This window comes from Erpetoichthys calabaricus, chromosome 6, assembly GCF_900747795.2.
Source record: "Erpetoichthys calabaricus chromosome 6, fErpCal1.3, whole genome shotgun sequence".
NCBI lineage: Eukaryota > Metazoa > Chordata > Cladistia > Polypteriformes > Polypteridae > Erpetoichthys > Erpetoichthys calabaricus.
The window spans coordinates 77,565,524-77,709,702 of record NC_041399.2 but is presented as its reverse complement, the minus strand read 5'-3'; the positions used below and the strand labels follow the sequence as shown (position 1 = coordinate 77,709,702).

Below are 144,179 nucleotides of genomic sequence, written 5' to 3'. Positions count from 1 at the left end.
TTACATACATTTATTTGTAATTTGTTTGTGTGTGTATGAGTGGGCCCAGTGATGGACTGATGCCCTACCCAGGGTGGATTCCTGCCTTGTATCAAATGCTGCTGGGATATATTCCAGCATTCCACAAAATATAACTGGATTAAGCAGGTTTGAATTTTATGTGCTGCCTTTCTGTAGTGAACACCATGCCATGTTTCCTTAAACAGTACCATAGTATGAAAAATAAAAAGGGGCTGTCTAACAAACTTTAATTTTATATAAACGCTTTTTGTATTGACCCTCCACTGGTCAGCATCTTAATGTGGCAGAGTGATTTACGCGATCAATGATCCCCTGAGCGATGCCTTTAGAAGTCATGTACTCCTGGTAGATCCACCCATGGCGGCAAAGTCATAGGTGAGGTCCTGACTAAGAATGACTCAGCCATCCATCTACATGCGGTCGAGAAACTTCAAAATCTCTCATCCTTGCTACTTGGAATGTCCATACACTCATGGATTTGACCACCTCAGAGAACAGCCATTGTAACCTCAGAGCTCCAGTAGTACAGAGTGCACATCTGCACCCTCATCTCTCGCTGATGACGGATCCATCACTAAAACTAGAGCCAGATATACATTCTTTTGGAATGGCCACCCCGAATCAGAGATCCAAATCCATAAAATTGGCCTTACTGTCAAGAACGAAAACCCTGAAGTCCCCTGTCGTAATCAGCTCATGCTTAATGACCCTGCGTGTTCCACTGGCTAAAGGCTCCCATGTGACAATCATCAGAGTATATGCTCCCACATTGGACTTTACAGAGGAAGCAAAAGATAACTTCTATGTTTAGGTTGACAAAGCAGTCCAGAACATTCCTACCTCAGACAAGATTGCCTTACTTGGAGACTTAAGCGCACAAGTTGGAAGGACGGAATAATGTGACTGGAAAACACAGAACCGAAAACATGAATGCTAACAGGCTTCATCTCTTGTCCTTTTGCACAGAGCACCAACTGCCCATTACCAAAACAAAGTTTCAGCTCCCTGACAAACTCAAGACAACATGGACACATCCTTGATCAAAGAACTGGCACATTCTGGACTAATATCATTGTCCACTGGCATGATCTGATCTCCAGAATGCCCTGATTACATGAGTGATACAAGGAGCAGACTGTTGGACAAACTATAGACTTGTCTGGTACATCCTCTGCGCTGTAGCATGCCTCAGTGTTGTAACCATTGACCCCAGAGACTCACCCAGCTTTAACATATCCCTACGCAAACCACAGATGGTGATACCAAGGCAACCTATACTAATGTTGATAATTTATGAACCTCACTGCTCACAGACCTCTAATCCTCTTCCAACAAAGACCTTGGATTCTCCAACAGGAAGAATCAGACTGGACTGACGAGGCCACAGATGAGATTCTCCTTTTGGGGATCAAAAATGCAGCATTTCAAGCTCACCTTGTGAATCTATCCTCAGTTTCCCTTTTGCAGAAGTGGAAAAAAATTACACAATGCAGACTCCATGAACAATTGGTGTATCAACAAGACTGCTGGGATCCAATGCTGCACCCATGAGAACACCTATGAATTCTATAATGCCATTAAAGGAATTTATGGTTCTTCTCGATGCAACATGGCTCCGGTCCAGTGTGCAGATGCCACCACATGACTCAAAGACAAGCAGCAAATCTTGGATCATTGGGCATCACTTTTGGGAACTCTTGAACCAAATAAATCCAGCGGATCTTTCAGTATTTAGGGAGATCCCCAGGCTCCTCCAGGATCCTGAACTAGATGATCGTCCAACTCTTCAGGAAGTCCAAACTGCCGCCCAAGCCCTAAAGAACGAGAAGTCTCCCTGAAAAGATACTGTACCTGTCGAAATCTTCTTGTCAAGCTGATCTACTTCTTCACTCTGTGTTGGAGGCTCAGCAAGATTCCTGACCAGTGGTAACATGACACCTGAGGATGGGAAAGTTCTTGGCTGTGTCATGCTATTCCGTCACGTTGCAGTGTACTTCCAGATTCGCAAGTTGACTTTCGGCCCAAACACAACACAATCGATATGATCTTTGGCTCCCACCAACTCCTGAAGAAGGCTAGGGAACACCAGAGAGACATCATCTTTGCCTTCATCAATCTGCAGAAAACATTCAGCACCATCAACTGTGAGATGCTTTAGGAAGTGCTCCATAAGTTCAGATGGCCCCCAAAATTCCTCACCATGCTCTGTTGACATGAGGGCAAAGTTCCTTGTTGGCAGGGAAACATTTGCTCCCTGTTTGAAAGACCACCAGCTACCACTGATCTGTAGTCATTTGTGTATACATTATGCAATTATATAATTTGAATTTTATCTGTCAGCTTGTTACAGTACTCCGAGTTTGTAGTCAGTGAAGAGCGCAATACAAATATTAAAATGAATTGAGTTTAGTATAGCACCTTTCTGTAGTCATCACCATCCCAAAGAATTTTACAAGTACATTAATTCACCCAACTGGTGTTTAACCTCGCTTTCCAGTTCTGCATCACAGGAGGGCCAGTGCTTATCCTGTCAGCACTGGGTAAAAGGTGGCAGTCCACTGCATGGCACAGTCATTGGGGTCGATTTAGAGGCACCAATTAACATACATGTCTTTGATTTTCTTCTCACATCATAAAGTCCCTCAAGGGAAAAACAAAAACAACTAATGCATAGACATGGGAAGAAAGTGCCAACTCCACAAACTGACAGTGAACAGACAACTGGGACTGGAGAGCAGCGAGGCATACTCCTCACATACTCCTAGTTTATATTGCACTCTTCTATACAGAACACCCATCTAAGTTGCTTTTTTTGTGTACAAAGGCATATAATAAGTGATTTAATCAGAGGCACACAGCAAGTCAGAGCTGGAAACGGAACCTGCAGCCTCGTGCTGCAATGTACATTGTCTTATCTACACTGGCAGTAAACACTGCAGGCAGTCAAAATCAATTCAAAAGTTCATAATGTTGCACTGCACTGGAGCGAGTCAAGAAATGCTACGACAGGCGTAACATCCTGGAGTGTGCTGCTCATGGGCCACGTGACACTTTGGTCTTAAAGCCCACTGGTGTGGATGAATGTGGCTTTCACAATGTCTACTGTAAGCTGCTGAGCAGATGATCTTCACAGATGGAAGGACACAGAGAGAGAGACACACAGCTTTAGGCGCAGATGCCTTGCACTTTGTACAGGACCAGTCGAGACATATGGGAGGGTTAGGGCTAGCGTTACAGACGGGATGGGAGAAAAGCTAACTCAAGATGAGACCAGTAAGCAGGTAAATGATGAAGTTTGGTAATGGTGAGAAGTGTAAGGAGAGATACATGAAAGTAGCCAGATGTGTGTTCTCTTAAACTCCCATTCATTTAACTATGTGCCTAAAGCCTTGTAAGGTCTTTTTATAATCAGTCTATAGTAGTGATTCCCAAATTTGGTTTTGGGGACCCCCATGTAGATGCAGGTTTTTCTTCCAATCAGATTCCCAATAATGATTGATCCTATTTAGTTGGCTGGTCTTTTTATTCTCTTATTCTGCACTCAGAAAGGCACAGCAGTATGATTTAGAAATATTTCTATTTTTTGCTATAGCAAAACTCTTTTTTTTGTCATTTTCCTATTATGTCCCTGTAATCAAAATATAAGTTTAATATGTCACTGTGCTCTGTGTAAATATTTTAAATCTGCTTTTCTTTTCTTCTCACATGTACAGCTAACACAAAACCAGATTTAGCACACAGGGGCTCATCATTTAGGACTGCTAGGCAAGCATTAGAAGACAAGACAGGGACAACTACGAAATGGGCATTGTACTATTTCTGTGTGTCAGAGTCAGCGTGACATTGGATCTTCTTTTCCTTGTTTGGAATGGCATGATTTAACTACGTGGGGGCCTTTCACATGGAGAAAGAGTATAAAGCCTTGGAACTTTGCCTGGCACACCTTGGAAGCCAACAGACGGATGGGAGATAACGTCATCCAATCCTGAAAATCCTTCCAGCACAGCGACGAAAATGGCAGACTCTATACATCGGGCTCCCACTATCTGAAAGGTCTTGTCATGGCTTCCTCGTCTGTTATGCAGCGTAATCTGTGATTAAAAAAAGCTAAGTTTTCTTGTCTCCATCCCCTAACTTGTGCTTTTTAATCACACTTGCATGGAGATGTCAGGAGTGTTCTTTTGTTTTCATTGTATAGGTTAGGCCATAATAGTGTCTCCCCACAAACTGAGCCTTTCAGATAAGGTGCACTTACACTTACAATCAGCTTAAAAACCCCAGACGGCTGATCGCCATTTAAACAATCATGTGACTTCTTAAACCAATTAGCTGCACCACTGATGATTTAGGTGAATCAATTCTAATGTGATCAATTATTTTGTGTTTTATATTTGTAATTAATTTTCATCACTTTGCAGAGATCTGTTTTCACTTTTATATTATAGACTTTTTCAGTGTCAAAAAACAAAACAAATTAAATTCACTGTGCTTGAATGTTGTATAACAATAAAATGAAAACTTACAAGCGGGTGAATATTTTTATAGATTCAGTATATGTACTGGCAAGTAATACACACAAAAATGTACAATTAAATAACATAAGTCAAATGAAATGACTTAGTAAATAAGCAAAAACTGTATGAAGCTGTGAAGAGGATAGAACAGTATGGGGCAGTGGTCACCCATGTATTTTCGAGACCTATGACCTCATCTCCTGGGATCTAAGATAGAGCCTGACACATAATGAGTACTACATCGATTGAGAAGATTGCGTAAATTCTATACAGGCAGGGACAAGGCATGGGATTTGGACCCAGGATTATGGACCTGTCAGGTAGCAGTGCTACCCACCACTCCGCTGTGCTATCAATTCCTACAAGTCAGTATGAGATGGTGGAGTGGTGGTTCTGTGGCTAAGGGTTTGCACTTGTGTCTGTAAGGTTGCCAGTTGAAATCCTATTACTGCCAGAAGGGATCCTACTCTGTTAGACACTTAACCTCTACAAGGTCATGCAAAAAGACAATTTTCCCTCAGGGATTAATAAAGTGTGTCAAAAAAAAGTAACTTGCTGTTATCGCTGTATCAGTGCAACTCACTTGCTTTCTTCCTTACTAACTCTTCAACTGATGAAGTCCTTGGCAATAATATGTAAAACACTAAGAGAACATGAGAAATCCTTATTAGTGATTACTGGCTGTGTTACCTTTGCTCAGGAAATGTCCTAAGACAAAGGGGCTCAGTTATGGTGCTGTTGGCCAATCAGATGTATCAGAAGTACAACATAACTGCATACTTTTCTGTATAAAATATTTGCAGTTTTTTTTGGCCAAGGACCAATATTATTGGCAGGCAGTGTGTTGTCACAGTTAAGTGTTTGGTCCTAGGTCTTCAAACCCTGAGGTTGCGTGTTCAAATCCTTCTACTGACGCTGTGTGACCATGAGCATGTCACTTTACCTGCCAGTGCTCCAACTGGAAAAACAAAAGAAATGCCACCAATTGTATCTGTAAGCTGCCTTGGATAAAGTCATTGGTCAAATAATTAGTAGTAATAAAATTATTAGGTCAATAGAGCTGCTTACTCTTGAATAAGCTATATAGAATTGTCCATGAAATATGGAAGAGAAATGTATATGTTTACAATCTTCATTTGTTTATGTGATTCACTCAAATACTGTATTTCTTTACGTGTTTTTCATCAGTTGTAATGTAGTTTCCCCCTTAAATTGCACAGATGTGATATATAATCAAAGCAGTGCTTGAAGTGGATATACAATACACTATGTGGTACACTCATTTATTAATGCGAAGAGCAAGGAGCACAGAGCAGTAGCTCTTCACTAGAAATTCAAGCACCACGATCCAGTGGTGGCTGGTAACAAAAATGTGGGTAGGGGCACAAGTTTTGGGGAGGACAAACTGAAGCAGCACTTATCTATTATATGCTGCCTTTCACATCTATTTATCTATAATATAGTGCCTTTCATCTCTATCTATCTATCTATTATATAGTGCCTTTCACATCTATCTATCTATTATATAGTGCCTTTCACACCTACTGTATTTATCTATTATATAGTGCCTTTCATATTTATCTGGGAACCACACGCCATGGCGCAGCATAAAAGGGCTTCATCTCTGATGCTGACGTCCGAGGTTCGATTCCCCGAGAGGGAGCAGTAGAGTGTGATACGCCTGATGAGCCCAAATGAGGGTGAAAGACATGTCGCATACTCTAGAGGGTAGCGCTGCTGCCTCACAGTTGGGAGACCTGGGGACCTTGGTTCGCTTCCCGGGTCCTCCCTGCGTGGAGTTTGCATGTTCTCCCCGTGTCTGCGTGGGTTTCCTCCGGGTGCTCTGGTTTCCTCCCACAGTCCAAAGACATGCAGGTTAGGTCGATTGGCGATTCTAAATTGGCCCTAGTGTGTGCTTGGTGTGTGCGTGTGTTTGTGTGTGTCCTGCGGTGGGTTGGCACCCTCCCTGGGATTGGTTCCTGCCTTGTGCCCTGTGTTGGCTGGGATTGGCTCCAGCAGACCCCCGTGACGCTGTGTTCGGATTCAGCGGGTTTGAAAATGGATGGATGGATGTTGTGGGGTTTACTTTTAAATACTGTTATATCAAAATGTCTTTTCTTGGCAGATGCATAGTGCAGTAGATTTAGCATCTTTCCAAATTTCAGGTTTTTAACTAAACAGGAAATAGTGTTTTTGTCAATGAGTGAGTTAACGAGTGAATGAATAAGTGAAGTTTGCATATATACTGTATAAAGGAGCTAAAAATGTCTTACTTTACTGAGTTACCCCCTGGTTGGACTGCTTTGTCCATGTATGAGCCACCACCAGCAAAGTCACCATTGATAACCAGCCTAATGCCACTCAGGGCAGTATTGGGCACAAGAAGCATACCCTTGATAGAGTGCCAGTCCATATTGGGTCAGTACAGAGTTGTCACCTACCTTGGCAGCCTTATCAGCAAGGACAGCGCTGTCCATAAAGACATCAGAGCAAGGCTGGGAAAGGCTCAGGGCGCCTTTTCCCAACTCCATTCTATCTGGAGGTCTAAACAATACAGCCTAAAAACAAAGATGCTCCTGTACAACCGCAACGTAAAGTCTGTCCTCCTGTATGGTTCAGAGTGTTGGCATGTGGTCAGTACAGACATGTGAAGACTTGAGGTCTTCCACAACAGATGTCTCAGATGAATCTGCCAGATCTTTTGGCCCAACAAAATATCAAACCAACAATTATACAAGAAAACAAATAGTCAATGCATCACCAAGGACATTACATTAAGACGCTTAAGATGGTTTGGACATGTGTTAAGGATGGAACAAAACCGCATCCCAAGAGTTGCCTTAAGATGGACACCACCTGGAAAAATAAAAACTGGAAGACCCAAAAACACCTGGCGTAGAACGGTGGTACAAGAGCTTCAAAAGATGAACCTGTCATGGGGAGAAGCACAACATGCTGCAAAGGACCGCAGGCGATGGAGGGAGCTCATTGAAGCCTTATGTCCCACAAGGGACGAAGAGGATTGATTGATTGACAGAGTTGTCAAATCATCTAACACACCTAAAAAGTTTGGATTGTGGGAGGAAAGTGGAACAACTCACACATACACCAGAAGAACCTGGCCAGTGTGCCTCAGGGAACACTTGCAAATACACCACAACCAACTTTAACAATGCATACATATGCCAACACACAAACCTCACACAAGAACAGGCTCTCGAAAAGAAGGACCCTGGATCAGCACCAACTGAATTGTTGGGTTCTTGAGAGTTCAAATGTTGCTTGTTGATTGAGTAGTTGATTTTTGGGAAAGAAAATGTAAAGCACATTGGTTACAGATATGGCTTTGGAAAATCCACTAAGTACATTGCCAAACAGGAGAACTAGGAGTCAAGTAAACTGTTAAAAGACTCATGGGCTTGTAGAGAGAGAGAGAGGTTGGGAGCTTGCTGCACCCACCACATGCTGATATGTAGCCTCCTTATATGTTCACTAATGATAGAATTTACTGATTCAACTAGCCTACAGTCTTTCCAGAATGCTGGCAGTATAAGAAGTCATTGTGTGGTGAAGGTAAGCCTTAGAGAGAGAGAAGCATCCACAGAATGGAGTTCTCTTCTATAAGATGTATGGTGTACTTTGCCAGTTCTTAAATTCTGCCTTAACTGCCATATTACAAACTGGCCAACAGGAAGTTTTGCTCGCTAGGACACTTCTTCTCAGATACTGTATATGTCTTAGCTGATTGTCCAGTGCAAACTGACTATCACACCAGGCAACAAGGCCTACATTGAAGCTCATTTTAACTCAGAATGGGCCTGCTGTTAATCCTGGTTTTGCACAGTTGCAGGATTTCCAGAATGTGTAACAATGCTGGTAGCCATATATCCAATGTCGAAAAATAAGACTGCAAGATAAAACCTATCAATAAGATAGTAATTTTGTTCAAAACACTCTACATACATAGAGGAGTTTCTGTTTCATCAAGACAGTAGTAAGTCGAGAGGCCAAGGCTCACTTTCTTCTTCACAAAAAGCATTTAGGCTGCTCAGCATGTGCAGTATGGGTACAGAATGCTGAAAACCAGATGTCCTCCGCTGAGTGATATTAGGTCACTCAATAGGCCTGCTCACCAATGGAGTGGGTTTAGAATAAGCTCCACAGATTATGTCTAGCATATTTATTTTAGCACACTGAGACTATAAGAGATAACAGCTCTAAGCATTTCTGTCAATTCTCTGTGTTATTCTACCACCCCAAATCCTTAATGCAATCTATGTATCAACACAGCTTACAATCATATTTAATATAATACCCTGCTGTTACTGGCAATGGCTGCTCCCAGCTTTAAGTTTCATGCACGCCTGTAACAAATCCTGAGGATTTCAAGATAATCAGATTCTTGATAGTATGACACCAATAGTTTCTGAAACAGAGTTAATTTAAAAAGGCAACAGACCTGCTCAAATCATAATTTATAGTGCTTAAGAATGACACATTACATCATAATTGGGGATTTTTGCGATCAGCAATGGTATGAATTTCAATCTTAAAAACAGAGGCTTACCAGGCATTGAATTATTAAGAAATTATAATAAAGAAAAATGTAGTTTTTGACGTTGGCATAATACACTTCTGGTCACTGGCATTTGTGTCTGGTGGGGCCCGAGTAAGTGGCCGTTGGTGATCTTGGAAAGGATCCTGGCTTGGAAATGTAAAGGAGTTAGGGAAAGTGAGTACGGTTGGTATTGCCTCGGACCACAAATGGGCAGTGTGAGGTGGTATGTGCAGGGAAGGGACACGGCAGAGACAAGGTCATTAGAGTTTTATGGGAGTTCCGCAGCTATGGTAGGTCAGAGTAGCAGCAGCTGTGTGGTAGGGCAGCAGGAAAAGGAAACCTTGTGCGAGGGAGCAAGGGAGGGAACCTGCGTTTCACAATGTTCTAGGCTACCTGCATTGGTAATAATACAATGCCAGCTGAATGATGCTATAAAAAATAAATAAATAAATCACCACTAAATGAAGACCTATCAACATACAGTACAACCACCAAAAGATAGGATTAAAAAATCTCAACATCAACATTCATAACTTTTGAATTTTTGTTCAGTGGGAAAAGTGCTAAAGCATTCTACACATAACTAATCAATGTTCTTCATAATAATGACGACATCTCCTCAAAAATAGCAAGATCCCCAAGTTCATGCACCTTTTAAATTTATTCACAAAAAAAAAATAATGCAACAGATCACTTTACAGTGCTTCTAGCATTCAAAGCCCAAGGTGGAACTGAAATGTTCATGCTGAACATACTCACACCTGAGTAAAGGTATGCCTGGAACACCACAATGGAGTGGGTCCGTCCTAAGCAACCTGGAAACAGCTTAGCAGTACCAGGCACAAAGAAAAAAAATATTTCTATTTGGAGTATGAGAATTTATCGATAAGAAGTTACATAGAAAATATCATGAAATATTGAAAAAAAACCCGATTATGATGATTAAATTAGTTTGCTCAACTAACACTTTGTTACATTACGGATGCCATGTTTACAGCTTACTTAATTGTTGCACAACAGCGTCACCTGCTGAGAGATGGAGGGAAGCGCCTCACTTGCCCTTAAAGCTTAGACACCACTAGTCCTGGTGAATGCTTGGCACAATAAACTGTTTATCATTAAAGGTTCAGGTTTGTCAGCCCACTCATTCTTATTAGATCTCCTTTATTTCACATACATATTCACAGGGGTTTTCTTCCAGTCTACAAAGATGTTTGCTTAATCCAGTTCAGGTTTTTGCAAGTGCCAGAAACTGTCATGGCAGCACCAGATGGAAGGCAGAAACCAACCCTGGACAACTGTGCTAGTCCATCACTGGGAACACTTGCACATACTCTGTACTTGTAATATGCAGTATATACATTTCTATATGTGTATTTTTATGTTGTTTTCAACACTAGGGTGCTTCACCACCTGCTCGCTTTGCTTGTTGTGAAGAGGGTGGCTGAATGCACCCCAAGGAGATGTGCCCGTTCCTCCGAAACCCCTCTTAAACAGCAATACAATGGAAAACAAATTCCTTTTTTTTCACCTCCTTTTTGCTCGATCAGCTGCTTCTGTGCCACATGATCTGCATTTTGTCTCTCTTCTCCCCCAGACATCCTCAAACACTATTCTATTTCTTTTCGCTGTTCCGTTAATTTATCAAGTACTATTTTAATATTTTCTGTTTCTGCTAATGCGATCTTTACTCTCCTTTTTTGAGACTTTTGAATTTTCCTACTTCCATTATCTTTAACCTGCTCTGCATGTGTATCATGGGACTTGCTTCCAAAGGTTGTAAGTATGATGTGACTTGACCGTCTCGTGGGATGTGAAAGTGTCTCTGTCTCTCTTCAGAAGATCACGTCTCGTCGCAAGTTTTTTTTTTTTTATAATAGAGAGATGTGCGGTATATCATATTTGTTTACATTTTTAATTAAATTTAAAAACATATCTTATTATTATGTTGATTTTCACTCTTTACTCGATGCTCCCTGCAGTGATTGCATGACTGCGCAGTTGCATTTGTGACATCACATAAATACAGTGACATTCATATTTTCACATTTTTCCTAGAGGATATGAGAAACTCCTTCTCTTTACTGCTAGTTAGTTTTACTTTCCAGTAGGATCTAGAGTTATGTTTTGCTATTATTGTTCTGACCTCTTTTTCAGCATGTTTTGAGCTTGTCTTCATTTAGCCCTTTTCTGACTCTGTTGTGTTTTGGCTTCTTGGTATTTTGACCTTTGTTAGCCTTTTGACCAAGATTTTTTACATTCTAGTTATCTCCTGTTCTCTCCTATCTCACAATAATCCTCCACACCCTCCCAAGATACACAAGGAAGGAGCCCCCCTCAGACCCACTGTCAGCAGCATTAACTCTGTCACTTACAACATTGCCAAATACCTAGCCACAATCCTAGAACCTTTAGTTGGACACACGGACCACCACATCCACAATTCAGAGGAGTTTGCTTCCAAGGTCAGGGAGCTGAAACTGGATACAGATGAAACCATGGTATCCTTTGATGTCACAGCTCTCTTCACCAGCATCCCCACCACTGCTGCATTAACAGCTGTAAGGAGAAGACTGGAAGAAGACAGCAACCCTCACCACCAGGAGCAACCTTAACTCAGATCAAATTTACTTGCTCTTGGATCTGTATTTGAACACCATTTACTTCTCGTATAGATGTGACTTTTACAGACAGAGACATGGCTGTGCCATTGTTTCCCCAGTGTCACCCATTGTAGCCACCTTGTACATGAAAGAAATGGAGGAGAAAGCATTCAACTCTTTCCCAGGGATGACACCAACCCACTGGTTCAGATATGTTGATGACATCTGGGTAAAGATCAAGATCCGGGAGGTACAGGCCTTTACAGACCACATTAACTCAGTGGACACAAATATACAGTTAACCAGGGAAGACTCCAAAGATAACCGGCTGGCTTTCCTGGATTGTGCAGTCATCATTGGGACTGAGGGAAAGCTAGAAATACAGATCTACAGAAAACCCACCCACACTGACCAGTATCTTTTGTTTGACTCACATCACCCACTACAACGCAAACTAGGAGTTATCAGGACTCTACACCACAGAGCAGAGAACATTCCTACTTCCACAGAAGCTAAGAAGAAGGAAAACAGGCATCTGAAGACAGCCCTTAAGACCTGTGGATATCCCAAGTGGGTCTTTAACAAGGCAGGATCTTGTTCCAAAAAAAGGACAACGGACTAGTCGGAGTTCCAGGACCAACTGAAGAACCTGGTTATTCCATACATGGTTGGTGTGTCTGAAAAGTTAAAAAGGATTTTTGGAAAACACCACATACCTGTCCACTTCAAACCCACTAACACACTGAGACAGAGACTCGTCCACCTCAAAGACCGGATACCGAAATAGAAGAAGAACAATGTAATATATGCCATTCAATGCAGCGAAGAGTGTCCTGAACTATACATTGGAGAGACCAAAGAGCCGCTGCACAGGAGGATGGCCCAGCACAGAAGGAGTAACACCTCAGGGCCGGAATCAGCTGTGTACCTCCATTTGAAAGACAAAGGACAACTCATTTGAGTACGTTAACATTCAGATATTGGATAGAGAAGACCAGTGGTTTGAGAGAGGGGTGAGGGAAGCTTTGCTGTGCAAATCAACAACCCCTCACTCAGCTGAGGTGAAGGCCTTAGGCATAACCGGTCTTCAATTTATCATGCTGCCCTTTCATCCATTCCCAGGAAAATCAGACCCAATTCACACCTCCACCAGGTGGACCACTCTTAATGACCCACTATATAGGAGGGGCTGTTAAAAGGTATGACGGTTACATCTACCCACACCTCCCCCTTCCTTTGTTTTACTCAACGAGCCTATTCAGGGCAGGTGTGAAGTGAAACTAACCTGGAGGATAAAGTTGTGGTCTCTAACAACATTCCTCAGACTGAAGAAGCTGCTTGGACGAGCAGTGAAACATATCTACCTAACAAGAAAAAAGTCCAGTTGCCATGACTCATCTACCAGATAATCTTCACAGACATACCTCCACATGCTGTGTGCCATAACAACATCCCACTGTAGTCATTCAGGTTAATTTGCAGTTACCAGTTAACCTGCACATCTTTGAGTTGGAAAATAATACCTTACCATAGAAAAACCACAAAGTCTACAGAAACAGGGGCTGAGCTGGGGGTTAAACTCAGGGCTGTAGGTGAGAGGTGGCAGCTATTGTGCCAGTTTAGACTCGCATAATCAGTCAAACCTGGACATTTTTGAATAAATCTGTCCTAATAGTGAGAAGATAAAAAATCTAATACAGACAGCGACTCATCCAAAAATCCAACCAAGTCTCTTGGAGCTGTATGGAAGCAGAACTAACAGCTTTACCAGCCAATAAACTAACTGATGCTGAACTACATTATGATTTAAATAAAAGTTTATCCAAGGTGGTGGGGTGGTGGCATTGCTTATACATATTTAGCTGCCAGAGTGGAGCAACACACAAATGGCAGCCTTTTGTCAGGGTGCCGCCGAGTACTTTTAAACTGATTCTCAGCTGTCATCATGCCATGCAGAAGTCTGATTAGCTGTGATGCTGAAATTCCACGGGGTAACCCTTCGTTGTTCATGCATTGGTGCTTTATGGCGATCAATCAACACTTATCTGGGAAGCCCCCTGCACGCCGTTTACTACATCACAGGGAAAACTTGTACAATTGTTGGTGCTTTGTGGTGATCAATCAATACTTTATTTAGGAAAGCTTGTGTAGTACAGTGGGATGAAGAAATTGGTCATAAGAGGAAAGTATCAGCTCATCTATTATTTATACCCACTCATCAGATTAAAAAAAATAAATGACAGGGAACATTGGCTGTAAGTACGAATGGCCTCAACTTGGTCCGCTGTGAATTGGTACATGACTGGACATCATCAGAAGTCAACCGGATAATCACTGAAACAATTAATGCAAAGAGACTGTGAAACCAAAAATCACAAGAGCAAAGTTTTTCCCCATTAAAAAGGTCTGTGACCAAAGAATCCTAATAATATTATGGGATGTAATATTTAATGTGTTTTATACTTGTATTTTGGTGTTTTTTTGTTTTTTTTTTGCTATAAGAGGTTCTGTTTTTTAAGGATTATTGTTCATTTTCATTTTTTCTGGCAAAACTTGATTTCATTCCTGTTTCAATTTTCTTTACTTACGCTTTTTGGATGCAACACATGACCATGATCTTCACGCTACAGTGGTAGTGACACTATGCAACATTCCTCAGTGGATATACAATGTCTCAAATTTCTCACCAGATTAATTCACTTTACTTACAAGTTGGCTCTAGCATCAGGCTTTGATTTCCTTTTTTGCTTGTACTTCTTAGTCCCATTAATTCTTGGCTGCCTGGTTTTCCTGATCTTGCATCTTATTCACAATAATTCTCAAACATTTATGTGTCTCACTAAAATGGAATCCTTACACCTAACTACCACTAACACAAATAATAAAGTAATGATAGCTGGACATGTGTGCAGCTGTCTTTTAAGTATTAAAAAGGTAACTCGATACGTCATGTTACAAACAACAGACATGGCAACAGTAAACAACAGAGCTGTGACCATGGAAAACCAATGCAAAATGGCAGTGGTCATGAACGTTTTCCAACACAAAATGTTGTTCACATGACATCACCAACTAAATGTTAAAATATAACAACTGAAAAACTAATGAATATAACAACAATTGAAAAATAAGAATCCTGATGTCATTAAGGTAAACTTAAAATATCCTCAAGGTAGTATACCCTCTTTGAATAATTCTGCTTTAATGCTTGTTTAAATCAGAATGCTTTTGCTTTGATGTGTCCTACGCCTTCTCCTGTCCGTTGTACACACTGAAACATATAATTATACAACAACACTCCTTGCATATTTTGTCCTTCATGCCCAGAAGAACCCTGTGTGTACAATTCAGCCTGCATGACTGGTCGGGTTGAGTGGCCAATGAAGGTGAAGGCCTGACATGAGCTTTTTAACTGAAAAACGTTGTAATACTTTTCCATATCTTTTTCTGAATTACTTTAGAAAACTGCTTACAAATATTTATGAACGTGCAGCATACTGTCTAAATACTGCATATTTCTGTTGTGTACTCCCTATGCATACAAAGCTTCAGGCAGGCCTGCCCGGCATTTTGAAATTTATATTCACAGCTAAATACCATACAATACATGTTTTGGCTTGGCATTTATGTTGAAGGTTTTTAAAAGCAAAAAAAGATTTTGCTCTTCTAGACATGCAGAGGGCAAAACATTGCGAGTCTGTCAAATCAATAACTATTCTGAGCCACAGTCTTTAAACTGAAATGTCACAGAAAAATATTAGTGTATGTGTAATATCAAGCAATGTCATTATAGCCATTCTTAAAGTGATAATGAATGTTGATGTTTAATAATATATATGTGAACATTTGTTTTGACAGTAAAACAAGGAAAGGTCATGTACCTGGAGGGTTTTTTCAGCTCAGCCACTGATGAGATTAAGCAGCAGAATTCCACTATTATTCACTCATCCTTATCCTTCCATTCATTTATCATTAAATCTGCTTCATGCAGATCAGAGCGGCTGGAGGCCGGAACTAATCTTGAAGGCATTAGGCACAAGACAGGAAACAACTGTAGACTGGGCACCATACGGTCACACATCACACACAGTCAGTCACATGTTGTGAATTAAACTTAACACAAACTTAAAGATACACTCATATGAGATGCAATATGACTTTGATATTTGTCCATATTCAATACATGGCAGGTTCATTGTAAATATGTTTAGGTACTGAAATCTGTACCTTCTAATTACAAATTACAAATGCATTTGCTAAAGTAAATGTAAGGTTGTCACCTCATAATACTTTATTTACTACCATCCCAGGTCATGGACATAATCATTTAACTTCTTTATAAAGTTGACTGCAGTCTGATCTGACAAGGAAACATTTTTAAAAAGCACTTACTCAAACGAGACAGTACTGTGGTTGGAAGAAAGGCAACAAAATGTGTTCTATCAAGTGTTATTTCCTAGTGACTAAATGTTAAACCACATGAATATACTGATAAGTGGAGCAATGCCAAGAAACTAAAATCTGAAATGGTATAATAAACCACAATTAGTATATGAGCAACTAATTAACATAAACGTCTCTCATTGGAAAAACTCAGGTTATTCACTGACTGGATATTTTTACTACATTGTTTGCATACATTAGCAAAGACACATTAATGAAGACTCATGGGTAAATATTTAAAGATAATCATGGATCTGCCTTGGTAAGATTATAATTAGATTGTAACCACCATCATAGCTACCTGTTAGGCTGTTGGTTTAAACAGAGATCTACAGAATGTGGTTATAGTTTATGTGGAAATGCATGTGATGCAAATGTGTTTTGTTTTCCTTAGAGAAACACTAAATGGAAAATAAATATTATATTATATATATATATGAAAATAAATAAATAAAACTGGCTAATATAGACCAATCCTTTGTGTTTTCTGAAATGGCACCTCCAAGCATATATTTGTCTGAGACAATCATGTGAACAGAAGTTGCTGTAAGTAATCAAATGTCCCTCTTGACTTTCTCAAATTGTAAATTCATTGTTTTGAATCCAAACCCTGTATATTTCAATCTCACGAGTCTTAGCTCCTCTCTTGTGTCTCCAGGTTCTTTTGCAAAAGGGGTAGCAGGGTGCCTCTACTTACAGCTTCGCTTAGGGCAGCAAGGAGACTAGTGCTTACCAAATGTCAATAAATGTTATAACACAATATGAAATATAATTAGATTATGGGCATGCTTATTATTAATTTATATTTATTTATATTACTGTTTCATCTTGATGTATTTTGTGTAGTTTTTATGTGTCAGTTGCTGTTGAACTGAAATTCTCCTTAGATCAATACATCAATCCAGGGGCTAAATTAGTGATACAACCTTTTAATGACTGCAACAGGCCACACCATGTGTGACAATTCGGGAGGTAAATTCCTAAATTCCTAAGCAGGAACCAAGGCAATGTGCATAACAATTAAAAAATACTCAATAACTCACTTCAAACGTAGGGTGACAGTCAGCTCCAGCATCTTAATAATGGACACCCTGTTAGGTTTTTACATCAAAGTATCAAGAATTTGTTTAAGATCTACTATTGATATGTTATGATCTGCTGGCCTTCACAAAATTCATAATGAGGCACTGCCTCTAAAACTAGGCCTCAAGGCTCAAATGATGTCTAGCAGCCAAATGAGCCTCACCTCAAATTCCACAACTTTTAAGCAGGTGATGAACAATAGTCTGCATTCAAGTTTGTGGATATCACAGTGAATTCTCTTACAATATTTCTAATTAAGAGTCAGGAAAGGCAATTTTGATAATGATGTTTGATTTACGATTTTGGCTAGATGTCAGTCGTCTCCATCATAGCTTGAACTATTGCAGAGACGATGTTGTTGACACCTGCTTGTAGTACTATCGATCCAAACATCCTGTTCTTGTTCTTTCTGAAGAGGGGCAGGGTTCTTCTTTTAACATCCAGAATTTATGCAGGACGCAACTGTTTTTTGATTAGATGGCACAAAATTAAAGTTGTGCACAATCGAATATCCAATACCAAGATCATAACCATGATCTGCTGGCACAGTGGAGGAACAGAGAAGCAGTTGTTTATGGTGAAGTCTGCTTGAGAAAGCGAATGTGACTTGGGCTTGAACCTCCACTTGTGTTGCTGAAACTCCGCAGATACTTTTATCATTATCATGTGTAGGAGCGTGGGTAAAGCTGACTCAGCCCAAGGTCCAAGTGTCACACCAAGGAGATAAAATTGCAGAGTTAATACCATCTTCAAAGAATGCCCTTTGTCTACCTACCAGGCTAAGCTTACGTTTCCCTGACATGTGATCTTGTTAGGAGCTGCTAAATCTGTCTCTCTAAAGTCTTGAGTTCACCAACACCATGCTGTAGTACATAGCTAAGAATAAGTCACCTCCCTATTGCAGTACTTTCACATGATCTTGTGCAAGGTAAAATTCCTGCATACAAATGCTGATGGACCTAACTGTGTCCATCTGAACTGCAGAAGAAACCTCAAAAATCTTGAGCAAACGCAAGGCAATATAGCAGTAAACAAGTACTGTACATACATACAAACAGACCATAGTCAGATAGATGGCGCTCTGTCAACAGCACCACAGTGACTTTCTAACTTCATTTTTTCTGAATTGTTTTATTCATTGCACAGCAAAAGTAATATCACTACTTCGTAAATTACTATAGCAAAGTGCTCCGCACGCAGACTACATAAAACACATTAATTAACTAGAGTACAGCAGATAACAATATGATATTTTACTATATTCAGGCAATCAAATGAACACAATGCTTGATAATTACATCTGATACAATTTACTGTTTCATAAAAAGTCACTGCTAGAGTAGAAAGAAGCAAACAGACGTCACATCAGATTAGTGTGGGTGGGTTATTTTTGCAGGGTTGACTGGCATTATTTTTCAAATGGTATTAGTTTTGAGGCCATATGATGTGACTTGATGGGAAGGAGAAAATAACGCATGTGATACCATAAAAAAGCACTCGCCACCATTGTGATTTTCCAGTATCTTTGCATAATTCTCAGTTAATTTAGTCTAATCTGTTTTGTGAGCTGTAGCTATAAACAGAGGAAAGTTTGAGGAAAATGATGCCAAAGATTGGTACTTCCTCTGTTTCTTTGGTATCCAAGTTAATCAAACATGACATGAAGGTTATTGCCCCCAACTAAACTGAGCTGAAGTACAGAGATAATGAGGATAAATGTTTATTTGAATACTCTGACTTTTATATTTTTATACAATACAATTTTATACTGTATTTCAGTAATTCTGACTCTGTCCCTTACCTTAAGAATGAAGTAGTTAGTGTGGCAGTCCTTGAGGCCTAAGTATCTGTGGTTCCATCACACAACAATCAAAGCTATATTGTCTAAATGCAGAAAGTTAAGAACAGGTGCCTAACTTTACAGGAGAGGCCATCCTGCATAAATGTTTACAACAGCATGGTGAAAATGTTCCACACACTTGTAGATAGATAGATAGATAGATAGATACTTTATTAGAACATCATCTAGGGATCTGTAGGTCTCTCTCTCACTCTCTCAAAGTCACTTTCATTAGTCTGCTAGAGCAACCTGGACAAGGACAAATTGAATCCATGGCAAAGTAGCAAAGTGGAAGACATTGCCACAAATAACAGTATGCCTCATGTTTACCAAAATGCACCTTGGTGATCTTCAGAAGTTCTAGAACAACTTTCTATGCACATATGTGTGAAAAACTGAACTTTTGACATGTTCACTGCAGAGTAAGAATTTCACACCAGTGGTAAAGCATGCTTGAGACATGGATAAAACTATCAGTAATAGTGATTCCGAAATGGCCTAGATTACAGCAAGGACGATTATACAAAATAGGATCTTGCATCGTTCTTAATAGCAGTCCTCTATCAGGGTGGAAAGAGAAAGCAGCCAATTTCTCAGTGCCTGTTTTTCTGGTCAACTCATATATCTGTCTATTTCTGCTTCGTCTGTAGCCAGTGAGTGTTTTGTACTGCGGGGGATGTTGTCATAGTGGGGACTCCTCAGCTTCATGCAGAATTTTGACATTCTAATTTTTCTTAAAGAAGCTAAAACATTAGTTCTTCAGAGATCCAGTCATGATTCACAGCTAATGGGCTAATGAGGCATTTAGGCAGTAAATAAAAGGACAGCCATTGTTAGAGAAATGTTTGATGTTAAGGCAGAAAACAAAAAAGTTCTAATTTGGATAGTTTTACATGGCAATACTTTATATTATAGGTTCAAAAGGTTATTATTGTAAACTTATATAGGGTACATTGACATTCTAACTTCCTTGTACTAATTAACATACATCTTACAGTATATTAACACAGTGCATATATTTTGTTAATATCTAGGATTATTTTATATTCATAAAAAACAATAAGGTTACAAAAACATTAAAACTCAAATATTTACACACTGTTTTGAATTTATCTTGCAGTATTGTGATTTATGAATGTCTAATAATTAACAATAAACATACAGTACATTTCTCTCTATTATAAAAAAAAATCTTGGAAGGAGATGAGACGTGATTTTCTCGGAGACACTTTCATGTCCCGCGAGACGAGTCTTCGTGCCAAGTGATGTAACTAACCCAGCCCCGCAAGACAAGAGCTTATGCAAAGAGATTTGGAAAAGTCCTGCATGGTTATGTCAGGCACATTTCTTGTAGAGTTAAAGAAATGATATTCAGTCACGAGCAGTTATACGTTGCATTGTCACAATGTAATTCCACACACGGAATCAAAATTCAGTGTGATACTGATGAAAAGGTAAAAGCGAAAAGAGATCGAATATATGGACATAGGTGATATGACAGAAGTGTGCCACGCAACATGCAGATCACGTGGCACGGCAGTAGCAGCAAGCCAGCAGCTGAATGAGCAAAGAGGAGGTAAAAAAAAACTGTATGCGTTTCCCATTGTATCACTGTTTAAGAGGGGGTGTCGGAGGAGTGATCGTGTCTCCTTGGGGTGCGTTCAGCCCCTTCTTCACAACGCGAGTGGCAGAGACGCAAAATGGTTGTTGCGTAGTGCATGTGGTGGGCGAGCGAAGCGAGCACGGGGCAAAGCTCCCTAGTCTTTTATAAAAGTTTCATATCATGAGAATATTGTATCGTGGGCTAAGAGTATTTTTTCATGCCTAGTCAGCACCATGTGCTTCCTGCTTGTCTGAGCGTGTCCAAACTATTCAAACAGTATGCTCTTTTTGATATTCTGACTTCAACTCCTGGTTAGCATTTTTATTTGAGATGAAACAGGATGGATTTTTGGTTACAATATTGAGCATGGCACTTGATTACATCTATCTCCTGGTCATGATTATCTTCACATTCTGCTTCCACAAGCTGGCATAACACAGGTATTGTGTTGCTAAATGGGATGTAACCATTGTTTCCTCTGAGGCTGGGTTAGTGGTGTCATGATTTTACAGATTATTTCTTCTATATTCTTCCTGGTAATTATCATGACCAGAATTTTGATATTAATTTTTTTTTGATTGTTCCTTACCTTTTACAAAATATATGACTTTAGAACCTAGGGCTTTGGAGAAAAGTGAATCAATTGTTCATATTTATGTTCCTATAGGTTTTAAATATTGTTAAAAAAAGATTTGGGTTCTGTCACGGCACTGCCATGTTTTGCTTATGTGCATTCCACTTTGGAATTTTGATGATAATAATTGCTATGCCATTGCTAGGCTAGATGAGCTGGAGTGTGCCACACCGGTTTAAAGGTCAGTGTCAGACATTTCATGGTCATCAAAATTTGTACTTAACAATTAATAAATACATTTAAAAAATAAAATAAATAAATACATAAATAAATAAAACACTTTAGCACCACTTCTTATTATTAGTTTTCAGGTTACTGGTTATGGCCATTTTTCTACCCTCTGACTTCAAACTTCAGCTCATGTTTTGTGTCTTCAGTTATGTGTACCCATTTTTGGCTTATGACTTACCACTCTGTCCTTTGACCAGGATTCTGGCTACACGTCCTGAGCTTTTTATTTAATTGTCTTCCCACGTACAATTCCTACTTGAACTCAGAGCATTCTGCGCCATCTTCTGATGCCATTCTCTTTCTTGAAACTTTTGTTGCCCTGCATAAACAGTATAGTAATGCTGTTTAATTTTGTTCTTTAATTCTGTTTTTACAATGATATCATTTTTCAAATTCATTGGCACTGCTATTTTCCCATTTTTGGTGTTCCCAGTTGTTAATCACCTGACCCATATCATGTGACATGTGATGTCATTATGTTCCACTTACAAAACATGGTGGCACTGTCAAGTCTGTATCTTAGTGTTGTGATAGTGACAAGAACTTTAGAACCTTGTGCTTTTTGCAGACTTCTGCTATCATATATTGGCATTTTGAGGTAATATTTTCTTTGTGTTGTGTTTTTCTACTGGTACTTTTGCTTATTTGACTTCTCATCACCAGCTTTGCTTTGCTTTTTGACTATTCTTTTGAACTTAACCCTAGACTCCGCTCTTTTCAGGACATTCTGCCTTTTTTCGTCTTTGGCAGTAGACACAGAAGCAAAACGTACATGTTATGTGTAAACTGTTCAGGCACATAACTCATTAATCCATTTATGAAGCAGTACAGATATACTGTATTTTGTCAAAAGAAACCGAGCTGGCAATTTAACCTTGTTCACATTTTAATAATGCATTACATACAATTAAATATGTTATTAAAATCCTTCAAAGCTAATTAAAAGTGGCTACAAATCACAACTTTATATAGGTGTACTGCCAGTATTAGAAATTGGCAGGCTACAATGTCAAATATTAAGAGAGGACCAGGCGATGACAAAAAATGCAGTGGTCAAAAAGTCAGTCTTACCAAATCACCAATGTCCAAAACAAACACCAAGAATCAAAGAAAACCAAAAACAGCACAAGTTTTAGCTCCTGAAAAGACTGAATCACTAGCTAATCACATACATTTGTCACAAATCCAAAAGCTTGGATGTTAGGACTAAAGCACTGCCATTTTAAATAACAATGCAAAGGTAACATCTCAAATCGTGGTTAAAATTTCAACCAAAATAAAAAAAAGTAATGATGAAGAATAATCATGTGCCCAAAATAAAAAGAAAAGTACAACAGATATACTGCCCTTACCGACTCCACCTGTCACTCCCGGGCCATACAGACAATCGAATAATGGAAGTACAATGGAAGTGTATGTGTGTATATTTATTTATATATATTATATACATACTGTGAGATATGCCTGGACACCACCAGACTGAGACCACATCTTTATAAAAAGCACACATTTATTTTCTCTAAACACAGTTCTTGCACAACACACAGTGCTCCCAGCACTAACCACCTTTAACACGGGCCTTTTCCTCAATTGTCCTTGGACCGCCTTTCATTTCTTTAGTTTTACTCATTTTCCAGACAGCACATTTTCTTGCTATACCGACTTCAAACCAATCACAGTTTACATACCATCACTAACAAAATCAAGCTGACAAGAAGATGCACGTTTACTTCAGGAATAAAAAAAAGATTTTTTTTTCCTCGAAAACTAAAGAGTAAAATCCAAAACAAAAGAAACATTTTTCAGAGTACAAAAACTAAAAGAGCTTAACCATGATCATAATGAGAACAGAACCGCAAAATCGTTGAGCGCCATTAAAGCTGTCACAAGACCAGTCTCTGGCAGAGGCAATACAGAAGGCTACCTAAGGCACCGCGCCACATTGAGTGCACAGATGTATTACCAGGTGATTTATAAAAACACAAGAAAACTAGAGAGGGCTATAAACGCCACCAGTTTCTATGTCATTACAATGCTTTAGTTGGGTGTTTGTGGCTCCATTTATGCTATTTTTTTCTTTTTGTTTTTTTTTTTATTTCTGGTCTATAGTTTTGTTTTTGTATTTAAGAATTTATGTTAAGGATCCTGCGGTGTGGTTGGCACCCTGCCTGGGACTGGTTCCTGCCTTGTGCCCTGTGTTGGCTGGGATTGGCTCCAGCAGACCCCCGTGACCCTGTGTTTGGATTCAGCGGGTTGGAAAATGGATGGATGGATGGATGTTAAGGATCATTTGATTAAGTTTGAATTTCTCTTTCCTTTTTATGTGTCATATTTTTGATTACACTTAGTTCTTTGGTTACTGCCTTTTTCTTATGATTTGTTCAGTTCCTCTGTTATTCATTACTGAATCATTTATTCTTTCTTGTTCTTCTTTATGAATACTTCTTACATAGAGGAAGTATTGTTTTCATAAAAATCTGCTTTAAGTTTGTAATGGAAAAATACATTTTGATATCCCTAAAACAGGTTTTGGAATAGATATATATCAGGGTGTCTGTGGTAAAATGTTTGTGAATACTGTAACTCAAGAAATAATAAACCAATTCTTTTGAAATCTTGTGGAGAACATGCACTTGTTAGTCTTAAGAGAAGGTTTTGGGTGGATTTCAACAAATTAACTTAAAGATTTTCAAGTTTTTAATGCTGATACCTACAAATCATTTTTTAAATAGATTTGCCTATAAAGTAGACTAAAATGTGTAAAATAAACTTAATTGGTATTGCATCTTGCGTACATTTTAGTACATTCAAACTGTACACTGTCCTCAGGCTGTTAATATGGAGAATCCTAATTTCTTGCCTTTACTGTTCTTCTATCATTACATTTTCGTATGTTTAGCTCTTTTTTCTTCCTTTCTTCAGTTTAAATTAACTTTAATTAAGTTAATTAATTAACTTATTTGTTAATTAGGGATTTAATTTGCCTTTTTTATGCTTTCATTGATAGTTTGATTTTTAATTAAATTTATTAAAGGAATTATGAGCCCTGGGAAGTTACTCTCAGTTTTTGATTTCCTAAAATTAAGAATGTATCTGCTTTGTCATTATTATTTCTCCTTTTTTAATTAATGTCAGTATTATTATTATTGCTAGTATTACTACGGTAGATCATGCTTTCTAGTATTCATTTTTTGCCCTTCTCCTATATTTTCTTTCTGTTTCATGTCTTACTGTTTCACTCCATTTTTAATCCTATCCCTTGACTGTCTTACCAGAAGTATTCACGTTAATTACCATGTATTGCTATCTATAGCCACTTATTAGTCACTGCTGTTGGGGAGAAATTGTGCGTTTTGGGCATGCCAGGCTGCTTAAGATGTCAGAATACCAGGACTCTGCAGTCTTTGATCTGAGCTATGCTTTGGGAGGCAAGACTGGAATGGATGGGGGAGAAAGAAAGACAGAGAAAGAAAGGAAGTTATGCACATTTTATTAACATCCATTTTTAACTGTGACATTTTACTGAATGCATTATTTTTGGCAGGCCTTGGCAATAGTAAATGTAGAACTGTCCTTAAAGTTAAAAACTCCAAAGTTACAAAATGCCCCCCCCCCATTTCTAATTTTTAAGTGTATACTTATAATATATACTACTCCTTATACATTAAAACTTGTAAACTTGAATAAAGCTCATCATTGAGAGCACAGTTTATTCTTTTCAATCTGAATTGACATTTGCTTTATTGTCAGGGTACTCCAGTTGTTTATCTACTACTCTACAGTTGATTCAAAACACAACAGCAATGCTTTAAAATACAACCAAGCATGACCATATAACCTAGTTTTGAAAATATGCAAATGCTTTTAAGTTTATAGTAGATACAGTAGGCATTATAAATGGCTTAGGCTCTCTTTACCATCTAGAACTCTCATTAGTATCTCTACTCCAGATCATACATTCATACATTGCAATGTCAAGACTTGGCAGTGACCTGTCTATTTTGAGAAGCTCAAACAGAAACAGCATATAAACCGACTGTTACTGTTGTCACTTAGGCTAGTCATATTACTTTGTGTTCATTGTATAAATTCATTATATTTGCTGTTATCAAATTTTCCAATTTCATTCACTTCTCTTGGCATAGCAATAATGGACCCTGTATCAGACCTTTATGGTATTCTGCTAGAATTAGTCTTGTTTGTCTGCACTGTGATGAAACTCTTTTTTCCCTTCTAAGCTTTAACTATAATGTCAAAGAAATGGCAGATAAATTCAAGAAAAAGAAATGCTTTCTTATTGAAACAACAGTTTTTTATTTATGTGTGTGTGCTGGTTTCTCTTCAGGTGTCCTGTAAATGGATATTTACTCCTGACACCAGTCAACTTCAGGACGATGGACTCTGGCTGGCTACCATGGAGTTTGGACATGGTGTGATGGTTGCTTTGGATGTCTGACTGTAAGACGATGCATGCTGTAGGGAGCTTTGCCAGGGTGAGCAGTGGATTGAGTGTGTCTGTATCATGAAGGCCTTAGTGTAGTTACTACAGTGCCTACTAAATTATTCACCCCCTTGGAGGTTTTCACATTTTATTGTTAAACAATATTGAATCACAGTGGATTTAACTTTGGCTTTTTGACATTGATCAGCAGAAAAAGGCTATAAAATAAAATCTATAAACTGGTTAGCCAGAAATACCATTCTTGTGGTAGAACTGTATTTGCACTAATGTAATAAATATTTAATACATTTAACTGTTTCTTTATTTTCACAAAAAAACAAAACAAAACAAAACAGACATTATCTTTAATTGCTATTAAGTAACAAATCAACAGCAACCTCACGTTTTGCTGAAGTCCAGTAGGAGATTCATGTGAATGCACTGCAGCAGGAAGGTGAAACGTCACAAATGATCAGGAGCAACCCCATCACATTCTAGGTAATGTTCTTAAAAGGGTTGGCTCACTTACTACACAGTTCAAATGCATGCCATGCACAACTACCTTTAAGAAACAAATACACGGACAAAAAAATTACTCTTCCTGTTTCCATTGGCATGTACATATTTACAAGTTTTTTCATTTTTCTTTCAAATATATTTGTAAATCTTCCTCTGATTTTTAGCATAGAAGAAGTATACCAGGATCAACAGATATTATGACATACTCCTAGAAAGTAATCTTCTTAAACACTATCAACTAAAAACATGAATAAAAAAAAATATATATCGATATAATATCCCCAAAATCAAATATAACATTTTACAGGTACCCTCAACCTTAATACATTTTTATGACATATATTATATAGGCATATATATTATGTAAAGATATTGCTTTTATGATTTAAATAATGCATTTTTTTAATATATTATACATATCTTTGGAAATAAGCAGTTAACCTTCTCATACGCTATAGAGGATGTGCCAATTCGCTATCAGACGCTGGTCACCTCCATAGAGCAGATGGAGACATCTCTAACACACACACACTCCCCAGTAATTTCCAGCTGGCTAGCAGGCAGCGTGAGATTTGTTTGGTAAGCCTTGAATTGAGAGATGAACATGATTAGAAATAAGCAAGCACAATTAGCCAGCTGACAGAAATATGTGATGAAACAATTGCATCTCATCTGTTGGTCAGTGACACTGAAAATTGTGAAGTCAGGACGCTGATCAGACTTGCCAGGGCTGAACTGAGGCCTAATTCTAGCCGACCCTCTTTTATAATGTACAGTAATAAGCTCAAGTGTTTAGTGGTATTTTGTTGTGCTTTTAATACTGATACATGATGACAGCTTGCTCCTATGTGAATATTATTTATCTAGTTCTGCATTTAGATGAACAACAAAACACTTACAGCTATGCTGAGGAAAGTCTGTCTTCATTATTTTAACTAATTCCCAGATCTACATTGGAAACAGATGCGGGTATACAACAGTCTGCATCTAAAGAAAGAAATAATTGACCTAAATCTTTTCTATCTTCTAAAGTAAATTATAGATATTCAATATAACAAATGTTCTCGCTGAATACAGAGCTAATAAAACATGTTAAACATGCCTCTGTTGCTTGCTGACAATAAGGTAAAGGTCAGAATAGTAAACAGCAGACTGCAAATCCTTTGTCTCGCTCAGCAGTCCACACTTTCGTCTGGCAGATTATCCAACGCATCGCACAAGAGTCAACATGGGAAATGTGTCCAAAAACAGATGCCAGACTTTCTCAATGAGTGAAAGAAAACTCATCCTTCAAATCTGCTGACAATGTATACCTGAAACCGTTAGCTTCTGCTTTAGCTGCTATTGCTTCAGCTTTCCAACCTTACAAATTTGTTGATTAAATTGTTTTGACATGTTGTGCAACTCAGCAATGAATTTCTTACATACATTTAAATCTGTTGTAAGTTATAAAAATTGGCACAATCCATGAGGAGATAATCCTACATCAAACCATCTCCAGTTTCCACTCATTTATAGGAACAGCACAGGAATAGGAAGAATTTTATCTCAAAAAGTGAAGTGAGGAGGTATAAAGACAAGGCAAAATGTGCAAGATGATTTACATCTCCATTCTGGTTCCACACCTTTTCATCTTTACCATACATAGTACAGCACAAAGTACTGACAGGGGCTTGAAATTTCATTTCTAGTACTTGACATATTTACATACCGTGGACATTCCTGAACCCAACTTCTGACTATACATCTGTCTTCATTGTGGGTGCACATCTTACGTCATGAATGAATCATCCAACTGTGATCAAATGTGGCACTTTTATACTGTTCTGAAATGTCCAAATTGTGCCACGATTGAGTGAAACTGGTCCATAGGAACAATTTGCAAAACAAGTTCAATTTTTAAAAAATATGACAGCCTTGATGATTTTTTTTTTTTTGAAAAAGAAAATAAGCTTCAAGTTTAAATTGTAGAAAATTTAAATATTTGCTAATTTAGTTTAAAGCATTATTTCAAGTTTTCAACTATTTTCAGTCTGCCTTTACATTTAACACTGTTACTTTATTTTTTGGAAAATGATTTGGATTAATTATGCTTGGGAATAAAACTATGGTACCTACAGTTTCTTTGGATCTTTTAATGAAATACTCAATCATTTTTGAGGAAATTACTGATGAGAAGGCACAACATGAGCTCTCTTCAAACAGTCAAATCCACTTTCAGCCCCTTTTGCTTGACAGACATTTACTCAGCGTTTATTTCTGTTAAATGACTACTGGTGTTAGTGTTGTTATTTATAAATTTAAACATGCTACCGACAGCAGCGATCAGAATATGTGAATGAGGCAGATTTTTTTATTATTCCCATGTTGCCATGAGGATACTTGTATGACCCCACGTTTCATTCACTCTCCGCTTTGTACTGAACTCACTTTCAGATGCAAGACACCAAGAGACTACTTCTTAGCTTCCCTTAAAAATGTCACTGCTTAGACATCTGCTCACTTTCTATCACTAAACACTTGTGGCTTTATCAGGACCCTGTTCCTGGGTTCTGTGTTTATTCGTTACATTTACTTATTTTGTTATTTTTTTGTTGAATATTTTTGACAACTTTGAATATTATTGTTTTTGTTAAATCCTGATATTTATTTTCATACAGTGCATCCGGAAAGTATTCACAGTGCATCACTTTTTCCACATTTTGTTATGTTACAGCCTTATTCCAAAATGGATTAAATTCATTTTTTCCCTCAGAATTCTACACACAACACCCCATAATGACAACGTGAAAAAGGTTTACTTGAGATTTTTGCAGATTTATTAAAAATAAAAAAATTGAGAAATCACATGTACATAAGTATTCACAGCCTTTGCCATGAAGCTCAAAATTGAGCTCAGGTGCATCCTGTTTCCCCTGATCATCCTTGAGATGTTTCTGCAGCTTAATTGGAGTCCACCTGTGGTAAATTCAGTTGACTGGACATGATTTGGAAAGGCACACACCTGTCTATATAAGGTCCCACAGTTGACAGTTCATGTCAGAGCACAAACCAAGCATGAAGTCAAAGGAATTGTCTGTAGACCTTTGAGACAGGATTGTCTCGAGGCACATATCTGGGGAAGGTTACAGAAAAATTTCTGCTGCTTTGAAGGTCCCAATGAGCACAGTGGCCTCCATCATCCGTAAGTGGAAGAAGTTCGAAACCACCAGGACTCTTCCTAGAGCTGGCCGGCCATCTAAACTGAGCGATCGGGGGAGAAGGGCCTTAGTCAGGGAGGTGATCAAGAAACCGATGGTCACTCTGTCAGAGCTCCAGAGGTCCTCTGTGGAGAGAGGAGAACCTTCCAGAAGGACAACCATCTCTGCAGCAATCCACCAATCAGGCCTGTATGGTAGAGTGGCCAGACGGAAGCCACTCCTTAGTAAAAGGCACATGGCAGCCTGCCTGGAGTTTGCCAAAAGGCACCTGAAGGACTCTCAGATCATGAGAAAGAAAATTCTCTGGTCTGATGAGACAAAGATTGAACTCTTTGGTGTGAATGCCAGGTGTCACGTTTGGAGGAAACCTGGCACCATCCCTACAGTGAAACATGGTGGTGGCAGCATCATGCTGTGGGGATGTTTTTCAGCGGCAGGAACTGGGAGACTAGTCAGGATAAAGGGAAAGATGACTGCAGCAATGTACAGAGACATCCTGGATGAAAACCTGCTCCAGTGCGCTCTTGACCTCAGACTGGGGCGACAGTTCATCTTTCAGCAGGACAACGATCCTAAGCACACAGCCAAGATATCAAAGGAGTGGCTTCAGGACAACTCTGTGAATGTCCTTGAGTGGCCCAGCCAGAGCCAAGACTTGAATCCGATTGAACATCTCTGGAGAGATCTTAAAATGGCTGTGCACCGACACTTCCCATCCAACCTGATGGAGCTTGAGAGGTGCTGCAAAGAGGAATGGGTGAAACTGGCCAAGGATAGGTGTGCCAAGCTTGTGGCATCATATTCAACAAGACTTGAGGCTGTAATTGCTGCCAAAGGTGCATCGACAAAGTATTGAGCAAAGGCTGTGAATACTTATGTATATGTGATTTCTCAGTTTTATTTTTAATAAATTTGCAAAAACCTCAAGTAAACTTTTTTCACGTTGTCATTATGGGGTGTTGTGTGCAGAATTCTGAGGAAAAAAATGAATTTAATCAATTTTGGAATAAGGCTGTAACATAACAAAAGGTGGAAAAAGTGATGCGCTGTGAATACTTTCTGGATGCACTGTAAATACTACTGGTCAAAATTTTTATACCACCTCAGTTTTTCTTCAAATAGAATCGGTTGAAATGCAATGAATGACCTAAAAAAGTGAAAAGGTAAGCCATAAACTGCCTTAGGTTTAAATTTCAAGTTTAGATTAGCAAAGACTGAAAAACAAAAAGAAACATTAGAATATTACAAATAGGTCTATAGGTTATAACCTATAGATGTTCTGCAGCAATTAAAGTAAATTAAGCCTTACAAGTTGAAGCAAACAATTTACATAGGTGTCCAAACCTCTGTTGATTACTTAAACACCCTCTATCTGTCTTAAAGCAGAGTTGGAACACACTGTGTTTTCTTGCTCTGATCTCTATATTTGCTTCTACTTTTTGGTTTTGATTTTTTTTTGGCTTGGGTTTCTTTTTTGAATTATTATTAATAGGTTTTTAGGATCATTATTGTCACATGTAGAGAATCCAGTGAAATTCTTATATGCATGTGCTAATCAACATACATCACTTTCCAGCACCATGATTAGTGAGTAGAACTAACTCACCTTGATACTTCTGTCTCCCTTACCTGAAAAATCTCAGAACATAAGTTAACAGACAAACAGGGAAAAAAACACACAGTATACTGACATGGGCATAGATAAAGTGTCAACTTTGTATATTATGAGTGTATATTATGAGTGATGAGGCTGAAAAATATACTCTTATCCCTCTATGACACCTTACCTTAGAGTTTTAATCAGTAACATCCAAAACTTCAAGCTTACATTTGGGTTGCTTTGAAAACTTCAGCCCATCAATCAAGTAGCCACCTGGATGTGGAAGTACTCCTTACACCTTCATTTCACATTGGATTTATTACTGCAATATTTACTTTTGTGCACAAAATTGTCAACAGTTAACATCAGTTTTAAAATGCTACTGCTAGAGCACTGACTAATGCCAAGTGCAGTGACCACATAACCATTCCACATGTTCACCTACACCAGCTTCGTCCCTGTTAATTAAGTGTCTTCAAACCTTTGTCACTAAATTAAAGGAGATCCAGATGTTACTGATGGTACTCTTCACTCTCAAATTTCTCATTCTTAATTAAAACAACAAAAAAAACAACTTACTTCAGTTTAAGCTGCAAAAAAATCACAAAAGAAGGAACAGATACAAGAAAATAAAGTCTGGTACTCGTAAATTTAATAGAAAAAATACTGTTGTACCAAAGATGTATTAACATTCAAATCAGCCATAGGCTGTAGCATCTGAAACCCTGCATCCACAGTACACATCTGTCACATATCATCATTGAGACCTCCATTTCTCAAACAATCCTTATGAAACAGCAAACGAAAATCCATCTGAGACACAGTCCATGCAGTTTTGAGAAATATAGCAGAGTAATTGGCTGTTGTCAACAGCTTAGATGCCTTGGCTACTCAGATTTATTAAGTTGGGTGAGAACATTTTGTATTCTCTGTGTATATTCCAAAGATAAAAGATATATAAAATACACTTCTAGTGCTCATTATTCAAAAATAAAAATTGTGATATTTCTTTTCAGAGTTTGCAAATGGTCCACCACCATCTATTTTCTTTAGCAGGTTTGCAGTGAGACATCTTGCTTTTTGCAGTGCTACTTATGTAAGACAGAGGCATCACAGTATACTGTGTACTATTGAATACCTTATAACTATTGGATAACCCTTTTAAAACATGCACATATACAGTACTGCATGCATAAGGGATGTAAAATGCAAAAATATGATTTATATTTATTACATGTATTCTGTTCATACTGTTATCGTACACTAGCTATCAGAGATACCAAAACACATTCAGTTGCATGGCCCCTCATATAATTTGGCTATGTGGCAGTAATGCAGTCATGACCTGCAAGAAGCGTGTCAGAGGGGGATCAACCCATAGGAAGCATCACATCATATACACCATATAAAAGTCATACTTTGTGTGTGTATGTACTTTTTATTTTCTCCCAAACTTTAAGGCAGTCCAATTGGTTTATTTTTATGTTACCGTCATTATTGATTTACATTGTTCAAAATTTTGGAAAAACACGGTTTCAACTTGGCTGGCAATCACAGCCAGTTGGAGACTCTTTAAATTATGGAAATGTATTTTATTCACCCATCCAGATTGTCACATACAGTATACTCCAATTAAAACCAAAAGGTTAACTCTTATGTTGTTTGTTCTGTACTTTTTTCCAGAATCATGTCAAAAGTGTTCTGTATCTCCATGTGTTTTTTGCATCAGCCTTATTTGATCTTGTTGTCACACATTTTTTCTCCAAAGGATATTCCATCCTTTGTGTGTGTGTGTGTGTGTACATGCACACCAACAAATTAGATGACATTTCCATTTTTCTATTCCCACCTAAATGTTGTGACACTGTACAATTCTGATTTTACATGAACATTAAAATTATTGCACAATTGACAAATGGACCTTCTTCTAAAGAAACGAGGTAGAAACATGAAGGCTTATTAGCAGTGTGCCTCTGATGAAAATGCCTATAAGGAATATTTAATACTCTGCTGTTACTTTTCAGCTGACAATGTCTTAGCTATCATAAAATTATAGTGTTTAGTGACCAAAAGTGTGCCAATTTTCTTGAAGTCAACAAAAAAATTGTGGTAGGCCTGTCCAACATACAATATTTATGTGTCAGCTAATTTTGATCTGATATATCAGCTAATTTTGTAATAAACAGATACAGTAGAAACACACAGTCAAAGTAACTTTGATTTGCTGAATGAAACCATAAATTCTAATGAAAAACTGTTCCTACCAAATTAATATAGTAAAAGCCAAGTCATTTTGATTTAAAAAATTAAATCAAACTGGGGTGGCACACTATAGGTTTAGCACTTTGTCTACAAAGCTCTAATTGATGGGCCTTGAATTTTAACTTTAATTTTAGGCTTAAGTAAATAGATTTTGGTCATTTTCCTTGTATCACTACGGCTTTTTCCATTCACTAATCCAGCACTACTTCCACCTTCCAAGAGATCTGTTTATTAGTTGCCTGGTGTCTCTATATTGGCCTAGTACGGGCATTTGTACCCAGTGCTCCTGGTATAGGAGTTAAGTGTTTAGTCCCTTAGAAAAATTTGAATACTGTAGATGAGTTGATGGAAAAAACAAAGTAAGTATAGCAGTCATGTAAAAGCATCCAGTGCCTACTGGGGAAGTTCCCAATTGTATTAAAAAAAAAAAAAAAAAAAAAGATGATTGCACTAATCCTAGCAACAATTGGCCAGTCAGCATGCTGTACATATTGGAATCAATAATGGAAACGATTATGCAAGACAAAACTGAGCAACAAAATCCCATACATGAATTTAAGTGAATTGTCAAATATGGGTTTAGACAATGGAGATTGTAATTTTAAATATTCTAGAATTTGATGTGAAATTAACAAAAGCAGGCGGCACGGTGGCGCAGTGGGTAGCGCTGCTGCCTCGCAGTTGGGAGACCTGGGGACCCGGGTTTGCTTCCCGGGCCCTCCCTGCGTGGAGTTTGCATGTTCTCCCTGTGTCTGCGTGGGTTTCCTCCGGGCGCTCCGGTTTCCTCCCAAAGACATGCAGGTTAGGTGGATTGGCGATTCTAAATTGGCCCTAGTGTGTGCTTGGTGTGTGGGTGTGTTTGTGTGTGTCCTGCGGTGGGTTGGCACCCTGCCCGGGATTGGTTCCTGCCTTGTGCCCTGTGTTGGCTGGGATTGGCTCCAGCAGACCCCCATGACCCTGTGTTCGGATTCAGCGGGTTGGAAAATGGATGGATGGATTAACAAAAGCATTTGAACAGACAGACACATTTGTCATGATTCATCTCAAGTTTCAAAATGCTTTTGATAAGGTGCTGAATGAGAGGTTGCTAATCCAACTAAAAGAAGTGGAAATTTAAGGTGAAGTGTGCAAATGACACAATCAATTATGGTGCAAGGAATGGTTTTCATGTTAGGTAATGTTAAAAATGGGGCCCATTAAGGATCTTTTCTGGGGATGCTGTTCCTATTATTTTACAATAACAAACAACCAAACTGGGAGGTTTACATTAAACCAGATCAAAAGGTAGATAATTGCAGCCAGAAAATTAGTATAGGAAGGTCTAGACAGATTTCAGATTAGAATACTTTGCATTAAACAAAATTTGGCGCATACTGTAAATACATTTAAAGTCATATAGAAAGTAAAAATATTACATCCAGTAATATAATGTAACATCTCACAATGGATAGTATACCATAGACTTGTGGAGGACTTGTACATCCAAACATGTACAGAAGCCATTAAAAAGGCTAATATGGTATTGGGTTACATAGCACCATGTGTTAAGCGCCAGTAAGTAAGGCTATTTTTAAGACACTCAACTCGCATGTGAGGCTTTATTTGAAATACTGCGTGCAGTTCCTAATTTTAAAAAAAAGACATAGCAGCACCAGAGAACCAGGCTGATTGAAGGTCTGGCATGTATGAGCCAAGAGGAAAGACTGGAGAAGTTGAACTTTTTAGTTTGAGCAAATATATATGAACAGAGGATATAACAGAGGTTTTTAACATTATGAAGTGAACATGTATGATGGATAGCAGCTATTATGTTATAATGAGTTAAAGAAGTGGTGGGCTCAGATACAAGCTAGTTAAGAATAAATTTGACATAAATATTACAAATGTGTTACTCACTAAGAGAATTACAGATACACTTTAAGCAGTGTAGTAGACAGAAGTATTTTGGTTGACTATGCCTTAAAAAGGTTGGTTGGATACAGATTGTGAGCTCTGTGTGGTTAGATGGCCTGTTGTCATCGAAACTTGTTCTTTATGTGGAGCTTTATTTTTTCTTTTGTAATTTCTATGCCTGAACAATAACTCGTGAGCATGACAGGTGAAAAAAAAAAAAAACCAAAACATTTAGATGCCATTGAAAGCTTTTAGAAAGAGAACAATACCTTACTGCAAAGCATCACTTTCTCAGCAACTGCTCTGAAATGTGAACAATTTACTACAAAATTAAAAATAAATACTAAGGAGAACATAAATTGGTGTGCAATCAAAGAATTCAAAAGCATAAAAGTTGAAAGCAGGTATTATTGCACAGTACTGTTGCATGGTATACTAGCAAAAGTACCACATTACCATATTTTTTAAAACAGTACTATAACCAGTATTATGTAAAATACGGTAATGTTACTCCACTAAACTAAATCTCTGCTTGCAGGGCTGTGTCTGTGTGACTAGCAGAAAACTAAATAAAACTAGCTGAGCTTTATTACATACTTGTCAATTCACTTGATAAAAAGAGAGACTAAAATGGTTAATTACACTAGTCATCCCCAACGTATTGAGAAAAGGTTTTGTAAATAGTTTCTTTGAATAAAAACAAACTAAAAAATTCCAAGTTATCGGTTACTTGTTTCAGTATAATTTTGGTACCAGTAATGAAGTAAAAATTTTAATATCGATACAACACTAACGCTGGGTAATGTAAAAAAAGTAGAGACAGAATGGGAAATGGTTTTTTTAGATTTGGAGATGTGAAAAAAGGGTTTCAGAGCATTTCTGCATTTAAATGGCAAGGTCATTGGTCCTGTTAAGACTAGAAGCTGAAAATGTGGCAAAGTGAGTTGAATGAATAAATAAAAAAGTTGAAATGCAAACAGATAAAAAGGAAGCAACTTGAGTTTAAAACAGGATATGATGATGAATCACCTTCTCCTTGAAACCTGTTTGGTTACCTTCACACTGCAGGAAAAAGATGGCTGAATTTCAATTTTTAATTCACTTCTGTGTTCTTGTTTGATTCTTTGCCTTAACTACAATCCTATACAAATGTGTATTGACATCCTGAATGTGCAAATTCAATAAACCTAAATTGACAAATTGACTACCATGAACACCAGCAGTATACTGAATGCTATGCTACTTCATTTTATTTTAAGTTAAAAATGTCTGTGAATTTGTCAGCTCACGGTGGTAAGGAAAAGAAATACAAAAGAAACAAAAATGTAGCCGTTGGTTTGTAGTACAATCATTATTACAGAATGTGTTTGTGAAAACCTGTGGGCATGAGAGAGAAGCCAGAAATGAATGGACAAGATGTGAAGAGTATTGATCCAAAACAGTGGCTTGGGACATTTCAGAATGCTGAGGGGGACGTTCAGTTACTCATGTCAAAATGTGTCTACAAGAGATGCTCAGAAATAATACCCACTTGAGGTACACCATATCTGTGAGAAAACCCAGTAATTAGGCTGTGTGGGCTAACAGCAATCAGTCCAGACGCTTATTATGCTTGCCATGTTGCTTTCTTTCTATTGATGCACTGAATTTGTAATGTTATTCATCTTGACTTTCAATGAAGACATAAGACGAAGGTCACATTTACAGTGGAGTTAAACAGTGTAATTTTCCAGATTTCCAATTCAAGTGTTCACACACATGGTCACACTGAATTTGCATATGTCTGTATCAAGTTTAGTACCAAACAAAAGTAGTCTAAATTAACTTAGACAAGTTGTGATTGTGCGTTTTTACTTTTCATACTTCTTTATATACTGTAGATCAGATCCATGTAAACAAACTGGAATACATGAGATGTGTATGTTGCCTTTTACATCCCTTGACTGCATGCATATAATCAGTTTGAAGGAATGCTTCTCAAACAGGCACTGTTGCCTTGATGCATACTATTAGGGGATTATAATCCCAAAGTCAGTATCTTAAATCCATCTCTGAATCACCATGTGAATCCCATCCTTCCCTGCTTTACTGTATATATACTTACAGAACATCAAACTTTACTCTAGAGGTTAAGAGCTTTACCTTAGTGTCTGCTTTTAATTCAATTACATTAATAATAAGAGAGTAAGACATTTTTAAAATCTTTCAAAATTAACTGGCAAGGGGTGCCATCCAAAGCTTTAGTTTCAAACATGCTCTTTTACTTGCTAACATGTTAATTTTTCTAAGAATTTATTCACAAAACATTAATTTATCATTTGCGTCTACTTATATGTTATACTAACAGCTCTGTGATGCAAAAGCCACAAGCTTTCCTGGTATTCTTAGTGAAAAAAATGTTGCAAACCATGCCGTCTGCCTTACAGTTTAGTCGGATTAAATTCCTGATTTGGTTTCTGTATTCAAAAAGCAGCTGAAATGAAAGCAGATTTTCATCTAACACTGCAGCAAACATAAATACACAAATATGGGTTTTGCAAAATAACCTGACCTCTTCTTCTTCTTCTTCATTTATACAATTCAACATCTTTTTTTAATAAAAAAGACAAGCAAATCAAGAATTTAGGATATTTGTAGAGGACTGAAGAATAACTGGTAAAGAATTAAGGAAGTCTGGTTATATTTGTGAGGAGGACAGAAATACAAACAACATATTATTGGCAAGCAGTCAAAATCCGTTACAGATAATATTGCTAAGTCTGGTAACATTTTTAAAACAGTTACGTCTCTAGCAGAAAAGGAAACCTCATATCTTACGTTAAAAAGGAAATAAAATAACCAGTTACAAACGTTTCATTTAGCAAGTAGTCGTGGAACATACTTCTTTGTTAGAAAAGACAAACTAATTAGATACATGTAACAGCCACGTGTGTGCAATTGTTACCGTTAATATACACCGTTAATCTGTAAGAAATCTACAATCACAGCTCAACGTTACAACAAAATTGGTAATTATTATTGTATCTTCTTTTCTTTTTTTTTTTTTTGCTTGGAGTGACCCACATTTAAACAGTAGACATACCTGTGGCATTCTGCAATTCTTTGGATAGTGACACATATCTGCTAGTTTGTCCACAATCATTTTGAACTCTAAAATCTTTTTAAAAAGTCAAGAAACTAGAGCAGTTCTGTGATGTTTCAATTGCTAGTGCTTTCAATATCCTCATCATCCACTGCTACTGCTGCATTTGACTTGGAAATCATTAGAAGTTTTTCCCTGTTTGTGTATTGCCGCAGACCTCCTTTGGGCAGATTGTCAGTGTTATCCTCTGAATCTGAAATAGTACAGTCTTCCTCATCGTCATGCTTTGGGGACTTGTCTGTACACATTTGACTTGCGTCAGCAGTAACCTCAGTGGACTCAAATGACACCTCTCCCTCTCCCAGTTTTATATAGCCCTTACTATTTGAACGTTCCAGCCTAGGGCAGCTGGGACGTCTGCTTTTTTCCACATGCAAATCATTTGCAGTTGACAGACACTCACCAAGATCTATTGATTTTGAAAAGGAGGACAAAGCTCCCAGTGAAAGGCTGGAACCCATTGCTCTCCTAGCTGGGGTTGAAGGGAGCAACTGGACCTGAGATCCCTGCGGGGAAACCCGAGGGACTCCCTCTTGCAAGCTGCCTGTGCTTTGATAAAATGGTCCTAAATCTTTACAAACATACACCCCAGTTTTCGAAGTCTCTACTTTTGTCATTGTGTGCTCATCCTCACTGCACCCATGGCTTACCACTTTGAAATCACAAGGAGTTGGTTTGGCTTTTATTTCTGGAGCCTCTTTGGCACCATCACTGTACTGTTTGTTATTTTTTTCATCCACCCCACAATTGTTTAGTTTGATCATTGGAAGAGTAAAAGCGTTGATGGAAGAAGTGACAATAGATGTAGTTTCCCACTTTTTTGGAATGGGTGGCCTTTCGATAGCCCTCGATTGTTCATTATAAATACTATACACCGTGTCGGTAAAAGTCCACCCTTCCCTAGAGAGACTTGGTCTTCTCGCCAGGGACTGACGTCTCATTGCTTGAACATTACTTCCCTGATCTTGCACCCTGGATGCCCCTCCAACAGTAGAAGGCCAGGAGCTTTTGACTAACATAGCTGCTGTGTAAGATCCCCCAGATTTCACATCTACACCCCGGGACTGCACATAATTAACAAAGCCGTTCAAAGGTGTGCAGTCTTTGGTCCGTAAACTGTGTATATCAATTACCGTAGAATAGATATCCCTCAGGTTGATTATCTTGGTTTTTTTGTCTCTGTTTTCATGAAGCACAGCATTGGCACAAATGAACAGGAATATACCAATGCCCATTATTAATGGGCCAAAAACTTTAAGCTTGTCAGAGTGTAAATATTTAGCCAGAAAGCGTGAGAAAAATCCTGTAGAAGGAGGAGGAACGTCAATTCCAGTAGCATTTGTCTGATTGTCCTTTAGGAAATCAAGGTCAAGCTGATAGACTGCATGGCTACTCCGTGACCAGTTTGTCTGAGCAAACAACTTGGCATCATAAATCCTTTTACTGCTTTGCAGCCTTTTAGGAGGACTAAAGTCTTCTTTATAGATGGAGTGATTTTTTGGCCAGTACCCCATTACAGCCATGGCTATTCCTACCAAAAGCACCAATATTCCAAAAGCGGCAATGAACCCAGAGATGGAGCACAGCTTCAATTTGCCCTTTACAACCACCACATCGTTCTTTCTTTTCTTTTTGGCTTTCTTTTTCCGTTTGTTTTGTACTCGGTTCTTAGCACGAAGAGAATCTTGCCTTCTAGCGGAGATCCGTAGCAGACCTCCAGTTGCTATCATGGTCACTTTTTATTGGCAATGGAGTCAGTCATCCTGGAGGAACAAAAAAAAAAAATCCATTAATTTCTAACATATCTCAAACACATCAACTCACCACTCAGAAATTATAAGAGAGATAAACAAGCTTTTCAAAAAATACTGAAAAATTGAATGTATTGTTTTAAGAATGAAGAAGATTCATCATAAAGCTGCTGGCAAAAGAAATCACATAATATTAGAATCACCTGACAATGGACTAAAAGCTTAGGTACACTTCTGATGTTCTGTTGTTCTTGTTCTGCTGGCATAACATGGAAAATAACAACATGATGGTAAGAACAATTATGCTACTTACTTCAAAGTTTACCACAAAGCTAAAAATGTAAGCCACTGCAGTTGGCAATGTTGGCTGCTGCTCCTTTGTCAGTTTAGTATTTATTTTAGAAACTTGAAGACATTCAGTCAGCATAGCCTGAATGTGGAATCCATCACTCTGGCATTCATGGCTCAATCCATCATATTTTCATTTAAAACTAGGAACTTATTTAAAAAAAAAAAAAAAGTGAATTAGTGGATAAGAAGAAAAAGGAAAGAAAATATATCAGCCCTGAATATCCATGTTAGTGCATTATTCCAAACTGGAAGTTTACAAGGTTTAGGTTTTATTGTCATTTGACAAAGACACACCTGTCCTCTTGAACTATTCTGGTAAGTCTGACTTATTAAGTAAACAGACAAAAATTAACTTATTTTTGAGAAGACATTATATTCAAATCCTTCTGCGTACTAAACCCAAATCTTGGTTTTTGGCAAGGCCTACGGAGAACCAGCCTGATTCTTCTGGAGTTGCTTTGGTATAATTTTGCTTAACACAGAAAAAAAATATTGATGTAGACGAGAGTAGCACTCATACAGTGATGAAGAGGGTTAGCACTCACCTTCTATCTTGTAACACTGTGTATTATTAACAATCACACAATAAGCAAGACCAGAGAGATATATCTATGTCTCTGTTAAGGAATATGCTCAGGGTGATGTTCCCATCTCTAAACATCATTCTTCCAGACACAGCAGCAGCGGTGAGGCTCGAACTAGTGTTGCTATATTAAAAAGTCCCCTCTTCTACCACTTTGCTAAAGAAGGACTCAGTCAGTCAAACAGTTGATCGGCTACTACCTATAAAGGGGTTTCTTACACAGCAACAGTCCCTCTCTCAGTCTATAAATGCATACTTTAAGCATTTACTGTTGTCATAACATTTAAAAAAACAAGTTGACTGACTTTAATATACTTTGAAGTCCATACAATGACCTGTACCATCTTCAGGAAGAGAAATTGGAGCTATTCATTTTCATTGATGATTAATTGCCAAACAGGTAATTGTAATTGAAGATAAAATGTTCAAGGCTGGGAAGATTTCAGTGTAACATTGTCATCTAACAGTTTCCATTTTTGTTCCTAGAGTGGACCTGCCAAATGACTAATGAAGGCATTTCCTCTTTGCACCTGACTCCACTCCTTTAGGCAATTGAACATAAAAGGAGATATACTGTAATTGAATGTTCCTACTGTGCATTGTGAAATCTAAGAAACATACTTCCATTATCAATAAATGGGAGTATTCCCTGAGGCCATCCCACATTTCTCTTAATATATGTTACAACATTCATACTACTGTGAGATCCTTCCATCTATTTTCTGAGACAGCTTACTCCAAAGATAGATAGATAGATACTTTATTAATTTCAAGGGGAAATTCACATACTCCAGCAGCAGCATACTGATAAAGAAACAATATTAAAGTAAACCATGATATAAAAATGCAGGTAAAACAGACAATAACTTTGTATAATGTTAACGTTTACCACCCCCATCCCCCGGGTGGAATTGAAGAGTCTCATAGTGTGGGGGAGGAACGATCTCCTCAGTCTGCCAGTGGAGCAGGACATTGACAGCTATCGCTGAAGCTGCTCCTCTGTCTGGAGATGACACTGTTTAGTGGATGCAGTGGATTCTCCATGATTGACAGGAGCCTGCTGAGCGCCCGTCACTCTGCCACAGATGTCAAACTGTCTAGCTCCATGCCTACAACGGAGCCTGCCTTCCTCACCAGTTTGTCCAGGCCTCCCCAGCACACCACCGTGTAGAAGAGGGCACTTGCCACAACCGTCTGATAGAACATCTGCAGCATCTTATTGCAGATGTTGAAGGACGCCAGACTTCTAAGGAAGTATAGTTGGCTCTGTCCTCTCTTGCACAGAGCATCAGTATTGGCAGTCCAGTCCAATTTATCATCCAGCTACACTCCCAGGTATTTATAGGTGTGCACCCTCATAGATAGATCTATCTAGCTGCCCCAATATGGAGTAAGCGGTCTCAGAAATAACATGAGTCAACTCTAGCTCAATAAGAGTAAGGTAGGGAAGACCTCTCTTACTGACATACATATAACATAGAGCTGACAATGAACTCAACGTGCTTTGGCTACGGAATTGCCATGCTTGGAAGTCTAGGTATTCTACAATGAATTGTGTTACCAGCTTTCAATTAAACTTCTTCAGTTCTTATGTAGCAAAGCTCTTCATTTAAACTCTTATGTGTCCTCATGGGAAAAGAATGCCTTAAAGATAATAAGTCCTTGGTTCAAATCCTTGCCCTGGCTTTGAGTGTGTTGAGCTTGCATGTTCACCTAGTATCTATTTGGTTTTCTCACCACATCCTAAAGCCAATACAGATAAGCTTAACCAATGACTCTAAATTCACCCTGTCGGTTTGTGTAAAAGTGTGACCTGCAATGGACTGGTACTCCATACAGGATTTATTCCCATCTTGTGTCCAAAGCTCTTGTGATTCTTGGTTAAATAAAGCATATTAGAAAATTGCTGAATAGATGGCTCAATCAGTGTAAATGGGAAATGTGTTTGAATGGACCAGGCAATACTTGAATAAAGAACAAGGTGTATTTTGGTAAATACTGCAGTGCCAAAACAGTGATTCTGAACAGCAATATTTTTATTTAATAAGATGTAAACAAAAATCTAATTTGTGGGGTGTATGTGAGTCTCCTCTTCAAGCAACTTGCCTTCCATACAATTTTTTGGGGACAGACTTTTATCCTACACTGGAGATTTAGAAAATGGATGAATGGACAATAAGTGGTGTCATTCTGCAACGTGAACCAAACAAGTCTAATTCAAACAGGAGTCAAGCTTTCCAAAAGACAAAGCCCACTTTTATATCATCAAGGTTTTGGGACAATCCGTTTAGCTCTTTACTAATTTTGGTAAAGATGAGGATAGTGGAGTGACTAGAATAAGCCTCACGGACATAGGGAAGTGACAATTCCACACAAGGAGTGGATGGGACAGGAATCAAACCCAGGTCCTTGGAAATGTGAGGCAATTGGGCTTATTCATATAATACTACAACAACATCTTTTTGTGATGAGCACCATAAAGTGTTTTGTAAATAAAGCTAACACAACATACATTACACAACACACACAACATCTTAATAAACGCAAATACACATTGATACATTTTCTAACATACATTCTCAAACTTGCTTAATCTAATTCAGTGTTGTCAGTCCAGAGTCCATCCTGGCAATTCATCCATCGTCCAAACCTGCTTAACCTGAACAGGATCGTGAAAAATTTGGAGGCGATCCCAGAAAGCACTGGGCGCAAGGCAAGAACAATTCCTGCATAGGACATAAGTTAATTACAGGCTGACCATACTGAATTAAAAGTGGAAAAAATGCAGCATAGCAGTAGAGATGATAAAGGGAATGAGGGACTTGAATGAAGATATTAATGAAGTTCAACTAAATAAAATAAACATAAAAAATGATTGTTTTTAATGTAAATGTCACAGTTCAGCAAATACAATTTGAACAGAAAATGTTTATTATACCCAAATAGTACCAAAGCTGAAATCTGAGCCCAACGTCTTAGGCACTATGCTACACAGCGTGCCACATATAGCACAACATCATGTAGAATTACGAATTATGGCCATGTTTAAAGCATGCGAAGATAAAGCATGTTTTCTGTCTGGACTAGAGGAACGTGGAGAGTGGAAAAAGGAAAAAAAAAAAAAATCAAAAGATCATTTAATTATAGCCTCATCATCCAGAAGTTAAAATACATCATTACTCACATTTATCTGCACATAATATTTTGAGTAAAATTTGCCAAAACATTCAGACGGCTAGCTTCATTTTTATCCTGCCCCGTTTTCAGAAACAGCAGTGTTTTCTTTGCCGACAGCCCTTTGTGCTTCTATTCACCATTTCTTTTCTTCTGGTGGATTAAAGTGACATTTATAGCCCCTGAACGTTTTCTACTATATACAGTGAGGAGAATGGCTGATGCAGTTTTTTCTTACTTGCTGATACAAATCATTGACATCAGTTTCCTCTATCCAGTTTTGTGGTTGTTCTTTTGAACAATTTATTCACAAACACAGTGTTGACGCTGTGACTATATTAGTCATTACAGACCAATAAAAATATGAGTCTTAAAAAATATAAAAATAATCCTGACATGTTCCAACCTCCATAGCTGTCATCCTGTTTTTGTAGCTTGTTCCAGATACTCACATACACTCTAAAACTGGATATGACAGACAACATGGACTACTACACAACTACCCAGGCGTCTGGGGTGCTGCAGCCTATCCTGAAGGCACTGAGCATACAATGGCAAACTCACACTTGCGTAGGGCCATCGACAGTGATTGGGCAAGGGACTTGCGACAGCACAGTGCCAATTCACAATTCTTAAAGTTGAACTCCACCTTTAGAGTTTGATGATGAGCAGATCCTGGCCCTGGATGCTGCTGAGAGTAAAATATTTTCTGAGGCAGAATGTTAAATGAAAGTCACAGCATTCAAGGTGGAGATATTCTGGAGTTTATACATATAGCATGTACAAGGAAGCATCAATTTGGATACTGTAAAAGAGAAATAATGAATGCTTCTTTCTAAAATTACTTTGAAACAAATTCATCTTCCTCTGTTCCACACTGCAATGAAAGTATTTAAAATATTCAAGTTTTTTTTTTCCATACAAGCAACACACATTCATTAAAAATTCTGCCACGGCACTTTCTCACATATTTCAGCTAATATCCCGATTATACAGTATACAGCATGAAACATTTTATATTCCGTTCTCAAAGCTGGCATACATCAATTTAGAGGTGAGGGAGGCTGGAGCCTCTCCTAGCTGTTTTGGGCATAAAGCAAGAACCAACACTGGACAGAGTGCCAGTCCATCTTGGATGAAATATTTTATTATATGTCATTGACATTAGGAGTAAGCTCTTGAGCTATTCCTCAGCCAAAACAATGACAATGGTGGCCAAAAGGACCAAAATCAGAAAGAAAAAATTATAACAAGGGAATAACAACACAAAGGTATGTCATGATCTGGTGTTTATTTTTAATCTTCTACAGATTCTCCTTGGCCTCTAAAATTAATTAAGACTCTGATTGAGAGTTTTAGAGATCAAGGAATCTGTTTGTCATATTGACTTTTGAATCACATGCATTGTGATTCATGTTAAAATTAAATACATTCTTATGTGGCACTGTCTTGTTTTTATTTTACATTGGAGATGCATCCACGGTTTGCCAGGTGTCATCTTTCGGACGTGACACCAATAGTGCAACAGCTTATAAGCTGACAGAACAGAATGCTTATCATCCAAGTTTCTGGATACAACCTAAATATCTAGCATTACTGTTCAAGCACGTAAAAGAATCTCTGTTTTTGAACTCTTTTCTGCCCCTCGACTAATATTTATACCTAACATTGTGACTTTGGCTTTATTCACTATTCTGGTTTTAGGACATTCTCACTATAGCTGTATATTTAATACTTATCTCATGCCCTGAGCTCTGTTTACTGAATGTCTTTCCAGATTTGTCCTTAGCTAGTGTCAAAGTAGAGGCATGGAGCCACCTCTAACACCCTCAGGTACCACTCTAGACACCAGGTAAAAGTCCAAGACTCTTTATTATAATTATAACGTGCACAAAGCACCCTCCACTCCACACTCATAAACTACAATAATTCTCTAAATACAAATACCAATCCTCCTCGCCCAGACACTTCGCCCTCCTACCTCCCAGCTCAGCTCAGTGTCTGGGCTTTCTCACAGTCCTTTTATATCCCCTGACCCGGAAGTGGTTCCTGTCCAAACCCACAAGTCCTTATTCCCTCCGGGTCAGGGTAAACAGTCCTTTTCTTCAGCCCGGGAGCACGTCGTTCCTTCCTGTCTTGTGATGATGACGCACTCCCGGGTTATAGGGCACATAAGAGCCCGCTAGCCCCCTTACAGTGACTTCCGGTGGCCCCCAAGGTATCCAGCAGGGCTGTGTATAAACACTACATAGTCCATGAGGCCCTGCTGGAACTCGGAGCACGATCATGCTGTCGGGAGAGCTCCTCCTGGCGGCCTGGGGGTGAGGGCAGGAGTAAAATGCCGGCAATCCACCACACTAGTTATTAGTTATCTATCTTCTGACATCCCCTTCCCCCATTTTGTGCAGTCAGTATAAAGTACAACAAAAAGTGAAGATAACAAAAGACCAAATATGCCACCGAGTCTTTCTATATAAATAACTAACCACAGCCAAAACATGGGGTGGCTGGTCCACCTCAACCACAAGCACCTTTAAAAGCACTCCCTGATCCTTCATCTCCAGTCTATCATACACCTTCCACTCACCCAGGCCTTGTCAATAATTCATTTTCCATCTCCAAGATCACCAGCCCTAGGGGAATGAAGGGGGTTTTAAGCCCCAGCCAACTACTTCTAGACATTTCAGCAAAAGGCTTCCAGCTGTCCTGGTCCTATACATCTACAGGTCAATTTACCAACTGTAGGTGCTTGCACAGTTTTGTGCAACAGTCATCCCAGATAACCACTGCCAATCCTCAAATAGGTTGTCCTCCCCACTGACCCAGAGTCGTCCACACACACTAAGAGGATCCCAAAGTGCCCTGTAGAGACCTCTCAACATAGCAATGTGGTTTCCTTACTGTCCTCACTGAAATATTTCAGGGCCTTGTATTGCAGTGTTTATCTGGTAGTCCCCCTCGTGGTTATGATTAGTACAGTATCACTGCCTTTATTCTTTTCTTCATTATAAATAGTAATAATAATCTGTAAATTATAGTATATCTTAAAAATGTAAATGATACACATGCTAAGTGTAGATTAGTTGATGGGTCACAAAGGTAATTATTGCTTTTTTTAATTTAATTTTTAAGTAGCCAGCAATAAACTGTAACACTATCAATAATAAACATGAATGCACACCATTAGATTAAATTCTACTAAATAAACTGGATTTATTTTAATACAATTTGGGGCTATTTAAAAATGAAAATTCATTGCAGTATCAGTACTGGAAATAAAACCTCAAACATTATTATATCATTGACACATGAATTACTGAATACCAAGACAAGTCAAGATATTTTCATTTACACAAATTCTTTTGTAACAATTTGCTTATGAACCCATATTTGTCAGGAAATCAACTTTGTCAGTGTTGTGGCTTTTGCTATTGTGAGATTTATGTTTCTAGCAGTATATGGAATGCACAATAGTTGATTAATAACATTTATGAAGTGTAATTTTCAATCGGCTGTATTCAAATTTCAAATGTCACTTAGCTGATGCCTTTTTTCCATTCCTGCTCTTTTAACAATTTTAAGGCTAAGTTTGTGAAATCCATCTATCCATCCATCCATCCATCCTCTTCCGCTTATCCAAGATCAGGTCGCGGGGGCAGCAGCTTGAGTAGAGATGCCCAGACTACCCTGTCCCCGGCCACTTCTTCTAGCTCTTCCGGGGGAATCCCGAGGTGTTCCCAAGCCAGCCAAGAGACATAGTCCCTCCAGCGTGTCCTGGGTCTTCCCTGGGGCCTCCTCCTCGTTAGACGTGCCCGAACACCTCACCAGGGAGGCGTCCAAATTTGTGAAATCAAGTATGTCAATTATCAAATTATTATCAAAAAGAGTCTTTGCTCTGTTGTTTTCAAGTCACCTCACATACAATAAATGATCAGACTTTGCCTTTGGTTATGGCTAATAACAGCGTTACACTGACCCAGCATAAGCCACTGAAATAGATGGTAAGGGCAGTAATCACTCTTATCAGGAGACGGCATCTCAGTTACATGTGTACCATTCAAATACATGTCATATGTGCTTTTACTATGTTAGTTACATTTTTGTTGTTAAATTAGTAAATACTACTTTAGCTTCATAAACACAGCAAACAACAGAAGAAAAGCATTTGCTGGTTCATTTTCAGCAATTAAGTATGCTTTTTCAGTAGCTCCAATAACTGTGTCTCTGCATTTATTTACGTATGTTAACACATTACATGTTAAATCACAGAGAGGTTTTCCTTATGCTTCAAAGCATTACATGCGGGGGCACACAAATGTCTGGCTAATGTGGAAGATTTCAAACACTAACTAAAATAATTTTATTTTAGAATGAACAGAAAGAGCAGCTCAATTTGTCACTGTTGTAGATAAATATGCGGGAGGTGACATCCCATCCAAGATTGAATACTGTCACACACCCAGAGCAAATGGTAAAGGCAGCAGCTTCCAGTTGCGCTAAACTGGATAAGATGGTTTTAGGGTATAATAAGGGTTAAATGAATGACTGCAGACATGATGATAACCTGAGGACTCTGAAGACTTTACTTCTTTATCAGGGCTATCTATGGGGTTTTATGAAAGAGCTTATAAGCTCACTCTCACATCAACTCACTCAGATGCTTGACTCTACAAGTTAAATGATTGCAAATGACAGTTAAAGCAAGTTTATTTGCATAGTACAATGAAATTTTTACTTCTGTGTCTCCTCAAAACTATGCATACACAGTATCTGATTTTTTTTTTATACTATTGACTGTTCAGCAGCCTTACGAGTCCATCCATCCATCCATCCTCTTCCGCTTATCCGAGGTCGGGTCGCGGGGGCAGCATCTTGAGCAGAGATGCCCAGACTTCCCTCTCCCCGGCCACTTCTTCTAGCTCTTCCGGTAGAATCCCGAGGCGTTCCCAGACCAGCCAGGAGACATAGTCCCTCCAGCGTGTCCTGGGTCTTCCCCGGTTATTAGTAGAAACTATCACTGAATCTACTAGTACACACCCCCAATGGCACTGTGTAGTGATACACATTAGAGTCCATGACTGTGCACAGGTTTTAAATAAAAACAGCTAGGCTCAGGCTCCATGGGTGTGTGTGTTTCTGCAGCCCCTGGATATTTAATGGGGAGACTGGGGCTGATCACACTTGTACATAAAGGGCATGGGTGGTTTCAATTACCTCATTGACTCTTCACGGGTTGTAATTAGGACAAAGTGCCTAAATTTTTAAAACAGCAAGGGGTACCAAATACTACAGCATCGTTTCTCAACCCTTAAGTATTTGCGACCCGAGTTTTCATAACAGTTTTAATCGCGCCCCCTAACGTTTTTTTGAAAGGAGCCCACTAATACCAATTTGTTCCTTTTTAATTAATGATATATCATAGATGCATATTTTATTATACCTACTTAACTTTTATCGACATTTATCTAACTCTATATTTATTTTTCTAGTATCAGAACGTAGTTTAAGTTAATTTGTTTTGGTTTCAATAGATGTATTTTTCATATTTTCGATTCTTGTTTTTACATCTTCGTGCCCCCCTTTTTCTTACTTCGCGCCCCCCCAGGGGGGCCTGCCCCACAGTTTGAGAACCACTGTACTACAGTGTCATCTATCAACAGGAAAACAGTATTATGCAAGTTGTAATGCTTAACATACATGACTTTCAACCGAGACATCAGGTTCTGTTTTATTCCCCCCATTATATTTAACCTTTTTCTTTAATCAAGCATTTCTCCCCTCAGTATTTTTTTCATGGCTCCATGCTTCATAGTAACAACTCGTAATCTGCCTCTGCCAAAAAATCACAAAGTAAATTTCTTGGAGCTCATCAAAAATTGGTGTATGATAATATAAGAAAGGGAACTATCCAGGCATCAGAGCATTATTGTTTAAATATCACTGGAACATAATTCTACAATTAAAGGATGTGTATAGTTTAAGAAAACTTGCAAAAATATATCTGATCGGGATTTTGTAAAGAACCAAAAAATATATATGAATGTATGACTTAAGTTATTTCCTATTGTATCTTTTGTGACCTGTAAAGTGAATTGTACAACCAATGTCTATGCATATACCACTGACTGTACAGACCTTCCTCCAAGCTGGCTAATGTAAAGACCAAATAGACACTTCTACTGTTTATGACTGAGTTTCAATTTCTAAACTACAACTTAAGGGACATGACAAACTTCAATCCAATTTACATTAGCCATCATGTCTTTGAGTGGATGGACTTCACTTTACAGCTATAGAAGTTTGTTTGTTGACTGATTACACCAAAGTGCTATAGAAGCATGTAGAAATTATATACTTTTATTTATATATTTTTACAATAGTATAAATGTGAAAATAATTAAAGTTTTTGTTCTGTATTAAAAACCATGTCAGATTTTACCTGCTTTATTAAGTTTAACCATGCAGGATTTTTAAATAATAGATAGACCTACAAGCCTATGCCAAAATTCAAGTCATGAAGTCTACACTTGTTAACAAGACATCCATTTTGCATATTTGTTTAATCCAAGTTTCTAATCATTTTCAGAGCGTATTTTCAGTATTGTGCACGAGGCAAGATAAAATTGTGGCAGTTTTAATCCCATACTGGCTACAATTAAAATGAGAACCGACTCCCCATATAATACCCACATCTTTGGAATATTGGAGAAAAGCCAAGTAGAGAGAGAAAAGCCCACAAAGACACAAGAACATACAAGCTTGGAAAAGAGGATAATTGAGCAAAGGATTCTAAGCCATTCTCTTAGAGCTATTCCACATCCCAGCTCCAAGAGCATTTCTAGGCAATGCCAGGTCCTTCATCTACCCAAGGATCATCATCCCATACTGTAAAGCTTTTATCTTGATACACAGTACATACTGCTAAACCTATGGAGGAATTTCATTTTATCTTGTCACCTACACTCTCATTATTTCAGCCACTGCTGATAAACTGTAATCATCATTGAACATTGGGATTTTTATTGATATGGAAACTGATGCTTTTCTCTGAGGATTTAGCACACACTTCACCACCACTGCAACAATGATGGTCAATTTCAGGGATCGCTGTGCCTTCAGACCAGAACAAAACCGTAAGTTATTTAAACTTATCCATTTGGGCAGCTATTCCTCATTCTTTAACAGAAAGAACTATGAGTACCAGAATGAGGCTCACAGAGTTTCACAGGATTTAAACTGACAGCAATTTATTTATAGAGATCACTGCTCTGCTCATTGAGTCCTTGGAGTCGCATATAGAGTATCATCAAGGGCAAGAGGTGCATTCTTCTGGGTCCATAGTCTACTCTTGAGTGCTTCCTGAAAGTACTATATGCAGTGTGTACACTAGTAAACACACACACACACACACACACACACACGCACACAGCATTCAAATGTATGGAATCACTCAGAAATGTTCATGTTTTAATGGAAGCAGACTCTTTTGTTAATGGATTTAAAACATAGCAGTAAGTGGTTATTACTGCTTGAAATGACTGATTTATAATTTATTATTCACATATGACTGCAAAGTCCAGTTTTCTGCAGCCACTACCCCAGTGTCCTAATGGTAAACTCTTATCTCATCCTTAATTAATCATGTTTAAATGCTAATTGGTCATTACAGAAAACTCTAATTGAGTTAGCACTGCTGAAATATTTTATTCTATTCAACAAAGCAAGTAAATGGTCTCCCATTTGGCTGCACGATACTGGCATTCCTAAAGTTCAGTTCTGGGCTAAAAAAATTGACAAAACAAAACAGCTTTTTCAAGACAACTCCAGATCCTGGAATTAGAGGCAGAGTTTCAAAGAAAAACCCATATCTGAAACTGGAAAATAAAGAAGAGGTTAAAATGAGAAAACATTTGTAATCACCCAGAATTCCACTGTCCCGTGCCTGTGTTCTTTTGCTCATTTTAACCATTTTATTTCACCGTTACAGATGACACTGGCATTTGACATGTACTATTTAAGGAAACATTTCAAGCAGTAATAGCCATTTGCAACATTAGCAATTCATTGGCTATATTTCTAAATCAATTTAATGGTACCTTGATAAAAAAAGTGTCAGTTTCTATCAAAAACGTGAACATTGAGATGATTACAAAAGTCTGAATGCTAGTGTATACATAAACACATATATATCAATACCTCTACTATATATAAAGTGGGTTTGGAAAATATTCAGATCCTTTCACATTCTACACTCTTTATTGTGTTGTAGATTTAAATTTTATATGGATAAATTTGCCGTTTTTGCCCATCAATCTACACTCAAAAACACATAATGACAAAGAGAAACGTTTTCAGAAAGATATTTATTAAATTTCATTAAAATCAAAAACTGAATTTATTAAAAATCAAAAACTGAAATCTATCATTCATGTACAGTATATATTCAGTTCCTTAATTCAGCACTTTGTAGAAGCCCCTTTGGCAACAATTACAACTTTGAGTCTTCTTGGGTATATCTGTACAGTACACGCTTTGCACCTCTGGATTTGGGCAGTTTGTCCCATACTTTATCTATAAAACACTATCTGTGTTTGCTTGTTCCTTATGCACAGTGTTGTTTTCCAAGCAACAGAATTAAAATTTGACACACTTCTAAGCAGAAGTCAGATTTTTGACACTGTAACTTTAGGCTTTACCCCTCCAAGACCAACAGATTGTGGTGCAGAGTTGGAGTGAGTTGTTCTAATCCTACAGCTGACTCAAGACTCACAGCAATTTGGGAACCTACTTTACATTTACCAAGAATTTTGAAGATACAGTTGAGTCCTGAGTTACAGCAGTCCCTACTGCAATCTGTAGATACAAATATACAAGCATATAAAACCACAATTTTTTTTTCAAGTGAATTTCAAGCAGTTTTCAGTCAGCAACATCAGCTCTTTATTTATGATGAAGTATACTAATCTTGACAGGGATGAATACATAGAGGCTCATTACTGCTGAGACATAGTACAGTACAGTACATATGTAGTTACCACTTTCAATCAATTTGTGCTTTCATTCACATGTGCATCACAATCATCAGTAGTGAATTTACATTCTATCCATAGAAGTTTTGTATTTTAATTGCAATAGCATTGCTTCATTGCAAAGTCAGCTACTGCAAGCATTTAGCAAAGTGTAATACCCACAGTGTTTTCAATTTACAACATGTACTAAAAAACTATGCTATATACTCCTTAAACTGTTGCTCAGCAAGTTCAAGGCTACAGGTTGTATTTTTCAGTCTTGTGTAAAGTGGCACATATGCAGAAAATCTAGTGCAACTAAAGATCATAAAAGAAACACAAATTAAAAAATTAAATATAAACATTGGAAAAAACAATTAAGAATGACACTATGGTAGCTTAGCCTACCACTGCATGCAGCTAATAAGGCTACTAAAATAACACCATTATTGCACTGATGGCTTAATAATAAGCCATTAAAGTACTTATGATGGAGAAAGTAAAACTGCACAAAGGTCAATGTGTGATATTGCCAAGTTAAAACACATTACACAAAGGCAAATGCAAACCTACGAGTTCACCATTAGAACCTAACAAATTAAAAATTTAGTGTTTGCATAAGTATTTAAACCTCTGTGTTTTAGAAGCTCCAGGTTTACACAAATGACAAATTAACTGCAAATGACACAAATGTGACAGTCATTGAGTACTTTTACACGCCACTGCGTACATAACTATTTTATATATATATATATATATATATATATATACACACATGTATATATAATTTGTACTGTATATAGGAGTGTGTGATATACAGTATATCATCTTCGATAATATCTTAATTGTTGTTTTAATGCTGTATGGGCCAACATTGTTGAGTTCCTATATCTCACTCACTTTAAAAAAAACAAACATTCAAAATCACGCCTTGAGAGTCTACGCATTCACTACATCATGTAGCCTAGTCCCAGAGGCAGAACACGTTAAAACGTTTATAGTGAATAGCAGTGAAATCCTGTGCTGTAAAGGCTACATGCACAGGGCTTCTTCCTAAACACCCACCCACAATTCTTTCAGCCTGTGATGTTTAAATCACTGGGGTTGAGGGAGTGAGAAAATTAACAGAACACTCAATGCTGAGATACTTCAAGGTAACTAAAGCTTAATGATTAATCTGTTAATTTCAATGAGTGCTGTAACAGAAGAGACACATTTGAGAAGTGTTTGTCTGCCACTATATGTTTCAACCATTTTGAGTTTTGCATCACTATATGCCACAACAGTAAGAAGAGTCTAGATTATATAAAGCATTATGGTCTGTAGATATACTGTGTGTATATATATCTTAATACATAATTCGCCTGCCTCCTCACTCACTCACTCACTCATGTCCATCCGAAGCTGATTGTGCAGTCGCCTTCTGCACAGCTGCCCGAAAAACCTTACGAGACTGACATCCAACCCCAACATCGCGGCAGGCGGCGGATTTACGGCCGCAAAAATTCAAAGAGAAAGGCGACTTCGATTAAAGCTCTAGAGGCCTGAAAGGCGATTTCGACTACAGCTCGAGGCCTAATTACGCATTCTGATTCAATTACGCATGCATTCAATACATCTATATCAGGTTTGTGGTGCTTATACTTATTACTATTCCATATTGTACTGGACCATTCAGCATTCAATATTATACTATAGGCCTGGAAAATTCATCAACTAACAGTACAAGCCTGTACAGTAATGAGTAAAGCGGACTACAATCATTACAAAACAACTTCTTCGTTACTTATCATTTGTTCTTCATACACTGCTGACACAAACTCGTGCCCGTTTCATCTTACGTTGTCGAAACGAGCTCTTTGTCTAGTATATATATAAAATCCAACGTCTGTCTGCTTTTAACAAGAGACCTACTTAACGTGGTGCTGAGGTGTCACCCACTGTATGACTGCACTTGGGTCCTAATCTGGATCCCGAGTTGGTTTGTCGTGTGGTGGGTGCGGCAATGCGCTATATCAGTGTGTGCTCCTAACCTCTCTCTCTCTCCTATTTAACGGGTTTAGATCAGGTTTTTTTCTATAAATTTGCTTGAACATTCTGATTGATTTTGCAATCTCTCTCATTGTGCTAAGTATCATAGTTCACTTGCAGGAGCGATATATTCGTGCTAATCCGAGACAGAGGCTGTGGGCTGAGGGGAGGGGGAAGTGTGACGTCAGGAGTAGAGAGCCAGGCAGGGTCCTCCTCGCTTTCCTGTTTCACTTCTATGCAGGTGATGCCACGGGGGACTGCTAGTTAGTTATATGAGTAGACGTGTCACGAGATGGTTGATGCTGTGCAGTCTGCTTCTACTGATGTTGTTAGGTAGACTTGTTGATTGGGTATGTTGAGCACTGAAATCTGCATTTCTGTGTCTCTTCGTTATCAACTCCCTAAACGAAAGTCCTTTACACCGCCTTTTGTCAGAGTGAGACACACTGTTTATTTCCATTGCATATTTTGCAATTCAGTTCATATTTTCACCATCATAGCAGTCAGAAGCTTGCTCTTTGTTGGATCAAGTTAACGAGAGCACCTCGGCACTTTGCAGTTCAAAATAACCATCCCTACATTAAATGCTGCCTTTATGAGGTGTTGGATTGGTTTAGAAACAGGACAGTCAGCAAGCCATCTAATTGTTCCCACCCAGATGTAAGCAAAATTCACTCATGGTTTTCTCCAAACACATCTGATGCAGTGAGACTACTTTTAGCCAAGTAGGATAGACTACTGTGTGTGTGCATTGACAGTGTATGAAATGTGCTAGTATAGAAATTAATGGTTACCACCCCAAAAGTTAAGCTAGCGTAGCTAATTAAAAATGAGTGAACAGACAGTGCCAGGAGACAAAATACAGACACCACCAGCCTCGCAATATATTCCATTAAATTTAATTGCTAGACTTAGATCATCCTCACTTGCATAGAGGTGTTTTGCTATGAAATGATGGATGTTGCTCAAAAGATAGCAATCTGCAAACTATGTTGAAAATCAGTTGCCATTAAAGACAGTTCAGCAACTAACCACCACATACAGAATATGAAAAATATGCAAAGCTTTGGGACTCAGTTGCTCACAACACTCCATCCAGAAATAATACACTTATATCAGTACAGTATAAAGATGTGTTTTTTGAAAAATTCATGTTGGTAGTGTACACTTGTCTGGATGCTGTGGTGCTGGCCATACCTCACTAGGTTTAAAACATTTTTCTGTAAAGTAAGTAATTCAACCATTAGGCATTTTTGATGATTTTTGATTAACAAACATTTGTCTGTGCAAGTTCGAATTATGTACAAAATCAGGTTACTAAAATCTGCAAGAATGAAACTCATTTGTAATCCAAGACCTGTGTATAATGACTGGGTGATGGCAGAAAATAGAACTAAATGTTTAAAACAGCAAGGGGTATGAAATACTCATCTATCAACAGGAAAACAGTATTATGCAAGTTGTAATGCTTAACATACATGCCTTTCAACCAAGACATCATGTTCTGTTTTTTCCCCCCATTATATTTAACCTTTTTCTTTAATCAAGCATTTCTCCCTTTAGTATTTTTTTTCATGGCTCCATGCTTCATAATAACAACCTGTAATCTGCCTCTGCCAAAACATCACAAAGTAAATTTCATGGAGCTCATCAGAGAAAATTGGTGTATGATAATATAAGAAAGGACACTATTCAGGCATCAGAGTATTATTGTTTAAAAATCACTGGAACTTTATTCTACAATTAAAGGATGTGTAACATTTAAGAAAAGTTGCAAAAATATATCTGATTGGGATTTTGTAAAGAACCAAACACATATATGATTAACTGACTTAAGTTATTTCCTATTTATATCTTTTGTGACCTGTAAAGTGAATACCACTGACTGTACAGACCTTCCTCCAAGCTGGCTAATGTAAGGTGCAATTAGACACTTCTATTGTTTTTCACTGAGTTTCAATTTCTAAACTACAACATAAGGAATATGACAAACTTCAATCCAATTTACATTAGCCATCATGTGTTTGAGTTTGCAAGTCTAAAACAGAGGCTTCACTTTTTATATACATTTTTATAAAATACATAAATATACTGTCTGCATCATAAACACCTTGTTTTGTTGTAGTGTGATCTGCTTGAAAATCCAGAGATCCAAGTATAACTTCTAAGTGTGCAGATAATCCTCTGACATTTTGCATCTGCAATGCTGATCTTATTTTTCAAGGTGACTTTACCAAGCACATTGTCTAACAATTAAATCCATTATGAAACAACAGAAATGTGTCCTGCTTTCTTCATTTTGTGTGGCTTCATGTCTTTGCTCTTTGCTGGCACTTTATTTCCCGTCTGTGCACTTCTATGTGTACAAAGTATAATGTCTTATCAGACTAACAGACTTAGCCAACACATTGTACTGCCAGCACTTTGCTTGTCAAAGTACTAGAGAATAGCATCACTGGCAGGAAAACAACTTGCATTGTTTATTTAATGGTTAATTTAACTGAATTGAAGCAAAAAAATTAGCATGCTAAAAGAAAAACATAGACTTTGAAGACAATCACGACATTTACCGATTTTCTAAGCTGTTGTTCATTTATCTGCTAAGTGAGGAGTTCTTAAGAAAGATGGCACCTGGCAGACAGTGGAAGGTGCTTATTAAGCTGGTGACAGAAGCGTCAGCAGAGGAGTGCGTCACTGTTGCAGGTGACGTAATGATATCATCGCTCTGAAGGGAGATAACTGACTAGAGTCTCCCCGATACATATAATTTAGTACCATATGCAAATCATCTAGAGAAGTTTTAAAAATGCAGCATGCTCAGCACTAGTCTCTGTGGGATTTCACTTGTGAAATCTCCCAATTCTGAAAGAAAAAAAAAAAAAAAGATTCTTGCGCTGTGGTCTTTTGGTTTTTGTGCTTATGGTAATTGTACAGCCCTCTGCACACTGCACTCTGAATCCCTCCTGCTTGTAGCCTGACGATTGCTGTCCTGTAAAAAGCTTATTTAGATGTCTACGCACTGCTATTGAACATGTTACCGCTTTCTAATGCCACATAAAAAAAGTCTAAACTCATGATGATTGCCAGTTAACACACCTCTGATGCCTCTCTATGTTGTCTGTAATTTGTTTTTATTTATTTATATTGTTAAGTAGTCTATACTGAACACAGTGAGCAGAATCTCTTTTGTAAAATATAGTAGACTTTTGGCAAGCTTACAGTCTCTAAAATGTAGTAAACTCTGGACCCAGTATGTTAAGTCTGTATACAGAATGACTAAAATAAAAGATCAACAAGTGACCATCAAATCATAAAGTGCTCTAAACAAAGGAAATAGTCATCCAAAAAGTTGGAATGAGTGCCAGAGGTTCATGTCCATTTACCACAGGAACTTTTCACACACCACAGTTTAAGTAGGGTATTTTGAATGACAAGTAAAAAAATTTCAGTAATTTTCCAAAGCATTTTCACTGGGCTTCTACTTACATATGCAGTCCTGGGGCGTCATGTATAAATTGTGCGTATGCACAACAATATTGACTACGCCTGTTTCCATGCTCACGTGAAGATGTATAAAAACTAAACTTGGTGTAAAGCTATACACATTTTCATGGCAGCTTCAGGCCATACATACTGTATGTACGTCTCTGCTCGGTTTTGTAAAGAGGCAGCGGCCAGCATCACAGCAGTGTTTCTGTTTCTGTGTGGTTTCTCTTTCTTTTTTTAGATTCGCATCCATGACACAGGCTTTATCGAATACACCAAAATTAATTGCATATCATTTACAAATATAAGCCACTTAATTGCAATCATTCTGCAGCAATATAATGGTGCACAGAATGGCCAAACTATCCCAACTACCATGGCTGGTTTAGCATTGTTAGAAGACATTGCGAATGGAAGAATTAGAAGAGAGCATGTATTTACAGATCATTCTGCTTTCCAGTCCCATGACGATGACTGGCTTCTAAGTCGATTTAGATTTCCAAGAGCTATCCTCTTGGAGCTGTGTGCTGTTAGAATTCTAGGTTGTATACTTGATACAAGTTCTCTTATGAAATGCATTAAAGTATGTATATTATATTTTACAGATGAATTGTTAACTTCTTTTAAATAATGTATATTGTTAATAATTAAACATGTGGGGGCACTGCTACTTTGCAGTAAGGGAGTCACATCCGGGGTGTTCCCTGCCTGGTCTCCTCTGTGTGCTTCGGTTTCCCACCAAGACATGCAGGCTATGGGATTTGGTGATGCTAAATTAACACTACTAGTGTATGTGTGTGCTCATATTCACCCTGTGATGAGCTGACACCCTGACCTGGGATTAACATCTATTAAATTCCCAGGACATCTTGCCACAATCTCTCTAAAAAGTGATTTCAAAAGTAGCTCTGCGTTCAATGCAGAGCGCATTTATGGCAGTTGTGACAAGGCTTCAAGAGGATAGGTGTATGAATAAGTAAAAATAAGGTGTAAATGTTGGGGTTGTGAGCTGGTGGTTAGGGACACAGAATTCAATGGATGTTCTTCTGAGCGCGGCTTTCTTTATTGCATCTGTGCTGTCTTTATCAAACGTGCCAAACTCCAGTTCCTATCCTTTCATTTTCTTTCCCTACATGACCAATCACCACACAATAAACACCTTTGTGATAGTAAAACTAGCCATAAACCTAGAACATTGAGTGTTCAGAAATTTTAAAGAACTCTGAATAATCTTCATTATACTTGTATAATTATTCCATCCAGGGTTGTGCCTGTCCCAGTAGGCATCGTGTGTGAGGCCGGAACAATCCCTGGATAGGGCACCAGCTCATTGCAAGGTGAATACGAGCACACACATGCAGCTAGCAGCATCAATTTACCATCACCAAATGGTAAATCCCCTAACCTGCACGCCTCTGGAAAGAAACCAAAGCACACTGAGGAAACTAACTAGGAAAACATCCAAACTACAGGCAGGGAACAGCTGGGGTGTGACCACCTTACTGTGAAGCAGCATGCTAATCTACGGTGCCTCCACATATTTAATACTTGCTTTAATGCATTTCATCATGTAAATTATATCAAGTATACTGTAAATCTTAGTATTCTAACATGTTCAGAGAGCTGTAATATAATGAATGCAATGTATTCTGTATGGCAATCACTGCCTGTGTGCTCCTGTCAGCATAAGAGAAAGCCTGTTTAAGAAGCACATAGCAATTAATAACTGGGTCGGGGAACACATAGAATACGAAGCATTGAACAGGCTACTTTAGTTATGATGAGGTTTGAGAAACTCTAGTAAATTAAACATCAATTTTAAAATGAAGTTTACAACATTTTACTTTAATGACAAAATAAACTGAGATAAAAGTCAAAATTTTGAGATTAATGTCGAAATTTTGACTTTAATCTCAACATAGACCTTTTTTTTCTTCAGTATCTCTATTTGTTTTTTCTTCCCTGTGGCCCTAATACACTTCCATATGACACTCGGATGGTGGGCTGCGACTCGCCTTTTCGCAGTAACTTTGATATCTGACCACTTTTTTTTTTTTATTTCGGGCACTGTGCGGCTTTCTGAACTTCAGCTTTTGAGTGCCTCAACCATGCTGTACCACTCCATCAATTTCCACGTATTGCTTATACCACTGCTTAAGCCACCAAATAGTAAGTTAGTCTCTGCCTCCCATTTCAGTGGGCAGGACCTCCATTTCACATTTGCTGAAATTCTTCTTTATAACATGTGTTTTTGCCATTGTCTTTAAACAAAACACAGAACAGAAGAAGTTATTTATATATTCAAATAGGTGAAATTCTAGGAGGAGTCAGGGTGGGACTGTAGGTGTGTGCATGGGCATTAAAATTCATGTTAACTAGGATTTATACAGGAAAAGTGTGTAGAGCTTTGCTTATGCACAATTTCATGCATCTTAATTTTTTTGTGCATATGCACATTTCTAGTAATGTTCATACACCATGTTTTAGTGTAAATTCTATGCAAGAAGTTATACATGAAGCCCCAGGTCCACATAATTTTACACATCTTTAAAATTTCCTGGACACAGACACAATGCACAGAGAATCAGCACAGCTCTTAACCCTGGATTTCATACTGCAGTATAGCTTGTTACTTCTCAAAAACGACTGAAGTGGAAGAGCACAGAGCTGGGAGAATAGATCACGGCAGATTCTTGGTCCAAGTTCACACTATCCCGGGTAAATTTTGAAAATGCATAATTTTTTCATTTGTTTTAGCCATTCACCCATACTTAAACAGTTGAAGAAAATAGTGCTTCCCAAATGAATAAAAAAAAATGAAGTGTGCTCTAACTGAACTTGTGTCTCTGCCTGTCTGTGTCGGGTTACGGCGGCTGTACGCACCTCTGAAAGAGCAAGTCCAACAAAGAAGGAAAGTTATGCTGGATTGAAAATAAATGTGCACCAATTATTTGACCATTTACTTTAGGCACAAATCTTAAAAGAGAAGAGAGAAAAAATGCTGCACAGATGTACAGCAACAACAGAACTTTCAACACAGTACAAAGTACACCCATTAATTATTAAAACTGTTTAATCTAGTTCGTGGTCATTAAAGGCTTTCTTGGCATTATCAGATGAAAGGCAGGAATTATCCTTAGACAGTGCAGCAATCCATCATGAGATACTTTTACACACATGCACAGTCGCTTGTTTGTGGTCCATGTTGAGTTGCCAGTTTGGGTTAGTAGGTGGTTAGTAGGCATCAAAAGGCACCTGTGGCACATCCTCCTGATAATTGCAGTAAAATATTAAAGGGGGAATGAATATATATATTTATACTGATCTTAGATATCCGGATCTAACTTCTAACGTCATCTAAGCTAACCACAGCCAATTTTGCTTCAACATCTTCCTAACCGCTGGATTCAGGCAAACAAAACATATTATAAGAAAAAAATTACATTGAATCAGTGAAGCAGAGAAGTGTAACAATCATTTGAATGGTGATACATGCATGAAATTTGGTATGTAGACTATCTATTATTTTTACAAAAAGTCGCTAGCCACGAAAAATTCTCAAGATGACAGCCATATTTCAATACGGCTGCCATTCCAAACTCAAAAATTTTTTTTGCTCTCTTTTTGCCCCATGATTTTAGGATGGAAATATGTATTATATATGTTACCATCAATGTGTGAAATTAGGCACTGCGTAGAATGCCAAAATGGGATGTCAAAGTATGAAACGATTAAAATTTCAAACATTTCCTAGGCATTCCCATCCAATGCCAAAGGGCAAACCGGCAACTTATTCTATATAATGCCTAGGTATTTATACAATGCCGAGGGAAATCATATAACACATGAAACTAACACAGAAATTCATGCTTTGACTAAAAATGTCACGCATTCTATATACAATACCTGCTTTCACACATTGCAGGTAACATATATATAATCAGAAATCTAAATTTACAACTATCATGCCTTTAGAGAGCCTCATACCTTATCTAAAGCCAAAATAATGGAAAAAATGTACATAAAATATTTGGAAAATACATATTATCATTACTGGGCGGCAAACATACAAGATACAAAAACTGGACATTGACACAAACAGATGAACACACACTAGCCTGGTCTGCAATGGAAATGAAATCCTGCAGTACTTCTTTATATTCCTTGCTTTATACTGCAGTAAATACAAGTTATCATCAATATACTAACAACCCAATTGTCCTTCATTCATTCAGAACATGGAACCAATGTAGGAAGAACTTCAAGTAAGAGAATATTTTATCTGTGGCACTTCTACATGATAACCACCTTTTTCCACCCTCTTGAATTCACACAGTTTTTAATGTTTGGAAAATGTATCGGATTAAATCATTTAGAGATTTGTATATAAATAATGTCTTTATTAATGCATTTTTTATAAATAATATCTGTCCTATGAACAATTACACTCCAAATTTAGTTTCCCATCAACACAATTTTTCCACTATCTCCAAATTTGAAGCTTTGCTAAACAAAATCTACCCAATTTTCCTCACCTCCCACCTATTTCTGTTCCAGAAGAAATATTGATCAGTCTTGAGGACTTGGACAGCATTTCTATAATATATAAAACCATTTTAAATTCCCTTCCTTTTAAAGCACCCAGAGAACAGTGGGAAAAGGATCTCTCACACAACATTACAGAAAAGGAGTGGAAGGTAGCCATGCACAGAATTCACTCAAGCTCCATATGCGCAAAGCATACAATTATTCAACTTAAAATCTTTTATCGAGCACATCTATCTTGTTTAAAATTGTCCAAAATGTTTCCAGTGCAAGATCCAACCTACTAACATTGCAGTCAAGCTCCAGCTTCACTAGACCAAATGTTTTGATTGTGTACCAAATTAACATCATTCTGGATATTTTTAAATGCCTGTCAGACAGCCTTGGTGTCCCAATCCCTCCTAATCCACTAACAGCTCTGGACTGCTCAGATATTAACCACTACAGACCAGTATCCCTGCTCTCTTTTCTTTCCAAAGTACTGGAACGAGCAGTGTATAACCAACTTAACTTGTTTTTATCTAATAACGCCCTTCTTGACCCTCACCAGTCTGGATTCAAAGCAGCTCATTCTACCGAGACTGCACTTCTTGCTGTCTCTGAAACCCTTCACACAGCCAGATCTACCAACCTGTCCTCAGTCCTCATACTTCTGGACCTATCTGCAGCCTTTGACACGGTCAACCATCAGATACTTCTGGAAACTCTCACTAGTCTTGGGATCTCAAGCATTGTCTGGCAATGGTTTGCTTCTTACCTTGCTGACCGGACATTCCAGGTTGCCTGGCAAGGCTCCCAGTCAGCTCCACGAAGACTGACCACTGGTGTTCCTCAGGGCTCTGTCCTAGGACCCCTTCTCTTCTCCTTATACACAGGTTCTCTTGGGAAGGTAATAGCTGGACATGGATTCTCTTACCACTGCTATGCGGATGACAGTCAACTCATTCTCTCCTTTCCACCCGATGACCAGCAGGTCTCAACCCGCATCTCAAACTGCCTTGCTGATATCTCCTCTTGGATGACTTCCCACCACCTCAAGTTGAATCCCAGCAAGACTTTTTCTCTTTACTACACTCAAAAGTTTTACTCTGGCTGTTGGCCTTCCTCACTGTCTCATGGGTGGGGGTTGAGCTGAATTTAGTTTTGTTAAGTTTGACTTGATTGTATGGAATGTTACATGCTTTAAATAAATTCAGTAAAAGATAAAAAAACAATAAAAAATACCTATTGTTGATGACATATCCATATGACAATTTGACAGAAGGAAATCAATTTGACTTATGCCCTGGATGCCAAAACAACTGAATCTAGCACTTGTCAGGATATATTTTATATAAGCAGGTCAATAATCAATAATATTTATCATCATTATATCACTCATCTGCACTTTCAAAGGTAGAACTCTATAGAAGACAATCTACTGTATCAGTAGTCACAGCTGATCATTTATCAGATTATGGCTGATAAAGGGCTATAATTTGCACTGTCCAAGGCATCTGGACTTGCATTTACATTTGGTCAGTTGTCACAACTTTCTGCAATAGGTGAACGAGATGTCCAAAAGACCTGCCATTCATCACCACATTTCACCCATCCCCAGTCAGGTGGGCTCAGTGTTGTTGGTTGGCATAGTGTTGACTGACCCCCAAATACAGCCTGCTTGGAAGCCAGTATGTTTTGCATGCTGAAACACTGCCAAATTGGAATAACATCATATGATCTCTGCTTTCAGACAAGCAAATGCAACCAACCTTGTTGTTGTGCTTGATCTGTCATACATCATGATCACAAAGTTCTCTAGGATTCCCAGGTCTCCATTATTAAGCTCTGGGGATACTGAAGACATCATATATCCCAGGTTTGCCAAGCAGTCTTTTTCCCTTTGCCACGGAAAGCTGACACTACATTTCACAACCAGTAAAAACATGCTCTTTACTGGTCCAAGAGATTGATAGAAGTCATGCACTGGAATCCACTTAAGGCTCAATCCTTAGCCAAATGCAACACACAGCTGTTGCAGAACCATCTCCTGAAGAGCTGATAAAGCATTCACTGCGGTCACAAGAACATCGGTGTCATTAACTTTGATCATGATGGGTTTGCTAACTTTTTCTGTGGTATCTCTGGCATGTAAAAAAATCCTGGTGTCAGCTTCCTCAAGCTCTGGTATCTCTGCCAAGTCTTTGTCCTTCAGTCTAGTAGAATTAACCCTGAGTGACTCTATCCCCAGTTGCTCCAGTCGTTGCATGGCCCAGCAGTCTTCAGATTTGTAGACTTCAGAAGTAGTTAAACTACAGTACTTTCCACTATGTAGGTGACCAATTCTGAAAATACCAGTAGATAGGCATTTTGTTCCACTTCCATTTCGTACTTCTCTTTCTCAAGATTTCTCAAATGGGCCCTTTCATGGTTATAATGGACTGGAAGGCATGCACAGTGATGATTTAGCTTCTGTGCAATGGCATCTCCACCACTGAGTTTTGCCAGGAGCCTTCCATCATTTAGAGTTTGGACACAAGCATGTAGTCTCTTGTTTAGGTGCATTGTCATGACCTGCCTGAATTCTGATATAGGTGGCACACTTTTACACAAAAAACATGCTTTACCATCATAGACAGACAGACAGACAGACAGACAGACAGATAGACAGATAAATACTTTATTAATACCAAGGGGAAATTCACATATAGGGAGCGAGACCACCAAAAAGAAAGTGGTAGGAGTTAACAGTGAAATAGAGAAAAAGGTAAAAAGATAAAGTCATACACGGAGCTGCTGGAAAGGCTGCCACCCGCGGTGGCGCCTGAGTCTCATTTTCAATCATGGCTGATTCTAAGCGGTTTTGTTTGCCTGTCAACAGTTTCATTGCTGGGATCAGTAGATCATCTCTTCCTTGCATGCTCCAGCTTTGTGGTATTGAACATTATTCAGCAGCTCATGTGTTGTTGTGTCTTGTTCCATCTCAGTGTATCTTCTATAACACCACCCTCATCCAGTCTTGCAGGATCCATAACTATTGGCAACACATTAAAACTGGAACATTGGTGGCAAGCATGGTAGAACATGATGAGTAGGTGGTGATATTAGATATTCATTATTTTTATCCTTTTGATAGAGACAGCATTTACTCCAGTATTGGTGCTTTGCTTGCCATCTTGTAGTTTGAATGTCTGATCAAGGCTGAGGGGCTTTCCTTTTACCCAAACTGGATATAACTTTGCACATTCAGGTAAGGAATTCAACTAGGTTCAATCAGGAACTGATCTACACCTAGCTCAATTATTCATCCAGTGTCATTTAAGACCCATCTGGATAAACTATATGAAAACCATATATATAGGCCTGTATTTGTACTATGGCAGCCATCACGCAGTAAAGATAGCATCTATGGTAAAAAAAAAAAAAAAAAAATCTTTTTTTTGTGTCGATGGTCCAAAACATTACGTCTAGAGCCCCAAAACATTTTCCTATGCCAATTACTTGCTGCAATATGATTTATAGCACTAGAAATGGCAGTCATGTTGAAAAATGGGTGCCATCTTGAATTTCTGAATGGCCAGCACCCTTTTTGAACAGAGTTGACCCTAAAGAAGATCCTTGCCAACTTTCTTACATTTGTATCACTATTTGAATGGAATACGCAATTATCTGCTGCACTAAGTTTGTCAGTTTACTGCATATAGGAAGTGATAACAAATTAATCTGTACAACATTGTGCTGAATATGCTTCTAGATCACAGTGGTCCCAACGGTACTTGAATATGCATGTAAAATAATCAGCTACAAAATTACCCATTATGAACTTCTCACAGACAGCTGATAACATTTCACGTCTATTTTTCCATAAGAGTCTAGTTAGTCTAACAGATTTTCACAAAAAATGTCAATAAAATTAAAACAGGTCCCAAAGGAATACTCCATCAAAAAAAAAATTTTTTTTAAATTATTACCTGGTTTGCAGTGATAGCTGAGAAACATTCTTAATGTCATGTTTTCATGCACAACAGAGCTAATAAAGCATATAATATCAATATGTCCATGAAAAAAAATCTCACACTACTTGTGTGGTAAAATCCATATCAAGTCATCCAGTCATGTACTTAAACGTGCCAAAAGAATGCAGTTTCTGCTAAAATGTTGTTACATTGGTTCATCCAGTGAAAGAGTAGTAGCCCACAACCCAGAAGCCCTTTAACATGGGTTCACAATTTTGAATTAATGATCTGCCTCTCCCATTATACATTGGCCAAGAGTTCTGTCACTACCAGCTTCCATTAAAGCAAAAACTTTGTTTCGTCTAATTTTTCTCAGCGATCACTACAAAGCACATGGGGTAAGAAATATTTTTAAATATGTAATTTTTAAGTGGAGCATTCCTTTAAGCATTTATTTTATGTTCTGTCTTTACCTACTAGCCAAGCAAAACTCTCTCATGACTGTTGCAGTGTCTTAAAGGTGTTCTTGTTTGTTGGAAAACCTGAAAAAAATCACATTTATAAACTTTTCTATCCAGATCAGAAATTGCAGTGTGAACACACTTATTACCTTTCATGTAATTTAAATCAAAGTATTTATCCCTAAGCACTAACTAGCTCCCAAAAACCACAACAAGAAGTGGGGATCAGGCAACAGGAGGTTTGAGGTCAATATGTACCTAACATTCACAAACCTCCTTAAACTATTTTAGGGTCTGAGCAGCAGAAGTCTATACCAGAAGTTTAAAATGGAAGGTAGCACTGCACAGTATACCAGTACTGGAAAAGTACTGTGACTGTGCTTTGGGGGTTTAATAACTTAAATTTTAAAATTATTTGGTACCAGCATTTTGGGATTTACAGTACCAGAAGTAAACTAAGCTCTTCACCCAATCAACATATAATTCTCTCTGCATTCACTAGTGCAGAAAAACATCCGTTTTATAGACTTCATGAAACAAAACCACAGCTTTCACGGGGTCCCCTCCCCATTGTTACTTTGACACAATCAGGACCTCACAGGGAGCACCCCCAACTCTGATTGTTTAAAAAAATTTTAGAAAATAAATCACATGGGAGGCAACTAATTATGTAGTGCACCAGAGTGGCAGAAGTAAGATAGGTCAGGGGGCAAGGCTATGGAGTCGGAAGCAGTTATTGGGTTACTGGAGTTGGAGTAGCAGTCAGTGAAAATGTGTCATGTCCAACCCTGACCAAATGTAAACTGTAATAAAATGAGTATAAATTTCCAATTTTAACATAAACTATATTTTCCTCTAGCCTTTTCATAAAAAAAAACCTCTTTTTAAATATGTAAGTTTTGTCTTTTGTTTAATGTTACTCAATGTTTGCAACTTTTAAATCTCTCTAAAGTGCTATATTGCGGTTCAGCTATCGCGCCCCTGCTACATTGCGGATTTATTAATATTATTATTACTACTAGGGGGCTCCACCCCCTGCTCGCTTCACTCGCCCACCCCCGGGTTTACCGGATAAACAATTTAAATAGATTGTTATTTTCATGGGAATTGTTGCATATGCATTATTTTCATTTTTACTTTAAAACTTTTGTAAAAACAATTTTTGTCCTTTATTTCCTGCCCCAGGCGTGGTTAAATCTCTTTCTTGCAGGACTTATAACGCTGCTCGCGTTGTGAAGGGGCGGTCTGAATGCACGCTAAAAAGATGCGATTGGTTCAGCTGGTGTCTTGCTGCTGCTGGCCAGCTGTGCGTTATGCTTGTGGCGCTTTGTGTCAATCACTTACAAGCCTGTACAGCAGCTGTTCTTTTGCCACTTCGCGTCTCTGCCACTAGCGTTCTGAAGGAGGAGGAGGAGAAGTGAGGGCTAAACACACGCTAAGGAGAAGTGCTAGGATCATCTGCTGGCTTGCTGCAGCTGCTGCTTACAAGCTGCGTGTTCTGCTTGTCGTTGTTTTAAGAGCTGGGAGCACCTGCAGTTTGTCTGCCAACAGCATTCCAACAACTGCTAGGTTAGATATCAGTGAACTTGTTTTAAATTGTTTGCAAGTAGGGCGTGACATGAAAAAGTCACCGTCTCACGGGTTTTGCTTCCTAAGGTTGTAATGTCTAGTCTTGCGTGTCATCAAAGTGTCCCTCCAAGATGATCTGGTCTTGATCCCTTCGCTCAACCCCCCTGGAGGCACACTAAGGTCCTGCCACTTCGCGTCTCTCCCGCTCGCGTTGTGAACGGTGGAGAGCTGAACGCACGCTAAGCAGAAGTGAACGGATCAGCTACTGGCTTTGTGCTGCTTCTGCCAAGATGCCTGTTCTGCTTGTCACTCTGCACGTCGATCATTTAAAAGCCTGTACAGCAGCTGTTCTTCTGTCTCACTGCCTTGTCTTACGTGATGTTACTCGCATACTTAGCCCGACATCCACATATCATATGTGTTTACAAAGTGTGTTTTAATAAGTTTACATGTGTTTAAAGCGTGTGGGAGGGGTATTTTAAGGCTTAAACTATAAAAAAAAATATCTATTTATATGGTCTTTCTATATCGTGGATTTTCACCTATCGCTGATGGGTCTGGAACGTAACTTCAGCAATAGGTGGGGGATCACTGTATTATAAAAAAAATGTTGGGAAGGAGACTAGGGAGACGAGACATGATCTTCTCTGAAGACAATTTGACATCCCGCGAGAGACACTTTAACATCACGTGAGACAACATTTAAAATAAGTTCACAGACATCTAACCTAGCAGTTGTTGGAATGTTTTTGGCAGACACACTTCATGTGCTCCCAGCTCTTAAAACAAAGACAAGCGACAAGCAGAACACGCAGCTCGCCAGCAGCAGCAAGCCAGCAGATGATCTGACCACTTCTCCTTAGCGTGCATTCAGCATCCTTCATAATGCGAGATGCGAAGTGGCAAAAAGACAGCTGCTGTACAGGCTTTTAAATGGTTGACGCGCAGCGCGACAAGTAGAACACGTAGCACGCAAGCAGCAGCAGCAACAAGGCAGCAAATGATCCAACTGCATCTCCTTAGAGTGCGTTCAGCCGCCCCCCCATCACAAAGCGAGCAGCGTTATACGTCCTGCAAGAAAGAGATTTAACCACTCCTGAGGCTGGAAATGAAGGACAAGTATAGATTTTACAAAAGTTAAAAAGTAAAAGTGAAAATAATGCATATGTAACAATTCCCATGAAAATAACAATCTCATTAAATTGTATATCCGGTAAACCAAACCCGGGAGTGGGCAAGCGAAGCGAACAGGGGGTGGCCCCTAGTAAATAATAAATTAATAAAGCCACAGCGACATCACTATCACCTTTAATCTTTAACAGGTTAGGTTGCTAAAAGTAGCCTGATAATATGCTATGTGCATTCATTCAACACAGTCAATACACTACTGTTCAAATGTTTGGGGTCACCCAGAAATGTTAATGTTTTTGATAGAAAAATCATACTTTTTTTTTTTATTTAGTGGCACGTGTGTGCGATTGGGAACCACCTTCCTAGTTCTGACAAAGTAAGCTCTACCACGTTGGGATGAGAGGGGGCGCTGTCGCTAAAAATTGTTTCTCTTTTGCCTCAGTCCATTTTCAAAGACAGAAGTGGTTGCCTAGTGCTCCCCACACTCCGCTCAGACTTGCCAAGCCCCTGCCAACAGAGCCACCATAAAAATGGACATGACCCATAGAATGATGACAGAATATGACCTAGCACTGTTGAGGACAGAGCTCCCAACAAAGCCTTGTTTCCGCATTGCAGAGAGCAATAACAGAACAGCACTTTTGTTGTGCCCACACCACTATTCTGATTTATTTTAAGAACTTAGTAAAAGGGGTGACCTGGCTGGTGCCCCCGCATTCCGTTTGTGTTGCTGTGGGTCTCTATCTTGGTCATGCCAGATACAACTAAATTGACTCAAAAATATAGTCAAGGCATTACTAGTGCACTAGTAATGACAGATTTTTAATTTATTATTCACAGGACCTGTAGTGCATTTAATTCTCAAACTATACATTCTGATGCACTTATTCTCTTATACAGTTGTGTATCTGGGGCTTCCCCTTCTTTTTCCGCTTAGGTCCTATTTGGCCTTTTCTTTCAAGTTAGTAACAGACACATTTGTATGAAATCTTCAGTTTCTTAGCAGTCTGTCACATAGATAAACCTTCTTCCTGCAAAAAAACAATAGACTGACATGTTTCTTGAGAAAGCCGATTCATTTGGAGCATTTTTGAACCTAAAACTAAATTTTAGGAATGCTGGTACCTTGTATCACAAGTGAACAGCATAACAAATTTCCATGGTGCTAATCCAATTAGAAAAGTTTCTCTAATAACCAATTAGCATTAATGCATGACTAATTAAGGATAAGCTAAGGGAGGTTACCATATGGACATTGAAGGAATTGTTGCTGAAAATGGGGGTTTGCAGTCATATATGAATAATAAATTGAAAAAAATCAGTCATTTCAAACAGCAATCACTGATTTAAACATTAGTAATGCTACTATATTTTTAGATCAGTTTAAAGGTATCATTTTCTACAGTATACAAAACTAACATTTCAGGGTGACTCCAAACTTTAGACAGGTACTGTATATTGGCTTAAATTACAAACAGAGGAGTCAGTGGATAAAACGAGAAGTTAGAGTCGGAGTCAAACATACAGACTCCACAGCCCTGGGGGCAGTATATGGAATATTCCATTAATTGCTTCAGAACCCTTTTGGTACTGGTACTGAGGCCCAAAAGTTGGTATTGATAGCAAAGTCAAAATTTGTTTGTTTTTTATTTTGCTTTGTAGATTTTAAACAGTTAACATCCCATACAATCAAAACTTACCTTAACAAAAAAGACAGTAACATTACATACAATCGAGTGAAACTTAACAAACCTAAAATCAACCTCCGCCTAAGAGAAAGAGAGGAGAGGCAACACTAATGCAAATCAAGAATCAACCCTGGACATGGCACCAATCCATTACAGGGCTGCTTCAGACACACACAAACTCTCACTGGGCCAATTTAGAATTGGAAATTAATATAACACTTTTGCACACTGATTAAACATTACACTAATCCAGTCTTTCATTTATTATTATTATTTTTTCATTAAGCACAAAAACTAAGCCAGGATGTTAGATTATCTACAGTAAATACAAATGTTATAAAACAGTACAAAAAAAAAAAAAACACCAAATGGTATCTTTATAAATAGCAATATTGGAAAATATATTTTAAACTTTACACTTATCATGTAATCACAGAAAAACACAATAGCATTATATAATAAATGACAACAATTTCAAGGTACGTACATGCAATATATCACAGGAATTTTCCAAAAAAGTGCGCACCACTAGGTTGATTATCAAGTGTCAGAACAAGCTGTCATTCCATTTCTATGTATACGCTCTTTCTTTAGAAATAGCTTCAACACATCATACAAAAAAATTTGCAACATTCATGGAAAGGCAAAAAAAAAACTGAGTAAGCGAGCAATTGATTCTCATTGACACACTTTGCTTCAGAGGACTGCAGGAAACAGACAGGGTACATCGGACATGGCAGAGACGGAGTCTGCCCCTAATGAGATAGAAATCTATTGTGCGCCACACTCACATTCCCTCAGACTAGGCCAATGTAAAGTTTTCATTTAAAAGTGAACTTCACCCATTTTGACCAGCCATGTCTGTGTTTTGGGTGTTTATTAACTTACATTTTTCATACAAAGCACTGCACTCTAAAAATGTCATATAACACAATGACACCCTATAAACATCTGCATGTGACGATGCGGGTTCGCTGCATGCTCCCATCTTCTGTCCGGGAGCCCTTGAACCCAACACTGTCGGTAATGTCACCAATGAGCTCGCAGTGAGGCACAACAATGGAGCAAGGGGATGGTGTACAAAATTGCCAAGTGCTTTTATTAAAACAACAATCAAAAACAATGTTCAAATTAAATAAAGTGCAGTGTTTCAAAAGTCATTAAATAATCCATAAGCACAGAAGTGAAAAGTGGAGGTTAAAATCCATTAGAAAAATCTTTAAAACAATGAGGTTAAAACAATGCAGGAAGCAGTCTTTTAAAACAAAACAAGCCCGGTGTCTTCTTTCCTCTGGCAGCTCCTCTGTTTCTCCCGTCTGGGCTTCTCAACAGGGGAGTCGCCCTACCTGCAGCTGACCTTCTCTCCACTCTCCTACTGGTCAGTTCGCCTTACCGACCCCTGGCTCCGGTAGGCTCCACCAAACAGTGACTTGGAATCCCCCAATGCCAAGGGCTCTCACGCTAGGGAATCCACGTCCCAAGTCCCGACTCCCGCTGCCTTCCACGGATTGTCATCCATCTTTCGGTCACTCCCACTCTTCACTATAAACTCAGCGGGAGCGACCACTATGACTACTCCCCGGGTGTCGGCCCAACATCCAAACTCCCTGCTTAGCTGCACGCAAGCCTGCGCTCACTCGCTCTCTCTCTCACTCACTCACTCTCACCGACTTTCTCCTCCTGCTTCATGCCTTCTCCTGCAACCTCCGTTTCTTTCTTTCATCCCCCTTTAGCCGACTCACGCTTCTATTTATGAAGGGGACATGGTAGTCGTGGCAATCAGCAGCTCCCGGGAACAACTACGGATGTGGACCGCTTCTCACCTGTGCACTTAGGTGAGAAACGCCCACACCATGAACTCCTCAGGAACTGCTTCGGCCACATACCACCACGCCCCCTCGCTAAACCGTGAGTGCGGTGATTATTTATTAACACTGGCCTTTTTGATGGGAGCTGTGGACCCGCACACCACACTGCACCATACGATGAATGGCAGAAGAATTTTGAGGTAATCAAAGAAACTTAAATCCAAACATTTCTAAAGAAAGGAAGTGCTTTCACATTCTAACAAGACCCCTCTTACTCCAAAACCAGCTTGAAATCTATTAAAGACCTATTGGCTAATCAGCCAAAGGAAGTTAGAATTAGGTAATAGGTAATAATTAATTAATAATAATTAGGTAATAGGCCAATGACATCTTGCTCCTGCAAACAAAAGACAATAATGACCTCAAAAAAAATCATATAAACACTTACAGTCAGAAACTTCAGAATAATATAATTGTACTGAATAATTGTATTAAGGATTTGTTCTGTTCCGTGTATTGTATTGTATTGACCCCCTTCTTTTTGACACCCACTGCACGCCCAACCTACCTGGAAAGGGGTCTCTCTTTGAACTGCCTTTCCCAAGGTTTCTTCCATTTTTCCCTACTAGGTTTTTTGGGAGTTTTTCCTTGTCTTCTTAGAGAGTCAAGGCTGGGGGGCTGTCAAGAGGCAGGGCCTGTTAAAGCCCATTGCAGCACTTCTTGTGTGATTTTGGGCTATACAAAAATAAATTGTATTGTATTGTATTGTATTGTAATAACCTGTAGTCTGGTAAAGAGATACAAGAAACAGTACTGTCGTGTATACTCATTATAGTACCCTGACATTTTTTTTTAAATATCACTTTGTTGCCAGTGATGTCGCTTCTGCTACTGTTTCGGATTGTGGTTTTTGCATCTGGCATTACCACTTTATTAGCTTTAATACTGTCACATGTAGAAACTATAGTAATATTCTTACTTGCAACATTGAGTATGTCTCTTCTCCCCAGTGCCATGATCAGCGACTAAGAATGTAATGATATTTCATGCCACAAAATTTTGCCATTCAAAAATGTGACAATATGCATCGTAAATATATGAATGTGCATTTCAATAATATGTAATCGGTTTCTCTGAGTGCAAACCAAAAATCATGTTTTTCCTTCTTTTTCAGTGCTCTTTTTCTTTAACATCAGAGGGTATAGTCGACTTCATACATGCAGTAAAAAGCCCTGGCCTTAGTTTGAGTGTGTGTGGCTAAACGTAGAGTAGCCTAAATAATTATGGAGTCGGACAAAGTCGAAATTGAAGATGGCCCATTGTCTTTTAAGTCTGCTATCTGGCAGCATTTTAGATTTCTTGTTCCTCACCAATAAGGATGAACTGCACGCATGACTCTGGGTAATAGTCTTAAAAGGGTAATTTCACTTATTTCACACAACTCACATACAAGCCCATACACAAAGATATTACTGTTAAGACACTAATGAATTGTTTTGCTATGAAATGCACTTAGTCCCATTCTGAGGTTCACAGCAAATTTAGGTCTGGGTGATATGGTCTAAAAATAATATCTCCCGTATTTTTCACACCTACAAATTCATAACAAGTGTCCCCTGAATAAATGTCTTATATTTCTGAACTGAGACTGTTCTAAACAAGTTTTATGTTTTTTGCAAGGAATACAAGCCTCTCTACTGGCACTGGCTTCAGGCATGTCCTGTGGGATGTTACAATGCTGCCCATCAAACCAAAGATCCTCTCTGATGGGGCATTTGTAGCAGGGATAGAGAGATATTTCTCGGCCAGATTGCTAAGCTTTGGGAAGTTTGCTTTGTCGTGCTTCCACCACTGAAGTGTGTCAGTGTCTGGGTCTGGGAAAATGAAGCTACTATTGATATCTACTTTTAAGCAGGCATTTCAGGGCTGCCGATAGCTTGTATATCTTGAAGAGCTAGACACTGTTGGAGATCCTGGAATACATCTGCCATGCTGCTTCTTTTAGATGCCATAGACGTTAGACAGACTTTACAGCGCTGAGGTTTCCAAATAACTGAGGAGATGCTGCCAGTTTTGGATACAAGCTCCTCATTTGTTTATGCATGTGCTGCAGTCTTGCTACTGTGTATGTTTGCGAGGAGGTGGGACGATTTGACCAAGTGTGGATCTGGCGTGCTGTAATTATTCAAGTTGAAGTGAATCTAAATTTCATTTCATTGTCACACATCACCCTAAACCAAAAACTTGAAATAATCATTAAGAGTCTTTTTTCTGGCTCTGCAGAAGACTTGACAGTTTGCTTTGTGACAAGATTTATTTATTCAGCTAAGACCTAAATCTAAATCTATGCACTGCAGGCAATCACATGGAGATGGAGGGCAAGGAAATGGTTATCAGCTGCAATCCAAAAAAACATAGAAAAGCTGCACAAGTGACTTAAAAACATAACCACTGGGAATCAAAATAAAGCTCACGTAAAACAGAACAAATTAACAGAAAATAACTACAGATGACCTCTGAATGACCCGAGAGTCATCAATGTACCGTATTATTAATAGTATACAGTACTGCAAACTAGCATCACATTTCCAAAAATACACTTTTTAAAATATCAGTATTTTAAATAAGTAAATAAAACAAAGCTTGTTACTTATTATTTATATGCTCATTTTGATTTATACACACATTAGCTGGGGAAAAAAACCAATCTTTTAGTATTTGTATTCCAGACAAGAAATAAGAAACCAACAGATACATTAGCTCCAGATAACATATCTATATTAGGAATCCTGCATTGACTTTTCATTGCTTTGTTGACTTTCTCTGTTGTTTCCTAACACATCTGCTAAGACATTACACTGACTACTATTACATCTCTATGAATCATGTGCGAGTTTACCTTGTGACAGACATGAGGTTAGCTTTCTCTTTGCACCCAGTGATCAGAAAGATACGTACTAGCTCCCAACAATGCGGAGCTGGAGACATAGGTAAGAAAATGATTTTTTTTTTTTTAAATGTTGGCAGATGATTCTTAGAATTTACAGGCAAGCCATAACAATTAATTTTTGCCTACAAGTTGCTACGTATTGATTACCAAAAATAGCCAAAAAGGGTCAATTCTGTTGAAATCCATATATAGCCAAGATTTAAAAAATGGTAATAATTTGCAGCATTATCTTCATTACTTACAGAACACTAGTTCATTACAGATGGAGTTTTAAAATGTATTTAATTAAATAATACAACTCCAGACTCTTTATAAAATGAAAGCTGCACAGAGTCATAATTAGTATCAGCGTTAGCTGAATGCCCCCTGGCATAAAATAAGTAAGGCTGTGTCTGCTGAAGTCAAGGAACATCTTTTCATTTTTAATTTACTGTCATCCTCATCACTGTTCTTCTAAAATTAAAGCCTTTAATACACACGCTTGTCTTCAGGGTACAAAGGGTGGACTGACATCACTGTAAAACTTGCATTTATCCATAAGAAACATATGCAGAATAGAATGCAACCTTGGAATGCATGTCAGTCCACCACAAGGCACATGCACACATATATCCAGCGGTGCCAGTTTACCTAATCAGCACATCACTAGAAGGTGTCAGGAGGATCTAGAAAACAAACAACAGGGAGACAAAGACAGCTATCAAGATAGGAACCAAAGTCTAGTTCCTGGAGGTTTGATGTAGTGACACTTGTCACAGCACCACTGTGCCACAAAAAAATGTATAATCGGCATTCTCTAAACAATTTTCCAAAGCACTGTTTTGAACCCTTACTAAGCTCTCTGTTGCCATTCAGTATTATGGAGTGATAGGTTGCTAATATTGCATCTGCCATTTTCTACAGCAACAGCTTTTCAGAGTTGCCAGCATTTAGTCCATCAGTTACAGTCATCAAATACCATGTGTCAAAAATGCTGTATTATTTTGCCTATATGGAGTTATAGACTGCAGTTTACCATCACCTCATATGCAGACACAAACTAATCCAGGGAAAGCTATTAAGCATGATGAGTAATCAAAAACCTTAACTTTGTCTTAACTTTAACTGCTGCACTGTCCAGGGATAATTCCTGCCTTTTATGTTATAATTCTATAAAAGGCTTTAGTCTCATACGTCACTGACTTGGACTAAGTAGTTCAGTAATGGACAAATGTTATGTATTAATCAGGCAGTTACTCTGATTGATGAGGGTGCAAGACTAAAAATCACCATGCTGCTGGTTAAATTACCACCAGTTTGCTGCTGTGTGATTCAGAACTTAGCCAGCCTGTGCACCAAATGAAAAAAAAAAAAAAACAAACTTTAAAACTTTACTTTAAGCACAGCAACTCTCCACAGGGAATGGAAATGGGAGGACTGAACAATGAAATTGTGAAGACCTGGATGGATGCATGTTGTGCTTCCCAGAATACTAGGGGGCAGACAAGTAGAACATTAAAACAATTTATACGAGAACAGGCCAATCAGCCCAGCAAAGCTCGCCAGTCCTATCCACTTAATTCTTCTAAAAAAAAAAAAAAAAAAAGCATCAAGTCTAGTTTTGAAGGTCCCTAAAGTCATACTAGTAGCTTATTCCAAGTGTCTACGGTTCTCTGTGGAAAGAAAAACTTCCTAATATTTGTGCGAAATTAACCTTAACAACTTTCCAACTATGTCCCCATGTTCTTGATAAACTTATTTTAAAATAACGGGCTCGATCCACTGTACTAATTCCCTTCATAATTTTAAACACTTCAATCATGTCACCTGTTAATGTTCTATTACTTAAATCCAATCCTACATACAGTACATCAGTGACACATGAGTGAGGCCAAAGAAAAAACAGAGGCTGTAATACCACCAGGCCTCTAGAAAGCATATGATCCAATGGAAATGTATGGAACACAAGTGTTCCTTGGGCAGACCAGGTAACTGGGGCCTCATGTGTAAGTGGTGTGTACATATAAAAATGTTGCATATGCCTGTTTCCATGCTCACGTCGAGATGTGTAAAACCTAAACTGGGCATAATGCCACGCACATTTTCATGGCAACCTCAGACCATGCGTATGCACATTTCTACTTGGTTTTGTAAATGGGCAGCACCCAGTGTCAAAGCAGTGCTACTGTTTCTGTGTGGTTTCCCTTTCTTTTTAAGATTCACATCCATGACATGGGCTTTATCAAATACACCAAAATGAATTACATATCATTTACAAATTTAAAGTACTTGATTGTAATCAATTTGTAACAATATAATGGCCAATTATATTAACAATATAATTTAAAGATCATACTGATTTCTTTCTCCCACAATGATGACTGGCTTATAAGTCAATTTAGATTTCCAAGAGCTATCCTCTTGGAGCCCTGTGCTGAACTGGAGCCAGTTTTACAAAGGCAGACTTTGAGCAATGTGCGCTGCCTGCTCCTTTGCAAATTCTGTCCACCCTCAGGTTTTTAGCCACAGGAGCTTTTCAACTGGCTGACCAGTTGGGTATTTCTCAGTCATTACTTAGTCACACCATGCCAGCTGTATGGGATGGTATTATCCACTTGTCATCCAGATATACAAGATTCCCTTACACCGTGGTTGAATGGACCAACAAAGTGCAATTCACAGCAATGTCCGATTTTTCAAATGTAACCGGAGCGATCGACAGCATGCTCGCTCCCATAAAGGCACCTTCAGAGGTTGTATTTGCTCATGTAAATAGAAAGCATTTCCATTCTATTAATGTGAAAATTATCTGTGATGTGAAAATTTGTCTCAATGTTAAGGTGAGATATACAAGTGTCTTGCCAATAAGTGCAACAGCTTGCTGCTCAAACAGCGTGAGCCCTGGAATTCTAGCACCTCCTCTAGTGGTGCTGACACTCAGACGGTGGTCTGTGACTCATCTTTTCACATTGGCTTTGACATCTGACCACTGTTTTTTTTTTTATTTCAGCTACTGTAAGACTTTCTGAACTTGAATGTTTGAGTTCCTCCACCACTCCATCAATTTACTTTTGTTGCTTATACCACTGCTTAAGCCACCAAAAAGTATGTTTTTCCTTACCTACAGTTTACTGAGCAGCACCTCCATTTCACATTTGCTGAAATTCTTCATTTTAACATGTGTTTTTCCCATTGTCTTAATAAAAAACTGAATGCAAAGGGCCATTTATATTGATTTGCATATTCATATAGGCAAAATTCTGGGAGGAGTCAGGGTGGGGATATAGGCTTGTACATGTGCATTATAATTCACATTGACTGGTATTTATAAAGGGAAAGTGCGTAGAACTTTGCACACACACAGTTTGATGCAGCTGAATTTTTTTGTATGGACGCACATTTCTAGTTTTTTCCGTATGCCATGTTTTAGCGTGAATTCTACACAATTCTAGGCGTTATACATGAGGCACCTGGGGAACTAATGGAAGGATGAAGGGAGCAGGAACACCAACAGCCTAGTATCAACTGTTGTAACAGTAGCGCTGTACCCGATATGGTAAGTGATGATGCCATCCTCTAAATGTAGAGGTGGAAGGTGAGGGATGACAAGCACTTGATTGGTGGGAGGAAAATAGATAAAAGAAAAAGAAAGAGAATCTAGAGTTGGAAAATAGAGCTGAGACACCTTTATGTGGTACATAAACAGAGGTAGATAAAACTTTAGCCACACCTTTCAGAGAGACTGTATACTATTTTACACATTAAAAAATAACATTTTAAACTAAAGGGCTGCATGGCATTGAATTATTAGTGCTTAGGGCATCCTGGACTCAAATCCTGTACCCAAATGGTGTCTGTATGAAGTCTTCAGGCTCTTCCTGTGTCTATGTGAGTCTTCCTCTGGCTACTTTGGTTGTGCAGGTTAGGCTCACTGATGACTCTAAACTGGTCCTGTAATTGACTAGCAACTTTGTCCAAGGCTAGCTAACTGTCTTCCATCCAGTGCTGCTGGGACAGACTCCACTTTCCCATGACCCCAAATGTTACGTTATAATTGAGACTATTAAATGTTTTACATTTAACCACCCCATATAGTCTTTATAACTGCAGAAAATGTTTGAAAAAGCTTTGGTCCAATCAATGGAGGCTTATGAACTGTATATTCAACACTAGAATCTTTTCAGGCAATGAAAACAGAGACAATTGCGGTCCTGGCAAATGTTTCTCAAAATGGTGAAAGGATTAAATAAAGTTAGGAGACAAGGGTGCCCAAATAAAAGCTGGGAAAAGGTGAACTATATTTTAAGGAAGTTTGAAAATGTACGTATGGTGTAACATTAAAATGTGTTGATGCATTTTACATTTCTGTTTGTTCAGTTCATCAAAGTGAGATACCACATTTTGTTTGTTAGGTATTTTCTAACAATGAGTCATATTTAAAAACTGTTAACAGAATTTAATTGTTATGGTACAGGCAGGGTGTGTTCCCCAACTTATGTATATATTCCCTTTTATTGTTGTTTTTCATGTGTTTATGTAATTTTTGTTAATATTATTTTATTTAAATTTTGTGCATATATCTCACCTGGAGAACCCCCAAGAGGTGGGGCCACATTATGTCACTTGTGAAGAACTGCCCTTTGCCTTTATATTATGATGGAGGAAATGGGTAGTGTTTCTTTTTTTTCTTATACAAATAAATTCATTTATAAGATTCTTCATTGACCTCGTCTCTCAAGCTAGAGTTCTCCCTTGAAGGGCAATTTTGAACATTGAAAGCATATTTTGAACTTTATAAGCCGGTTCCCCATTTTGGGCCTGTGGCGCTTGCCTATGGAGTTTGCGGTCAGAATCAGTGAAATCCTGGTCTAGCCTATGGAATTTTGAGGACTTGTATAACTCGTCGTTTTGTTTTTGTTCACTAAACAACTAAAACATAGCTACAAAAAGTCAAATGAAAATAATGGGTTTTTAGCAGTTTTTTAAAAATGTTCCACAGTACTAGCCTGCCGAATTTCTATTGGTAAATTATTCCAGATTTTGGGTGCATAACAGCAAAAGGCCGCCTCACCACTTCTTTTAAGGTTGGCTCTTGGAAATATAAGCAGATCACCATTAGAAGATCTAAGGTTACAACTTGGAGTGCAGTGGGAGAGGCATTCCAAAATATAGGAAGGGACAAGATTGTTTAGGACTTTATACACCATTAGTAGTTTTTTAAAGTCAATTCTAAATGACATGGGTAACCAATGTAACAACACTAAAACCGATGAGATGTGTTTTGATTTTCTTTTTTTAGTTGAGATTCTGGCTTCTGCACTAATTGCAACTGATTGATGCCTTTCTTAGGTAATCCTGTAAGAGAACATTACAGTAATCTAGTTGACTAAAATAGCATTAACTAATTTATATACATTCAGATGTACATAATAGCATCTTACCATTACCAAGTAGTTAAAAACTAAGTCCAAACAGGCTGAAATAGTTTTCATTATGTTATGACTGCAGTCAGTTCACAAATCTCAAAATGAGGCTTTCATGTAGAGGTCACAAAAATGACACTATGAACAATTAACTACAAAAGCTGGGCTGCAAGACTTCAGATGAGGCTTAACAACAAGATTAGCATGGCCCCAAACCCAGGAAGTAGACTTATGGCCTGCACAGCCCAACAGAAAATGGAGAAGGCTTTTAAATAACACAAATTTTGGGAGAGGGACTGTAAACCCCCTAACACAAATGATAAAAACAAAATTCTTTAGTATTTGAAGTTTTTTTTTTTTTTTTAATCACAAGTAAAGAACAAAAAGGTCAACAAAGCAAGCCAAAACCTAACAAATGCAGTTTATAATCCAATAAGAAGAATCTGGAACCAAAGGAAATGTTCAAAACCAGAAAAATCATAAAAAACACTTACACAATTTACAAAACTGAAATCCAAAATCAAGAGAGAAACAAAAACCTGTGCATACACCAGTGCCTCAGCAGCCAGCTAACAGTTTGCTAGTTTGTGTAAATAGGGAGGGCAGTCCTACAGCTGCACTGTTATGGGCCTCAATATACAAAACACAACGACAATACCAACAAGAATTAACATAATACAATAAGAAACACAAGGCAGTTCTCTAAAGGGATTAATAAAATATAAATAGAAAGAAAACAATCAAATTTAGTAACATAACTTAAAACAGAATATATCTAAGACAATAAAATGCATTTTAAAAAAAGCAAAAGATGAAACCCTGACCACAACATAATACTGTAGACACCAGCTTCCAAATTAGGTTTTGCAAAAATTGCATTTTTGTACTATTGCCAGTTGTTGGTTGGTTGTGAAACATCTATGGCTAAATGCAGTTCACATTTTAAAGCAAAAATTTTTTAAAAGAAGTACCTTGGAGTCATTTCAGCTGATTGAACATGCAACTCTATTGGCATTTCCATGAATCGATTTAGGGATCCTGTTTGTCGTTGGAAGTATTTACTGTTTAGAAAAGGAGAAAATATGTCATTCTCTCTCTCTCTCTCTGTCTCTCTTTTGGCCAGTTTAAAGGCCATTTTCTGAGTTTCCTGGGTTGGTCAGTTGCCCCCTCAAAGAAAGTATTGGAGCAAAATTTTACAGCCAGATGCCCTTCCTATTTTGTCCTTTAATTAAAACAAATAATGCTAGTCTGAGTTTGGACAGTATTAAATACAGCAGCTCACATTTTCTACTAGAAAAAGAAGAGATAGATAAGAATTTGAAATTGCTGCTTAGTAAACAAAAGGCTTGACATTTCATAGATTTGTGGCTTTTTTTAAAGGTTTGTACTGTGTTTATTTGTGTGTGTCAATACAGTATAAGTGTTGGTATGAAACAAGTACTGCCTAATTAAAATGGTAATCCATATTTATATTAAAGCCTCCAGAATTAGGAATGTTTAGCTGGTACACAGGAAAAAATGTGAATATAGTTTGAGTATATTTTAACAGTACGAAAAGCTGTAGTGCAATTTGATTAAAATATATATATGCATGTATATTTAAATGTAAGCAGTATTTAACTGCCAATATCAATTCATTCAGTCAGTGTGTGAGAATATATATTTTTTATGTTCGACAGATGGTGAAAACTACTATTTTTTTTTAATTAAGCTTTATTACGGATAAGTAAATTACATAAGAACATAAACAATATGGCAGCTTCTAATTATGAGGAGCATTTTATTTTCTATAATGCCATATTTATTATGTATAAATATTTTTCTACATATTTTATTAGTTAAAAGTATGCCTTTTAATCGAATTTTATTTTTTTCAATATTTTTATGGTCACTGAAAAATAAGCCTAAATAATTTAATTTTATAAAAAAAAACAAAAAAAAAAACAGGTAAAACCTGTGGTCTATAGTTTAATTATAAAAATACCAAAGTACACACTTTTATACAGAACATATCGCTTCTCCCATGTACGATTATTACGGAAGTGTATTAGGGCCACATTGAGGGGAAAAAAATACAGACACAGTGAAGAAAGAAAACGATATGTCGAGAATAAAGTTGACATGTTGACTTTATTCTCGACATATAGTTTTTTTTTTCTTCACTGTGCCCCTGATACGATTCTGTAGATTATTCAGGAGCTTGGTGTACATTTTTTTTCAAAGAGATAAAGAAAAAATAAATTGAATCGGAATTTGCCAAATAAGAATCATATCATCGGTAATTGGTATCAGCCCTAAAAAACTTGACTGGAGCATCTATAACTGGCAGACAAACATGATGGCAATAGGTTCTTTATCATTTTATGAAAACACACCAAAAACTGCTGGAAAGCAGACACTAATTGTGTCTTGACAGTTTAAGAAAAAAAAAGAAGCAAACAGAAAGTGGCAAATGTGATCTTTGAAAATCAATTTAGAAAAACGGTATCAGTAAATAATAAGCCGAATCACAAGCCCTTCCCATGCTTTAAAATACAATAAGTGACATAACAGAGGATTTCACTCATACACCTCAACCCGAAATTTATTTATGAAAGGAACGCCTGCTGTTCAATATTCACCTGCCAACTCTGCAATATCATGTCTGCTTAGTTACAATGAGAAACTTGGCTCAGGAAGCTTTTTTTTTTTTTTTTTTTAAATTGAACAGCTTACAAGTCAGGAAATACCTTGTAGGCAGACACACATTCTGTACTTGTGGTGATTGAGTAGGCTGCCAGTTAGGCACACTTTTAAGTGGCGACACTCTGATTCTCCATTATTTCATCCTATCAACGGGGGAAGGAATTGAATAAATTCACAGGGGAATACGTGTCAAAAGTGGCTAGAATGCACATCACTAGCATCAGTCTTCATTAAAGACTTAACATTGTGCTTGAAGTATTAAGGGGGAGGATTCTTTATGTCTTAAAGTAAAAACATTCTCACTACTCAATTATCAAATGTGTTATAAAGAAAGGACAAGTCATACAGCAAAAGAATGTTCATGTGTGTTCAAAAAGCTGAGTGGCTCCATGATTAACGCCAATGTTCATGCTACTGTCTACAGATACATTGCTGATTTAAGAGGATCCCTGTGATGGATTGGCACCTCATCTATGGTTGATTCCTGCCCTAAGCTGTGTGCTCCAGCTCCCTGCAACCCTCAATTGGATAATCCTAACAGTAACCTTGGGGTGGTGACCGATATATTTTTCTGACCACATTTCCACCGTTTCTCATGTCATGCAGCACAACTTCTGGTCCAGGCTTTGATCTTGTTGCGTCTGAACTAATGCAACTCACTTCTGGCAGGAGCACCCATGTGCTATGAAGCCACTGCAGATGGTCCAGAATGCAGTGGCCAGTCTTGTATTCAACAAGTTGAGACAGTCACATGTCACTGCTCTCTTCAGGTCACGACGCATTGGCTCACTGTAGCAGCATGCAACAAGTTCATATCCCTGATGCTTGCCTAAAGGGAAGTCAGTGGGTCAGATATTGGTGAGGTGGTAAGCTCGTTCTCGCCAACTCAGGTCTGCCAGGGAACAGCGTCTGGTAATGCCACCTCTGTGTGGTATCAAGTCTCAATCCAGTCACTTTTCCTGTGTAGTTCCTAGTTTGTGGAATGAGCTGCGCACCTCTATCTGAACTGCTGACTCCCTCAAAGTATTTAAGAAGCAATTGAAAACCCATCTGTTCCGTGAATATCTGTCTAATTAATTGAGACTTTGCACTGTAAGTTTTCATACTGTTGGTTGGTTGATTTGTTGTTGCATTAGGTTCAATTGCTTTATCAATTGTTAATCTATGCTTGTAAGTTTATTAGGCCCTAGCCTAATTTTACTCGATAAAGTTGACCTCTTTTTAAAGTCTCTTTAGATAAGTGTCTGCTAAACAAAAATGTAAATAATCAGGTTAGCAAATGGATGGATACATGAATACTCATAGTTGTTGCAGCATTATAGTGTACTGCTTCATAGTTTCAAGACACGTAGTTGAAACTGCAGCCTGTTTTCCTCGTGGCTCTCTCCACATACAGTGAGTAACAATGTATAGTTACTAATCCACCTCTTTTGTCATGGAAGCACACCACAATCCATCCCAGTTCAGACTATTACATAGTGGAAATCTCAATGGCCAGCTGTGAACCTGAAACATCAAGGTTTTAAAAGCCTTCAGAAGCAACTTCCTTTATGTTGTAAGTTAATAGAAGAATTCCTACACTTGTGTGCTCAGTGACTGCCTCTAAGCACTGTCAAAGTGCTGCGTGGTGACGTCAAGCAGGCGCCACCTTCTGCACAGCAACATTCCCACACCACTTAAGTGACAAAACTTCTACATGGTGGAGAAAACTGGAGAAGAGTTTCACAGTCCCTTATCTACAATTCGAAATTTTGACAAAATCTGTGGAATTTTTTTTTTTTTTGGTGCTGACTGAAGGTGTTGCATTAACATGTTTGACAGCACAAATTGTGACCCTTTATACGTTGAGAAGGTTAAGCGGGAAAATGGAACCACTGGTGAAATAAAGAAGAATAGACAAAACCCGAGACAAAGGCGAACAGGGGGTGATGATATAAAACAAGGGTCACATTGAAAGAATGGGTAGCACTAAAATGAAAGGCAGAAGATAAGGGAACGTGGAAAGCTGTGGATGCCAACCTTTGAATTAAAGAAAGCTCATAAGAAGAATATGTGAGATAACAATTTGCAAACTTTTTCAGGTCATGATGTCACTTGAAAAAACATGTTTTAATACTCTTAGAACTACTTTAGGTTAGCTCTGTTAAAGGATGAAAATACATACTAAAGGAACATCAAAATACTGATTAAAAAGACTAATAGAGAAATTTAGAAACAATGTTTCTGTATTATCATCAATGTAGAAAACTTAACCAGTAGTTCCAAATATCCTACAGAGCCAGTGTGCAATATATCCTATGGTAATGGGGGAGTAAATAAGGCAGTGCTGTAGTGCTTCAGGGTTGACTGAAAATCGCTAAAATCTTACATCTTTTACTATGGAGGATACAATAAATTAGCTAAGGAGAATGCTATCAGTTAGGATTTGTGCATTTAGGTAGATGAATTGCATCATACACAGACATGCACTCTGCAAACAAAAGCCACTGCATGTTGCACTTCTAACTACCATCATAGAGACAAATGCACTTAACCATTGTGTATGCAACACTAAAATGGCCATTTCATCATGTGAACCAATTTACTACCTTGACACAGACAAGCACAGCAACTATAGTTTGTTAAGAGTATGGATGGCAGAAACATGAAAATTCTGGGGTATATCAGTGCTCCCCTGCAAAGTGAACACTGTGGGTATCAGTTATCCCTGTTACTTTCTATTATCCACCATCACACTCATTACCATCATTGAGAACACAGCAAGCATTAACACCTACTTGGGGATCTACTTGTACATGTCCCCTAAATGCCTCCACCCTCTTTCTCAAAAACTCTGGCGACTTGTAAAAGGACACACATCCCATCATTGTTCCATGTCTGCTGCCACTTAAACATCTACCCCTGTCCTACCTGTATGGAGCCCTCATACAGCTACTTTCTTGCCCAAACTGTGAGGGGTCATTTATTAGCAATATTTTCTCACAAACCCAGCAACAATTCATTTATAACCCTATAATATTATTTAAAAATAGTGGCAAGGCCCTACAAATATTTCCAGGATTTCTGGGAGTCCAAATTAATTAATTTGAGGGAAGATTTCCCGTATGTTGCAACTTGTGTATGGTACTAGAATTTTAATCTATGCATAACCTCTTAAAAGACAGAAGTGAAGAACACAAAAAGAAATGTCTTAATGGTCACAGTAAGATACAACTCTGAAGGTTGAAATTGAAATCCAAGGGTATTGAAAAAGGATTGGCTTGCAGAAATGCATAAACATAAATGTCTCCATGGGATTAATAAAGTTAATCTAAAGAAAGAGTTAATCCATTGTTATCTCACATACTGTGAATATAAATAAAGTTCTTTTCTGTTGTTGTTATGACATCCAAAAATGTCAAATTCTAAAAAACACCTTTGGCCCTAAGAATATCACAAAAGGACTGGGAATCTCACACTGACATTGGTAGAAAGAAGAAAGGCATTGACTGAGCCAGAGTTCAAAACAAGTTACCGGGAGCTTTAAGAAAGCATCATTAATGAACTGGATAGTTTATATATTTTCTGCGGACAATGGGTCTCTTAATTTCTGGTACATGCTTCCTCAGTTGGTTTGGTCAGTTGATTTCATACAAGGGACGCTATTGGCAGATGGCTGAGAAGCTACCCAACCGGAGCGCGTATTACCTATTAAATAAAACTCCTCAAATATATTGTGAGCACGGGGGCTCTTCGCACCCCTAGAGGATACGGCCGCTCCTCAAAAAACACTGAAAGACTACCTTCACATTGCTCTCTTCTTTGCTGGGCTTACATATGGCTGCTTTATCAAGCGATATGCTTCCTGCACGGTGCTTCGCATACTTAAAAGATCAAACAGCACGTATTGATTTTTACTTTTCTCTCTCTCTCTCTCTTGCTCTGACATTCTCTTCTCCTGACGGAGGGGGTGTGAGCAGGGGGGCTGTTCGAACACCTAGACAATATGGACGCTCGTCTAAAAATGCTGAAAGATTACCTTCTCGTTGCTCCCTTCTGTGCAGCTGCTTCGTGAAGCGACATGCTGCACGGTGCTTCGCATACTTAAAAGCTCGAAGGGCACGTATTGATTGTTGATTGTTTGTTTTTATCTGTCTCTCTCTCTCTCTCTGACATTCTCTGCTCCTGATGGAGGGGGTGTGAGCTGCTGCCTTCCTTGCAACTGCTTTGTGCGGCGGTGCTTCGCATACTTAAAAGCCAAACAGCCCTATTGATCTGTTTGCTTTTCTCTCTCTCTCTGACATTCTCTGCTCCTGATGCGCACTCCTTTGAAGGGGAAGATATGTTTGCATTCTTTTAATTGTGAGACGGAACTGTCATCTCTGTCTTGTCATGGAGCACAGTTTAAACTTTTGAAAAAGAGACAAATGTTTGTTTGCAGTGTTTGATTAAAGTTCCTGTCTCTCTACAACCTTCTGTGTTTCTGTGCAAATCTGTGACCCAAGAATGACAACATAAAAATAACCATATAAACATATGGTTTCTACTTTGCGGATTTTCACCTTTCGCGGGGGGTTCTGGAATGCAACCCCCGCGATCGAGGAGGGATTACTGTATATATATATATATATATATATATATATATATATATATATATATGTTCTAAATAATGCAAAGAGTATGTGACACATGTTTCGCCCTTATTTGGGCTCATCAGGCGTACACACTCACTGCACCCCATTTGAGGATTAAACCTCGAACATCAGCGGCGAAGCCCCTCTACATTGCGCCACGGCGTGTGGTTCGTTTACTTGACAGCCTGGAGATCGGGGTAATTACATTCATAGCATTCGTAGTCTGAATCACAATCTGATTGTATGGGTGGTTACCTACCAGGTAACGCCTGTGGTTGGTCTGCAAGTCGGCAAACATCCGCCACGGTGCCCTCTCAGTCTCGAGAAGCAGATCATAGAATGTTACAAAGTTTACTGTCAAATAATGCAAAGAGGGTAGGTAGGTAGGTAGGGAGGTTAGGTAACCACCCATACAAGCAGATTGTGATTCAGACTACGAATACTATGAATGTAATATATAGAACTAGACATTAAGCCCGTTACAATAACGGGCGCTAGAACAGTAGTCCATAAACATTAGTAGGAACAGTCTATATTAAATGGCAAGGGACCTTTTACCTCATTAAATTTTTTCCATAAAATGCCTGTAATTTTCTCTGACAGTAACACTGGCTTTGCTGTCCGTAATATGCATTTAATTTTCTGTCACAACAGTGGGCAATCAGCAGATTCTCCCCAGCAACGGATTTAATGTGCGTGAAAATAAATCTACTTATAAAAGTCACTGTATTGTAATATCATGAAAATTCGTATATTTAGGAAAACCCCTTCAACGACTGACACTTTAAACTTTCCCGGGCCAAGCTTCTTAATCGCAAATCTGACATCCTCAGAGTGAACACTTGCACAACAATGGGGAAGCTGGTCTCCGCATTTCAGTACCCGATTGGATTTTTCATGTTTTATGTTTTAGGTCTTACCTCATTTACCGAAATCCGATTGGATCAGCCGCATGATATTTTATAGGTCCCACCCTCTCTGTCTTGTGTGATGCGTCAGGCGGCCTTTGAAGCATCTGCTTTGAAGCATCGCACCGTGCCCCACGCATGCACACTTCACCAGAAGACACACACACACGGACACTGGACACACACAGGGGTTTTATTAAAGAGTATATATATCTATATATATATATATCTATATATATATATATATATATATATATATATATATATATATATATATTTATTTAGACAAAACAGCAGCTGATCTTCAACTTTGTGCTTTAAAATGTAATATATTAGCCACTACCCCACACTGCCTTTTGGAAAGTTACATTAAAGATATATATTAAAAGCTAATTTTCCACCCATTATTAAAGTTGCTTAATGAAGCCTCAGACACAGCCTATCCCAGCAGCACTGGCTATAAGGTAGAAACTAGCTCATTTAAGTTAGGCCTAGCCAAAACAGAAAAATAAACATAGGAAAATTCAAAACTCTGCCGTTATCTCTCAATATATCAAAAAAACCTATCAGGCTTAAATATTTGCTAATCATATTAAGTGCATTTACAGATTTTGCAGCTACATAGCCCCCAGTGAGCCGGAAGCAGATAAAAGCAAATAAATGGATGAATAGCTTAGAAGATATAATGTATGTGGAGTACAATGACAGACCACGTCAGAGCATTAATGTGCTTCCAGTTGCAAGAAAGGAAAATAAAAACCCCAACACACCTTTGAACTTCAAAGCAAAGTGAACATTAGAACTGTCAATTATGGATTCAGTGTTGTGCACATTACTTTCGTTAGCTGCTCTGTATCCCTATGGTATTGTTGCTCTCATCACAAATATTTTATGAATGTATGCTGAAATATCAGCTGCATCTAACAAAGTACACAAAATGCCAGTATTTAACAATGCATTTCTGTGTGCATGATTATCAAGTGTCAGAAGAGTATTATTTCATTCTTGAAGACTGGCCTCACTGCAAGTCTCGAAACCTACTACAGCAACAAATATGTAATGCAACAACACACAAAACAGACAACAACTAAAGCAATAAAAAAGGAATTTATAATGAATATCACAAAATTAAAAAACATGGTTATGTAGTATTTTTAAAGGTAATCTTACACATCCAAATCATAGCCTCATCCCTGTCTAGGCAATATGGGATGCACTGGTTTCCTGCCGTTTAAACTGGTAATGTAAAAGGTAAGTGTGAGTGTGTGAGTAAGTCTGCCATATAATAGATGAACATCTGGGCCAGTTTGGTTCCTGCCTTGTAATCTAGAATAGTGGGATGGCCTCTGGCATCTGCAATCCTGTAATGGAGAACTGTTATGAGAAAATGAATTAACACCTGAATATGGTATATACAAGAATGAATAATTTTACACTATAGTCCTCTTTATTCAATGTTAGCATATTGTTGACTCTCCAATCATCAATAAAATGTGAACTCTGATGTGTTTTATTTATGAATGAATAATATGACACATTAATCTTCAATGAAACCAAATATTTGTTTGTAGTTATACATAAATGTATGAACAATTTTAAACACACACTCTTCAATAAGAGTTGAATTTTTGTCATTTTTGAACAGTAGCTACCTTTTTCATGGTTTTATTGTGATTAAATAGCTGGACACCTAATTGCAGAAAGAAGGTTTATCAAATACCTATAAATGCATACTGTCTTTTCATTTTATTTAACTTGTAACTAAAATACATATATATGAAGCTTTCCTACTAAATGTTGATCCTGGGCCTCCATACTTTTTGCCACTCCTAGAAGTTACTGCTGACCATAATACTCTCCTGACTACACTCCTAGACTACACTGGTCACACAGGAATGGCACGATGAGGTACGTTTGAGTCACCTCACTGAGATCAAGTCTCAAGAGGTCTATGCCTGATTTATATATGCATTTTGTGAGGCTGCATCTGGAATACTGTGCAAATTTGGCTCCATATGAACTTTGGTGAGTACGACTATTAATATTAAAAATTAGAATGATGAAGACTGATAGCAAGCATTAATATTTTGTTAAACATTCTAAAAGAAACAGATTTGTACATGCACAAAAAAAAAATAGTATTATGAAACTATTGGCTAGGGCATACTGGTAAACCAAAAGGAATGGGAGTTCAGTCAATAATTCCAAATTACTTCTCAAACATGAGCAAGTCACTATGCAGTTATGATTTTTAAGTCATTTAAGAAGTCTTTCCCTCAAGGTTGTAGGTCTATGCTCATAGAGTGTACTTAAATATTACTATGTAAAAATTTATACGAATGTCACATGAATCAATATTTTGGTACTCAAATCCAGAAAACTTAACGGTACCAGCTTTTTTTACAGTATTGGTAGCCTCAAGAAATTCAATACTACACTTATGGTTTGTATTCTCGCAAGAGAATTTTAGCGTGAGTATAACAATTGTATTTGTCATTAATAAAAAAAGAAAATCATGCATACAGGCTTGTGTTTTTGCCACTGTCATTCCATTATAGAATCAGTTCAGAAACAGATTTGTGCATGCTTTGTGAGTGAAATAGGATTATTGATTAGATGAAGTGTAATCGTTTACTTGTATTGTCCCACATTTATAAGAGGAGATGAAAAGATAATGAGAAGAATCGCTTTGAAATGGAATCTTACACTGCCCTGATAAATGAATGGAGGCTTCTCATTCATTCTCTGATTGAAATAAGCATTTCTTCAGATGTCTATCAGACCAAGCATCCGTCCATTTTCTAAGCAGCATGTTTAGGATCATTTTCAGGGGGGTTAGGTATGGGGTAATCTCACATATCTTGGATGTGTGCTTAGGGTCGTTGTCCTGCTGAAAGATGAACCGTCGCCCCAGTCTGAGGTCAAGAGCGCTCTGGAGCAGGTTTTCATCCAGGATGTCTCTGTACATTGCTGCAGTCATCTTTCCCTTTATCCTGACTAGTCTCCCAGTCCCTGCCGCTGAAAAACATCCCCACAGCATGATGCTGCCACCACCATGTTTCACTGTAGGGATGGTATTGGCCTGGTGATGAGCGGTGCCTGGTTTCCTCCAAACGTGACGCCCGGCATTCACACCAAAGAGTTCAATCTTTGTCTCATCAGACCAGAGAATTTTCTTTCTCATGGTCTGAGAGTCCTTCAGGTGCCTTTTGGCAAACTCCAGGCGGGCTGCCATGTGCCTTTTACTAAGGAGTGGCTTCCGTCTGGCCACTCTACCATACAGGCCTGATTGGTGGATTGCTGCAGAGATGGTTGTCCTTCTGGAAGGTTCTCCTCTCTCCACAGAGGACCTCTGGAGCTCTGACAGAGTGACCATCGGGTTCTTGGTCACCTCCTTGACTAAGGCCCTTCTCCCCCAATCGCTCAGTTTAGATGGCCGGCCAGCTCTAGGAAGAGTCCTGGTGGTTTTGAACTTCTTCCACTTACGGATGATGGAGGCCACTGTGCTCATTGGGACCTTCAAAGCAGCAGAAATTTTTCTGTAACCTTCCCCAGATATGTGCATCGAGACAATCCTGTCTCAGAAGTCTACAAACAATTCCTTTGACTTCATGCTTGGTTTGTGCTCTGACATGAACTGTAATCTGTGGGACCTTATATAGACAGATGGTGTGCCTTTCCAAATCATGTCCAATCAACTGAATTTACCACAGGTGGACTCCAATTAAGCAGCAGAAACATCTCAAGGATGATCAGGGGAAACAGGATGTACCTGAGCTCAATTTTGAGCTTCATGGCAAAGGATGTGAATACTTATGTACATGTGATTTCTCCATTTTTTTATTTTTAATAAATTTGCAAAAACCTCAAGTAAACTTTTTTCACGTTGTCATTATGGGGTGTTGTGTGTAGAATTCTGAGGAAAAAAATGAATTTAATCCATTTTGGAATAAGGCTGTAACATAACAAAATGTGGAAAAAGTGATGCGCTGTGAATACTTTCCGGATGCACTGCATATGATTGGGACATTGAAGAAGCAGTTCTGTCTCAATTATAAATTTATTCAGCATATGTAACGACAGTCCAAATCATTTTCAACTTCCAGATTTGTACACAGACATTCAATTAAGTAATAAAGTCTGCTCATTCATGTAAGAAACTTCAAAAACATCAAACAAAGGCTGTTTTACAGGAGTTCTGAAATAAAGAATTAACATAAAACCGTTTGATTTCACACAGGCAGCTTTAAAGTTGGGTCAAATGTGAAAAAATGGAGGGACAGATTTGATAAATTAAAGCACCATGTGCTTCTGACATTTGAAATTTGAAGTAATCTGTTAAATATTATTCTTTAGTAATATTTTTTTAACCAGCTAATGAAGGAAATATAAATCTTACAACAGAAAATGTTACAAATTGAATTAATTGGTTTACTGACAAACCAGACTTTAAGAGCATTTTGTTACAAAAACAGCTTTTAGAGTTGGTTTAATTGGAAATACCCAGAATTAACTTGAAATTCTACATTTAAACAATACATATATAATAAAGTTTGATTTTGTATATTTACCATGGATTTTAAGCAGAAAATGTCAAAGTGTAAATTTAGTTTGAGCACATGCTAAGATCAATCAGGTAGTTCATGATAAAGATTTTTTTTTATACCCTCTGCTGAAACTCCCCGTCCCCAAGATTATAAACCTCATTTGCTGCTACAATGGGGGGAACCCCATTTCTGCCACACATTAATAATTCAAGACTTGCAATGTATTTTGATATTTATAAATTCTAATACTACTACTTCTTCTTTCGGCTGCTCCCATTTGGGGTTGCCACAGCGGATCATCTTCTTCCATATCTTCCTGTGCTCTGCATCTTGTTCTTTTACACCCATCACCTGCATGTCCTCTCTCACCACATCCATACACCTCCTCTTAGGCCTTCCTCTTTTTCTCTTGCCTGGTAGCTCTATCTTTAGCATCCTTCTCCCAATATACTCAACAAGAGGATGCCTGAGGAGTGGAGAAGAAGTGTACTGGTGCCGATATTTAAGAATACTGGGGATGTGCAGGACTGTAGTAACTACAGGGGGATAAAATTGATGAGTCACAGCATGAAGTTATGGGAAAGAGTAGTGGAAGCTAGGTTAAGAAGTGAGGTGATGGTTAGTGAGCAGCAGTATGGTTTCATGCCAAGAAAGAGCACCACAGATGCGATGTTTGCTCTGAGGGTATTGATGGAGAAGTATAGAGAAGGCCAGAAGGAGTTGCATTGTGTCTTTGTGGACCTGGAGAAAGTATATGACAGGGTATCTCGAGAGGAGCTGTGGTATTGTATGAGGAAGTCGGGAGTGGCAGAGAAGTACGTAAGAGTTGTACAGGATATGTGACAGTAGTGAGGTCTGCGGTAGGAGTGATGGATGCATTCAAGGTGGAGGTGGGATTACATCAGGGACTGGCTCTGAGCCCTTTCTTATTTGCAATGGTGATGGACAGGTTGACAGACAAAATTAGACAGGAGTCCCCGTGGACTATGATGTTTGCTGATGACATTGTGATCTGTAGCGATAGTAGGGAGCAGGTTGAGGAGACCCTGGAGAGGTGGAGATATGCACTAGAGAGGAGAGGAATGAAGGTCAGTAGGAACAAGACAGAAAACGTGTGTAAATGAGAGGGAGGTCAGTGGAATGGTGAGGATGCAAGGAGTAGAGTTGGCGAATGAGATGGATGAGTTTAAATACTTAGGATCAACAGTACAGAGTAATGGCGATTGTGGAAGAGAAGTCAAAAAGAGAGTGCAGGCAGGTTGGAATGGGTGGAGAAGAGTGTCTTTTTTACTTACATTATAGCTGGATAATCACTTGTTGGATACACCAGTATTTTAAAGTTGTTACTGTTATCATTTAAATATTTTATATTATATTACAGAAAAAGGAAGAATATTGTTCACTTTATTAATGAAGGTACTTAAATAAAAAGCCATCAAATGAGATTTCTGTTTTTTCTGTGGTATTGAAAGAAAACCAAGTATTGTAAAATTTCACTGGTATTGAAGACAAAGATCCTGGTATCATTCCTATTTATGGTGCATAGTGTTGAATAAATGAACAATATCATTACTAGCAAATGAGGTAAGAAAGACACAAGTTTCTAGGTAGGCTGTTATAGACACTGATCATAGCACCGGAGTGTTGTGACGTGTCACTTGTTGATTAGCGCATGCAAGTACAGATGTTACTGTACTCTGTACTCATTACAATGTTGATCCTATAAACCTGGAAACCTAGAGTATACAGTATTACAAAATAAGTCAACAGCATGTAAGAAAATTCAGAGAGGAAGTGCTAGATTTATTGTAGAACTGCAGAATATGAACTATGAGAAAGGGAAATCCTTGAGATGTTTAATCTTCTCAATTTAAGCAAAGAACGACCGAGAGATGTCTAAGCAGGTCGGAAGGATGGATAGACCAATTCCAAAGTTCATATAAAAGCAATATCTAAGTCCTTAGAGGCAATTAAAGCTAAAGAGGCTGGTGGTTTCAGATAATCCTGGTACTTCCGTTAGGCTGAAAAAGGTCATGAAACACTTGCTTTGAAGGATAATACAGAGAATCTAAGCAAAATAAAAGAGAATAAAACAGCCAAGCTCCCAATACATCTGTAGCACTCATTATGCATTAAAGCCTAAGGGGCCTTTTAGTGTTTATATGTCAGGACTATGCTAAGAAACCCTGAAATCTATGTGACACCCTACTGCAAGGATAAAATGTAAGCCATGCAAAGCCCACCTTTTGTCCTGTAGGTTTATTAAGATGTCAATCTCATCAAACTGAGACCAGCACTTTGTAGGGGGTGGAAGTGTAAGCATTTGTGTAATCCTATCTGCCTGTGATCAGCTACTGAGGAGTTTAACAGCCACCTCCAAGGAAACCAGTAACCAAACAGCATACAGCAAACAAAACCACTAGCCCTGAGGCATTTTGGCAAGAGAAATATTTTAGGGACACATGGTGTTTTACCTGGCTCTAGGGGTCCTATGCTGGCCTGCATACCCTGATGCATTACAGATGGTTCAGACATATTGCACTGCTAGGTTTTATATAATGGTAAAGCCTTATAGATAGATAGATAGATAGATAGATAGATAGATAGATAGATAGATAGATAGATAGATAGATAGATAGATAGATAGATAGATAGATAGATAGATAGATAGATAGATAGATAGATAGATAGATAGATAGATACTTTATTAATCCCAATGGGAAATTCACATTCTTCAGCAGCAGCATACTGATACAATAAATAATATTAAATTAAAGAATGATAATAATACAGGTGAAAAAAACAGACAATAACTATGATTTATAAAAATAAAATGAGGGATGGGCACACTGCACAGCTCATAATACAAGCATTCTTTTTACTTAGTTACAGATATTATATAGTGAGGTTATGCATCAGAAAAAAACATTATTGTAGTAAGGCCTTATACTATCTAGGGGGAAATCAAACTTCATTTATTTTCAGCAGAACAAACAATTTAATAAACATCCACACAACCATGCATTTCCATCAGAGAACAATACTAACTCAGAACACAAATCTGTATGCAAGATTTTGCCAGCCATACATGGCGTATGCTTAATTATAAATGGCGTGCTGCACAACTTCTAGTGCCGTGGCTCGAAATGATATTGGTACTTGATGTTCTCAATGTCATTAACAGTTAAAAATCACAGCCACAAATAAAAGAGACCGTGTTGTGGAAACGGCCTTGAAGAAAAATGCTGTGAGCTCCAGCAATGCAGCTGTGTTGACAAGAATGTCTTTCTTTATGACTGTTCAACAATGTTTTCTTCCCTAATGCTCTGGATTATTTTTACTTTAGGGCCATGTATTATTTTCATCTTCAATGAATGTGACCGGATCAGCAAGATCCCATGCAGTTAAATGCACCAAGAGATTATTATTTTTTTAAAATCTCATTAAAGTCGCTGACTTGACATTTTCTTTTGCTCATTTTCTTTATTTTTCCCTGAGATAGTCATTTTGCTGCAGTTTTCAATGTGATGTGTCCTGTGCTCCTATAAAATAATGAATTTAACATCTATAGGAGGCAGCCTAATTCTTTATTTCACGGCTTAATACACCCAATATAGAGGTATTCTGGAACACTGCCTCTGCTGCAGACAGTCGATCATTATTAAAGGTTACATATTCTTTATATTAGTGCTTTATATTTAGAGTCCAGATATAAAAATTTGAAATAAACCACAAGACTAATGTAATATAAACACAATAAAGTAAATGCTTGTTGTAAAAGCGAGGCTGGCATCATTAAGGGTATTAAAAATTTCAGATCCAATACCCTAATACTAAAGAGTGAACCCCAAAACTGGCCAATAAACTGCATGTGAATTAGCAAAAAATGAAGAGGTGGCATGTTGTCCTTGTGCATCAATGTCATTTTAGTCAGACATATTATAAATGTGAAGGAAGCAGTGGATATTTTCACTTATGATCTGACATTGAAGATTTATTTGCAGTTTTGGATATTGCAGTCTAAAATTAACTTCACATTTTTAGTCCTTGCTTGAGGCTAATATAAACTGTATTGTCAGTCATCTACACTGGAGATCTCCAACATTTTTGCAGAAGTCTAGAAACGTCAAGGAAAGAGAAGCTAAACCTTTCCAGCTTGGGGACATTTGTCTTATACTGTGGTTGGAATAATAAGGGTACTTGTGCTTATGCTGAATGTACACAGACAAATTGTTATAGTGTGATTTTTATTCAGAGCAGCAATCTAATTGTAAGGGTTTAACGGGAAAATCTGTGAAGAGAAGTCAGATTTGCATGGGTCAGCAACAAGAGGTACCTAATAACCAATGCAAAGGCAACTGCCAGAAATCAATGTTATGATATGAAAACAAGATCAAAATCCCTAAGTACACCTTTAGGTTTGCAGCAAAGTGATTTTGTTACATGCTCCACATCATCTATACCACATACCCGGCAGCTGAAGTCATTGTTAAAAACAACATGGTGGCTCCCATAAAAATAACACACAAAATGGCAGTGACGACAATAAAAACTGCCTCTAAAAACTGCAATAAAATGATATCACAAAAATAAATAATCCAAATAAAAAATATTTTTGAGCAAAATTTACATTTCCTGATTCTATCATGCTTTCAGTGTGCAATGAACTCATTACATCAGTGTCATTTGTGATACATTTGTTCCTAAAACACTTTCTCCTTGCAGCTAAATGTACAGGTAAATGATAATAAATGGTAAATCTTAATTTGCAGTATGTATGCGTCACTTGTTTGAAAATTTCATAAAGACTCATATCAAAGTGTTTTCCAAATTATGAGAAAGGATTGTTTAGGCTTGAAGATGATCAATTGTGCTTGTTCAACCAGATAGATTACACGACTGGTGAAGTATTAAAATATGTACAGCTGTTTAAGCTTTTTGATCCATCGTTCAAATGTTTCTTGAAGAAGGTGGAGTTAATGTTTACATACATTTTCTACTAAGAATTATATTTCCTGACACTACAAAAAGGTCTTCTGTAAAATAAATTCCTCACATTATTGTGAGTCTCTATGTACAAGTATCCGATTCACATCCCCTGTGTGTTTAGTAGCGTAAAACTAAAGGTACATAAAGATGCTGACATATTAGCTAATTAAAGAGGTTCTAATCTTAAAGCCAGTCATTCCAATACTACCATTGAAACAAATGGATAGACCATCCTGAAATGCTGATCACCTGGCCAGTAAACCATAGGTGGAAGCTCTGAGTTGGTGTAATGGCACTGCATCAACCAATTTGAGACATTATCACTGGACATGTGCAGAGGAGAGATGCTGGGTATATTGGGAGAAGGATCCTAAGGATAGAGCTGCCAGGGAAGAGGAAAAGAGGAAGGCCTAAGAGGAGGTTTTTGGATGTTGTGAGAGAGGACATGCAGGTGATGGGTGTAACAGAACAAGATGCAGAGGACAGAAATATATGGAAGAAGATGATCCGCTGTGGCGACCCCTAACGGGAGCAGCCAATAGAAGAAGAAGACGATTACTCTAAGTATTCAAAGGGGGCAAATTGTAACTGAAGTGCCGATGAAGCTTGCTTGTTTTTGTCATGTGGTGCTCCAATTCTTATTTTGCCATTTTTTACATTGATTTACCAAAGTGACCCACACCTTATGTTACTCGCAATAAGTAATGTTGCAATGTATCAATCTGAAAAATTCTGAAACAACCTTGTAATTTATCAAACAATGCAATTCATATACGGTGACAGCTCCAATGACTGAGTGGTAGTGAGATTTTTAGCAAATGTGAGTGTTAAATGTGATTCTCCTTCCATGCAAAACTTGTTGCAAGTTGTTGAGATACATAAATTCTACACTGCCTTCAGGTAAGAACATGATCCCCTTCATAGCCAAAGAAAATGCATTCCCATAGTTTTCATCCCCTTTCAATAATCTTACTTATAATGCAATCGTACTTATAATCCTTCCTACTTATTATAACAAAGTTAAAAAATGAGATTCTATTTACAATTTGTTTCTTTGCCTTTTTTGTACGTATACTTCTATTGTAATTCTATTAAAAATCATACACATTCCTTTTCAGTTGTTTATTTATTGCTAGGAGGGACAGCCATCCAACCACAACTCAGTCCAGCAATGAATGCCACCCACTAATAAAATGTTTCAATTTGAAACACTGTAAATATTTATTTTTGTCACGTAGCCATGAGAATCTTTAGTGACTTATGTGCGAGTAGTTTCCATCAGTTTAGCAATGATAGTCTCTCTCTCACATATCAAAGACGTACCTACTACACTAACTACATCATCCCAGTAGGGGCGAGTGTGTAAGTGGCCCTGATATCCACACACTGATGTTTCTCAGCCAGCAGATTTGGAAATGAGTAGATGGACAAGTTGCACTCTTGACTCATCACAAACACATACAAATATCCTCTGGGGGTAACATGTTTCTCCCCAATAAAAGATTTTTCTCTGGACAAATCCAAAATGCAATGGCTTTATTGTTTGCCGATTGCATAAAGACTGACAGGCAGTTCTTGTAATAAAACATTATACTGAGATTATAAAGTAACTCTTTTTGACAGAGTGCAATAAAGCAGTTTGGCAAAAGTTTCTTCAGAAATCAATTTTAAAACATTGCATGTCAAATTGGATCAGAAATAACAAAACTGGGAAATGTATAAAGCTAACTGGATTAGAGACATTACAGCATATCTTGTGGTTGCATATGTCTAAGGCTGTAATGCCAGTCTGTTAAATAATATCTCCTTAAGAAGTTTTGTTTATTGCATCGAGTTTATCTAATGCGTTTCACCCTCTCACATTCTTGGACTCCTGCTGTTTATTTGTTAATAAATCACCTGATGTCACATCTTAAACTGTGACTCCCCACCAATAAACTTAGCGCTAGACAAACAATTTCGTAAAATCTTCAGGATTTAATTTCCAAATAGAAAACTTGAATTCATTTATTCATTGAGTGAGCCAGCTTTCTGCATGTCAAATTCTTGGGTGTGTCGCAATCATTCCTGGGAGCAGTGAGCAAAAGGCAATGACCAACCTAGGAGGTAATGCCAGCCCTTCACTGAATACTCTCATATTCACATACTGGGTCACTCTAAAGTTGTCAATGAACATAAAAGCTTCCTTTTTAGATATATTTACATATGTCTGTCTGTCCATCCGAAACAACTCGGTCCCCAGTGGACAGATTTTGCTGAAATCATGTGCAACTTCAAATTACAGGTTAGTTTACTGTACCAAAATTTATCTTTTGAGAGGACCCTTCAGTTTGTATATTTTCTAATTTTACTCATTCAGCAGTTGCTCCTCATGGCAAAACAAATCCCCAAGACAAGTCAGTCAAATGATACAGGCACATGCACACATTACTCACTTCTCCTGCGGCTTGAGGTACACAAACAATAAAAAATTATTGAATGTAAGAGAAAAGGAATTATGTGTGTTGCTCTGAAAACATGCAGTAAAAAAATGTGTACTGAATTTTTATGTTACAATGAAAACAACCATATGTCTGCCTAACTGCTACTTATAATGATTCAGTATTTCTCTCACACTATAATTTATTAGACAAACTTCTGACGTTCTTTCCATAATGGTTTGAAGCTGCCAACAATTTTTCCTTGAGACTTCAGATATTTCAAGTCTCTATCTGATATTTCAAAAATGTTATGTTTAAAAATGTAAAATAGTTGGTCTTAGACCTTCCACAATGAACAGGTAATAAGACATCAATCAATAACATTTTTGCTTATGTGATAAAGGGGAATATCAGAGAAGGAATTGAACAGAAAATTTCACTATATGCAGATGATATGGTACTGTATATATCAGACCCACAAAATACTGTGCCTGCAGCACTAACAGAATTTCAAAAGATTTCCGGTCTCAGAATTAATTTGAATAAAAGTAGCATGTTAAGGTGGCATGGCTCTACCTAACTTTCAGTTTTATTACAGGGCAGCAAATATACAAGATATAAAAACCTGGACACAAATAAATGAACATACACAGGCTTGGTTTGAAATAGAAATAAAATCCTGCAGTACTTCATTATATTCATTGCTTTGTACCTCAATAAATACAAGTCATCTGCAATATACTAACAACCCAATTGTGCTTCACTCACTCAGAATATAGAACCAATGTAGGAAGTACTTCAAGATAGAGAGGCTTTTATCTGTGGCACCTCTGCATGATAACCACCTTTTTCCACTCTCTCTCCAAATGTACGCAGTTTTTAATGTCTGGAAAACATTCGGGATTAAATCACTTAAAGATCTGTACATAGACAACGTTTTTGCATCCTACAAACAATTACACTCCAAATTTTAACTTTCCAACAGCACTTTTCTTTCACTACCTCCAAATCTGAAACATTACTTAACAAAACCTGCCCAATTTTCCTCACCTACCACCTACCACTATTCCAGAAAAAGTATTGATCAGTCTTGAGGACTCTGACAGCATTTCTGTAAATATACAGTATAAAAACAATTTACAGTCCCTCCCTTTCAAAGATCTCAGAGGACAATGGGAAAAGGATCTCTCACTCAACATTTCAGAAAAAGAGTGGAAGGTAGCAATGCAGAGAATTCACTTGCGCTCCATATGCGCAAAGCATACAATTATTCAACTTAAAATTATCTATTTAGTGCATCTGTCTCATTTAAAATTGTCCAGAATTTTCCAGGGCAAGATCCAACCTGGGAACGTTGCAATCAAGTTCCAGCCTCATTGGGCCTTATGTTTTGAACCTGCACCAAATTAACATCATTTTGGAGCAAATTCTTTAAATGCCTGTCAGACAGCCTTGGTGTCCCAATCCCTCCTAATCCACTAACAGTTGTGTTTCGTGTTCTACCAAATGGGCTTAAAGTGGAGAAGGACAAACAAACTATGACTGCCTTTACTACACTATTGGCACGTAGACTTGCTCAACTGGAAGAATCCTAACTCTGCTATTCTAAGTCAGTGGGTTACTGATGTTACATACTATTTGAAACTGGAAAAAATCAAATTCGCACTTAGACGATCTGTACAAAACTTTTTCAAAACCTGGCAGGATCTAATCAATAATATTTTAGAATAAGGATTTAAAATCGAGGAAGCGGATTCTCTTCCCTTTTTAATTCTATTTCTATTTTTTTTTTCTACCATTAAAGTTTTACTCTGTTGGCCTAGCTCTCTTTCTCATGGGTGGGGGTTGATTCGATTCAAACCCAGTTTTGTAAAATTTGACTTGCTTGTATGGAATGTTTATCGATTTTAAACAAAATTCAATAAAACATTAAAAAAAAATAACATTTTTTACATTATTTGAATTGGAACATGCGGTCTATGAAAACTATTCAGTCACCAAATGCCTAATTGGGCTATATTTTTAACTACATTACATTGCATTATAAAGAGCTGCTAAAAGCATGAATTTAATGTTGCCTACTAACACATGTAACTGCATTCTATTATTTCTTTTATTTTTTAATATACCTCATTGTTAGACCCCTTGGTAACCCCACGTAACACCTGGCTGCGGCAGATAGAGGGTCGTTTCCGGAGGGTGGGACTGGACTGCGTGTCTGCCTGGGGGGTTGCAAACCAGGATCCCGAGTTGTTTCGTTGTGTAGTGGGTGCGGCAGCACACTGTACCAGTGCATGCTCCCCAACTTGACTTGACTCATTGTTACAAAAATAAACTGTGATAACTGACTCTTTGATGAAATAAGTAAAAAAAATGCAAAATACTCCCAACTTTCAAATAAGTTAAAAAGTCTCTGAACATACCTGAATACTACACCATTTATACATTTTGAAAATTGTTCATATAGTGCTTTTCTACACTGAACACTGTTCCAAGGAGGATAAAAAAAATGCAAAGATGCAAAATTTCAAAAACCACATGTGGGATTTAAACCACAGTACCCTAAACTGCCTACGAAACCAAAAGTGTTATAGTTTATGACCTGAAGAAGGCATTTAAGAGCATGGGAAGAAGTTGCAAACTACTTAGAGAGGGATAAAACCTTTTTTTCATGGTGCAAAACAAAACTCTAGTGTAAGACTGCCCTTATCCATTTACAATGTTGCATCATCATAAAGCACAGTACAGTGTCAAATCCAAAAGAAGAGCAATGTGTGACACTGTGTTAACAGCAGTAATGAAGCAGGGGAAACCAAATTGGAACAAAATGAAAACATAAACCACAGGAGTTCTGTGGCCTGTACGAAAAAGGCAGTCTGCTGAACTTGGGCCAGTAGGCACATGGCTCCTCTCTAGACAACCTGGAATGGAGCCCACTTGATTTCCAAACCTGAACTCGTGTTAAAACTAAACAGACACCATGTCCAATGTTTAATGCTAACCAGGTTCCAATAACAAAGTGGTATAGAAATCGTTATTACTAAAAACCATTATATCCACAGTACTAACAAAACTCTAAAAATAAATAATAATAATAATTAATAATAAAACCATACATTAAACGGATAACAGGGCTGATTACTTGTCCCACAAACCCCTTAATCAAAGGAGTAAAACAGCATGGGTTTAGTTTACTACAGGTGATATGGTTTGACAGGGCAGTTTAAAAAGAATGCCAGTCCAAATCTGAGTGCCCAATATAACTTGGTAGATGCAGTAATCTGTAATACCTTACCTGTACCAAAAGACACTAAAGAGTTAGAATTCAAAAATGAAAAACAAAGTATAGTTCTAATCTTACTCTTTCTGTAAACTGAACTGCTGTTTACTGCTTTGTGAAACTGTTTAGAGTCCATCCATTTTCATAGCATTAAAAGCTCACAAAGTGGGTAGAAGCCACTCTAACAGTATTGGGCACAATCCAAGAACTGGTACTGAATGACACATCAATGCAGCATAGAGAGACACCATGCCAATTTTGTGTCACCTCTTTGCCCGACCTGCATGTCTATGGGACAATGAAGGGAACTCGTACAAACCCCACTTCCAGAAAAGTTTGGATATTTTTCAAAATGCAATAAAAATAAAAACTTGTAATATATTAATTCACATGAACCTTTATTTAACTGACAAAATTAGAAAAGATTTTCAATAGTTTATTGACCAACTTAAATGTATTTTGTAAATATACACAAATTTAGAACTTGATGACTGCAACACACTCAACAAAAGTTGGGACACGGTTAAAATAAGATTGAAAAGTGCACAGAATATTCAAGTAACACCAGTTTGGAAAACTCCACATTAAGCAGGTGAGGTTATTATAACTCGGTTTAAAAGTAACAACCAACAAAGGCTCAGTCTTTGAAAGCAGTGATGGGCCATGGCTTCCCCCTTTGTGCCAACATTTGTGAGAGAACAGTTCAAAAGGAACATTTCCCAACACAAAATTGAAGGGAATTTGGGTCTTTCAATATCTACAGTACATAATATTGTGAAAAGATTCAGTGAATTAAGAGACATCTGAGTGCGTAAACAGCAAGGTCAGAAACCACTGCTAAATGCACGTGATCTTCAAATCTTGAGGCAGCTCTACCTCAGAAACCATCATGCTACTGTGACAAATACAGCCACCTGGGCTAAGGAGTACTTCAGGAATCCATCACTGCATCCAGAAATGCAACTTGAAACTGTATTATGCAAGGAGGAAGCGATAGATAGATAGATAGATAGATAGATAGATAGATAGATAGATAGATAGATAGATAGATAGATAGATAGATAGATAGATAGATACTTTATTAATCCCAATGGGAAATTCACATTCTTCAGCAGCAGCATACTGATACAATAAATAATATTAAATTAAAGAATGATAATAATACAGGTGAAAAAAAAAAAAAAAAAAAACAGACAATAACTATGTATAATGTTAAATATTAACGTTTACCCCCCCTGGTGGAATTAAAGAGTCACATAGTTTGGGGGATCAATCAATGATAGATAGATAGATAGATAGATAGATAGATAGATAGATAGATAGATAGATAGATAGATAGATAGATAGATAGATAGATAGATAGATAGATAGATACTTTATTAATCCCAATGGGAAATTCACACATGAACAATGCAGAAATCCCAGCAAGTTCATTGGGCCCGATCTCATAGCACGTGGAACAGAAGACTGTGGAACTGTGTGCTGTGATCAGATGAGTTCACATTTCAGCTTGTTTTTGGAAAAAAACAAGCGTTGAGTTCTCTGGGTAAAAGATGAAAATGACTATCTAGACTTATCAGTGAAACGTACCAGCATCTGTGATGGTATGGAGGTGCATCGGTGCCTATGGAATGTGTGAGGTGCATGTATGTGAAGGTACCATTGACTCTAAGGCATATATCACCATTTTACAGAGACATGTGTTGCCATCAAGGTGACATCTCTTCTTAGGATGTCCATGCTTATTTCAGCACATTCTGCATGGGCTACAGCAGCGTTGCTTTGTAGACATGCTACTGTGTGTGTGTGCTTGACTGGCCTATTGAAAATGAATGGCACAGCATGAAGAGAAGAATCAGACAACGGCGAGAACAGACTGTTGAGCAGCTGAAGTCTTATATGAAGCAAGAATGGACAAAATTTCCAATCGCAAAGCTACTACAATTAGTTTCCTCAGTCCCAAAATGATTAAAAAATGTTATTAAAAAGTGATGGAACACAATGGTAAACATGCCTCTGTCCCAACTTTTGTTGAGCTTGTTGCATCCATCAAATTCTAAATTTGTGTATATTTGCAAAATACAATCTACTGAAAATCGTTTCTTGTCCTTTTTTTCAGTTAAATAAAGGTTCACGTGAATTAACATATCACTGAATTTTGTTTTTATTGCATTTTGGAAAATAATCCAACTTTTCTGCAAATGGGGTTTGTATTTACAGCTCTAAACAGACATTGATTTGATCCTGGCTCCTTGAATATGGGAGGAAGCAGTGCCAATCACTGTGCCATTCCTATGCAATATGATAGGTACAGGCGTCAAAAAACACACTGAATAAAAGGAGTAGCCTGGCATCACTCCCAAGTTTCCAGTGTCTCCAATACTGTCATTATAGCTTAACATGATCAGAGAATGGATAGATATCTATATAGCAGAATGGAGCAGATGAAAGTGTGCAGTTTTATCAGTTGGGGTGCGGTATTTTAAAGTTAATTAGATAAGCTAAACTACTGCCCAAAATGAACATTTCTTAGGCCTTTACCTCTTCTATTTTCTAATGCAACTTGACTCACTAAAAGGCCGCATAAAGTCAGCATGTGGTGTCCTTACAGATGAAAGCAGCATGTGGCAATGCAAACAGCAGCAGCATGAGGGCACAGGCATGCAGGCTGCAAAAAAGCAAACCCACCCATATGTGCCATCTCATCAGGGTGGTATGCCAGACACCAGAGATCCACACAGTTGGGACTCTTGGGCCATGTTCAAGAACTACTTTATGCTTAATTCTCTATTAATTCAAAGCCTGTTAATTATTTTTTAATAATTTGTGAGGTTCTCTGTGTAAAAAATGAAGAGAACATGGGAGGATCACTTCTTAAAGTATAAAAGCCAAATGCCCCAGTTTTCCCCTTTGGTTATATCTCCATGATATCTTTGACTTTTCAATTTGCATCTTTGAATGCTGCTGTGTAAATGGTCTGCTCATTCTCCTCGCTGCTCCAATTCGTCTCACAGAGCACTGATGCTGGTTGGCAGGATCACATGAAGTAGCATTTACAGCATTGCATGTACGGTAGAAAAGTAAAATTAATCAGATGTGTCCAATACATGATTATCCCTACATAAAACCATACATTTAGCACTAATATATGGCTGGCTAATATTTAATTATCTAGAATGAAATGGAAGAGTCAGAGCTTGCTGGAAAAAAAGTGTATTACGCTTCTCCAGCAGTGCTGAACTTGAAACACAAATGTGCTTAAAAAGTGGTAAATCATTATCTCAGCAGAGCAAAATCAAAAATCAACATGCTTCTAGCGCTCCATCATGCTAATAAGTATGACCCATTTCATTCAGATTAGCTACCATGTTTCTGAGCAATCATGTCCATGGAACCCGATCCTGATGCACACATACAGATAGACAGACACCACTCTGACATATTTATGGATACATTTACAACATGTAAATCGGTTGAAAACATGATCTGGAAGTAATAACCCCCAACACAATACTTTACTATATATGGTTAAAAAACAGAACAGACACATCAACTAATCAGTGTCTGCCATGCAGAAAGACCTTAGTAAACGATTTGTCTTGTGGTAAGAAGACTTGCAATAACACAATGACATTAAGGTTACCTGCAGTGTGTCTGTTAGCTATTTATTGCACCTTAAAGATTTTGTTTGTGCAACATGACAATACGAGGAGCGTTTCAGAAAAGGAGCAACCCAGTTACATCTAATAGTTACTGCTATGTAACAAAATCTTAAATGATTTGTTTAGTCTTAGTAAGACTTATGAAGCACCAATGACGACACTGGGGCTATCTGTAAGACATCTCTATTAATAACTTCCTTCTACCTAAGGCTTTGTTTAGTTTTAATATGACATAACACAAATAACATCCATCCATCCATTTTCCAACCCGCTGAATCCGAACACAGGGTCACGGGGGTCTGCTGGAGCCAATCCCAGCCAACACAGGGCACAAGGCAGGAACCAATCCCGGGCAGGGTGCCAACCCACCGCAGACACAAATAGCAATAATACAATAAATTCTTCCTATTCAGTCATATACTGCTATTTAAAAAGACATTAACAAAGACCTTTTTTATGTTGTATATTAATAAAATGAACACTTTTGGAAAGTTATACAAATTAGTCAGTTACTGCTATAAAACAAGATCAAAACAAAATTGGGTTTGGTCAATATTCACAAAATACAAATGATAACACTTTAGAGAAGGGCATCTGAGTTACTTACTGATAAGTAAGAAGACCGTAAAAAAGGGCGTTGTTCAGTTTTATTATGATTTACAAATAAAAAAAACAAAACTTTAAAAGTGGGGCTACCTACCGGTAGGACTGTCTATTATACACTTACTGCTACCTAACAAGACTTTAAGAAAGGCTTTGTTTGTGTTACACAGCAATAAGAATGCAATTTTGAATAGGGGCTCCCCAATTTAACTCATTAGTCAGTTACTACTCTGTGATGCTTTGTGAGGTCTTCACAAGACTTACTGTACAAAGCTCTTTTTACATTAGCTTCTACCAATGGGGCATCTACTGGTCACTCTCTGCTTCATAACAGGACTTCAGTGAAAGCTTTATGTATAAGAAGTTACACCAACATTTTAGAATGAGGCTACCTAATTCCATCTATGAGTTTCTTCTATGAAACAAGAGTTTAACAAATGCAGTGCTTGGCTTCTATAAGACTTACAAAGCACTTTTACTACAGCAGCTACCTATAGAGCATCTATTAGTAAATTGCTGCTCGGTAAAAAGACCTTATTGAAGGCTTTATTTGTGTTACACAGCACTGAGTGACTAATAGATGTCCTAGGAAAGCCCTTAAAGCTCAGTTCTAGTGACCAATCCATTCATAAGTATATACTTACAGTATACAGTATGTAGGGAAACTATTAACCCAGCTAAATGAAAAATCATGAAGCCATGGCAGTATATTAAGATCATCAAAAGACATTCAACTAAAATAAACAAAATGATAAATCAATAACTAGACACAATGAAGTGAAACAAACAGTTCTAGAAAAAAAACAGTCACATAAAAAATGAAACTATCACTACAGTTTCACTGTGCTCCGTTTTTTCATTTGTCCATTTATCTTTGTCCTGCCAAATCCCATTCAAGCAAACTGCGTCTATGACCACATATCTTCTTAAGGGCTAGTGGTAAGCATGTTATATGTGTGTGTGTACTCCATAAATAATATAATGTAAATTTTAAATTTTTTTCTTACCCTGTTACGGACTGGACACAAATATTGTATATAACCATATAACATAACATTCTAAACTTAGAGGCAGTAATGGTTTGAAATCTCCAACCTCCTTTCTAAAGCCAGGGTGGCATGGTAGTATAGTAGTTAGCACATGACTAGGTTCAAACCCTGGCCCAGCCACTGATCTGTGGCATTTTCTCCTTCTCCTCTTGACTTTATAGGTTTTTTTTCTCTCAAGTGCCACTAGTTTATGTCCCAAAGATGCACAGATTATTCAATTGAACACCTCTCTCTCTCTAAACTGGATTGTGATGGCCCAGAGTCCCATTCAGGGCCAGTTTCTGCCTTGCACCCAATTCTGCTGGAACGTTGCCCAGTTTTGCTTAACACTGAATTGTTATGCTGCCTCAGAAAATGAATGTAATTATAGAGCGGATAGTAAAATTATACAGTACCGGTGCATTAAAAATGGAAAATACAATCACCCCATATAATCATATCACTACATACTTGAGCTGCAGTTTACATTTATGAATGCATTTTAAACCCAAGTTAGACCTTTATTGTAATCAACAGACAGAAATGAAAACAATAATTCATTACAAACCTGCTTATCTCAGTTAAGAGTCATGCAGGTCGCAGGCGGACAAACCTGTCCTGGTAGCATCAGGCTCAAGGCAGGAAACAACAGAGCAAAGAAATCAAATTAATCCGACTGATCTCTGTTTATTAAAACCGATAGCTTGGCACAGTTACAGACCACGATAACTGCATATTATGCATTCATTAACATAATGCACATGTTAATGTGTTTGCTACATATTGACACATCGACAGCATAACACGCTCACGTTGGAGAAAAGAGAGCGATTGTCGCCCTGATGAGGCATTTGGCAAATGCCCGACTATGAAGCCAGAAACGCTCCTCCATATTCCCACATATTCACATACGTGCACCTGCACCTCTACTGAGTTACACACAGTCCTTGTTAACTTGACGTTTACTCGTCTACACAAACACCTCAGCATTTTGTACTCGCCGGTCGCATAACTCTACACAAAGAGGGAGCTCCCTGTCCACACACCGATCCTTGTCAGAGCGCCGATCTACCCTGCGTCATGCCCACCGAAGGCGCCCTGCCAGGGGTTTAAACGCCCCGGTCGTTTCCACAGCTCACCTCTGTTGTCGTTTGTGACATATTGTTTTCCGATTTGCGCGATGATTGTGCGATTCAGGGGTAAGCGATTCATATTGCCCAATCTCCCTATTGTGAAGGTTTTTCTTCTTCCTTTGTAAATGCCCCGTTTCTCCACATAACCACAAACATACGAGTCTCCTCTAATAATAAAGAAAGATAAGAAAGCGATCGTCCCTTCTTTCTTTCTCGCCCTCAGCTATTTCTGAACCTTAGCTGATGTGATTAAATGAAGCCCTAAAGTGTTAACGGGGGCTTGAAGATGCGCAATGCCTGCGACTCTTCTGACTACCTGCACGCCTGATGTCTTTGTTGTTAAACTCGTTACATCACGGCTCGTGTTTCTTTTCCAGTCCAGGGCACGTCTTACATGTTAAAACTACCTCGAAGACGAACAGTTTTAACAGTATGCCCGGTTCAAAGATTATCGATCTAATTTTGCTTACTGCAACTGAATAACGCCTCTTTCCACAAAGCGCGATTCAAACGGAGGCACCTGCCCGCAGCACCGCACCTGCCGCCCCGCTCCATCTTACCTCCGCAACTTGCCATATTAGCTGCTCGCATATCCGAGCTCTCGAATTCTTTGCATTTATGATTTTTCCAGTAATTGCAGCGCTTCATGTCAAGGCTGAACTTACCGAGGAAGACGAGATGCAATTGGCCAGCGGAGAAAGAGTGATATTCCAGTGTTCTCGGTTATTCGGAAAGTTTCTTTCTTCATGGCGCACAGACGGCCCGCGTTCTCCTGGAGGATAATCCCAGCGATCCACTGCTGCAGCTCCTAGCACACTCCCGCTCCTGTGGTCCGCACGCAGCAGGAGCAGCGGCCACGCAAGCGTAAGTTTTCCCACGGACGTCTAGCATGTCTCCCGGAGGCTGGCTGGCGCAGCCGCGTCTGTCAGAGGTCGGCGCCTCCGCTTTGCCAGACTCGGAATGGCGCTGCCGCCTGACGGGGGATCCTGCTGCTTTTCCCCTGGATCTCTTCTGCTGCTGCTGCTGCTGCTGTTGCTATGATACAGGAGTGGTGACGGACATAAGCTGCTGCAGGATGTGAATAATTGTCTTTTAACTCCCCTTTTTAGTTGCGGGTCCCTTCATTAAATCCACCATGGGGTTCGGGGTCAAGAGGGCGTGGACAGTCCTTGGGCACTGCGGGTCATCTGAGGAGACAACAGTTTCATCGGGCCGTCGACAAAAGTAACGGAAAATCCAATTTGCGGTGAAGATGTTGGAAACTCGGGTGACTTTCACGCATTCAATTACTGAAGTTGTGCCACTCTGCCCTACCCAAAGTGATCTGTGTTGAGGAAGGACAACTGGAGCTACAAACCGCTATTGATGCCTATCTTGGTTTTAGGTGAGCACAGGTCTTGCAAATTAACGTAACGTACACCACAATCATTTGCACAGATCCGAAGCTGGAGCTGAAAATAACCGCGCCGTCTGCGTGGGATTTGACAACATCCCACTGGGGGAAGGGAGGGAAAGAGGCGTAGCGCTTCTGCATCTGAGGAGCGCGCTCGTTGCTTCACGTCTTATTACAAGGCATGGTGTTTCATTTCGAGCTGACATTTTTTTTTATTTTTCGTACCTGCTATTTTTTCAGTACTATTGCTGCTTACAGGAACGACGCTGGATCGATCTGCTTTTAATGCATCGTCGTAACCAATGCCTTTCCATCGGTGTATTTTGACAAAGAGTAAATTGCGGGTTTTGTTAATCCGAACTGGAATCCCCCTCTATTTCTGACTAAGCAAAGTAACAATAAAAAGAAACAAATACCTCATTTACCCGAGCCAGTTCATTGGCTGAAATTTATACCATTCAGTATTTTTCCTTTTGTGATAACCCTGTGCCTGGCAGGCAGAAATCGAAATTGAAAATCTACACTTTTGTAAGATTGTGTGGGAAATTCGCGTGAAGCGACACCTGGCATATGTTCTGCGCAGTTAATTCTTTGCAGTCGACCGCCAAATTAGAACAGATTTCCGTTACTTCAGCGCGACGGTCAAGTCAGCTGGACATCGAGGCGCACTATATGGTTTGTGCTCCTGGGCAGTGGTATATTTTTAAAGAAATTCCCCATTAAATATTTTTAATCAGCAAAGTATACTTGGCAATATGTTTTACCTTGAGTCCCAAAATGGATGGTTGTATGGTTTTATAAACTGAGAGCATTTAGTCATGAAAACGGAATAAAAATTCTGTACGTTTGTAGATTCTTGAGATATCCTGTTATCTAGTAGGAGTTTTAGGGATAATGAGCCTCTTTCGATTTAATTCGAGTGTATTCCGTTTAATTACAGATATATTATCAACCCCACTGCATCCATGATGCGATCTTCTTTAATGCGCCTATGGAGAAATGTCCAGCAGACTGACCCTCACCGAAGTCTTGTTATTTAAATCATGCGGATGCACTATCTGGTGTGTCATGCTGCATTCAGTCACTCCGATTGTATAAGAAATAGTCTCAGCTGCCCCCGAAAGGATGTGGTGCACCTCAGCGGTTCCTACTTTAGAGGGAGATGCTCACATAGAGTGGTTTATACAGAAAGTTACACGATTATGAAGTACAAATAATCCAGGATGCATTTGTTCACATAAAGGATTGTGGAAATCTGGAATAAAGTACTAAATAAAATAGGGAAGTGGTCACGTGCTGAAGACGTCGGGACAATTTAGGTTTTCGCTAAGAAAACAATTAATGGATTGAAATGTGTATTCTCTTATGTATTTATGCAGTGGCTTTTTTTGCCTAAAAATTCTGGTTAGAGTCCTACCAGAATTTTCCTTTATATGGGCAGACTGGTATCACGTCAAAATTCAGTTATCTAATAATGCATGTCCCTCTTTTGCTTATGATTTGCTAAACTGGCAGGTTCGCGCACATTTCAGATCACGAAATAAATCAAATAATGCCATTATCTCATTACTGTTGCACTCTCTGATAGTTACTTCATCATCGCAGTGATAACGCTAGTGTTTCGCAGTAAAGAGATTTTTGGGTTCGCTTAGTGGGTCCTCCCTGCGTGGAGCGCTTTGAGTAGTGACAAAAACGGTATATAAATATTATTTTATAGTTCCCCAAAAACGAGTGCCTCTCAACCATCCACTGCTCAGGAAAAGACTATGGACTGCCAAAACTGAAACGGCAACAACTCAAGTTCAGAAATCAAAGTGAAAAATAAGATGTCAGAGTAGCATGGAACAACACTGCCCTGCACGACTCAACTACACGCGGCACGCCCAGTAGCTGCACTAACTATTGTGGCATCAGGTATTTGGTGTTTAGCACAAGGCCAGGAAACAATTTACCTTCTGCACCCAGGGCTTTGTGCTTCTTTGAAACAATATCGCCTGGCTTCTTTTCCAGGAAGTAGAAGATCCAAACAGTCTTCCTTAGTGACTTTTTCAAATTATTTGCAATTTTCCTCATCCATCCATCCATCCATCCATTTTCCAACCCGCTGAATCCGAACACAGGGTCACGTGGGTCTGCTGGAGCCAATCCCAGCCAACACAGGGCACAAGGCAGGAAACAATCCTGGGCAGGGTGCCAACCCACCACAGGACACACACAAACACACCCACACACCAAGCACACACTAGGGCCAATTTAGAATCGCCAATCCACCTAACCAGCATGTCTTTGGACTGTGGGAGGAAACCGGAGCGCCCGGAGGAAACCCACGCAGACACGGGGAGAACATGCAAACTCCACGCAGGGAGGACCCGGGAAGCGAACCCAGGTCCCCAGATCTCCCAACTGCGAGGCAGCAGCGCTACCCACTGCGCCACCGTGCCGCCCAATTTTCCTCATTGCAGATAAATATTAAGATGCAGCCGAAAATCTCGAGAACAATTCAATCTTGAAAATCGACTACATTTTTTTTTTGTTTAAATTACATTTCCGCTATCTTTAAATGAATTAATAGTACTGGACATTTCTTAGTTATCTCCTTCCTGTCTTGCATCGACTGATAAACCCGAAAACAAAATAGGTGTGCTTTTAGGTTTAAGGCACGCCCACTGCTTTCTTATTGGATCATTGGCTCTCTTACGTCGCCCAATGGAAGAGCGTTGTCCCTTTAGAAGAAACGACAAGTGTCAGTTATAAGAAGTGAAAATAATTGCAATTTTAAAGTACTTTAAAGACCCATAATTGTAGAAAAAATGTTATTTAAAGGTTCATTAGAATGAACACTTCTGATGAGGTGTTTGTATGAAAGGGAGTTGGTATAAAGGGAGCTGTGAGAATCTTGTCAGACTGCGAGGCCCGTTCATTAATGATTTTTTTATGAAGAAAAATATTCTTGTATTAAAAATAATGTTAAAAATGTATAAACACATGCGAATTCACAAAGATTTTTTTTTTCAATTAAAAACAGCCTTGTAGCAACCTTGATTACAGATGTCGGCCAGATTTGGTTGTTTATTGATTATTTGCGCCATAGTTGTCAGACGCTCTGTCGGTTCGTCCTGCTTTGTCGAATTGTGCCACTGATTCACGCGCAATTAGGCTATGTGAAAAAAGTGGATTGGGCGTTACTCTTCATTTTGGGCTATTTTTTTTGAAATCATGCACGATTTTATAAAGAATAGAAATGTCTAATTGTATTACCACGTCCTTTTAATTTTTGAAACTGCCTTCTCAGTGTTCTTTCCCCAATTTCTTTTTAAACCATGACAGTGAAATGTCACACTTCATTTCAAAAGTTTGAAACCTGTCAGTTTCACAGATAGTTTCAGTTCATTTAACCAATGACTTTGCAGTCATAGCTGCTGCTACAAAATTGTTAATAAAATTGGGCAAAGCAGTGGATTTCAAACAATTGCGGATGATAAAAGAGTTAGGTTAGGTTAGGTTAGGTTTCTTTATTTAGTCATGTTTACACAGGAAAACATGAAATTCTACAAAAGAAAATCACAAACGAGTGTCCAAAGCAGAGGTGGGATAACTGCAGTACAAAAAGTATTGTAGTGCTGCTGAGTCTGTATCTGTGAGGTATACACTTCTAAGGTGGCCACCGACTGTCCATCCTGAAGAAGCTGGCTATAAAAATCTTAGCAGTGTAGTGGAAACAGCACTGGTGATGCCAACGGTCCTTTTAGGGCCACTCATGGGCAATTGGCATAACAAGTCTAATTCCATTCCTCAGTCACTCGCAACCCCTGTGTTTTTGCAGTAGTGGCAGCGGTTGTGAAAAGGGTTCTATTCAATAAGGGCGCGCACAAAAAGGCGACCTTCAAAAGGGCGACCTCAATTGAGCGCCGAATAAATGCGCGCACAAATAAAGGAGCGCTTCAAAAGGATGACCTTCGGAGCGAATTAAATTAATTGTCCTTGATTGTGCTAATAGACCGCATCTCGAATATCTACGTGGTATTGCACATAATCTACAGCTTCAAGTGTAACTTGCTTTCACCTTTTTATACATTCAGTCATTGCCTTAATCTAATTTTCTGTAATTTTGAAAACAACGAAATATGTTCAGTCATTGCCTTAATCGAATTTTCTGTAATTTTGAAAACAACGAAATATAGAGAGCTTTAGAAATAGTTCGTTAGAAGTTCATGCATTAATTAATTGGATGTTTTAATATTCTTGCTTTCACCTTTTTATACGTTCAATCATTGCCTTTATCTAATAAATTGTCTGTAATTTTGTTGCGTTTGCCTTTATTTGCTGCGCCCAATTGAGGTCGCCCTTTTGAAGATCGCCTTTATTTACGCGCGCCTTTATTCGGCGCTCAATTGAGGTCGCCCTTTTGAAGCTCGCCTTTATTTATGTGCGCTTTTATTCGCCGCGCCCAATTGAGGTCGCCCTTTTGAAGGTCGCCTTTATGTGCGCGCCCTTATTGACGGATACCTGTGAAAAGAGCAGACTAACAGCCCTGAGATGGAGGACTGCTTTAGCACTACCACTGGTGGACACCTCAATCACAGTCATGACAGCTCACTTCAGGCAGGAGAAACTAGATCTCCTTACACCCATCGGACTTCATGGCAGATGGAGCTTGTGTTACCCTCTAGAACAAGTTTCAGTTCAACTCTTGGGAGAGACTGTTTAATCTGAAAACTGGACTCTTCACCAGTGAATGATGGGGAGAAGGTGGGCCCAAATGTCAAAAAGACTCTTCCATGAGTCTTCGGGTTTCCTGTTTATGTGCAAGTTTATAAATAACAAAAATAACAATATATTAGCAAAATAGCATTTGGTTTGCATGCTCCTGGATAAAAGACATCTTGATTATGTGACAAGAGTGACATGTGATTTTTTTTCTTTTTTCTTTTTACCATGGACATTTTTTTTACATTGTTTGCCATTGTACAGAATTGGTGACCATTGAGTTCTGTTATGTGATAAACTTATTTGTTTCCATTCTGTAAGAAAGCATGAGATAAAATTCTGTTATCCGCTAAAACAAAGTACTGTATATTGAGTACATGGCATATAAACATTTTATTTTTGAGTGGAATATCCCTTTAATGTCAGGTCCTTATTATGCTGCTGTCACCATCCATCAGTTCTACATGTTTAATGTACATGTTTTTAATTTTATTCCACTTAAAATGTTTCCCAGTTTGATTTCATATTATTATGTTTGTTCTGTGAAACAAATTGTGATGGGACATACTGTTCTTTATTATTGTAAGTTATTTACAGTCAATCAAAAAGATAGAAAGATGGCGTACACATTGGGTTTTGATTCATTATAAAATTATAAGGTGGATGACGCACTAAGACAGGCTAACAGTTGCTGTAGCTCTTTCCGCACCAACGAATAATTACTTCCATATCTTACCATTTTCAACAATCATAGTTGTATTTGGGCTATGAAATAGAGTAGTTACTCTTCCAAGTTCTACCTCCACCCCTTCCTGTGATGCCATGGCTACTTGATGATGACACCCATGGCCCACTAAACTGGACAGAACCAGAAGAGATTATTGGCAACTTTTCAGATTTTCCAAATTTTTACATCATTTCGACTACACCTTTATGTGGATCCTAGCATTGTACAGGACGGTATCAGACAGATCTGTTATTGTGGGTGGCCCCCTGGGGGGGTTGTGTTCGTCTTGTTAATCTGCTAGGCTTGTCCATTAACTTTAAATTAGAAAAACATACTGTTTTACATTCAAAATAATGTATTTTTGCATATCATAAAGAATTAAACAGGCCATTTTTGATTGACAGGCACCCTTCTGGCGAGTATGATTTGTTTTATTCTCAGATTGGTTTGATGGCACTAATAGTAACTCCAGATTACCTTAGGCTGGAGCTTGTATGTATGTTTGATGTTGTTAATTTTGATTGTTGATAATTACAAACCAGACAGCATCAATTTAGAAAGGCTTATATTATAGCTCCCTTACTCTGAAATTACTTTCTTCATTGACTACAGTATGGATATTAAAAAATGATTTAAATCAAATCCCAGCAACTTTAATTACAGACAAGGCTGGAAGGGACTTAAGTGTCTCAGTCTGGTATTGCAGTGGAGGAATGCCACATCAGTGATGACAGAATGCAGAGAACAAGTTGCTAAGAAGTTAAGGAAAGACATTTTAATAAAAAAAGGTTAAACTACAAAAACAATGCTTTATTTGGCTTTACTGAATATGGTGTGAATGATTATTTCTGTCGTACTCTCTCATTCTCCCTGTGTGCTCTAATCTGGTATTTAGCATGTGATTAATGTAACTCAGGGGTGTCAAACTCCAATCCAGGAGGCAGTGGCAGCAGGTTTTCTTTCCTGCCACTCTCAATACAATAAAATACAATTTATTTTTTGTATAGGACTCTTCTCTGAGTGCAGGTGGAGAGCGCTATGAACAGTTCCCAATTAAAATACAAATATACATTATACTAGTTTCTACATACAGAACTGGTATACATGTAAATGTGGATTTGTTAAAACACACAAAGAACAAGGTAGAAACTGATTAAATATAAAAGGAAATGAACAATATCTGTCCATTAATTAACTGATTAACTATTAATAATGGTGGAGATTAAAAATGTAAAGGAGAAAGTAAAAAATAAAGTCACAGCCCTGGAGACCTCAGCCAGCTGGCTGCCTACCTGCCCCTGGGTTTTCTACAGTGCAGTCTGTGCTGGCCATCCAATCTGATGAGAGGATCTTTCATTCCGATGTTTCCAATGTTCCTTTGTCTGAGGTGACTGTTCCAAATACAGGAGCGCAGTACTGTAGAGCAGTGGTACCAAGTGCCACATCCACGAACCAACAACAGAAACAGAACAGAGTAATGGTTTCAAAATATTGTGATACTTATATGTTTCTACAAATGACTAACACACAGAAATGCTGCTTGCATAGCTAATCCACAGCTCTAGACTAAAGTAGAAAATCTTCAGCCTGGATTTAAAAGCTAAGACTGAAGATGCATCAGGGTGGCCCACAAAAAGAGAATCGATCCCATGACGTTTCAAAGAGTGAACATGCTGAAACGGGCACAGAGATGTATTGATGCACAAGGAGATCACTTTCGGCATCTTCTGTAAATGTGAGTACCAAGTCTGATCATTTTTCTCTTCACCACGTAATGCAGTCGTCTCGGCAGAGGCAGGCCACTTTTTTTGTGGGCCACTTGGTATTAGCAGGCAGACCATTCCACAGCTTCAGGCCCTGTAACTGAAAGCTCAACCTCCCACTGTTCTTTTATTAATCCTTGGCATCTTGAGTAGGCTGGCATCTTGAGATCTCAATGTGTACTCTGGTTTGTAAGTAACAAGAAGCACAGATAAGCAAGCAGGGCCATAAGTTAAAAGTTAGAGTTTTCAGATCAGTCCAAAGTTTAAGTGGCAGCCAGTATAAGGATTTGAGAACTGGAGTTATGTGTTTGTATTTTCTGTTTTGTGTAATAATTCTTGTGGCAGCTTTTTGAATTAAATGATAGCTGCGTAAAGAATGATTTGAACAGGCAGTGAATAATGCATTGCAGTACTCAATCCTACTAGAAACAAATGCATGATTTAATTTCTCTGTATCTTGCATCTTTAGAAAACACCTTACTCTTCCATCTTCTTTTAAGATAGAAAAACATGTTTAGGATAGTTTTGTAATGTGTGTTTGAAATGACTGGCTAGTGTCAAAAATTAAAATCTAATTGTTGTGCTGATTCAGTAAAATGAAAGCTGATTCCAGCTGAGTTGAAGATTGACAGAATGTTAGGATCAGTCCCTCCACTAACTAATATTTTAGATTTTTTCCTTATTCAGACACATGTATGTCTCTTATCCTTTGGTCATCAAGCAATTTAGATTTTGTTTCAATACTAAATTTATAAGATGCCCCACAACATGGATTATGGGTAACAGCTACAGGACAGTAACAGGTTATATAAAAACAGTCTGAAATTTATGATCAAAAGGTAGTGGCCTGGATTGTTCTCTGGTCAGTCAGCATGGCTGTTTTGCTGCCATATTTTGGGATAAAACAAAAGATCCTCCCCAGTTAGGATAAATACCATCTGTCTTGAAAAATCTAGGCCTTTACTAAAAATCAACTCAATTGTTTACAAAGGATTTTCTTTTATTTGCACACTATGTTTGTAACCAGCAGTGAAGGGAGAGCAGTCTGCTATAAATCACATCCCTTCTATATAATCTTGGCCAGGGGCTAGACACAGTTACATTTCAACGTTTTTTTACCTTTGATGCATAAAGATATGAAGTTCCTCTTTAATACCTCAGATTGCTGCAAATCAATGTCATTATTGTCAATGTGCAACAATAAGGTAAACACTTCATTGTTGGCCAGAAGGTTCCAGTTAGCCTCTTTGTTGGATACCTTCGCCTTTGGGATACATTTAACTTTAACGGATACCTTCGCCTTTGGGATACATTTAACTTTAACTTCAGGATTAACATAATTTGGAATTTTAACATTCCGCACTATGGAGTCGCCAATTATGAGTGCTTTGTTGTTATCAGCCTCGACAGACGTGCTGCTGAGTGCTGAGAATTTGTTCCGAGTCCAAATTGGTGACCTTGGTGCCAAGGGACTAAATTTTGACTTCTTAGGCTGGGGATATACTTAATGCTATGCAACAAATGAGTTTGGGGATGCTGTTACTTTGCAAACAGTGTACTTAGGTCGGGTTTATATTTCACGCAACATAAAATGTGCACCTGCAGACTCTACTGCTATGCAAGCGGGGTGCACTTTATACTTGTATGCATACTTTACGTAAATCTGGAGGATTTCACCAGATGGCAGAGACAGCATCATGGTGAGAAAGCAAACTTCAGCTTGTGTTGTGAATTGCCCAAAACATCCATTAAATTCCCAGAATACTTTGTCACAATATCTCTGAAAAGGATGGATGTTTAATGATTACATCCATCAATCCAGGTAATGCATCCATTCCAGCAAGCATCAGGCACAAGGTAGAAACAATCCCTAGACATGGGCATCAGGTCATCACAAGGTGAATACACGCACACACATACACTAGCGTCATTTTAGCATCACCAAATGCCCAAACCTGCATGTCCCTGGAAGGAAATCGGAGGGCACTGTGGAAACCCACCAGGAAAATATGCAAACTCCATGCAATACTAAGGACGTGACTCCCTTCTGCGAGGCAACAGTGCTACTGTTCCACCACTGTGCCGCACCCGCATGTGTAATTATTAACAGTATTAACTATTTAAATTAAGTTATTGATTTATCTGTAAAATGTAATATAAATGCTTTAACACGTTTCCTCATGAAAGTTTTATCAAGTATAATTCTAAGGATTGTAAATGTGCAGAGAGCTGGAATAGCAAAAATTTAATGTGTTCTGTGTGGCAATCACTGCCTGCTGCTGCTTTCAGTGCAGGAGGAAGCCCCAGAAGCACATAGTGATTAACAACTGGGTTGGTTTTAAGATGACATTTACGACATTCTACTTTAATGACAAAATAAACTACAAGATTGAAGTCGAAATATCCACTTTAATCATGAAAAAGACCTTTTTTTCTTCACTGTGTGCCTAATTTTTTTTTTCTCTTTGGCCGAAATATGCTTCTGTACATTTGGTTGCAAAGGCAAAAAAAAAAGACGACACAGAAGATGTTATATGAGACCTTTAAGATGTATCATGTCATTACAATGGGGAATATGCGATGCTTCTATTGCCTTTGTATGTCAGTATTTAAGTTTGATGATTTGCTTCACCACTTCGAATCATTCATCAAACATCAAAACACGCACATTGATCCTGTTGGATCTACAAAACAGCTCACTGTCAAATGTCGATATTAAACAAAGACTCTGACATCACTTTCCAACTTGAACACACTGCACCCCTAAGTCAACCCCCCCGATTTTTTTCTGGCACTGCAACTCGCGCTCATGTTGCATTAATTTCTGAAAATGTGCTCAGAGGACACATCAAATGAATGCTGGGAACACATGGCAGCATTCTGAGTATGAAGTATAAACTGGCCCTTACTGTCTATACTTGCATGCATACTTTAAGTAAATCTGAAGGATTCCATCAGGTGTCAGTGTGAGAAATCATCACAGGAAGAAAACAACATCTGGTTTCACTGTGTTGTGAATTGAGGAAAGAAAGATTATTACAAATAAAAATAATATGCATTTTGATGCTGTTGTGAATGTGCCAAAAAAAAATAAAAGACAGTATGTAAAAACTTTAAATGTATCGCATCTTTATGATGGAGAATATGCAATGCTTGTATTGCCTATGCAAAAAATGAATGAAGACATTGTGGAATATGGCTGGCAGCTTCTCCTGGCCAATACCCCCAAGCCGCCAGATGGAGCCCTCCCTGCAACATGGAGGTGACCCGAATTCCAGCAGGGAATCATGGACAATGGAGTCTTTCTTCACACCCCTGCTGGATAATGTGGGGACGCCAGGGGACGCTGCAGGGAGGCCCAGGGACTTCTATTTGCTTTATAGCCCAGAAGTACTTCCCTGTTGAAGGGACAGAGGAAATGACATACTTCCAAGCTGAAGAAAAGGAGTTTACCCGACCCAGAAGTGTTAATATAGTCACATGGACTGGAGGGACAGAAATACTTCCGGGTCAAGAAGTATAAAAGGACTGTGGGAGATCCCAGCAGGGAGCCGAGTTGGGAGGAAGGATGACTGAGCTGCTGGGAGGTGTGGAGGATTGTGATTGTTGTTGTGATTATTATTGATTTATTATTAAGTATGGTGGAGGTGCTTGTGCACATTTATTATTATAATAAAGTCAACATTTGGATTTTATCTGGTGTCTGACGTCTGATCTGAGGGTTCAAGGGGATGACAGCGCCCCCTATCTGTCACAACATGTAGATATTCGAATGTCAGCATTTCAGTTTGATGATTTGCTTCACCGCATCTATCTGTTCATCAAGTATGAAAAAACGCAGACTGATCCTGTTGGAGCTGTAAACCTGCCATCACATATTGATAGTAAACAACGATGTTGACATTGCATACCAAAACTTGCACACACACACCACCCATATTTTTGCTGGTACTGCAACTCATGCACACATAGCATTAATTTCTGAGGATGTGCTCAGAACGAAGGAAATGAGCCATGATGTGTCCGCGTCCGCATTCTGAGCATGAAGTATAAACCGGCCCTTAGACCTCTGTCTCATGGTTATCCACTTGCCCCAGGGCTGAATTGGTGCTGCTGATATTGGCCGCACACTGACTACAGTGGGGCCTGAAGAAACTAAAGCTGAATAAGAAATGGCCAAATTGTTCAATCACACCGAGTCAATCAAATTTTCAATTTGCCCATGAGGTTCCTAATGTGGTCGTATTTTCATGGCCATCTATAAGTTAACTATGCATGTTTGGCAGGTGAAGCTGTCTGTAGTTTCAGCCGGAAAACCTAAGCTGTTCATAAGGCAAGACACACAACACACAAACCTGCTCTTGACAGGCAGAGAATAAATTATATTTACGTTAAGCACTAGGTTTATCTTTAGTGTTGTGTTTGCAGCGGCTTCAATACATTACAAGTTCATGTGGTTCACGGGGAGGCTTTCACCACCTGCAGGTGATCAACTTTGTGCTGCTGTTTTTTTTTTTCTCTTCGTCAGATGTCGACTTTTACTCCAATTGTAATTTATCTTTGCTAATAGATAATCAGATTGTGATTAGGCCTATAGATGTAATACTCTAAACTTTACCTGTCAAGTAAGCAAAGCAATGTCTGAGGCTCCACCACAGGTGCTGAGGTCTGAAGTTCGATTCCCACAAGGGAAAGCAAAGGTGCGTACACGTGATAAGCCCTAATTAGGGCAAAACAAGTGTCATGCACTCTTATTTATTTATATATATATATATATATATATATATATATATATATATATATATATATATATATATATGGGCGGCACGGTGGTGCAGTGGGTAGCGCTGCTGCCTCGCAGTTGGGAGACCTGGGGACCTGGGTTCACTTCCTGGGCCTTCCCTGCGTGGGGTTTGCATGTTCTCCCCGTGTCTGCGTGGGTTTCCTCCGGGTGCTCCGGTTTCCTCCCACAGTCCAAAGACATGCAGGTTAGGTGGATTGGCAATCCTAAATTGACCCTAGTGTGTGCTTGGTGTGTGGGTGTGTTTGTGTGTGTCCTGCGGTGGGTTGGCACCCTGCCCGGGATTGGTTCCTGCCTTGTGCCCTGTGTTGGCTGGGATTGGCTCCAGCAGACCCCCGTGACCCTGTGTTCGGATTCAGCGGGTTGGAAAATGGATGGATGGATGGATATATATATATATATATATTGTGGTGGATTGCCGGCTTTCGGTTCCGGCTCTCACCCCCAGGCCGCCAGGAGGAGGTCTCCCAACAGTGTGAACGTCCCTCGAGTTCCAGCATGGCCTCATGGACTATGTAATTTTTATACGCAGCCCTGCTGGATACCTTGGGGGCCACCAGGCGTCGCTGTAGGGGGGCTCGTAGGCTCGTATGTGCCCTATAACCCGGGAGTACGTCATGGTCACGTGACGGGAAGAAACGACGTGCTCCTGGGGTGAAGAAAAGGACTGTTTACCCTGACCCGGAAGGAATAAGGAACTGTGGACTGTTGGGCAGGAACCACTTCCGGGTCAGGGGGTATAAAGGACTCATGGGTAAGCCCAGACATTGAGCTGAGCTGGGAGGTAGGGTGGCAAGTGTCTGGGCGAGGAGGATTGGTTTGTGAAAGAGTTATTGTGACTTATATGAGTAGTGTGGTGTGTAGAGTGCTTTGTGATAACAAAATAAATACTTGTTATACTTTTACTTCGTGTTTGGAGAGGTACCTGAGGGTCCGAGAGGTGGACAAAGGGCATATCTGCTACACTGGCGTAGTCGGCAGGACACTCTGGCCGTCTGTTGGCAGGGGACCTGTATTACAAAGAAATATTGTGTATGCAGAAGACCCCAAGAAGGTCCCGCTTCAATACACGAAGGTGAAAACACCACCTGCTATAGAGAGCGCTGCATTAGTAAGCTGTGCTGAACTACAGACCGCAAAGGGAAAGAAAACAGGAAAAAAGAAGGGCCATACCGACTGGGTGAAGACCATGACAGACACCGAGTTGACCTGGACTTACCTGACTGGGTGTGAGGAGGACCGGGAGCCGATAAAGGCTGAACAAGCCCGAAGGGCGCAACAGCAGGAACGCTGCCAGTCATTGGCCGCGCCAAAAGCCCTAAATGAATTGGGGACACCGCTGACAAATTTGGAGGTATGTGCCGGGAAACCGCCTAAAGTGCCGGGGATTTATTGTTACTATTTTGCAGAGGCCTGCTTCCAGAAAACAAGCGGTGAGTCGGATGCCTGCCTCATACCTCGGCAAGATGGCCACGACACCCAGAAGGCAAGACAGGATAAGAGTCGGCTAGCGGCAAGCCCATTCGAGGAAACCAAACACGTGACCTCGCGCGATGGAGGCCGGGAACGAGACGGTCAATGTCGGGCCATAGGTGAGGTCAGTTTTTCCCCGACGGTTCTGAGCTCCCTGAAGGGGAAGGGGGCGGCGAGCGAAGCGGCGCCGAAATTAAATAAAGACAAAGAGGGGCAGGAGGTGACTGAATGGTCTGCCATTAAAGTAAAAAAGGCAGATCTCAGTCGGCTCGTTGCAGCCACCTGTCCCTCAGAAGACTCCAAGTCCCAGAAGCCTCCGCGAAGCCCAGCAGAGCACGTGCCAGGAGCGGACATGCTCATTGACTCCCGGCCGGTAGGTGAGACGAATGCAGAAGCGAGCTTACCTCCGGCCGAAATAAGTAACTTTATGGACTTACGGGAGCGCGAGAAATATCTCGAGCCCGTGTATACTTTCTTCCAGGGATTGAAGGAACTGAAGGCCCGTGTGGAGGAGCTGGGAGCTACAGCCGAGGCGCCACTTAACTCTTTTAGGGCTAATTTTTTTTTTGTTTCTTTTCTCCCAGGGCTGAATATTTTTCCAAAAACTAACATTTTTTAAAAAAGAACACATTATTGTTTAACATATCAAATCAACAAAAAATATTTACTTTTGAAAAATGTTACTGTCTTGCATGTTGTATGAGCCTGCATACTCTATGATTTCACATACATTTTACACAGCAAAGTCCTGCAAAGTCTGATCTCGCTCAAAGCAGCCAATTTCAGTCATTGCCACATTGCACTCCTTACAATTTGTGTTGCTTTGGTGCCTATTTTTCAATTGTCTGTTGCCGCACTTTCTCACATATATTGTTAGTGAGTACTGTAGAGAGACAAGTCACCCATTTGCCATCGTGCCATGCCACTGCCACCAAGTTTTCTGCCTGCATGAAAACCGTATTGTCACCTCTTTTCATCTTCTGAAACTTTATGAACTTTATGTATGGCATTATAGCCTGGTTCACCCCATGGGATTTGCTTCCGTTTATTACAGAAGTGAATAAAACTTTGCAGCAGCACGTACCTATCACCACGCTGCATAACCTGTCCAAAGCCACCACGGGACAAAACACATTTGGACCAATGCTCCCTGAAGTTATATCACCAGTTCTGTCCCATCTCTATTTGTAATGCCACAGCGCGCTTCATCTCGTCTTTTGTTGTGGGTTTCCACTTCGAAAAACGAGAATGCGATGCAAACGCAGCCCGCGATTCAAAAAAATTCTCTGCCTACCTGTTTGTCTCGTCTGACAGTAGCTGAAAAGCAGCATCAGGAGAGAGCAGCCTGAAGTACAGCAGCTGGTGATCTGTCGTGTCCAACAGCAAGCCATGCCGTCTTGTAAACTCCGGTAGCCAGATCGGCTCTCAACGGATCAATGTCTGTGTATTTATCTCATGCGAACCTTGCCTTATATGCATCGGCTGCGCAAAGGCACTCAACTGGCAGCAGATCCGCTGGCGCAGCATCGGCTGGTGTCTGATCAGCTGATGCCGGCTTCTCACTCTCTTGCTCGATCTCCTGATCACTGCCAATAAAATCCAATTCGTCTGCCGAGTGTTTTCTTTTCTGCACTTCCTTCACTCCCTTTTCACATATCGGTGCCATCTTGCCATTGTTTACATTTTGCAACTCACGCACACGCAAGGTTTAGTTGCTGAGTCAACGAGTCTAGCATTCCTCCAAGCACAGAGGGAATGCCTGTGACGTGACAGTGAGATTTGTCGCCATTAACAGCTGATTGTCGCCCTCTATCCCTGGATGTCGACATTTGTCGACATTTGCCTTCAACCCCTCCTGTCGACAAAAATCGACATCCGCCCTAAAAGTGTTAAAGGACTATTGGAATACCTGCGGCGATTAGGCCGAGAAGCCCCGGTCTCGATTGATTCAGCGGTGCAGGTGAGTGAAATCTGTACCGTATATCATAAGGGGACACAGTGCGATCCGGCACCGCGATTAATAAGTAGCAGGTGTCAAAGCGCTGTAAATCCAACAGTGGAGCGTGGCATGGTGACTGAGTGGTTGGGCGAAGGTCCGATCGAACCGGGACAGCGGTATGAGACAGCTTCCCGGAGCGATATGGACCTCAAGACCCCGACCCACGTGATGAGGGAGTTGTTGCTCGTTACTGGAGGGGCGGAGGAAGTGCCAATCAAACCGGGGCAGCTGGAAAGTGCTGTTACCCAGAGCGATGTGGTGCTAATGACGCCGCCTCCTAAAATGCATAGGACAACGGGCGTGCAAACAGCAAAGAGGCTCTCTCTTCTCCATAGAGAGCCTCAAGCTGTGCACAAGCCCCAGAGTAAGCAGGAGATCCACAAGCTGAAACGCGGGTCTCCTGACAAGACAGAGAAAAGGGCTGAGAGCAGCAAAGCGGCCGTAAAACCCTCCTTGGCGGAGAAAGGGGCGGAGATGACGCTGACGGAATTTCCGAGATGTTTCTGGTCTCGCAGAGGGAGACAACCAGGAGGGCATCGTCGATGCTACAACTGCCGTCGGCCGGGCCACGTCTGGCGAAGTTGTCCCCGGAGGACAGGGGAGCGTTGGGACAGAAGATACACCATTCCCCCAAGGTTCTCTGGGGGGCCTAGACAACGCAGCCAAGGTCTGGCTGACGCGTCCTCCTGGAGGAGGACGTCCCTCGCGGGGCTGGACGCTTCGCCCCAGTTGGCTTCGCTAAGGGGGGGGGAATTGTGGTGGATTGCCGGCTTTCGGTTCCGGCTCTCACCCCCAGGCCACCAGGAGGAGCTCTCCCAACAGCGTGAACGTCCCCCGAGTTCCAGCAGGGCCTCATGGACTATGTAGTTTTTATACGCAGCCCTGTTGGATACCTTGGGGGCCACCAGGCGTCGCTGTAGGGGGGCTCGTAGGCTCGTATGTGCCCTATAACCCGGGAGTACGTCATGGTCACGTGACGGGAAGAAACGACGTGCTCCCGGAGTGAAGAAAAGGACTGTTTACCCTGACCCAGAAGGAATAAGGAACTGTGGACTGTTGGGCAGGATTGGTTTGTGAAAGAGTTATTGTGATTTATATGAGTAGTGTGGTGTGTAGAGTGCTTTGTGCACGTGATAACAAAATAAATACTTGTTATACTTTTACTTCGTGTTTGGAGAGGTACCTGAGGGTCCGAGAGGTGGACAAAGGACATATCTGCTACAATATATATATTAGCTGTGTAAGCCTGTGCTGTAAAAAGCCCGGGGTCCTAGAAAACTATTGAAATAGTCAGAAAAAAAATTGAAATGTAGAGATGTCAGGTAAGTGAAAGGAACTACTCTTGGCATCTCTCTCCTATACATACATTTCCAGGGTGAAGAGAAGCCATTGGAGCAGTGCCATCATTATCCAGTTCTTCAGTGGGGATTGCTGATGACTGTACATCCGATTCAGCGAAGTGGAAGAGACATTCTTCTTGCAGATGACTTCTGGCTTCTAGAAGGTCTCTCACCATTATAAATGCCCAAACAATTTTGCATATTCAGTGAGGTTTTTATGAAACTTGCCAGGTATGGGTAACTACCATCTGAGGTTATGTTATATGTGGATTGTGCTCTCCTACGACCCACATAGCATCTTTTTTTCCTATCTGTGCACAATTGCCTGCTCTAGTCACTCATGGCCTCTGCTTGAAAGACATGGGTCAGGCCTAAGGTGATGGGTCAAGCCTGCTTTAATCAACCAAGATCCCTGCCTGAAAGGACTGTCCTTACATCAGCTGCATGTATGCTATCACAATTAGGCTCATAAATCACAATTATCAAATAGTTATTCCTCAATGTTGGTTATATGGCCTCAGCTTACTTCTGTTCTTTGACTGTGTTGGTGTGACCTTGTTTGCTGGAGTGTAGGCTGCCTGCTTATAATGGCACTGACCTCTCGTAATAAACCCTTTGTTCAATCTAGTGCTTGACTGATTAGTGCATCAGTATTTCTGCTGTTCATTTAATTTAAAATCTATAGACATGCACCAAAATCCTGTCTGTTATTTACAGTCACGTATGTTTGGTATATATAGTAATTCTGCATACAGTTTCCCCTGTCTTTTTTAATCAATTTAAATGAATATCTAAGGCTAGCTGTGTTTGTATTAAACTGTCTGAGACCATGTGAGCACACCCTGCTCTCTATACATTTTTCTTGAAATACAAACCAGGTGCTTATCATTATTTGTTATTATTATGTTATATATTTTATTATTCTTGATGGTGACGGTGCAGGCCCCAGTTTAGATCACAGGCCCAGGTGCTTTAAGTAGTGTCATGGAAGCGTGTAGAAGCTATTTAAGTGTCTTTCTGTCATTGCAGTAGCACTGGTTCACCATTGTCTATAATTTTTGGGTTTGGTTTTGTGATCTTTAGACTTTTTTTGTTTTTGATTTTGAAACTGTTTAAGGTTATGAATTTACAAATATGGATAATGGCCAGATTTGTTTAATTTCTGCACTCTTTGCTTTAGCAATCTAAATTTTGGATTGCTGCTCTTTAAATTGAATAATTAGTTATTTGCTTTCTCTTTTTTATTTTTTCTTAATTTAGTGTGAAGTGTATATCTTTTATAGGTACAATTTCAGATTAGGTAATACAATTAATGCATCTATCAGTCACATACTGTCATGTAATAAAATCTGGTGGTAAACATCTGGCCAGGAATAATGACATTAGTTTGGGGTGGCCTGACACTTGTGGGTGTGATTTGGAGGCTTTGTAAGCGACTATTATGGCCTTGAAAATGATACTGGCAGTGGAGAATAAGCTAATGTAGTCTGGACAGCCAAGTCATTTTCGATAGCAGACACAAAATGCAGAAATAGATCAGACAGATAAAGAGACTAAATGGTCCCATTCTGCGTGTCTGCTTTGAAATGTAATGGAAACTAAATTAGCATTATTATTACTTGAAACGGTACATTAATGTTTGATGTCCTAGCCAGTCTAGTGGCTGTCAGCAATTTTCCCTAATTGATACATTTTTTTTCAATTTTGGAAAAAAAATGAAAAGCAAAAAAATTACCATCTCACCTCTTCCATAATTGTAACCAAAGAATGAATGCTTTATTTTTTTATATTGTATTAATTTTAAGGATATTTTAATTTACAGGATTTCATCTACTATATATAATAATAATAATAATTTGTTTTGTGTGCATAGGATTTTAAAGGAACGCTGAGACACTTTACATAAAAAGACGTAAATAAAGACAATCATGTGAAGAAAAGCATAAACTGAAGGAGCTGACCAGTTCCACCACAATGCTTATTAAACAGGCGAGGTTTTAACAATGAGGGCACTGCTGAAATCCAACGGGCAGTGGCAGCACTACTAACGTCTCCGTCACTGCAGCTTTTAGGATGTCAGTTCTAAGGCTAGAGGGTGAGAGGTGTACACATCTTTAGAGATGTTGTTTATGGTAATATTATACTATTATTTTAAATTAAGTACAAACTTAAAAGTGGCTGTTCTTATTCTCTGTCACTTGTACCCATTCTTAATAGTATTTGCTTTTTTTTACACTTTTTGAAGAGGCAAATCAGTTAAGATTGTGGAAGCAACCACCATTTATGTATGGCTGTTGTCAGGTGTGGTTTTGTTGTTGCAGGTGTGGATCGGGTGCCATTATCTAATAATTGACCCACCTAGGACTATACTTGCGACAACAGAATTCTTCAGTCAAGCTCTTGACTATGACATAAGGAGCAGACTGGTCGTGGTACAGTACATGTTGACTAGGTGAGTAGAAGTCTCCAGCGATATAGTGTTCTTCAGTGTTGAAAATGAAATGGTAGTGCAATACCTGATTTACATTTTCTTGGCATCTACTTGAGTTGGTTCTGAAGCATGAAACGTACAGTATAAAAGCAAAAGCTAGAAGCTTATTATTCACATATTTTATTATACAGGAGCTAATCTTTCACCACTTACAAAATCAGCACAGTAGAGTACTCCTTTGAGGTTCAGGCTCAAAACTTTATCATCTTCCTTCATAAATAAGGGTTTACCCAAAAATAACTGGAATTGAAAAAAATATATATTTTAATAATTTTTGCTTACTGAAACTTTAGTCTCCTTCAAAGTTCTCTCCATGTGAATGAATGTACTTGTCCCAACAGTTTTCCTACTGGTGCACATTTTTGGAATTGCTGATTAGGATCGTTGTCCAATGCCTGCAGCGATTTTTGTTTGACTTCCTCCACGGTACAAAAACGCTTTCCTTTGATTTGTTTTTTCATATGCGGGAACAAGAAAAAGTCACACATAGCAAGATCAGGGGCCTCATGTATAAACGGTGCGTACGCACAGAAATGTTGCGTACGAACGTTTCCACGCTCAAATCGCGATGTATAAAACCTAAACTTGGCGTAAAGCCATGCACATTTCCACGGTACCTCATACCTTGGCGTACGCAATTTCTCCGCTCGGTTTTGCAGACTGGCGGCACCCAGCGTCAAAGCAGTGCTACTGTTCCTGTGTGATCACCCTTTCTTTCTTAGACCCACATTCCTGACGCGGCTTTACAAATACACTGAAATTAACTGCATATTGTTTATTAGTGTAATGCATCTGATTGTAATTTACCTGTAGCAATATAATGGTCCAGGGAATAGCCATAGTATTCCAAATACCATAACTGCTTTAGCGTTGTTACGCTCACTGCATCTTCTTCTTCTTTCAGCTGCTCACGTTAAGGGTTGCCAGAGCGGATCATCTTTTTCCATATTACTCTCACTGCACCACTCAGAGTATTTATATCACTGTATCTGAGTGGGGAATCACAGCAGCAGCTGATTGGAAAGAGAATTATCGGTATACAGTTTCAAGCACACACTACCTCAATCACGGCAAAAAGCGTCAAAGCCTTTCCTGTACGGACCTCGCGTTTCAGAAACAGTTTCATCCCAAGAACTATAAACGCACTCAATCAGTCCATCAAGTGCTCCTTGTAGAACTGTTTGTACTTATAAGTACAATCACCTTACTGTAAACTTGCACTACAGTTATAATATTGCGCAACCTACGCCACTTTATAAAGCGCGTATGATGACGATATCATTTTTAAGATGAAATGCAGCAAAATATGTTGCTTATAAGTATACAGATAAAACTTTAACTTTATTTAAATAATCTGTATTGTTAATAATTAAACATGTGAGGACACGGTTCCGCAGCGCTAGCTAGTTCACGGATAGCTCTTGCCTTGCGCTGTATTATTGCCGGTGCTGACGCGACACTGGAAGGATAGACAGATAGAATAATTAAACATGTACTATGAAGAAATTTCAATGTTCCTTAAAAGTTTTGAAGAATTGGCGTTCTAAGCTTACAGATGGCTTAACGTCTATTACAGAGCTGATTGTGTGGCGATTGGGTATTTGGAGAAAGAAAAGTAAGGACAGGAATTGGAGGTTAGTACATTTGAAAGAGACAGTACTTCTGTAATAAATTATTTCATCGAAGGTCGCTCATGGCGCAGCAAGCCTCTTGCGTGAGATATGAACAATCATTGCGCCACCGTGTTCCCATGTTTAATAACATGCTTTCATTCCTATCATCATGAAAAAGATATCACGTATACATCTCAGTATTTTAATTATTCAGAGAGCTGTAATATCACGAATGTAATGGATTCTGTGTCCTGTCGGAGAAAGAGAAAGAATGGAAGCACGTAGTCATTCACACACATAGAGCACATAGAAGATCAAATACAGAACAAAGCATTTAAACTGCTACTTGAGAAACCAGTAAAATAAACGATTTTAAGATGAAGTTTATGATGTTCTACTTTAATGACAAAATGATTAAAGTGGAAATTTCGAGATTAAAGTTGACATTTCGTGCTTTTTTCCCCACTGTGTGCCTGTTTTTTTTCTCTGTACCCTAATAAGCTTTCATATGACACTCAGATGGTGGGCTACGACTTGCCTTTTTCACAGCGACTTTGATATGTGATTTCTTTTTTATTTTGGGCACTGTGCAACTTTGTGAACTTGAGCCTTCGAGTTTCTCCGACACTCTGTCACTCGATCAACTTTCTTTTGTTGATTATACCACTGTTTAAACCAACAAATAGTATGTTTTTCCTTTGCCTCCACTTGGTATTCGCTGAAATTCTTATATTTTCCCCCGTGCTTTTCCCATTGTCTTTTCACAGAAGGCTAATTATATCGATTTGCATATTCAAAGAGGCGTAATTCTGGGAGGAGTTGGGGTGGGACAGAAGGCGCGTGTACGTGCGTTACTTTTCACGCTGATCAGGATTTATGTAGTGGAAGAACGTGAAAGTTTGCGTGCGCACAGATTCCTGCATCTGGATTTTTCTGTGTGTACGCACATTCCCGCTTTTGTGCTTACGCCATGTAATAATGTGAGTTCTATGCATGGCGTTATACATGAGGCCCCAGGAGAGTAGGGAGGGTGGCAGGAACTCCAAGAAACACAAGTCAATTCAGTAATCTCTTCAATAGTCTGACGACGATCTTCGTACGAACTGTGTTGCAAAATTTTTCAAGATTTTCGTCATTCCTAATAGTGGAAGGTCGTCCAGATTTTGGTTGGCATTCAAATGACATTTCCCCTCATTTGAAATGTGAAAACCACTCAGACCTTTGTTTTACTTAAAGCTTCCACTTTTAAAGCAGTTTCAAGCATCACTACAGTTTCAGCAGCTGTTTTCCCTAAGAGAAAACAAAATTTAGCACAGACTTTGTGTTCTTTATGATCACTCATCACAAAAATCGCAGAACAGGTTTAATAAGCACCAAGAAAAACTGACATGGAATGCCGTACGAACAATATAGAGCAATGGCACTTGGTAGACTTCAACAGAATATTGTAAGTTTGCTACACCTACCGGCGAAATTCATAGATTCATTCAGATTGCGCACCAAATACAGATTCCGGTTATTTTTGGGTACCCCTTCGCATTTTATTTTCATTTTATAATAAGAAGGGCACTTCCCTTTGTTGCGTCACACCAAAAATAATTCCTCAAGAATCATGAATTATACAAAAGGTGGTGCATTTATTCACTATATATATATATATATATATATATATATATATATATACTAACAAAATACCCGTGCTTCGCAGCGGCAAAGTACTGCCTTAAAATTGTTATTAATTAGAAAAGTAAACATTTTTAAACTGCGGGAAAATATACAAATAATTATTTGTTAAGGATCTGTTTGTATACCACGTTGTTGTCAGTTCGGCCCTCCGGTTGTAATATGACCAAGCTGTGCGCTGAGCTTACTCTTGAGCATGCAACATATAGTTGGCCATGTGAAAAGCAATCTTGCCTCAAATCAATGATAGATAGATAGATAGATAGATAGATAGATAGATAGATAGATAGATAGATAGATAGATAGATAGATAGATAGATAGATAGATAGATAGATACTTTATTAATCCCAATGGGAAATTCACATTCTTCAGCAGCAGCATACTGATACAATAAATAATATTAAATTAAAGAATGATAATAATACAGGTGAAAAAAAAAAAAAAAAAAAAAAAAAAACAGACAATAACTATGTATAATGTTAAATATTAACGTTTACCCCCCCTGGTGGAATTAAAGAGTCGCATAGTTTGGGGGAGGAACGATCTCCTCAATCTGTCTGTGGAGCAGGACAGTGACAGCAGTCTGTCGCTGAAGCTGCTCTTCTGTCTGGAGATGACATTATTTAGTGGATGCAGTGGATTCTCCATAATTGATAGGAGCCTGCTGAGCGCCCTTCGCTCTGCCACAGATGTTAAACTGTCCAGCTCCATGCCAACAATAGAGCCTGCCTTCCTCACCAGTTTGTCCAGGCGTGAGGCGTCTTTCTTCTTAATGCTGCCTCCCCAGCACACCACTGCGTAGAAGAGGGCGCTCTTTGATAGAACATCTGCAGCATCTTATTGCAGATGTTGAAGGAAGCCAGCCTTCTAAGGAAGTATAACCGGCTTTGTCCTTTCTTGCACAGCGCATCAGTATTGGCAGTCCAGTCTAATTTATCATCCAGCTGCACTCCCAGATATTTATAAGTCTGCACCATCTGCACACAGTCACCTTTGATGATCACTGGGTCTATGAGGGGTCTGGGCCTCCTAAAATCCACCACCAGCTCCTTGGTTTTGCTGGTGTTCAGGTGTAGGTGGTTTGAGTCGGACCATTTAACAAAGTCATTGATTAGGTCCCTATACTCCTCCTCCAGCCCATTCCTGATACAGCCCACGATAGCAGTGTCATCAGCGAACTTTTGCACATTGCAGGACTCCGAGTTGTATTGGAAGTCCGATGTATATAGGCTGAACAGGACCGGAGAAAGTACAGTCCCTTGTGGCGCTCCTGTGTTGCTGACCACAATGTCAGACGTGCAGTTCCCAAGACGCACATACCGAGGTCTGTCTTTAAGATAGTCCACAATCCATGCCACTAGGTATGAATCTAATCCCATCTCTGTCAGCTTGTCCCTAAGGAGCAGAGGTTGGATTGTGTTGAAGGCGCTAGAGAAGTCTAGAAACATAATTCTTACAGCACCACTGCCTCTGTCCAAGTGAGAGAGGGATCGGTGTAGCATATAGATGATGGCATCTTCCGCTCCCACCTTCTCCTGATATGCAAACTGCAGAGGGTCAAGGCCGTGTTGAACCTGTGGCCTAAGGTGGTGAAGCAGCAGCCTCTCCATGGTCTTCATCACATGTGATGTCAGAGCAACAAGCCGAAAGTCATTCAGCTCACTAGGACGTGATACCTTTGGGACTGGGGTGATACAAGATGTTTTCCAAAGCCTCGGGACTCTCCCCTGTTCCAGGCTCAGGTTGAAGATGCGCTGTAGAGGACCCCCCAGCTCCGATGCACAGACCTTCAGCAGTCGTGGCGATACTCCATCTGGACCCGCTGCTTTGCTGGCACGAAGTCTCCTCAGCTCTCTGCTCACTTGCGCTGTTGTTATTATGGGTGGGGATGTTTTTCCTATGCTGGTATCAGCAGAAGGATGTGTGGAGGGTGCAGTACTCCGAGGTGAGAGTGAGAGTGGGTTAGGGTGGTCAAACCTGTTAAAAAAGTTGTTCATTTGGTTTGCTCTCTTCACGTCTCTCTCAATGGTGGTACCCCGCTTCGAGCTGCAGCCAGTGATGATCTTCATCCCATCCCACACTTCCTTCATGCTGTTATTCTGCAACTTCTGCTCCAGCTTTCTCCTGTACTGCTCCTTCGCCGCCCTGAGTTGGACTCGGAGTTCCTTCTGCACGCGCTTGAGCTCATGCTGATCACCGCCTTTAAAAGCCCTTTTCTTCTGATTCAAAAGGCCCTTGATGTCACTTGTAATCCATGGCTTGTTGTTAGCATAGCAGCGTACAGTTCTTACTGGAACTACAATGTCCATACAGAAGTTAATGTAGTCAGTAGTGCAGTCAACAACTTCCTCAATGTTCTCACTATGTGATCCCTGCAGGATATCCCAGTCTGTAGTTCCAAAAAGTTCTCTCAGAGTATTCTCAGCCTCCGGGGTCCACTTCCTGAATGAGAGTGTGGTTACAGGTAGGACTCTAACTTTTGGTTTATAGTGAGGCTGAAGCTGAACCAGGTTATGATCTCCTTTCCCAAGCGCAGGCAGCGGGGTGGCGCTGTATGCGTCTTTAACGTTTGCATACAGTAAATCAATAGTCTTATTTCCCCGGGTGTTACAGTCCACATACTGGGAGAATGCAGGCAATGTTTTGTCCAGCGTCACATGGTTAAAGTCTCCAGCGATTAGCACAAGCGCCTCAGGGTGCTGCGTTTGTAACTTAGCAACAGCGGAATGGATGATGTCACTCGCTGACTCCACGTCTGCCCGAGGAGGAATGTATACAATAACAACAATGACATGTCCAAACTCTCTGGGCAAATAGTAGGGACGTAAACTTACGCCAACAGTTCGATATCCCTGCAGCAAGTGGAGATTTTGACGTTAACATGTCCAGAGTGACACCACCGTGTATTAACATAGAGAGCGAGTCCTCCTCCTTTGTGCTTACCACAGGTATTTGCATCTCTGTCCGCTCTAACTGTGCTAAACCCGGGTAGCTCCACGTTGGCATCTGGGATGGTGTTATTTAGCCACGTTTTGCAGAAACACAACAAACTGCATTCTCTGTAGGTCCTGACATTTTTCACCAGCGCAGCCAGTTCGTCGATCTTATTTGAGGTTGAGTTTACATTCCCCAGAATCACAGAAGGCACCGAAGGCTTGAAACGCCACTTTCTCGCAAGCCGCTTCTTTTTTAGCTTAGTGCCGGCTCTGCTGCCACGATACCGCCTTCTTACCTCGTCGGGTAAATATGGAACCACACCGGCACTGGCATTTGTTCTCAGCGCCCGAAGTTGAGTACTTGAATAGGCGAGTCTCGGCGTGTAAAAATCCATGCCCACGTTTTAAAAGTAAGTGTGTCCAGGCAAGGAATCCACATAAAATAAAGTGGTAGGAGTGATCAATAAATAAAAATAGAAAAATAAAAGTAGAAAAGTACACATACATATACAGTCATACACGGAGCTGCTGAAAAGGCTGCCACTCACGGCGCCGGATGCCAACCTTTTGTAGGGTCTGTCCCTGAGACTTATTAATTGTCATTGCGAAGCAGAGCCTTACTGGAAATTGGAGGCGTTTGAATTAAATTTGGAGATCAGAGGGTATAACGGGGATGCGAGGAATAACAACTCTCTCCCCTGAGCCACTGCCAGTAAAAATAGTTGCCTCAATTAGGTTCTTTTGCAGACACGTGACCTGAAGTCTCGTGCTGTTACAAAGTTTCGGTGGCTGTACGCAAATCCACAATCGGCTTTTTTGAGCCAAACCTGTTGTTTTCTTATGAGCCGCTTTTTATTATTGGGATCGTACATAGAAACAGAAGGTCTATTAACTTGTGGATTTGCGTGCGAGTATTTAGCGACAGCGTGTCTATTAACTTGTGGATTTTTCTGTGAGTATTTGGCGGCAGCGTCACAAAGTTGTTTCCGTCTAGCTGCATCAGAAAATGTACCACAACGTCTGACATGCCTCCTTTTTACTGTTTTCTCAGAGCTTGGATTGCTGCTGTCATAATCGGTTTGAGTTTCATGGTTTGTTTCAATTATGTTAGTATTTGCAGGACTTGATTGTGTTGAAGTGACATTCGGCATCTGTCAAGCGTTGTAAGCATACAACCAGTTTCATTGATAACTTTGCATCCAGCTTTTGAGAGTTGAAACATTCATAAACATCAAAGTGTCCACTACTCAAATCGTCACCTGTGAATCTAAGATGTTTAAGAGGCATTGGCGGTTCTTCAAACGTGTAAAACAGGCAGCCAGCCAACTACGTGGGAGGCCGGGGGACGCAGGACGCAACCCCGCCTCACACGGCGACCGAGCTGCAGGCCATGGACATATATATGTATGTAAGTAGGATTCAGTTATGACCGTTACGCGTAGAATTTCGAAATGAAACCTGCTTAACTTTTGTAAGTAAGCTGTAAGGAATGAGCCTGCCAAATTTCAGCCTTCTACCTACACGGGAAGTTGGAGAATTAGTGATGAGTGAGTCAGTGAGTGAGGGCTTTGCCTTTTATTAGTATAGATTGTGTCATAGTTGCGTAATATCAGTAGGTTGGTGTCACCCTTTACCTTCAGCTTTTCTCTCTCCAAATGTTTATTCACTCTTGCTCCTTGCCAGTGAGCCTTTGCCTCAACTCATCTTTTCACTCCAGACCTAATGGATGGCCTGCCTAGGCCAAACCACTAAATTTCTCCTAAATGTATGGGTTGGTCTATGAAGTCTTAGGGTCAGCAAGTCAGATTGTCCTCTGGTAGCTAATAAGTTCAACCCTGACCGATGTTCTGCCATAACAGTATGAAGAGTAAGTGTGCCTTCTCACGCCAGCTCTGCAGTGTTTTTCTTTCCTGCCAATACCCTCATGGCACCCACAACACTGATGACATTTACTATTCTTTGTGCATTAATATTTTTCCAGTCAAGATCCACTCCAATCACAAGGCTCTTCATGGGTCCTGACAGATTCTTTCCATATCTTGCGCCACCTTTGTACAATCTCTGTCCCATTGCCAACCACAAGTCTCAACATTTCATTCAGGTAGCTGCAAACCATATAGGAAATTAATCTTTCATCTGATTTTGTATAAGAAAATAATCTCAAATAAACTGCATATAGGAATAGTTTCCATGGGCTCAAAATTTTAGACCAATGAAAAGACAAAATAACACTCCATAAATATTTCATACACATGCTTTATTGTGTAACAGATAACTAAGAATAAAGAAGCATTTGTTTCTTTCTGGCAGAGACACAAAGTTATTAAAATGATCTCTTTGTTGTTCATGCGGGTTTACTTCTTTGATGTTGCTCTGTAATTGCACCAACATTTGAAAAAGTGTGCCAAAAAGATTAAATTATGTTTATCTAACAGTAACTTCACCAGTGAAAAGGCACATTTAACTAAAAACTTATGAACACCTTTGACTGAAGTCCAAAAAGCCTTAGGAGCCTGAAATTACCTGAGCAAAATAAGCGAGATTTTTAATAACACGATTTTAGAAGATATTTTTTCTGTCTTATGTGTGAAACTGACATTTCAAAGAATTGAAATTGTGTTTAACATTTAATGTACTGTAAATGCTTTCTGTATTTTGTCTCCTTGTCAGATATGCCTGCCTTTCCTACATAACTGAGTGGTCTACCCATGGCCACAATTATGGAGAGAAGGCAGTTTAAAGCAATGATGGAGGCACAAATTACTTTTGTGTTTGAGCAATTCAGAGAAAGAAAGGACAAAACTAAAGGTTTATATAGGGTGTGTCATGGTGGCAGGCACCAAGTGCACTTGCATAAGTGTGTCAGGCACAGCACTTCTGCTGGAGGTTTCACACGCTACATAGTAACAATCCAAAAACATCTGAACAAGGCGAGTCCTGGGCTTGGAAACAGACAGTTGATGAGAAGAAGTGAAAGAGAGGAAAGGGTCCATGAAATAACAGCTAAGAGCAACGGCAGTGGTGTATCAGAAAACATGACCACTAGAGATGTAAGGAGTTAACACATGTACATTGTAGGAGGAGAACAGGCATCCTGGGTGAGATGGAGAACAATACATTACCCAGATGGGAGGCCAGTACAACGATGCAGGAAAATACTTTCATATGTGGCCAGTATGAATTAAAAAATGGACAAGGAGAAGCCAAAAGTAGAGCAGTAGTTCCATTCCTCATCCTCATATGACAAACCAGTCGGGAAAACTGCAAGGGTGCTTGGGAGATGGAGTTGAGAAATTCAGCATTGCGGGAGTCCCTGTGGGCTGCTAGGGAGCGATCTTGGGGGAGGACTACTGTCCCTACTTTCTTTATGCCTAATGCTTCCTGGAAGACACAACATGACACCGGAAGCATTCCCTGGTCCAGCTTAAAAAGGAGCCTGCTGCCATCCATGGACGAGTCAGAGTCGGGAGGATGGAAGGAGGAAGAACTGCTGATTTATTGTTGGCTTATTTCATTATTGTGGCTAATTGTTGGAAAGGTGCTTTTGGGAAGAATAAAAATCTTTTATTTTATTCATATATTGTGTGCTGTATTGCTGTGTCTGTGGTTTGGGACTCTCTGGTGCCCCTTGTGGTCACAGCATATATAAAACATAGAATGTCTGGAATGATTTTCAGGGACAAATTCCCAAATAAAGCACATTATTTTAAATATTCTTTTTATTCGACAACAGTAGTGCAGCAGTTAGCCCCATTTCCTCACAATGCCAGCCTGATCACCATGTGAAGCTTCCATGTTTTCTCTGTCTGAGTGTGCCCTGAAGTGGAGTGGCGCAGCTTGTCCATGGTCTTGTGTTTAACGCTACCAGGACGGATTTCAGTCCACGCAACTTTCAAATCAGTTAACTATAGTAAGTCATTGAAACGATCTGAACGTCATGCCATGTGTGCATTTTCTAACTCGTTATAATTTGTTGAAATCTCAGAATTTTCATAAAACGTATAGATGTTTATTTTGTCACACACACGCACATGGGCGGCAGCTAAAAGGGCCTGAATGAGAGCAATTCCATGCCAGACCAGGGGGTGGCGGAGTGCGCTGTTTCTCTCACTTCTCTGCAGACTTGTTACAGGAAATTCTGCCTGGCCCCGATGACATCACTTCTGGTTCCGGCCCTATTGATGACGTCACTTCCTATCCTCTCCTTTAAAGCCGCCATCTTTTTACAAGCAAATCAGTTCTGTGGTGGACTCGAACCCGTACACATCTCTACAACCAATTTATCCTTTTGCAGCCAGGAATATTATACGGGTGGCTGCCCCAAACCTAATTTTTTTGGCTCCTTTATTTGTCTATCCTTGACAATTTTAAGATATTTTCATGAAAGACTCCATAGTTAAATTTTTCTAATTTCTTGCATTAAACTCAGTAGTATTAGTTCAACTACATATAGTTATATGATTTAATGGTTTTAAAGGTCATGCATAGTATTGTGAGAAAAGTGACTGTAATGGCAATGTTTACTGTGTAAATATAAACTAGATCATCCACTCAAGTGGGATCAGGGAAAAGTTTCATAATGTTCTAGTCAGTCAGGCTGGAGTATTAAAATTAAAGCTTAACGTGCACACTCAGATACTCATATACTGTTGGACCATTGTGATGTTTCCAAATACAGATCAAGATGAAGTGAAAAGTAGAGTGGCCGGGACTGTCAGCACAACCCTGTAAGAGGAATCAGAGCGGAAGCAATGAGACAAAACAAGACTGGCGGTGGTCAATAACCAAATACTGTACATAGTCAAAGCCAGAAAACTATTCTTATGAATTATTTTGTTCATGGATTGGCTTTCTTTCTCAAGGTCTTTCTTCGTTTGAAGAAATTTGACAACTCCTAAGACACAGCTCAGTCTTAAATAAAATG

The 144,179-nt window shown here is 39.0% G+C and overlaps 1 protein-coding gene across 3 annotated transcripts; it reads right to left on the bottom strand.

Moving 5' to 3' along the window:
• Positions 1-38,108: 38,108 nt before the first annotated feature.
• On the bottom strand, positions 38,109-113,596 carry tmem200ca (transmembrane protein 200C, genome duplicate a). Of its 3 annotated transcripts, none has more exons than XM_028803737.2 (2): positions 112,994-113,596; positions 38,109-40,350 (listed from the first exon to the last, which is right to left on the bottom strand). In XM_028803737.2, exon 2 carries the CDS (start codon positions 40,315-40,317, stop codon positions 38,644-38,646), a length of 1,674 nt encoding a protein of 557 aa, XP_028659570.1. In that variant the 5' UTR covers positions 40,318-40,350; positions 112,994-113,596; the 3' UTR covers positions 38,109-38,643. The 3 variants fall into 3 exon arrangements, with proteins under 3 accessions (XP_028659570.1, XP_028659571.1, XP_051785114.1); XM_028803738.2 differs by lacking the exon at positions 112,994-113,596 and adding an exon at positions 44,843-44,998; XM_051929154.1 differs by lacking the exon at positions 112,994-113,596 and adding an exon at positions 44,457-44,772.
• Between the last annotated feature and the right edge of the window lie 30,583 nt (positions 113,597-144,179).

Bases quoted from the DNA above. Each gene is read 5' to 3' on its own strand.
- tmem200ca (XM_028803737.2), bottom strand. From the start codon at position 40,317: ATGATAGCAACTGGAGGTCTGCTACGGATCTCCGCTAGAAGGCAAGAT.